This window comes from Gorilla gorilla, chromosome 17 (genome assembly GCF_029281585.2).
Source record: "Gorilla gorilla gorilla isolate KB3781 chromosome 17, NHGRI_mGorGor1-v2.1_pri, whole genome shotgun sequence".
In the NCBI taxonomy this organism is placed as follows: Eukaryota; Metazoa; Chordata; class Mammalia; order Primates; family Hominidae; genus Gorilla; species Gorilla gorilla.
Window position 1 is genome coordinate 883,301 of NC_073241.2, and position 144,179 is coordinate 1,027,479.

Below are 144,179 nucleotides of genomic sequence, written 5' to 3' on the forward strand. Positions count from 1 at the left end.
TGAAATTTGATATTTTATGTACAGTATATAATATATTTCTGGTGTACTTTCATATTTTATGTACAGTAGATAACATATTTTTGGGGTACTTTCATATTTTATGTACAGTATATAATATATATTTGGTGAAATTTGATATTTTATGGACAGTATATAATATATATTTGGTGAAATTTGATATTTTATGTACAGCATATAATATATATTTGGTGTACTTTCATCTTTTATGTACAGTATATAATATTTATTTTTTGAAATGTGATATTTTATGTACAGTATATAATATATATTTTGTGGAATTTGGTATTTTATGGACAGTATGTAATATATATTTGGTGAAATTTGATATTTTATGTACAGTATATAATATGTATTTGCTGTATTTTCATATTTTATGTATAGTATATAATATACATTTGGTGAAATTTGATATTTTATATACAGTATATCAAATATATTTGGTGAAATTTGATATTTTATGTACAGTATGATATATATATTTGGTGTACTTTCATAATTTATGTACAATATATATTATATATTTGGTTAAATTTGATATTTTGTGTACAGTATATAATATGCATTTGGTGTACTTTCATATTTTATTTACAGTATATAATATATATTTGCTGTACTTTGATATTTTATATAGAGTATATAATATCTTTCTGGTGTACTTTCATATTTTATGAACAGTATATAATATATATTTTTTGAAATTTGATATTATATGTACAGTATATAATATATATTTGGTGAAATTTGATATTTTATGGACAGTATATAATATATATTTGGTGAAATTTGATATTTTATGTAAAGCATATAATATATATTTGGTGTACTTTCATCTTTTATGTACAGTATGTAATATTTATTTTTTGAAATTTGATATTTTATGTAGAGTATATAATATATATTTTGTGGAATTTGATATTTTATGGACAGTATGTAATATATATTTGGTGAAATTTGATATTTTATGTACAGTATATAATATGTATTTGCTGAATTTTCATATTTTATGTATAGTATATAATATACATTTGGTGAAATTTGATATTTTATATACCGTATATCAAATATATTTGGTGAAATTTGATATTTTATGTACAGTATGATATATATATTTGGTGTACTTTCATAATTTATGTACAATTTATATTATCTATTTGGTTAAATTTGATATTTTGTGTACAGTATAAAATATGCATTTGGTGTACTTTCATATTTTATTTACAGTATATAATATATATTTGCTGTACTTTGATATTTTATGTAGAGTATATAATATAAATTTGGTGTACTTTCATATTTTATGTACAGTAGATAACATATTTTTGGGGTACTTTCATATCTTATGTACAGTATGAAATATATATTTGGTGAAATTTGATATTTTATGTACAGTATATAATATGTATTTGCTGTATTTTCATATTTTATGTATAGTATATAATATACATTTGGTGAAATTTGATATTTTATATACAGTATATCAAATATATTTGGTGAAATTTGATATTTTATGTACAGTATGATATATATATTTGGTGTACTTTCATAATTTATGTACAATATATATTATATATTTGGTAAAATTTGATATTTTGTGTACAGTATATAATATGCATTTGGTGTACTTTCATATTTTATTTACAGTATATAATATATATTTGCTGTACTTTGATATTTTATGTAGAGTATATAATATAAATTTGGTGTACTTTCATATTTTATGTACAGTAGATAACATATTTTTGGGGTACTTTCATATCTTATGTACAGTATACAATGTATATTTGGTGAAATTTGATATTTTATGTACAGTATATAATATATTTCTGGTGTACTTTCATATTTTATGTACAGTAGATAACATATTTTTGGGGTACTTTCATATTTTATGTACAGTATATAATATATATTTGGTGAAATTTGATATTTTATGGACAGTATATAATATATATTTGGTGAAATTTGATATTTTATGTACAGCATATAATATATATTTGGTGTACTTTCATCTTTTATGTACAGTATATAATATTTATTTTTTGAAATGTGATATTTTATGTACAGTATATAATATATATTTTGTGGAATTTGGTATTTTATGGACAGTATGTAATATATATTTGGTGAAATTTGATATTTTATGTACAGTATATAATATGTATTTGCTGTATTTTCATATTTTATGTATAGTATATAATATACATTTGGTGAAATTTGATATTTTATATACAGTATATCAAATATATTTGGTGAAATTTGATATTTTATGTACAGTATGATATATATATTTGGTGTACTTTCATAATTTATGTACAATATATATTATATATTTGGTTAAATTTGATATTTTGTGTACAGTATATAATATGCATTTGGTGTACTTTCATATTTTATTTACAGTATATAATATATATTTGCTCTACTTTGATATTTTATATAGAGTATATAATATATTTCTGGTGTACTTTCATATTTTATGAACAGTATATAATACATATTATTTGAAATTTGATATTATATGTACAGTATATAATATATATTTGGTGAAATTTGATATTTTATGGACAGTATATAATATATATTTGGTGAAATTTGATTTTTTATGTAAAGCATATAATATATATTTGGTGTACTTTCATCTTTTATGTACAGTATGTAATATTTATTTTTTGAAATTTGATATTTTATGTAGAGTATATAATATATATTTTGTGGAATTTGATATTTTATGGACAGTATGTAATATATATTTGGTGAAATTTGATATTTTATGTACAGTATATAATATGTATTTGCTGAATTTTCATATTTTATGTATAGTATATAATATACATTTGGTGAAATTTGATATTTTATATACCGTTTATCAAATATATTTGGTGAAATTTGATATTTTATGTATAGTATGATATATATATTTGGTGTACTTTCATAATTTATGTACAATTTATATTATCTATTTGGTTAAATTTGATATTTTGTGTACAGTATAAAATATGCATTTGGTGTACTTTCATATTTTATTTACAGTATATAATATATATTTGCTGTACTTTGATATTTTATGTAGAGTATATAATATAAATTTGGTGTAATTTCATATTTTATGTACAGTAGATAACATATTTTTGGGGTACTTTCATATCTTATGTACAGTATAAAATATATATTTGGTGAAATTTGATATTTTATGTACAGTATATAATATATATTTGGTGAAATTTGATATTTTATGTACAGCATATAATATATATTTGGTGTACTTTCATCTTTTATGTACAGTATGTAATATTTATTTTTTGAAATTTGATATTTTATGTACAGTATATAATATATATTTTGTGGAATTTGATATTTTATGGACAGTATGTAATATATATTTGGTGAAATTTGATATTTTATGTACAGTATATAATATGTATTTGCTGAATTTTCATATTTTATGTATAGTATATAATATACATTTGGTGAAATTTGATATTTTATATACAGTATATCAAATATATTTGGTGAAATTTGATATTTTATGTACAGTATGATATATATATTTGGTGTACTTTCATAATTTATGTACAATATATATTATATATTTGGTTAAATTTGATATTTTGTGTACAGTATATAATATGCATTTGGTGTACTTTCATATTTTATTTACAGTATATAATATATATTTGCTGTAGTTTGATATTTTATGTAGAGTATATAATATAAATTTGGTGTACTTTCATATTTTATGTACAGTAGATAACATATTTTTGGGGTACTTTCATATCTTATGTACAGTATACAATATATATTTGGTGAAATTTGATATTTTATGTACAGTATATAATATATTTCTGGTGTACTTTCATATTTTATGTACAGTAGATAACATATTTTTGGGGTACTTTCATATTTTATGTACAGTATATAATATATATTTGGTGAAATTTGATATTTTATGGACAGTATATAATATATATTTGGTTAAATTTGATATTTTATGTACAGCATATAATATATATTTGGTGTACTTTCATCTTTTATGTACAGTATATAATATTTATTTTTTGAAATGTGATATTTTATTTACAGTATATAATATATATTTTGTGGAATTTGGTATTTTATGGACAGTATGTAATATATATTTGGTGAAATTTGATATTTTATGTACAGTATATAATATGTATTTGCTGTATTTTCATATTTTATGTATAGTATATAATATACATTTGGTGAAATTTGATATTTTATATACAGTATATCAAATATATTTGGTGAAATTTGATATTTTATGTACAGTATGATATATATATTTGGTGTACTTTCATAATTTATGTACAATATATATTATATATTTGGTTAAATTTGATATTTTTTGTACAGTATATAATATGCATTTGGTGTACTTTCATATTTTATTTACAGTATATAATATATATTTGCTGTACTTTGATATTTTATATAGAGTATATAATATATTTCTGGTGTACTTTCATATTTTATGAACAGTATATAATATATATTTTTTGAAATTTGATATTATATGTACAGTATATAATATATATTTGGTGAAATTTGATATTTTATGGACAGTATATAATATATATTTGGTGAAATTTGATATTTTATGTAAAGCATATAATATATATTTGGTGTACTTTCATCTTTTATGTACAGTATGTAATATTTATTTTTTGAAATTTGATATTTTATGTAGAGTATATAATATATATTTTGTGGAATTTGATATTTTATGGACAGTATGTAATATATATTTGGTGAAATTTGATATTTTATTTACAGTATATAATATGTATTTGCTGAATTTTCATATTTTATGTATAGTATATAATATACATTTGGTGAAATTTGATATTTTATATACCGTATATCAAATATATTTGGTGAAATTTGATATTTTATGTATAGTATGATATACATATTTGGTGTACTTTCATAATTTATGTACAATTTATATTATCTATTTGGTTAAATTTGATATTTTGTGTACAGTATAAAATATGCATTTGGTGTACTTTCATATTTTATTTACAGTATATAATATATATTTGCTGTACTTTGATATTTTATGTAGAGTATATAATATAAATTTGGTGTACTTTCATATTTTATGTACAGTAGATAACATATTTTTGGGGTACTTTCATATCTTATGTACAGTATAAAATATATATTTGGTGAAATTTGATATTTTATGTACAGTATATAATATGTATTTGCTGTATTTTCATATTTTATGTATAGTATATAGTATACATTTGGTGAAATTTGATATTTTATATACAGTATATCAAATATATTTGGTGAAATTTGATATTTTATGTACAGTATGATATATATATTTGGTGTACTTTCATAATTTATGTACAATATATATTATATATTTGGTTAAATTTGATATTTTGTGTACAGTATATAATATGCATTTGGTGTACTTTCATATTTTATTTACAGTATATAATATATATTTGCTGTAGTTTGATATTTTATGTAGAGTATATAATATAAATTTGGTGTACTTTCATATTTTATGTACAGTAGATAACATATTTTTGGGGTACTTTCATATCTTATGTACAGTATATAATATATATTTGGTGAAATTTGATATTTTATGTACAGTATATAATATATATTTGGTGAAATTTGATATTTTATGTACAGCATATAATATATATTTGGTGTACTTTCATCTTTTATGTACAGTATGTAATATTTATTTTTTGAAATTTGATATTTTATGTAGAGTATATAATATATATTTTGTGGAATTTGATATTTTATGGACAGTATGTAATATATATTTGGTGAAATTTGATATTTTATTTACAGTATATAATATGTATTTGCTGAATTTTCATATTTTATGTATAGTATATAATATACATTTGGTGAAATTTGATATTTTATATACAGTATATCAAATATATTTGGTGAAATTTGATATTTTATGTATAGTATGATATACATATTTGGTGTACTTTCATAATTTATGTACAATTTATATTATCTATTTGGTTAAATTTGATATTTTGTGTACAGTATAAAATATGCATTTGGTGTACTTTCATATTTTATTTACAGTATATAATATATATTTGCTGTACTTTGATATTTTATGTAGAGTATATAATATAAATTTGGTGTACTTTCATATTTTATGTACAGTAGATAACATATTTTTGGGGTACTTTCATATCTTATGTACAGTATAAAATATATATTTGGTGAAATTTGATATTTTATGTACAGTATATAATATGTATTTGCTGTATTTTCATATTTTATGTATAGTATATAGTATACATTTGGTGAAATTTGATATTTTATATACAGTATATCAAATATATTTGGTGAAATTTGATATTTTATGTACAGTATGATATATATATTTGGTGTACTTTCATAATTTATGTACAATATATATTATATATTTGGTTAAATTTGATATTTTGTGTACAGTATATAATATGCATTTGGTGTACTTTCATATTTTATTTACAGTATATAATATATATTTGCTGTAGTTTGATATTTTATGTAGAGTATATAATATAAATTTGGTGTACTTTCATATTTTATGTACAGTAGATAACATATTTTTGGGGTACTTTCATATCTTATGTACAGTATATAATATATATTTGGTGAAATTTGATATTTTATGTACAGTATATAATATATATTTGGTGAAATTTGATATTTTATGTACAGCATATAATATATATTTGGTGTACTTTCATCTTTTATGTACAGTATGTAATATTTATTTTTTGAAATTTGATATTTTATGTACAGTATATAATATATATTTTGTGGAATTTGATATTTTATGGACAGTATGTAATATATATTTGGTGAAATTTGATATTTTATGTACAGTATATAATATGTATTTGCTGAATTTTCATATTTTATGTATAGTATATAATATACATTTGGTGAAATTTGATATTTTATATACAGTATATCAAATATATTTGGTGAAATTTGATATTTTATGTACAGTATGATATATATATTTGGTGTACTTTCATAATTTATGTACAATATATATTATATATTTGGTTAAATTTGATATTTTGTGTACAGTATATAATATGCATTTGGTGTACTTTCATATTTTATTTACAGTATATAATATATATTTGCTGTAGTTTGATATTTTATGTAGAGTATATAATATAAATTTGGTGTACTTTCATATTTTATGTACAGTAGATAACATATTTTTGGGGTACTTTCATATCTTATGTACAGTATACAATATATATTTGGTGAAATTTGATATTTTATGTACAGTATATAATATATTTCTGGTGTACTTTCATATTTTATGTACAGTAGATAACATATTTTTGGGGTACTTTCATATTTTATGTACAGTATATAATATATATTTGGTGAAATTTGATATTTTATGGACAGTAACTAATATATATTTGGTGAAATTTGATATTTTATGTACAGCATATAATATATATTTGGTGTACTTTCATCTTTTATGTACAGTATATAATATTTATTTTTTGAAATGTGATATTTTATGTACAGTATATAATATATATTTTGTGGAATTTGGTATTTTATGGACAGTATGTAATATATATTTGGTGAAATATGATATTTTATGTACAGTATATAATATGTATTTGCTGTATTTTCATATTTTATGTATAGTATATAATATACATTTGGTGAAATTTGATATTTTATATACAGTATATCAAATATATTTGGTGAAATTTGATATTTTATGTACAGTATGATATATATATTTGGTGTACTTTCATAATTTATGTACAATATATATTATATATTTGGTTAAATTTGATATTTTGTGTTCAGTATATAATATGCATTTGGTGTACTTTCATATTTTATTTACAGTATATAATATATATTTGCTGTACTTTGATATTTTATATAGAGTATATAATATATTTCTGGTGTACTTTCATATTTTATGAACAGTATATAATATATATTTTTTGAAATATGATATTATATGTACAGTATATAATATATATTTGGTGAAATTTGATATTTAATGTACAGCATAATATATATATTTGGTGTACTTTCATCTTTTATGTACAGTATGTAATATTTATTTTTTGAAATTTGATATTTTATGTAGAGTATATAATATATATTTTGTGGAATTTGATATTTTATGGAGAGTATGTAATATATATTTTGTGAAATTTGATATTTTATGTACAGTATATAATATGTATTTGCTGAATTTTCATATTTTATGTATAGTATATAATATACATTTGGTGAAATTTGATATTTTATATACCGTATATCAAATATATTTGGTGAAATTTGATATTTTATGTATAGTATGATATATATATTTGCTGTACTTTCATAATTTATGTACAATTTATATTATCTATTTGGTTAAATTTGATATTTTGTGTACAGTATAAAATATGCATTTGGTGTACTTTCATATTTTATTTACAGTATATAATATATATTTGCTGTACTTTGATATTTTATGTAGAGTATATAATATAAATTTGGTGTACTTTCATATTTTATGTACAGTAGATAACATATTTTTGGGGTACTTTCATATCTTATGTACAGTATAAAATATATATTTGGTGAAATTTGATATTTTATGTACAGTATATAATATATATTTGGTGAAATTTGATATTTTATGTACAGCATATAATATATATTTGGTGTACTTTCATCTTTTATGTACAGTATGTAATATTTATTTTTTGAAATTTGATATTTTATGTACAGTATATAATATATATTTTGTGGAGTTTGATATTTTATGGACAGTATGTAATATATATTTGGTGAAATTTGATATTTTATGTACAGTATATAATATGTATTTGCTGAATTTTCATATTTTATGTATAGTATATAATATACATTTGGTGAAATTTGATATTTTATATACAGTATATCAAATATATTTGGTGAAATTTGATATTTTATGTACAGTATGATATATATATTTGGTGTACTTTCATAATTTATGTACAATATATATTATATATTTGGTTAAATTTGATATTTTGTGTACAGTATATAATATGCATTTGGTGTACTTTCATATTTTATTTACAGTATATAATATATATTTGCTGTAGTTTGATATTTTATGTAGAGTATATAATATAAATTTGGTGTACTTTCATATTTTATGTACAGTAGATAACATATTTTTGGGGTACTTTCATATCTTATGTACAGTATACAATATATATTTGGTGAAATTTGATATTTTATGTACAGTATATAATATATTTCTGGTGTACTTTCGTATTTTATGTACAGTAGATAACATATTTTTGGGGTACTTTCATATTTTATGTACAGTATATAATATATATTTGGTGAAATTTGATATTTTATGGACAGTATATAATATATATTTGGTGAAATTTGATATTTTATGTACAGCATATAATATATATTTGGTGTACTTTCATCTTTTATGTACAGTATATAATATTTATTTTTTGAAATGTGATATTTTATGTACAGTATATAATATATATTTTGTGGAATTTGGTATTTTATGGACAGTATGTAATATATATTTGGTGAAATTTGATATTTTATGTACAGTATATAATATGTATTTGCTGTATTTTCATATTTTATGTATTGTATATAATATACATTTGGTGAAATTTGATATTTTATATACAGTATATCAAATATATTTGGTGAAATTTGATATTTTATGTACAGTATGATATATATATTTGGTGTACTTTCATAATTTATGTACAATATATATTATATATTTGGTTAAATTTGATATTTTGTGTACAGTATATAATATGCATTTGGTGTACTTTCATATTTTATTTACAGTATATAATATATATTTGCTGTACTTTGATATTTTATATAGAGTATATAATATATTTCTGGTGTACTTTCATATTTTATGAACAGTATATAATATATATTTTTTGAAATATGATATTATATGTACAGTATATAATATATATTTGGTGAAATTTGATATTTTATGGACAGTATATAATATATATTTGGTGAAATTTGATATTTAATGTACAGCATATAATATATATTTGGTGTACTTTCATCTTTTATGTACAGTATGTAATATTTATTTTTTGAAATTTGATATTTTATGTAGAGTATATAATATATATTTTGTGGAATTTGATATTTTATGGAGAGTATGTAATATATATTTTGTGAAATTTGATATTTTATGTACAGTATATAATATGTATTTGCTGAATTTTCATATTTTATGTATAGTATATAATATACATTTGGTGAAATTTGATATTTTATATACCGTATATCAAATATATTTGGTGAAATTTGATATTTTATGTATAGTATGATATATATATTTGCTGTACTTTCATAATTTATGTACAATTTATATTATCTATTTGGTTAAATTTGATATTTTGTGTACAGTATAAAATATGCATTTGGTGTACTTTCATATTTTATTTACAGTATATAATATATATTTGCTGTACTTTGATATTTTATGTAGAGTATATAATATAAATTTGGTGTACTTTCATATTTTATGTACAGTAGATAACATATTTTTGGGGTACTTTCATATCTTATGTACAGTATAAAATATATATTTGGTGAAATTTGATATTTTATGTACAGTATATAATATATATTTGGTGAAATTTGATATTTTATGTACAGCATATAATATATATTTGGTGTACTTTCATCTTTTATGTACAGTATGTAATATTTATTTTTTGAAATTTGATATTTTATGTACAGTATATAATATATATTTTGTGGAATTTGATATTTTATGGACAGTATGTAATATATATTTGGTGAAATTTGATATTTTATGTACAGTATATAATATGTATTTGCTGTATTTTCATATTTTATGTATAGTATATAATATACATTTGGTGAAATTTGATATTTTATATACAGTATATCAAATATATTTGGTGAAATTTGATATTTTATGTACAGTATGATATATATATTTGGTGTACTTTCATAATTTATGTACAATATATATTATATATTTGGTTAAATTTGATATTTTGTGTACAGTATATAATATGCATTTGGTTTACTTTCATATTTTATTTACAGTATATAATATATATTTGCTGTAGTTTGATATTTTATGTAGAGTATATAATATAAATTTGGTGTACTTTCATATTTTATGTACAGTAGATAACATATTTTTGGGGTACTTTCATATCTTATGTACAGTATACAATATATATTTGGTGAAATTTGATATTTTATGTACAGTATATAATATATTTCTGGTGTACTTTCATATTTTATGTACAGTAGATAACATATTTTTGGGGTACTTTCATATTTTATGTACAGTATATAATATATATTTGGTGAAATTTGATATTTTATGGACAGTATATAATATATATTTGGTGAAATTTGATATTTTATGTACAGCATATAATATATATTTGGTGTACTTTCATCTTTTATGTACAGTATGTAATATTTATTTTTTGAAATTTGATATTTTATGTACAGTATATAATATATATTTTGTGGAATTTGATATTTTATGGACAGTATGTAATATATATTTGGTGAAATTTGATATTTTATGTACAGTATATAATATGTATTTGCTGTATTTTCATATTTTATGTATAGTATATAATATACATTTGGTGAAATTTGATATTTTATATACAGTATATCAAATATATTTGGTGAAATTTGATATTTTATGTACAGTATGATATATATATTTGGTGTACTTTCATAATTTATGTACAATATATATTATATATTTGGTTAAATTTGATATTTTGTGTAGAGTATATAATATGCATTTGGTGTACTTTCATATTTTATTTACAGTATATAATATATATTTGCTGTACTTTGATATTTTATATAGAGTATATAATATATTTCTGGTGTACTTTCATATTTTATGAACAGTATATAATATATATTTTTTGAAATTTGATATTATATGTACAGTATATAATATATATTTGGTGAAATTTGATATTTTATGGACAGTATATAATATATATTTGGTGAAATTTGACATTTTATGTACAGCATATAATATATATTTGGTGTACTTTCATCTTTTATGTACAGTATGTAATATTTATTTTTTGAAATTTGATATTTTATGTAGAGTATATAATATATATTTTGTGGAATTTGATATTTTATGGAGAGTATGTAATATATATTTTGTGAAATTTGATATTTTATGTACAGTATATAATATGTATTTGCTGAATTTTCATATTTTATGTATAGTATATAATATACATTTGGTGAAATTTGCTATTTTATATACCGTATATCAAATATATTTGGTGAAATTTGATATTTTATGTACGGTATGATATATATATTTGGTGTACTTTCATAATTTATGTACAATTTATATTATCTATTTGGTTAAATTTGATATTTTGTGTACAGTATAAAATATGCATTTGGTGTACTTTCATATTTTATTTACAGTATATAATATATATTTGCTGTAGTTTGATATTTTATGTAGAGTATATAATATAAATTTGGTGTACTTTCATATTTTATGTACAGTAGATAACATATTTTTGGGGTACTTTCATATCTTATGTACAGTATACAATATATATTTGGTGAAATTTGATATTTTATGTACAGTATATAATATATTTCTGGTGTACTTTCGTATTTTATGTACAGTAGATAACATATTTTTGGGGTACTTTCATATTTTATGTACAGTATATAATATATATTTGGTGAAATTTGATATTTTATGGACAGTATATAATATATATTTGGTGAAATTTGATATTTTATGTACAGCATATAATATATATTTGGTGTACTTTCATCTTTTATGTACAGTATATAATATTTATTTTTTGAAATGTGATATTTTATGTACAGTATATAATATATATTTTGTGGAATTTGGTATTTTATGGAAAGTATGTAATATATATTTGGTGAAATTTGATATTTTATGTACAGTATATAATATGTATTTGCTGTATTTTCATATTTTATGTATAGTATATAATATACATTTGGTGAAATTTGATATTTTATATACAGTATATCAAATATATTTGGTGAAATTTGATATTTTATGTACAGTATGATATATATATTTGGTGTACTTTCATAATTTATGTACAATATATATTATATATTTGGTTAAATTTGATATTTTGTGTACAGTATATAATATGCATTTGGTGTACTTTCATATTTTATTTACAGTATATAATATATATTTGCTGTACTTTGATATTTTATATAGAGTATATAATATATTTCTGGTGTACTTTCATATTTTATGAACAGTATATAATATATATTTTTTGAAATATGATATTATATGTACAGTATATAATATATATTTGGTGAAATTTGATATTTTATGGACAGTATATAATATATATTTGGTGAAATTTGATATTTAATGTACAGCATATAATATATATTTGGTGTACTTTCATCTTTTATGTACAGTATGTAATATTTATTTTTTGAAATTTGATATTTTATGTAGAGTATATAATATATATTTTGTGGAATTTGATATTTTATGGAGAGTATGTAATATATATTTTGTGAAATTTGATATTTTATGTACAGTATATAATATGTATTTGCTGAATTTTCATATTTTATGTATAGTATATAATATACATTTGGTGAAATTTGATATTTTATATACCGTATATCAAATATATTTGGTGAAATTTGATATTTTATGTATAGTATGATATATATATTTGCTGTACTTTCATAATTTATGTACAATTTATATTATCTATTTGGTTAAATTTGATATTTTGTGTACAGTATAAAATATGCATTTGGTGTACTTTCATATTTTATTTACAGTATATAATATATATTTGCTGTACTTTGATATTTTATGTAGAGTATATAATATAAATTTGGTGTACTTTCATATTTTATGTACAGTAGATAACATATTTTTGGGGTACTTTCATATCTTATGTACAGTATAAAATATATATTTGGTGAAATTTGATATTTTATGTACAGTATATAATATATATTTGGTGAAATTTGATATTTTATGTACAGCATATAATATATATTTGGTGTACTTTCATCTTTTATGTACAGTATGTAATATTTATTTTTTGAAATTTGATATTTTATGTACAGTATATAATATATATTTTGTGGAATTTGATATTTTATGGACAGTATGTAATATATATTTGGTGAAATTTGATATTTTATGTACAGTATATAATATGTATTTGCTGAATTTTCATATTTTATGTATAGTATATAATATACATTTGGTGAAATTTGATATTTTATATACAGTATATCAAATATATTTGGTGAAATTTGATATTTTATGTACAGTATGATATATATATTTGGTGTACTTTCATAATTTATGTACAATATATATTATATATTTGGTTAAATTTGATATTTTGTGTACAGTATATAATATGCATTTGGTGTACTTTCATATTTTATTTACAGTATATAATATATATTTGCTGTAGTTTGATATTTTATGTAGAGTATATAATATAAATTTGGTGTACTTTCATATTTTATGTACAGTAGATAACATATTTTTGGGGTACTTTCATATCTTATGTAAAGTATACAATATATATTTGGTGAAATTTGATATTTTATGTACAGTATATAATATATTTCTGGTGTAGTTTCATATTTTATGTACAGTAGATAACATATTTTTGGGGTACTTTCATATTTTATGTACAGTATATAATATATATTTGGTGAAATTTGATATTTTATGGACAGTATATAATATATATTTGGTGAAATTTGATATTTTATGTACAGCATATAATATATATTTGGTGTACTTTCATCTTTTATGTACAGTATATAATATTTATTTTTTGAAATGTGATATTTTATGTACAGTATATAATATATATTTTGTGGAATTTGGTATTTTATGGACAGTATGTAATATATATTTGGTGAAATTTGATATTTTATGTACAGTATATAATATGTATTTGCTGTATTTTCATATTTTATGTAAAGTATATAATATACATTTGGTGAAATTTGATATTTTATATACAGTATATCAAATATATTTGGTGAAATTTGATATTTTATGTACAGTATGATATATATATTTGGTGTACTTTCATAATTTATGTACAATATATATTATATATTTGGTTAAATTTGATATTTTGTGTACAGTATATAATATGCATTTGGTGTACTTTCATATTTTATTTACAGTATATAATATATATTTGCTGTACTTTGATATTTTATGTAGAGTATGTAATATAAATTTGGTGTACTTTCATATTTTATGTACAGTAGATAACATATTTTTGGGGTACTTTCATATCTTATGTACAGTATACAATATATATTTGGTGAAATTTGATATTTTATGTACAGTATATAATATATTTCTGGTGTACTTTCATATTTTATGTACAGTAGATAACATATTTTTGGGGTACTTTCATATTTTATGTACAGTATATAATATATATTTGGTGAAATTTGATATTTTATGGACAGTATATAATATATATTTGGTGAAATTTGATATTTTATGTACAGCATATAATATATATTTGGTGTACTTTCATCTTTTATGTACAGTATGTAATATTTATTTTTTGAAATTTGATATTTTATGTACAGTATATAATATATATTTTGTGGAATTTGATATTTTATGGACAGTATGTAATATATATTTGGTGAAATTTGATATTTTATGTACAGTATATAATATGTATTTGCTGTATTTTCATATTTTATGTATAGTATATAATATACATTTGGTGAAATTTGATATTTTATATACAGTATATCAAATATATTTGGTGAAATTTGATATTTTATGTACAGTATGATATATATATTTGGTGTACTTTCATAATTTATGTACAATATATATTATATATTTGGTTAAATTTGATATTTTGTGTACAGTATATAATATGCATTTGGTTTACTTTCATATTTTATTTACAGTATATAATATATATTTGCTGTAGTTTGATATTTTATGTAGAGTATATAATATAAATTTGGTGTACTTTCATATTTTATGTACAGTAGATAACATATTTTTGGGGTACTTTCATATCTTATGTACAGTATACAATATATATTTGGTGAAATTTGATATTTTATGTACAGTATATAATATATTTCTGGTGTACTTTCATATTTTATGTACAGTAGATAACATATTTTTGGGGTACTTTCATATTTTATGTACAGTATATAATATATATTTGGTGAAATTTGATATTTTATGGACAGTATATAATATATATTTGGTGAAATTTGATATTTTATGTACAGCATATAATATATATTTGGTGTACTTTCATCTTTTATGTACAGTATGTAATATTTATTTTTTGAAATTTGATATTTTATGTACAGTATATAATATATATTTTGTGGAATTTGATATTTTATGGACAGTATGTAATATATATTTGGTGAAATTTGATATTTTATGTACAGTATATAATATGTATTTGCTGTATTTTCATATTTTATGTATAGTATATAATATACATTTGGTGAAATTTGATATTTTATATACAGTATATCAAATATATTTGGTGAAATTTGATATTTTATGTACAGTATGATATATATATTTGGTGTAATTTCATAATTTATGTACAATATATATTATATATTTGGTTAAATTTGATATTTTGTGTAGAGTATATAATATGCATTTGGTGTACTTTCATATTTTATTTACAGTATATAATATATATTTGCTGTACTTTGATATTTTATATAGAGTATATAATATATTTCTGGTGTACTTTCATATTTTATGAACAGTATATAATATATATTTTTTGAAATTTGATATTATATGTACAGTATATAATATATATTTGGTGAAATTTGATATTTTATGGACAGTATATAATATATATTTGGTGAAATTTGACATTTTATGTACAGCATATAATATATATTTGGTGTACTTTCATCTTTTATGTACAGTATGTAATATTTATTTTTTGAAATTTGATATTTTATGTAGAGTATATAATATATATTTTGTGGAATTTGATATTTTATGGAGAGTATGTAATATATATTTTGTGAAATTTGATATTTTATGTACAGTATATAATATGTATTTGCTGAATTTTCATATTTTATGTATAGTATATAATATACATTTGGTGAAATTTGCTATTTTATATACCGTATATCAAATATATTTGGTGAAATTTGATATTTTATGTACGGTATGATATATATATTTGGTGTACTTTCATAATTTATGTACAATTTATATTATCTATTTGGTTAAATTTGATATTTTGTGTACAGTATAAAATATGCATTTGGTGTACTTTCATATTTTATTTACAGTATATAATATATATTTGCTGTAGTTTGATATTTTATGTAGAGTATATAATATAAATTTGGTGTACTTTCATATTTTATGTACAGTAGATAACATATTTTTGGGGTACTTTCATATCTTATGTACAGTATACAATATATATTTGGTGAAATTTGATATTTTATGTACAGTATATAATATATTTCTGGTGTACTTTCATATCTTATGTACAGTATGTAATATATATTTGGTTAAATTTGATATTATATGTACAGTATATAATATATATTTGGTGAAATTTGATATTTTATGGACAGTATATAATATATATTTGGTGAAATTTGATATTTTATGTACAGTATATAATATATCTTTGGTGTACTTTCATATTTTATGTACAGTATATAATATATATTTTTTGAAATTTGATATTATATGTACAGTATATAATATATATTTGGTGAAATTTGATATTTTATGGACAGTATATAATATATATTTGGTGAAATTTGATAATTTATGTACAGTATATAATATGTATTTGCTGTGTTTTCATATTTTATGTATAGTATATAATATACATTTGGTGAAATTTGATATTTTATATACAGTATATCAAATATATTTGGTGAAATTTGATATTTTATGTACAGTATGATATATGTATTTGGTGTACTTTCATAATTTTTGTACAATATATATTATATATTTGGTTAAATTTGATATTTTGTGTACAGTATATAATATGCATTTGGTGTACTATCATATTTTATTTACAGTATATAATATATATTTGCTGTACTTTGATATTTTATGTAGAGTATATAATATAAATTTGGTGTACTTTCATATTTTATGTACAGTAGATAACATATTTTTTGGGTACTTTCATATTTTAAGTACAGTATACAATATATATTTGGTGAAATTTGATATTTTATGTACAGTATATAATATATATGTGGTGAAATTTGATATTTTATGTACAGTATATAATATATTTTTGGTGTACTTTCATATTTTATGTATAGTATATAATATATATTTTTTGAAATTTGATATTATATGTACAGTATATAATATATATTTGGTGAAATTTGATATTTTATGGACAGTATATAATATATATTTGGTGAAATTTGATATTTTATGTACAGTATATAATATGTATTTGCTGTATTTTCATATTTTATGTATAGTATATAATATACATTTGGTGAAATTTGATATTTTATATACAGTATATCAAATATATTTGGTGAAATTTGATATTTTATGGACAGTATGATATATATATTTGGTGTACTTTCACAATTTATGTACAATATATATTATATATTTGGTTAAATTTGATATTTTGTGTACAGTATATAATATGCATTTGGTGTACTTTCATATTTTATTTACAGTATATAATATATATTTGCTGTAGTTTGATATTTTATGTAGAGTATATAATATAAATTTGGTGTACTTTCATATTTTATGTACAGTAGATAACATATTTTTGGGGTACTTTCATATCTTATGTACAGTATGTAATATATATTTGGTTAAATTTGATATTATATGTACAGTATATAATTTATATTTGGTGAAATTTGATATTTTATGGACAGTATATAATATATATTTGGTGAAATTTGATATTTTATGTACAGCATATAATATATATTTGGTGTACTTTCATCTTTTATGTACAGTATGTAATATTTGTTTTTTGAAATTTGATATTTTATGTACAGTATATAATATATATTTCGTGGAATTTGATATTTTATGGACAGTATATAATATATATTTGGTGAAATTTGATATTTTATGTACAGTATATAATATGTATTTGCTGTATTTTCATATTTTATGTATAGTATATAATATACATTTGGTGAAATTTGATATTTTATATACAGTATATCAAATATATTTGGTGAAATTTGATATTTTATGTACAGTATGATATATATATTTGGTGTACTTTCATAATTTATGTACAATATATATTATATATTTGGTTAAATTTGATAATTTGTGTGCAGTATATAATATGCATTTGGTGAACTTTCATATTTTATTTACAGTATATAATATATATTTGCTGTACTTTGATATTTTATATAGAGTATATAATATAAATTTGGTGTACTTTCTTGTTTTATGTACAGTAGATAACATATTTTTGGGGTACTTTCATATTTTAAGTACAGTATACAATATATATTTGGTGAAATTTGATATTTTATGTACAGTATATAATATATATTTGGTGAAATTTGATATTTTATGTACAGTATATAATATATTTTTGGTGTACTTTCATATTTTATGTACAGTATATAATATATAATTTTGAAATTTGATATTATATGTACACTATATAATATATATTTGGTGAAATTTGATATTTTATGGACAGTATATAATATATATTTGGTGAAATTTGATATTTTATGTACAGTATGTAATATGCATTTGCTGTGTTTTCATATTTTATGTATAGTATATAATATACATTTGGTGAAATTTGATATTTTATATACAGTATATCAAATATATTTGGTGAAATTTGATATTTTATGTACAGTATGATATATATATTTGGTGTACTTTCATAATTTATGTACAATATATATTATATATTTGGTTAAATTTGATATTTTGTGTACAGTATATAATATGCATTTGGTGTACTTTCATATTTTATTTACAGTATATAATATATATTTGCTGTACTTTGATATTTTATGTAGAGTATATAATATAAATTTGGTGTACTTTCATATTTTATGTACAGTAGATAACATATTTTTGGGGTACTTTCATATTTTAAGTACAGTATACAATATATATTTGGTGAAATTTGATATTTTATGTACAGTATATAATATATATTTGGTGAAATTTGATATTTTATGTACAGTATATAATATATTTTTGGTGTACTTTCATATTTTATGTACAGTATATAATATATATTTTTTGAAATTTGATATTATATGTACAGTATATAATATATATTTGGTGAAATTTGATATTTTATGGACAGTATATAATATATATTTGGTGAAATTTGATATTTTATGTACAGTATATAATATGTATTTGCTGTATTTTCATATTTTATGTATAGTATATAATATACATTTGGTGAAATTTGATATTTTATATACAGTATATCAAATATATTTGGTGAAATTTGATATTTTATGGACAGTATGATATATATATTTGGTGTACTTTCACAATTTATGTACAATGTATAATATATATTTGGTTAAATTTGATATTTTGTGTACAGTGTATAATATGCATTTGGTGTACTTTCATATTTTATTTACAGTATATAATATATATTTGCTGTAGTTTGATATTTTATGCAGAGTATATAATATAAATTTGGTGTACTTTCATATTTTATGTACAGTAGATAACATATTTTTGGGGTACTTTCATATCTTATGTACAGTATGTAATATATATTTGGTTAAATTTGATATTATATGTACAGTATATAATATATATTTGGTGAAATTTGATATTTTATGGACAGTATATAATATATATTTGGTGAAATTTGATATTTTATGTACAGTATATAATATATTTTTGGTGTACTTTCATATTTTATGTACAGTATATAATATATATTTTTTGAAATTTGATATTATATGTACAGTATATAATATATATTTGGTGAAATTTGATATTTTATGGACAGTATATAATATATATTTGGTGAAATTTGATAATTTATGTACAGTATATAATATGTATTTGCTGTGTTTTCATATTTTATGTATAGTATATAATATACATTTGGTGAAATTTGATATTTTATATACAGTATATCAAATATACTTGGTGGAATTTGATATTTTATGTACAGTATGATATATGTATTTGGTGTACTTTCATAATTTATGTACAATATATATTATATATTTGGTTAAATTTGATATTTTGTGTACAGTATATAATATGTATTTGCTGTATTTTCATATTTTATGTATAGTATATAATATACATTTGGTGAAATTTGATATTTTATATACAGTATATCAAATATATTTGGTGAAATTTGATATTTTATGTACAGTATGATATATATATTTGGTGTACTTTCATAATTTATGTACAATATATATTATATATTTGGTTAAATTTGATATTTTGTGTAGAGTATATAATATGCATTTGGTGTACTTTCATATTTTATTTACAGTATATAATATATATTTGCTGTACTTTGATATTTTATATAGAGTATATAATATATTTCTGGTGTACTTTCATATTTTATGAACAGTATATAATATATATTTTTTGAAATTTGATATTATATGTACAGTATATAATATATATTTGGTGAAATTTGATATTTTATGGACAGTATATAATATATATTTGGTGAAATTTGACATTTTATGTACAGCATATAATATATATTTGGTGTACTTTCATCTTTTATGTACAGTATGTAATATTTATTTTTTGAAATTTGATATTTTATGTAGAGTATATAATATATATTTTGTGGAATTTGATATTTTATGGAGAGTATGTAATATATATTTTGTGAAATTTGATATTTTATGTACAGTATATAATATGTATTTGCTGAATTTTCATATTTTATGTATAGTATATAATATACATTTGGTGAAATTTGCTATTTTATATACCGTATATCAAATATATTTGGTGAAATTTGATATTTTATGTACGGTATGATATATATATTTGGTGTACTTTCATAATTTATGTACAATTTATATTATCTATTTGGTTAAATTTGATATTTTGTGTACAGTATAAAATATGCATTTGGTGTACTTTCATATTTTATTTACAGTATATAATATATATTTGCTGTAGTTTGATATTTTATGTAGAGTATATAATATAAATTTGGTGTACTTTCATATTTTATGTACAGTAGATAACATATTTTTGGGGTACTTTCATATCTTATGTACAGTATACAATATATATTTGGTGAAATTTGATATTTTATGTACAGTATATAATATATTTCTGGTGTACTTTCATATCTTATGTACAGTATGTAATATATATTTGGATAAATTTGAAATTATATGTACAGTATATAATATATATTTGGTGAAATTTGATATTTTATGGACAGTATATAATATATATTTGGTGAAATTTGATATTTTATGTACAGTATATAATATATTTTTGGTGTACTTTCATATTTTATGTACAGTATATAATATATATTTTTTGAAATTTGATATTATATGTACAGTATATAATATATATTTGGTGAAATTTGATATTTTATGGACAGTATATAATATATATTTGGTGAAATTTGATAATTTATGTACAGTATATAATATGTATTTGCTGTGTTTTCATATTTTATGTATAGTATATAATATACATTTGGTGAAATTTGATATTTTATATACAGTATATCAAATATATTTGGTGAAATTTGATATTTTATGTACAGTATGATATATGTATTTGGTGTACTTTCATAATTTTTGTACAATATATATTATATATTTGGTTAAATTTGATATTTTGTGTACAGTATATAATATGCATTTGGTGTACTATCATATTTTATTTACAGTATATAATATATATTTGCTGTACTTTGATATTTTATGTAGAGTATATAATATAAATTTGGTGTACTTTCATATTTTATGTACAGTAGATAACATATTTTTTGGGTACTTTCATATTTTAAGTACAGTATACAATATATATTTGGTGAAATTTGATATTTTATGTACAGTATATAATATATATGTGGTGAAATTTGATATTTTATGTACAGTATATAATATATTTTTGGTGTACTTTCATATTTTATGTATAGTATATAATATATATTTTTTGAAATTTGATATTATATGTACAGTATATAATATATATTTGGTGAAATTTGATATTTTATGGACAGTATATAATATATATTTGGTGAAATTTGATATTTTATGTACAGTATATAATATGTATTTGCTGTATTTTCATATTTTATGTATAGTATATAATATACATTTGGTGAAATTTGATATTTTATATACAGTATATCAAATATATTTGGTGAAATTTGATATTTTATGGACAGTATGATATATATATTTGGTGTACTTTCACAATTTATGTACAATATATATTATATATTTGGTTAAATTTGATATTTTGTGTACAGTATATAATATGCATTTGGTGTACTTTCATATTTTATTTACAGTATATAATATATATTTGCTGTAGTTTGATATTTTATGTAGAGTATATAATATAAATTTGGTGTACTTTCATATTTTATGTACAGTAGATAACATATTTTTGGGGTACTTTCATATCTTATGTACAGTATGTAATATATATTTGGTTAAATTTGATATTATATGTACAGTATATAATTTATATTTGGTGAAATTTGATATTTTATGGACAGTATATAATATATATTTGGTGAAATTTGATATTTTATGTACAGCATATAATATATATTTGGTGTACTTTCATCTTTTATGTACAGTATGTAATATTTATTTTTTGAAATTTGATATTTTATGTACAGTATATAATATATATTTCGTGGAATTTGATATTTTATGGACAGTATATAATATATATTTGGTGAAATTTGATATTTTATGTACAGTATATAATATGTATTTGCTGTATTTTCATATTTTATGTATAGTATATAATATACATTTGGTGAAATTTGATATTTTATATACAGTATATCAAATATATTTGGTGAAATTTGATATTTTATGTACAGTATGATATATATATTTGGTGTACTTTCATAATTTATGTACAATATATATTATATATTTGGTTAAATTTGATATTTTGTGTGCAGTATATAATATGCATTTGGTGAACTTTCATATTTTATTTACAGTATATAATATATATTTGCTGTACTTTGATATTTTATATAGAGTATATAATATAAATTTGGTGTACTTTCTTGTTTTATGTACAGTAGATAACATATTTTTGGGGTACTTTCATATTTTAAGTACAGTATACAATATATATTTGGTGAAATTTGATATTTTATGTACAGTATATAATATATATTTGGTGAAATTTGATATTTTATGTACAGTATATAATATATTTTTGGTGTACTTTCATATTTTATGTACAGTATATAATATATAATTTTGAAATTTGATATTATATGTAAACTATATAATATATATTTGGTGTAATTTGATATTTTATGGACAGTATATAATATATATTTGGTGAAATTTGATATTTTATGTACAGTATGTAATATGCATTTGCTGTGTTTTCATATTTTATGTATAGTATATAATATACATTTGGTGAAATTTGATATTTTATATACAGTATATCAAATATATTTGGTGAAATTTGATATTTTATGTACAGTATGATATATATATTTGGTGTACTTTCATAATTTATGTACAATATATATTATATATTTGGTTAAATTTGATATTTTGTGTACAGTATATAATATGCATTTGGTGTACTTTCATATTTTATTTACAGTATATAATATATATTTGCTGTACTTTGATATTTTATGTAGAGTATATAATATAAATTTGGTGTACTTTCATATTTTATGTACAGTAGATAACATATTTTTGGGGTACTTTCATATTTTAAGTACAGTATACAATATATATTTGGTGAAATTTGATATTTTATGTACAGTATATAATATATATTTGGTGAAATTTGATATTTTATGTACAGTATATAATATATTTTTGGTGTACTTTCATATTTTATGTACAGTATATAATATATATTTTTTGAAATTTGATATTATATGTACAGTATATAATATATATTTGGTGAAATTTGATATTTTATGGACAGTATATAATATATATTTGGTGAAATTTGATATTTTATGTACAGTATATAATATGTATTTGCTGTATTTTCATATTTTATGTATAGTATATAATATACATTTGGTGAAATTTGATATTTTATATACAGTATATCAAATATATTTGGTGAAATTTGATATTTTATGTACAGTATGATATATATATTTGGTGTACTTTCACAATTTATGTACAATGTATAATATATATTTGGTTAAATTTGATATTTTGTGTACAGTGTATAATATGCATTTGGTGAACTTTCATATTTTATTTACAGTATATAATATATATTTGCTGTAGTTTGATATTTTATGCAGAGTATATAATATAAATTTGGTGTACTTTCATATTTTATGTACAGTAGATAACATATTTTTGTGGTACTTTCATATCTTATGTACAGTATGTAATATATATTTGGTTAAATTTGATATTATATGTACAGTATATAATATATATTTGGTGAAATTTGATATTTTATGGACAGTATATAATATATATTTGGTGAAATTTGATATTTTATGTACAGTATATAATATATTTTTGGTGTACTTTCATATTTTATGTACAGTATATAATATATATTTTTTGAAATTTGATATTATATGTACAGTATATAATATATATTTGGTGAAATTTGATATTTTATGGACAGTATATAATATATATTTGGTGAAATTTGATAATTTATGTACAGTATATAATATGTATTTGCTGTGTTTTCATATTTTATGTATAGTATATAATATACATTTGGTGAAATTTGATATTTTATATACAGTATATCAAATATACTTGGTGGAATTTGATATTTTATGTACAGTATGATATATGTATTTGGTGTACTTTCATAATTTATGTACAATATATATTATATATTTGGTTAAATTTGATATTTTGTGTACAGTATATAATATGCATTTGGTGTACTTTCATATTTTATTTACAGTATATAATATATATTTGCTGTACTTTGATATTTTATGTAGAGTATATAATATAAATTTGGTGTACTTTCATATTTTATGTACAGTAGATAACATATTTTTTGGGTACTTTCATATTTTAAGTACAGTATACAATATATATTTGGTGAAATTTGATATTTTATGTACAGTATATAATATATATGTGGTGAAATTTGATATTTTATGTACAGTATATAATATATTTTTGGTGTACTTTCATATTTTATGTATAGTATATAATATATATTTTTTGAAATTTGATTTTATATGTACAGTATATAATATATATTTGGTGAAATTTGATATTTTATGGACAGAATATAATATATATTTGGTGAAATTTGATATTTTATATACAGTATATAATATGTATTTGCTGTATTTTCATATTTTATGTATAGTATATAATATACATTTGGTGAAATTTGATATTTTATATACAGTATATCAAATATATTTGGTGAAATTTGATATTTTATGGACAGTATGATATATATATTTGGTGTACTTTCACAATTTATGTACAATATATATTATATATTTGGTTAAATTTGATATTTTGTGTACAGTATATAATATGCATTTGGTGTACTTTCATATTTTATTTACAGTATATAATATATATTTGCTTTACTTTGATATTTTATGTAGAGTATATAATATAAATTTGGTGTACTTTCATATTTTATGTACAGTAGATAACATATTTTTGGGGTACTTTCATATCTTATGTACAGTATGTAATATATATTTGGTTAAATTTGATATTATATGTACAGTATATAATTTATATTTGGTGAAATTTGATATTTTATGGACAGTATATAATATATATTTGGTGAAATTTGATATTTTATGTACAGCATATAATATATATTTGGTGTACTTTCATCTTTTATGTACAGTATGTAATATTTATTTTTTGAAATTTGATATTTTATGTACAGTATATAATATATATTTCGTGGAATTTGATATTTTATGGACAGTATATAATATATATTTGGTGAAATTTGATATTTTATGTACAGTATATAATATGTATTTGCTGTATTTTCATATTTTATGTATAGTATATAATATACATTTGGTGAAATTTGATATTTTATATACAGTATATCAAATATATTTGGTGAAATTTGATATTTTATGTACAGTATGATATATATATTTGGTGTACTTTCATAATTTATGTGCAATATATATTATATATTTGGTTAAATTTGATATTTTGTGTGCAGTATATAATATGCATTTGGTGAACTTTCATATTTTATTTACAGTATATAATATATATTTGCTGTACTTTGATATTTTATGCAGAGTATATAATATAAATTTGGTGTACTTTCATGTTTTATGTACAGTAGATAACATATTTTTGGGGTACTTTCATATTTTAAGTACAGTATACAATATATATTTGGTGAAATTTGATATTTTATGTACAGTATATAATATATATTTGGTGAAATTTGATATTTTATGTACAGTATATAATATATTTTTGGTGTACTTTCATATTTTATGTACAGTATATAATATATATTTTTTGAAATTTGATATTATATGTACACTATATAATATATATTTGGTGAAATTTGATATTTTATGGACAGTATATAATATATATTTGGTGAAATTTGATATTTTATGTACAGTATGTAATATGCATTTGCTGTGTTTTCATATTTTATGTATAGTATATAATATACATTTGGTGAAATTTGATATTTTATATACAGTATATCAAATATATTTGGTGAAATTTGATATTTTATGTACAGTATGATATATGTATATGGTGTACTTTCATAATTTATGTACAATATATATTATATATTTGGTTAAATTTGATATTTTGTGTACAGTATATAATATGCATTTGGTGTACTTTCATATTTTATTTACAGTATATAATATATATTTGCTGTACTTTGATATTTTATGTAGAGTATATAATATAAATTTGGTGTACTTTCATATTTTATGTACAGTAGATAACATATTTTTTGGGTACTTTCATATTTCAAGTACAGTATACAATATATATTTGGTGAAATTTGATATTTTATGTACAGTATATAATATATATGTGGTGAAATTTGATATTTTATGTACAGTATATAATATATTTTTGGTGTACTTTCATATTTTATGTATAGTATATAATATATATTTTTTGAAATTTGATTTTATATGTACAGTATATAATATATATTTGGTGAAATTTGATATTTTATGGACAGTATATAATATATATTTGGTGAAATTTGATATTTTATGTACAGTATATAATATGTATTTGCTGTATTTTCATATTTTATGTATAGTATATAATATACATTTGGTGAAATTTGATATTTTATATACAGTATATCAAATATATTTGGTGAAATTTGATATTTTATGGACAGTATGATATATATATTTGGTGTACTTTCACAATTTATGTACAATATATATTATATATTTGGTTAAATTTGATATTGTGTACAGTATATAATATGCATTTGGTGTACTTTCATATTTTATTTACAGTATAAAATATATATTTGCTGTACTTTGATATTTTACGTAGAGTATATAATATAAATTTGGTGTACTTTCATATTTTATGTACAGTAGATAACATATTTTTGTGGTACTTTCATATTTTAAGTACAGTATACAATATATATTTGATGAAATTTGATATTTTATGTACAGTATATAATATATATTTGGTGAAATTTGATATTTTATGTACAGTATATAATATATTTTTGGTGTACTTTCATATTTTATGTACAGTATATAATATATATTTTTTGAAATTTGATATTATATGTACAGTATATAATATATATTTGTTGAAATTTGATATTTTATGGACAGTATATAATATATATTTGGTGAAATTAGATATTTTATGTAAAGTATATAATATATACTTGGTGTATTTTCATATTTTATGTACAGTATGTAATATATATTTTTTGAAATTTGATATTATATGTACAGTATTTAGTATATATTTGGTGAAATTTGATATTTCAAGGACAGTATATAATATATATTAGGTGAAATTTCATATTATATGTACAGTATATAATATATATTTGCTGTCTTTTCATATTTTATGTATAGTATATAATGCACATTTGCTGAAATTTGATATTTTATATACAGTATATCAAATATATTTGGTGAAATTTGATATTTTATGTACAGTATATTATATATAGTTGTTAAAATTTGATATTTTATGTACAGTATATAATGTATATTTGGTGAAATTTGATATTTCATATACAGTATATAATATGTATTTGCTGTATTTTCATATTTTATGTATAGTATATAATATACATTTGGTGAAATTTGATATTTTATATACAGTATATCAAATATATTTGGTGAAATTTGATATTTTATGGACAGTATGATATATATATTTGGTGTACTTTCACAATTTATGTACAATATATATTATATATTTGGTTAAATTTGATATTTTGTGTACAGTATATAATATGCATTTGGTGTACTTTCATATTTTATTTACAGTATATAATATATATTTGCTGTAGTTTGATATTTTATGTAGTGTATATAATATAAATTTGGTGTACTTTCATATTTTATGTACAGTAGATAACATATTTTTGGGGTACTTTCATATCTTATGTACAGTATGTAATATATATTTGGTTAAATTTGATATTATATGTACAGTATATAATATATATTTGGTGAAATTTGATATTTTATGGACAGTATATAATATATATTTGGTGAAATTTGATATTTTATGTACAGCATATAATATATATTTGGTGTACTTTCATCTTTTATGTACAGTATGTAATATTTATTTTTTGAAATTTGATATTTTATGTACAGTATATAATATATATTTCGTGGAATTTGATATTTTATGGACAGTATATAATATATATTTGGTGAAATTTGATATTTTATGTACAGTATATAATATGTATTTGCTGTATTTTCATATTTTATGTATAGTATATAATATACATTTGGTGAAATTTGATATTTTATATACAGTATATCAAATATATTTGGTGAAATTTGATATTTTATGTGCAGTATGATATATATATTTGGTGTACTTTCATAATTTACGTACAATATATATTATATATTTGGTTAAATTTGATATTTTGTGTACAGTATATAATATGCATTTGGTGTACTTTCATATTTTATTTACAGTATATAATATATATTTGCTGTACTTTGATATTTTATGTAGAGTATATAATATAAATTTGGTGTACTTTCATGTTTTATGTACAGTAGATATATTTTTGGGGTACTTTCATATTTTAAGTACAGTATACAATATATATTTGGTGAAATTTGATATTTTATGTACAGTATATAATATATATTTGGTGAAATTTGATATTTTATGTACAGTATATAATATATTTTTGGTGTACTTTCATATTTTATGTACAGTATATAATATATATTTTTTGAAATTTGATATTATATGTACAGTATATAATATATATTTGGTGAAATTTGATATTTTATGGACAGTATATAATATATATTTGGTGAAATTTGATATTTTATGGACAGTATATAATATGTATTTGCTGTATTTTCATATTTTATGTATAGTATATAATATACATTTGGTGAAATTTGATATTTTATATACAGTATATCAAATATATTTGGTGAAATTTGATATTTTATGGACAGTATGATATATATATTTGGTGTACTTTCACAATTTATGTACAATATATATTATATATTTGGTTAAATTTGATATTTTGTGTACAGTATATAATATGCATTTGGTGTACTTTCATATTTTATTTACAGTATATAATATATATTTGCTGTAGTTTGATATTTTATGTAGAGTATATAATATAAATTTGGTGTACTTTCATATTTCATGTACAGTAGATAACATATTTTTGGGGTACTTTCATATCTTATGTACAGTATGTAATATATATTTGGTTAAATTTGATATTATATGGACATTATATAATATATATTTGGTGAAATTTGATATTTTATGGACAGTATATAATATATATTTGGTGAAATTTGATATTTTATGTACAGCATATAATATATATTTGGTGTACTTTCATCTTTTATGTACAGTATGTAATATTTATTTTTTGAAATTTGATATTTTATGTACAGTATATAATATATATTTCGTGGAATTTGATATTTTATGGACAGTATATAATATATATTTGGTGAAATTTGATATTTTATGTACAGTATATAATATGTATTTGCTGTATTTTCATATTTTATGTATAGTATATAATATACATTTGGTGAAATTTGATATTTTATATAGAGTATATCAAATATATTTGGTGAAATTTGATATTTTATGTACAGTATAATATATATATTTGGTGTACTTTCATAATTTATGTACAATATATATTATATATTTGGTTAAATTTGATATTTTGTGTACAGTATATAATATGCATTTGGTGTACTTTCATATTTTATTTACAGTATATAATATATATTTGCTCTACTTTCATATTTTATGTATAGTATATAATATATATTTTTTGAAATTTGATTTTATATGTACAGTATATAATATATATTTGGTGAAATTTGATATTTTATGGACAGTATATAATATATATTTGGTGAAATTTGATATTTTATGTACAGTATATAATATGTATTTGCTGTATTTTCATATTTTATGTATAGTATATAATATACATTTGGTGAAATTTGATATTTTATATACAGTATATCAAATATATTTGGTGAAATTTGATATTTTATGGACAGTATGATATATATATTTGGTGTACTTTCACAATTTATGTACAATATATATTATATATTTGGTTAAATTTGATATTTTGTGTACAGTATATAATATGCATTTGGTGTACTTTCATATTTTATTTACAGTATATAATATATATTTGCTGTAGTTTGATATTTTATGTAGAGTATATAATATAAATTTGGTGTACTTTCATATTTCATGTACAGTAGATAACATATTTTTGGGGTACTTTCATATCTTATGTACAGTATGTAATATATATTTGGTTAAATTTGATATTATATGGACAGTATATAATATATATTTGGTGAAATTTGATATTTTATGGACAGTATATAATATATATTTGGTGAAATTTGATATTTTATGTACAGCATATAATATATATTTGGTGTACTTTCATCTTTTATGTACAGTATGTAATATTTATTTTTTGAAATTTGATATTTTATGTACAGTATATAATATATATTTCGTGGAATTTGATATTTTATGGACAGTATATAATATATATTTGGTGAAATTTGATATTTTATGTACAGTATATAATATGTATTTGCTGTATTTTCTTATTTTATGTATAGTATATAATATACATTTGGTGAAATTTGATATTTTATATAGAGTATATCAAATATATTTGGTGAAATTTGATATTTTATGTACAGTATAATATATATATTTGGTGTACTTTCATAATTTATGTACAATATATATTATATATTTGGTTAAATTTGATATTTTGTGTACAGTATATAATATGCATTTGGTGTACTTTCATATTTTATTTACAGTATATAATATATATTTGCTCTACTTTGATATTTTATGTAGAGTATATAATATAAATTTGGTGTACTTTCATGTTTTATGTACAGTAGATAACATATTTTTGGGGTACTTTCATATTTTAAGTACAGTATACAATATATATTTGGTGAAATTTGATATTTTATGTACAGTATATAATATATATTAGGTGAAATTTGATATTTTATGTACAGTATATAATATATTTTTGGTGTACTTTCATATTTTATGTACAGTATATAATATATATTTTTTGAAATTTGATATTATATGCACAGTATATAATATATATTTGGTGAAATTTGATATTTTATGGACAGTATATAATATATATTTGGTGAAATTTGATATTTTATGGACAGTATATAATATGTATTTGCTGTGTTTTCATATTTTATGTATAGTATATAATATACATTTGGTGATATTTGATATTTTATATACAGTATATCAAATATATTTGGTGAAATTTGATATTTTATGTACAGTATGATATATGTATTTGGTGTACTTTCATAATTTATGTACAATATATATTATATATTTGGTTAAATTTGATATTTTGTGTACAGTATATAATATGTATTTGGTGTACTTTCATATTTTATTTACAGTATATAATATATATTTGCTGTACTTTGATATTTTACGTAGAGTATATAATATAAATTTGGTGTACTTTCATATTTTATGTACAGTAGATAACATATTTTTGGGGTACTTTCATATTTTAAGTACAGTATACAATATATATTTGGTGAAATTTGATATTTTATGTACAGTATATAATATATATTTGGTGAAATTTGATATTTTATGTACAGTATATAATATATTTTTGGTGTACTTTCATATTTTATGTACAGTATATAATATATATTTTTTGAAATTTGATATTATATGTACAGTATATAATATATATTTGGTGAAATTTGATATTTTATGGACAGTATATAATATATATTTGGTGAAATTTGATATTTTATGTACAGTATATAATATGTATTTGCTGTATTTTCATATTTTATGTATAGTATATAATATACATTTGGTGAAATTTGATATTTTATATACAGTATATCAAATATATTTGGTGAAATTTGATATTTTATGGACAGTATGATATATATATTTGGTGTACTTTCACAATTTATGTACAATATATATTATATATTTGGTTAAATTTGATATTTTGTGTACAGTATATAATATGCATTTGGTGTACTTTCATATTTTATTTACAGTATATAATATATATTTGCTGTAGTTTGATATTTTATGTAGAGTATATAATATAAATTTGGTGTACTTTCATATTTTATGTACAGTAGATAACATATTTTTGGGGTACTTTCATATCTTATGTACAGTATGTAATATATATTTGGTTAAATTTGACATTATATGTACAGTATATAATATATATTTGGTGAAATTTGATATTTTATGGACAGTATATAATGTATATTTGGTGAAATTTGATATTTTATGTACAGCATATAATATATATTTGGTGTACTTTCATCTTTTATGTACAGTATGTAATATTTATTTTTTGAAATTTGATATTTTATGTACAGTATGTAATATATATTTCATGGAATTTGATATTTTATGGACAGTATATAATATATATTTGGTGAAATTTGATATTTTATGTACAGTATATAATATGTATTTTCTGTATTTTCATATTTTATGTATAGTATATAATATACATTTGGTGAAATTTGATATTTTATATACAGTATATCAAATATATTTGGTGAAATTTGATATTTTATGTACAGTATGATATATATATTTGGTGTACTTTCATAATTTATGTACAATATATATTATATATTTGGTTAAATTTGATATTTTGTGTACAGTATATAATATGCATTTGGTGTACTTTCATATTTTATTTACAGTATATAATATATATTTGCTCTACTTTGATATTTTATGTAGAGTATATAATATAAATTTGGTGTACTTTCATGTTTTATGTACAGTAGATAACATATTTTTGGGGTACTTTCATATTTTAAGTACAGTATACAATATATATTTGGTGAAATTTGATATGTTATGTACAGTATATAATATATATTAGGTGAAATTTGATATTTTATGTACAGTATATAATATATTTTTGGTGTACTTTCATATTTTATGTACAGTATATAATATATATTTTTTGAAATTTGATATTATATGCACAGTATATAATATATATTTGGTGAAATTTGATATTTTATGGACAGTATATAATATATATTTGGTGAAATTTGATATTTTATGTACAGTATATAATATGTATTTGCTGTGTTTTCATATTTTATGTATAGTATATAATATACATTTGGTGAAATTTGATATTTTATATACAGTATATCAAATATATTTGGTGAAATTTGATATTTTATGTACAGTATGATATATGTATTTGGTGTACTTTCATAATTTATGTACAATATATATTATATATTTGGTTAAATTTGATATTTTGTGTACAGTATATAATATGCATTTGGTGTACTTTCATATTTTATTTACAGTATATAATATATATTTGCTGTACTTTGATATTTTACGTAGAGTATATAATATAAATTTGGTGTACTTTCATATTTTATGTACAGTAGATAACATATTTTTGGGGTACTTTCATATTTTAAGTACAGTATACAATATATATTTGGTGAAATTTGATATTTTATGTACAGTATATAATATATATTTGGTGAAATTTGATATTTTATGTACAGTATATAATATATTTTTGGTGTACTTTCATATTTTATGTACAGTATATAATATATATTTTTTGAAATTTGATATTATATGTACAGTATATAATATATATTTGGTGAAATTTGATATTTTATGGACAGTATATAATATATATTTGGTGAAATTTGATATTTTATGTACAGTATATAATATGTATTTGCTGTATTTTCATATTTTATGTATAGTATATAATATACATTTGGTGAAATTTGATATTTTATATACAGTATATCAAATATATTTGGTGAAATTTGATATTTTATGGACACTATGATATATATATTTGGTGTACTTTCACAATTTATGTACAATATATATTATATATTTGGTTAAATTTGATATTTTGTGTACAGTATATAATATGCATTTGGTGTACTTTCATATTTTATTTACAGTATATAATATATATTTGCTGTAGTTTGATATTTTATGTAGAGTATATAATATAAATTTGGTGTACTTTCATATTTCATGTACAGTAGATAACATATTTTTGGGGTACTTTCATATCTTATGTACAGTATGTAATATATATTTGGTTAAATTTGATATTATATGGACAGTATATAATATATATTTGGTGAAATTTGATATTTTATGGACAGTATATAATATATATTTGGTGAAATTTGATATTTTATGTACAGCATATAATATATATTTGGTGTACTTTCATCTTTTATGTACAGTATGTAATATTTATTTTTTGAAATTTGATATTTTATGTACAGTATATAATATATATTTCGTGGAATTTGATATTTTATGGACAGTATATAATATATATTTGGTGAAATTTGATATTTTATGTACAGTATATAATATGTATTTGCTGTATTTTCATATTTTATGTATAGTATATAATATACATTTGGTGAAATTTGATATTTTATATAGAGTATATCAAATATATTTGGTGAAATTTGATATTTTATGTTCAGTATAATATATATATTTGGTGTACTTTCATAATTTATGTACAATATATATTATATATTTGGTTAAATTTGATATTTTGTGTACAGTATATAATATGCATTTGGTGTACTTTCATATTTTATTTACAGTATATAATATATATTTGCTCTACTTTGATATTTTATGTAGAGTATATAATATAAATTTGGTGTACTTTCATGTTTTATGTACAGTAGATAACATATTTTTGGGGTACTTTCATATTTTAAGTACAGTATACAATATATATTTGGTGAAATTTGATATTTTATGTACAGTATATAATATATATTAGGTGAAATTTGATATTTTATGTACAGTATATAATATATTTTTGGTGTACTTTCATATTTTATGTACAGTATATAATATATATTTTTTGAAATTTGATATTATATGCACAGTATATAATATATATTTGGTGAAATTTGATATTTTATGGACAGTATATAATATATATTTGGTGAAATTTGATATTTTATGTACAGAATATAATATGTATTTGCTGTGTTTTCATATTTTATGTATAGTATATAATATACATTTGGTGAAATTTGATATTTTATATACAGTATATCAAATATATTTGGTGAAATTTGATATTTTATGTACAGTATGATATATGTATTTGGTGTACTTTCATAATTTATGTACAATATATATTATATATTTGGTTAAATTTGATATTTTGTGTACAGTATATAATATGTATTTGGTGTACTTTCATATTTTATTTACAGTATATAATATATATTTGCTGTACTTTGATATTTTACGTAGAGTATATAATATAAATTTGGTGTACTTTCATATTTTATGTACAGTAGATAACATATTTTTGGGGTACTTTCATATTTTAAGTACAGTATACAATATATATTTGGTGAAATTTGATATTTTATGTACAGTATATAATATATATTTGGTGAAATTTGATATTTTATGTACAGTATATAATATATTTTTGGTGTACTTTCATATTTTATGTACAGTATATAATATATATTTTTTGAAATTTGATATTATATGTACAGTATATAATATATATTTGGTGAAATTTGATATTTTATGGACAGTATATAATATATATTTGGTGAAATTTGATATTTTATGTACAGTATATAATATGTATTTGCTGTATTTTCATATTTTATGTATAGTATATAATATACATTTGGTGAAATTTGATATTTTATATACAGTATATCAAATATATTTGGTGAAATTTGATATTTTATGGACACTATGATATATATATTTGGTGTACTTTCACAATTTATGTACAATATATATTATATATTTGGTTAAATTTGATATTTTGTGTACAGTATATAATATGCATTTGGTGTACTTTCATATTTTATTTACAGTATATAATATATATTTGCTGTAGTTTGATATTTTATGTAGAGTATATAATATAAATTTGGTGTACTTTCATATTTCATGTACAGTAGATAACATATTTTTGGGGTACTTTCATATCTTATGTACAGTATGTAATATATATTTGGTTAAATTTGATATTATATGGACAGTATATAATATATATTTGGTGAAATTTGATATTTTATGGACAGTATATAATATATATTTGGTGAAATTTGATATTTTATGTACAGCATATAATATATATTTGGTGTACTTTCATCTTTTATGTACAGTATGTAATATTTATTTTTTGAAATTTGATATTTTATGTACAGTATATAATATATATTTCGTGGAATTTGATATTTTATGGACAGTATATAATATATATTTGGTGAAATTTGATATTTTATGTACAGTATATAATATGTATTTGCTGTATTTTCTTATTTTATGTATAGTATATAATATACATTTGGTGAAATTTGATATTTTATATAGAGTATATCAAATATATTTGGTGAAATTTGATATTTTATGTACAGTATAATATATATATTTGGTGTACTTTCATAATTTATGTACAATATATATTATATATTTGGTTAAATTTGATATTTTGTGTACAGTATATAATATGCATTTGGTGTACTTTCATATTTTATTTACAGTATATAATATATATTTGCTCTACTTTGATATTTTATGTAGAGTATATAATATAAATTTGGTGTACTTTCATGTTTTATGTACAGTAGATAACATATTTTTGGGGTACTTTCATATTTTAAGTACAGTATACAATATATATTTGGTGAAATTTGATATTTTATGTACAGTATATAATATATATTAGGTGAAATTTGATATTTTATGTACAGTATATAATATATTTTTGGTGTACTTTCATATTTTATGTACAGTATATAATATATATTTTTTGAAATTTGATATTATATGCACAGTATATAATATATATTTGGTGAAATTTGATATTTTATGGACAGTATATAATATATATTTGGTGAAATTTGATATTTTATGTACAGTATATAATATGTATTTGCTGTGTTTTCATATTTTATGTATAGTATATAATATACATTTGGTGAAATTTGATATTTTATATACAGTATATCAAATATATTTGGTGAAATTTGATATTTTATGTACAGTATGATATATGTATTTGGTGTACTTTCATAATTTATGTACAATATATATTATATATTTGGTTAAATTTGATATTTTGTGTACAGTATATAATATGTATTTGGTGTACTTTCATATTTTATTTACAGTATATAATATATATTTGCTGTACTTTGATATTTTACGTAGAGTATATAATATAAATTTGGTGTACTTTCATATTTTATGTACAGTAGATAACATATTTTTGGGGTACTTTCATATTTTAAGTACAGTATACAATATATATTTGGTGAAATTTGATATTTTATGTACAGTATATAATATATATTTGGTGAAATTTGATATTTTATGTACAGTATATAATATATTTTTGGTGTACTTTCATATTTTATGTACAGTATATAATATATATTTTTTGAAATTTGATATTATATGTACAGTATATAATATATATTTGGTGAAATTTGATATTTTATGGACAGTATATAATATATATTTGGTGAAATTTGATATTTTATGTACAGTATATAATATGTATTTGCTGTATTTTCATATTTTATGTATAGTATATAATATACATTTGGTGAAATTTGATATTTTATATACAGTATATCAAATATATTTGGTGAAATTTGATATTTTATGGACACTATGATATATATATTTGGTGTACTTTCACAATTTATGTACAATATATATTATATATTTGGTTAAATTTGATATTTTGTGTACAGTATATAATATGCATTTGGTGTACTTTCATATTTTATTTACAGTATATAATATATATTTGCTGTAGTTTGATATTTTATGTAGAGTATATAATATAAATTTGGTGTACTTTCATATTTCATGTACAGTAGATAACATATTTTTGGGGTACTTTCATATCTTATGTACAGTATGTAATATATATTTGGTTAAATTTGATATTATATGGACAGTATATAATATATATTTGGTGAAATTTGATATTTTATGGACAGTATATAATATATATTTGGTGAAATTTGATATTTTATGTACAGCATATAATATATATTTGGTGTACTTTCATCTTTTATATACAGTATGTAATATTTATTTTTTGAAATTTGATATTTTATGTACAGTATATAATATATATTTCGTGGAATTTGATATTTTATGGACAGTATATAATATATATTTGGTGAAATTTGATATTTTATGTACAGTATATAATATGTATTTGCTGTATTTTCATATTTTATGTATAGTATATAATATACATTTGGTGAAATTTGATATTTTATATAGAGTATATCAAATATATTTGGTGAAATTTGATATTTTATGTACAGTATAATATATATATTTGGTGTACTTTCATAATTTATGTACAATATATATTATATATTTGGTTAAATTTGATATTTTGTGTACAGTATATAATATGCATTTGGTGTACTTTCATATTTTATTTACAGTATATAATATATATTTGCTCTACTTTGATATTTTATGTAGAGTATATAATATAAATTTGGTGTACTTTCATGTTTTATGTACAGTAGATAACATATTTTTGGGGTACTTTCATATTTTAAGTACAGTATACAATATATATTTGGTGAAATTTGATATTTTATGTACAGTATATAATATATATTAGGTGAAATTTGATATTTTATGTACAGTATATAATATATTTTTGGTGTACTTTCATATTTTATGTACAGTATATAATATATATTTTTTGAAATTTGATATTATATGCACAGTATATAATATATATTTGGTGAAATTTGATATTTTATGGACAGTATATAATATATATTTGGTGAAATTTGATATTTTATGTACAGTATATAATATGTATTTGCTGTGTTTTCATATTTTATGTATAGTATATAATATACATTTGGTGAAATTTGATATTTTATATACAGTATATCAAATATATTTGGTGAAATTTGATATTTTATGTACAGTATGATATATGTATTTGGTGTACTTTCATAATTTATGTACAATATATATTATATATTTGGTTAAATTTGATATTTTGTGTACAGTATATAATATGTATTTGGTGTACTTTCATATTTTATTTACAGTATATAATATATATTTGCTGTACTTTGATATTTTACGTAGAGTATATAATATAAATTTGGTGTACTTTCATATTTTATGTACAGTAGATAACATATTTTTGGGGTACTTTCATATTTTAAGTACAGTATACAAGATATATTTGGTGAAATTTGATATTTTATGTACAGTATATAATATATATTTGGTGAAATTTGATATTTTATGTACAGTATATAATATATTTTTGGTGTACTTTCATATTTTATGTACAGTATATAATATATATTTTTTGAAATTTGATATTATATGTACAGTATATAATATATATTTGGTGAAATTTGATATTTTATGGACAGTATATAATATATATTTGGTGAAATTTGATATTTTATGTACAGTATATAATATGTATTTGCTGTATTTTCATATTTTATGTATAGTATATAATATACATTTGGTGAAATTTGATATTTTATATACAGTATATCAAATATATTTGGTGAAATTTGATATTTTATGGACACTATGATATATATATTTGGTGTACTTTCACAATTTATGTACAATATATATTATATATTTGGTTAAATTTGATATTTTGTGTACAGTATATAATATGCATTTGGTGTACTTTCATATTTTATTTACAGTATATAATATATATTTGCTGTAGTTTGATATTTTATGTAGAGTATATAATATAAATTTGGTGTACTTTCATATTTCATGTACAGTAGATAACATATTTTTGGGGTACTTTCATATCTTATGTACAGTATGTAATATATATTTGGTTAAATTTGATATTATATGGACAGTATATAATATATATTTGGTGAAATTTGATATTTTATGGACAGTATATAATATATATTTGGTGAAATTTGATATTTTATGTACAGCATATAATATATATTTGGTGTACTTTCATCTTTTATGTACAGTATGTAATATTTATTTTTTGAAATTTGATATTTTATGTACAGTATATAATATATATTTCGTGGAATTTGATATTTTATGGACAGTATATAATATATATTTGGTGAAATTTGATATTTTATGTACAGTATATAATATGTATTTGCTGTATTTTCATATTTTATGTATAGTATATAATATACATTTGGTGAAATTTGATATTTTATATAGAGTATATCAAATATATTTGGTGAAATTTGATATTTTATGTACAGTATAATATATATATTTGGTGTACTTTCATAATTTATGTACAATATATATTATATATTTGGTTAAATTTGATATTTTGTGTACAGTATATAATATGCATTTGGTGTACTTTCATATTTTATTTACAGTATATAATATATATTTGCTCTACTTTGATATTTTATGTAGAGTATATAATATAAATTTGGTGTACTTTCATGTTTTATGTACAGTAGATAACATATTTTTGGGGTACTTTCATATTTTAAGTACAGTATACAATATATATTTGGTGAAATTTGATATTTTATGTACAGTATATAATATATATTTGGTGAAATTTGATATTTTATGTACAGTATATAATATATTTTTGGTGTACTTTCATATTTTATGTACAGTATATAATATATATTTTTTGAAATTTGATATTATATGCACAGTATATAATATATATTTGGTGAAATTTGATATTTTATGGACAGTATATAATATATATTTGGTGAAATTTGATATTTTATGGACAGTATATAATATGTATTTGCTGTGTTTTCATATTTTATGTATAGTATATAATATACATTTGGTGAAATTTGATATTTTATATACAGTATATCAAATATATTTGGTGAAATTTGATATTTTATGTACAGTATGATATATGTATTTGGTGTACTTTCATAATTTATGTACAATATATATTATATATTTGGTTAAATTTGATATTTTGTGTACAGTATATAATATGTATTTGGTGTACTTTCATATTTTATTTACAGTATATAATATATATTTGCTGTACTTTGATATTTTACGTAGAGTATATAATATAAATTTGGTGTACTTTCATATTTTATGTACAGTAGATAACATATTTTTGGGGTACTTTCATATTTTAAGTACAGTATACAATATATATTTGGTGAAATTTGATATTTTATGTACAGTATATAATATATATTTGGTGAAATTTGATATTTTATGTACAGTATATAATATATTTTTGGTGTACTTTCATATTTTATGTACAGTATATAATATATATTTTTTGAAATTTGATATTATATGTACAGTATATAATATATATTTGGTGAAATTTGATATTTTATGGACAGTATATAATATATATTTGGTGAAATTTGATATTTTATGTACAGTATATAATATGTATTTGCTGTATTTTCATATTTTATGTATAGTATATAATATACATTTGGTGAAATTTGATATTTTATATACAGTATATCAAATATATTTGGTGAAATTTGATATTTTATGGACAGTATGATATATATATTTGGTGTACTTTCACAATTTATGTACAATATATATTATATATTTGGTTAAATTTGATATTTTGTGTACAGTATATAATATGCATTTGGTGTACTTTCATATTTTATTTACAGTATATAATATATATTTGCTGTAGTTTGATATTTTATGTAGAGTATATAATATAAATTTGGTGTACTTTCATATTTCATGTACAGTAGATAACATATTTTTGGGGTACTTTCATATCTTATGTACAGTATGTAATATATATTTGGTTAAATTTGATATTATATGGACAGTATATAATATATATTTGGTGAAATTTGATATTTTATGGACAGTATATAATATATATTTGGTGAAATTTGATATTTTATGTACAGCATATAATATATATTTGGTGTACTTTCATCTTTTATGTACAGTATGTAATATTTATTTTTTGAAATTTGATATTTTATGTACAGTATATAATATATATTTCGTGGAATTTGATATTTTATGGACAGTATATAATATATATTTGGTGAAATTTGATATTATATGTACAGTATATAATATGTATTTGCTGTATTTTCATATTTTATGTATAGTATATAATATACATTTGGTGAAATTTGATATTTTATATAGAGTATATCAAATATATTTGGTGAAATTTGATATTTTATGTACAGTATAATATATATATTTGGTGTACTTTCATAATTTATGTACAATATATATTATATATTTGGTTAAATTTGATATTTTGTGTACAGTATATAATATGCATTTGGTGTACTTTCATATTTTATTTACAGTATATAATATATATTTGCTCTACTTTGATATTTTATGTAGAGTATATAATATAAATTTGGTGTACTTTCATGTTTTATGTACAGTAGATAACATATTTTTGGGGTACTTTCATATTTTAAGTACAGTATACAATATATATTTGGTGAAATTTGATATTTTATGTACAGTATATAATATATATTAGGTGAAATTTGATATTTTATGTACAGTATATAATATATTTTTGGTGTACTTTCATATTTTATGTACAGTATATAATATATATTTTTTGAAATTTGATATTATATGCACAGTATATAATATATATTTGGTGAAATTTGATATTTTATGGACAGTATATAATATATATTTGGTGAAATTTGATATTTTATGTACAGTATATAATATGTATTTGCTGTGTTTTCATATTTTATGTATAGTATATAATATACATTTGGTGAAATTTGATATTTTATATACAGTATATCAAATATATTTGGTGAAATTTGATATTTTATGTACAGTATGATATATGTATTTGGTGTACTTTCATAATTTATGTACAATATATATTATATATTTGGTTAAATTTGATATTTTGTGTACAGTATATAATATGTATTTGGTGTACTTTCATATTTTATTTACAGTATATAATATATATTTGCTGTACTTTGATATTTTACGTAGAGTATATAATATAAATTTGGTGTACTTTCATATTTTATGTACAGTAGATAACATATTTTTGGGGTACTTTCATATTTTAAGTACAGTATACAATATATATTTGGTGAAATTTGATATTTTATGTACAGTATATAATATATATTTGGTGAAATTTGATATTTTATGTACAGTATATAATATATTTTTGGTGTACTTTCATATTTTATGTACAGTATATAATATATATTTTTTGAAATTTGATATTATATGTACAGTATATAATATATATTTGGTGAAATTTGATATTTTATGGACAGTATATAATATATATTTGGTGAAATTTGATATTTTATGTACAGTATATAATATGTATTTGCTGTATTTTCATATTTTATGTATAGTATATAATATACATTTGGTGAAATTTGATATTTTATATACAGTATATCAAATATATTTGGTGAAATTTGATATTTTATGGACACTATGATATATATATTTGGTGTACTTTCACAATTTATGTACAATATATATTATATATTTGGTTAAATTTGATATTTTGTGTACAGTATATAATATGCATTTGGTGTACTTTCATATTTTATTTACAGTATATAATATATATTTGCTGTAGTTTGATATTTTATGTAGAGTATATAATATAAATTTGGTGTACTTTCATATTTCATGTACAGTAGATAACATATTTTTGGGGTACTTTCATATCTTATGTACAGTATGTAATATATATTTGGTTAAATTTGATATTATATGGACAGTATATAATATATATTTGGTGAAATTTGATATTTTATGGACAGTATATAATATATATTTGGTGAAATTTGATATTTTATGTACAGCATATAATATATATTTGGTGTACTTTCATCTTTTATGTACAGTATGTAATATTTATTTTTTGAAATTTGATATTTTATGTACAGTATATAATATATATTTCGTGGAATTTGATATTTTATGGACAGTATATAATATATATTTGGTGAAATTTGATATTTTATGTACAGTATATAATATGTATTTGCTGTATTTTCATATTTTATGTATAGTATATAATATACATTTGGTGAAATTTGATATTTTATATAGAGTATATCAAATATATTTGGTGAAATTTGATATTTTATGTACAGTATAATATATATATTTGGTGTACTTTCATAATTTATGTACAATATATATTATATATTTGGTTAAATTTGATATTTTGTGTACAGTATATAATATGCATTTGGTGTACTTTCATATTTTATTTACAGTATATAATATATATTTGCTCTACTTTGATATTTTATGTAGAGTATATAATATAAATTTGGTGTACTTTCATGTTTTATGTACAGTAGATAACATATTTTTGGGGTACTTTCATATTTTAAGTACAGTATACAATATATATTTGGTGAAATTTGATATTTTATGTACAGTATATAATATATATTAGGTGAAATTTGATATTTTATGTACAGTATATAATATATTTTTGGTGTACTTTCATATTTTATGTACAGTATATAATATATATTTTTTGAAATTTGATATTATATGCACAGTATATAATATATATTTGGTGAAATTTGATATTTTATGGACAGTATATAATATATATTTGGTGAAATTTGATATTTTATGTACAGTATATAATATGTATTTGCTGTGTTTTCATATTTTATGTATAGTATATAATATACATTTGGTGAAATTTGATATTTTATATACAGTATATCAAATATATTTGGTGAAATTTGATATTTTATGTACAGTATGATATATGTATTTGGTGTACTTTCATAATTTATGTACAATATATATTATATATTTGGTTAAATTTGATATTTTGTGTACAGTATATAATATGTATTTGGTGTACTTTCATATTTTATTTACAGTATATAATATATATTTGCTGTACTTTGATATTTTACGTAGAGTATATAATATAAATTTGGTGTACTTTCATATTTTATGTACAGTAGATAACATATTTTTGGGGTACTTTCATATTTTAAGTACAGTATACAATATATATTTGGTGAAATTTGATATTTTATGTACAGTATATAATATATATTTGGTGAAATTTGATATTTTATGTACAGTATATAATATATTTTTGGTGTACTTTCATATTTTATGTACAGTATATAATATATATTTTTTGAAATTTGATATTATATGTACAGTATATAATATATATTTGGTGAAATTTGATATTTTATGGACAGTATATAATATATATTTGGTGAAATTTGATATTTTATGGACAGTATATAATATGTATTTGCTGTATTTTCATATTTTATGTATAGTATATAATATACATTTGGTGAAATTTGATATTTTATATACAGTATATCAAATATATTTGGTGAAATTTGATATTTTATGGACACTATGATATATATATTTGGTGTACTTTCACAATTTATGTACAATATATATTATATATTTGGTTAAATTTGATATTTTGTGTACAGTATATAATATGCATTTGGTGTACTTTCATATTTTATTTACAGTATATAATATATATTTGCTGTAGTTTGATATTTTATGTAGAGTATATAATATAAATTTGGTGTACTTTCATATTTCATGTACAGTAGATAACATATTTTTGGGGTACTTTCATATCTTATGTACAGTATGTAATATATATTTGGTTAAATTTGATATTATATGGACAGTATATAATATATATTTGGTGAAATTTGATATTTTATGGACAGTATATAATATATATTTGGTGAAATTTGATATTTTATGTACAGCATATAATATATATTTGGTGTACTTTCATCTTTTATGTACAGTATGTAATATTTATTTTTTGAAATTTGATATTTTATGTACAGTATATAATATATATTTCGTGGAATTTGATATTTTATGGACAGTATATAATATATATTTGGTGAAATTTGATATTTTATGTACAGTATATAATATGTATTTGCTGTATTTTCATATTTTATGTATAGTATATAATATACATTTGGTGAAATTTGATATTTTATATAGAGTATATCAAATATATTTGGTGAAATTTGATATTTTATGTACAGTATAATATATATATTTGGTGTACTTTCATAATTTATGTACAATATATATTATATATTTGGTTAAATTTGATATTTTGTGTACAGTATATAATATGCATTTGGTGTACTTTCATATTTTATTTACAGTATATAATATATATTTGCTCTACTTTGATATTTTATGTAGAGTATATAATATAAATTTGGTGTACTTTCATGTTTTATGTACAGTAGATAACATATTTTTGGGGTACTTTCATATTTTAAGTACAGTATACAATATATATTTGGTGAAATTTGATATTTTATGTACAGTATATAATATATATTTGGTGAAATTTGATATTTTATGTACAGTATATAATATATTTTTGGTGTACTTTCATATTTTATGTACAGTATATAATATATATTTTTTGAAATTTGATATTATATGCACAGTATATAATATATATTTGGTGAAATTTGATATTTTATGGACAGTATATAATATATATTTGGTGAAATTTGATATTTTATGTACAGTATATAATATGTATTTGCTGTGTTTTCATATTTTATGTATAGTATGTAATATACATTTGGTGAAATTTGATATTTTATATACAGTATATCAAATATATTTGGTGAAATTTGATATTTTATGTACAGTATGATATATGTATTTGGTGTACTTTCATAATTTATGTACAATATATATTATATATTTGGTTAAATTTGATATTTTGTGTACAGTATATTATATGTATTTGGTGTACTTTCATATTTTATTTACAGTATATAATATATATTTGCTGTACTTTGATATTTTATATAGAGTATATAATATAAATTTGGTGTACTTTCATATTTTATGTACAGTAGATAACATATTTTTGGGGTACTTTCATATTTTAAGTACAGTATACAATATATATTTGGTGAAATTTGATATTTTATGTACAGTATATAATATATATTTGGTGAAATTTGATATTTTATGTACAGTATATAATATATTTTTGGTGTACTTTCATATTTTATGTACAGTATATAATATATATTTTTTGAAATTTGATATTATATGTACAGTATATAATATATATTTGGTGAAATTTGATATTTTATGGACAGTATATAATATATATTTGGTGAAATTTGATATTTTATGTACAGTATATAATATATTTTTGGTGTACTTTCATATTTTATGTACAGTATATAATATATATTTTTTGAAATTTGATACATGTACAGTATATAATATATATTTGGTGAAATTTGATATTTTATGGACAGTATATAATATATATTTGGTGAAATTTGATATTTTATGTAAAGTATATAATATATACTTGGTGTACTTTCATATTTTATGTACAGTATGTAATATATATTTTTTGAAATTTGATATTATATGTACAGTATTTAGTATATATTTGGTGAAATTTGATATTTCATGGACAGTATATAATATATATTAGGTGAAATTTCATATTATATGTACAGTATATAATATATATTTGCTGTCTTTTCATATTTTATGTATAGTATATAATGCACATTTGCTGAAATTTGATATTTTATATACAGTATATCAAATATATTTGGTGAAATTTGATATTTTATGTACAGTATATTATATATAGTTGTTAAAATTTGATATTTTATGTACAGTATATAATGTATATTTGGTGAAATTTGATATTTCATATACAGTATATAATATGTATTTGCTGTATTTTCATATTTTATGTATAGTATATAATATACATTTGGTGAAATTTGATATTTTATATACAGTATATCAAATATATTTGGTGAAATTTGATATTTTATGGACAGTATGATATATATATTTGGTGTACTTTCACAATTTATGTACAATATATATTATATATTTGGTTAAATTTGATATTTTGTGTACAGTATATAATATGCATTTGGTGTACTTTCATATTTTATTTACAGTATATAATATATATTTGCTGTAGTTTGATATTTTATGTAGTGTATATAATATAAATTTGGTGTACTTTCATATTTTATGTACAGTAGATAACATATTTTTGGGGTACTTTCATATCTTATGTACAGTATGTAATATATATTTGGTTAAATTTGATATTATATGTACAGTATATAATATATATTTGGTGAAATTTGATATTTTATGGACAGTATATAATATATATTTGGTGAAATTTGATATTTTATGTACAGCATATAATATATATTTGGTGTACTTTCATCTTTTATGTACAGTATGTAATATTTATTTTTTGAAATTTGATATTTTATGTACAGTATATAATATATATTTCGTGGAATTTGATATTTTATGGACAGTATATAATATATATTTGGTGAAATTTGATATTTTATGTACAGTATATAATATGTATTTGCTGTATTTTCATATTTTATGTATAGTATATAATATACATTTGGTGAAATTTGATATTTTATATACAGTATATCAAATATATTTGGTGAAATTTGATATTTTATGTACAGTATGATATATATATTTGGTGTACTTTCATAATTTACGTACAATATATATTATATATTTGGTTAAATTTGATATTTTGTGTACAGTATATAATATGCATTTGGTGTACTTTCATATTTTATTTACAGTATATAATATATATTTGCTGTACTTTGATATTTTATGTAGAGTATATAATATAAATTTGGTGTACTTTCATGTTTTATGTACAGTAGATATATTTTTGGGGTACTTTCATATTTTAAGTACAGTATACAATATATATTTGGTGAAATTTGATATTTTATGTACAGTATATAATATATATTTGGTGAAATTTGATATTTTATGTACAGTATATAATATATTTTTGGTGTACTTTCATATTTTATGTACAGTATATAATATATATTTTTTGAAATTTGATATTATATGTACAGTATATAATATATATTTGGTGATATTTGATATTTTATGGACAGTATATAATATATATTTGGTGAAATTTGATATTTTATGTACAGTATGTAATATGTATTTGCTGTGTTTTCATATTTTATGTATAGTATATAATATACATTTGGTGAAATTTGATATTTTATATAGAGTATATCAAATATATTTGGTGAAATTTGATATTTTATGTACAGTATGATATATGTATTTGGTGTACTTTCATAATTTATGTACAATATATATTATATATTTGGTTAAATTTGATATTTTGTGTACAGTATATAATATGCATTTGGTGTACTTTCATATTTTATTTACAGTATATAATATATATTTGCTGTACTTTGATATTTTATGTAGAGTATATAATATAAATTTGGTGTACTTTCATGTTTTATGTACAGTAGATAACATATTTTTGGGGTACTTTCATATTTTAAGTACAGTATACAATATATATTTGGTGAAATTTGATATTTTATGGACAGTATATAATATATATTTGGTGAAATTTGATATTTTATGTACAGTATATAATATATTTTTGGTGTACTTTCATATTTTATGTACAGTATATAATATATATTTTTTGAAATTTGATATTATATGTACAGTATATAATATATATTTGGTGAAATTTGATATTTTATGGACAGTATATAATATATATTTGGTGAAATTTGATATTTTATGGACAGTATATAATATGTATTTGCTGTGTTTTCATATTTTATGTATAGTATATAATATACATTTGGTGATATTTGATATTTTATATACAGTATATCAAATATATTTGGTGAAATTTGATATTTTATGTACAGTATGATAGATGTATTTGGTGTACTTTCATAATTTATGTACTATATGTCATATATTTGGTTAAATTTGATATTTTGTGTACAGTATATAATATGCATTTGGTGTACTTTCATATTTTATTTACAGTATATAATATATATTTGCTGTACTTTGATATTTTATATAGAGTATATAATATATATTTGGTGTACTTTCATATTTTATGTACAGTAGATAACACATTTTTGGGGTACTTTCATATTTTAAGTACAGTATACAATATATATTTGGTGAAATTTGATATTTTATGTACAGTATATAATATATATTTGGTGAAATTTGATATTTTATGTACAGTATATAATATATTTTTGGTGTACTTTCATATTTTATGTACAGTATATAATATATATTTTTTGAAATTTGATATTATATGTACAGTATATAATATATATTTGGTGAAATTTGATATTTTATGGACAGTATATAATATATATTTGGTGAAATTTGATATTTTATGTACAGTATATAATATGTATTTGCTGTATTTTCATATTTTATGTATAGTATATAATATACATTTGGTGAAATTTGATATTTTATATACAGTATATCAAATATATTTGGTGAAATTTGATATTTTATGGACAGTATGATATATATATTTGGTGTACTTTCACAATTTATGTACAATATATATTATATATTTGGTTAAATTTGATATTTTGTGTACAGTATATAATATGCATTTGGTGTACTTTCATATTTTATTTACAGTATATAATATATATTTGCTGTAGTTTGATATTTTATGTAGAGTATATAATATAAATTTGGTGTACTTTCATATTTTATGTACAGTAGATAACATATTTTTGGGGTACTTTCATATCTTATGTACAGTATGTAATATATATTTGGTTAAATTTGATATTATATGGACAGTATATAATATATATTTGGTGAAATTTGATATTTTATGGACAGTATATAATATATATTTGGTGAAATTTGATATTTTATGTACAGCATATAATATATATTTGGTGTACTTTCATCTTTTATGTACAGTATGTAATATTTATTTTTTGAAATTTGATATTTTATGTACAGTATATAATATATATTTCGTGGAATTTGATATTTTATGGACAGTATATAATATATATTTGGTGAAATTTGATATTTTATGTACAGTATATAATATGTATTTGCTGTATTTTCATATTTTATGAATAGTATATATTATATATTTGGTTAAATTTGATATTTTGTGTACAGTATATAATATGCATTTGGTGTACTTTCATATTTTATTTACAGTATATAATATATATTTGCTCTACTTTGATATTTTATGTAGAGTATATAATATAAATTTGGTGTACTTTCATGTTTTATGTACAGTAGATAACATATTTTTGGGGTACTTTCATATTTTAAGTACAGTATACAATATATATTTGGTGAAATTTGATATTTTATGTACAGTATATAATATATATTTGGTGAAATTTGATATTTTATGTACAGTATATAATATATTTTTGGTGTACTTTCATATTTTATGTACAGTATATAATATATATTTTTTGAAATTTGATATTATATGCACAGTATATAATATATATTTGGTGAAATTTGATATTTTATGGACAGTATATAATATATATTTGGTGAAATTTGATATTTTATGGACAGTATATAATATATATTTGGTGAAATTTGATATTTTATGGACAGTATATAATATGTATTTGCTGTGTTTTCATATTTTATGTATAGTATATAATATACATTTGGTGATATTTGATATTTTATATACAGTATATCAAATATATTTGGTGAAATTTGATATTTTATGTACAGTATGATATATGTATTTGGTGTACTTTCATAATTTATGTACTATATATCATATATTTGGTTAAATTTGATATTTTGTGTACAGTATATAATATGCATTTGGTGTACTTTCATATTTTATTTACAGTATATAATATATATTTGCTGTACTTTGATATTTTATATAGAGTATATAATATATATTTGGTGTACTTTCATATTTTATGTACAGTAGATAACACATTTTTGGGGTACTTTCATATTTTAAGTACAGTATACAATATATATTTGGTGAAATTTGATATTTTATGTACAGTATATAATATATATTTGGTGAAATTTGATATTTTATGTACAGTATATAATATATTTTTGGTGTACTTTCATATTTTATGTACAGTATATAATATATATTTTTTGAAATTTGATATTATATGTACAGTATATAATATATATTTGGTGAAATTTGATATTTTATGGACAGTATATAATATATATTTGGTGAAATTTGATATTTTATGTACAGTATATAATATGTATTTGCTGTATTTTCATTTTTTATGTATAGTATATAATATACATTTGGTGAAATTTGATATTTTATATACAGTATATCAAATATATTTGGTGAAATTTGATATTTTATGGACAGTATGATATATATATTTGGTGTACTTTCACAATTTATGTACAATATATATTATATATTTGGTTAAATTTGATATTTTGTGTACAGTATATAATATGCATTTGGTGTACTTTCATATTTTATTTACAGTATATAATATATATTTGCTGTAGTTTGATATTTTATGTAGAGTATATAATATAAATTTGGTGTACTTTCATATTTTATGTACAGTAGATAACATATTTTTGGGGTACTTTCATATCTTATGTACAGTATGTAATATATATTTGGTTAAATTTGACATTATATTGACAGTATATAATATATATTTGGTGAAATTTGATATTTTATGGACAGTATATAATATATATTTGGTGAAATTTGATATTTTATGTACAGCATATAATATATATTTGGTGTACTTTCATCTTTTATGTACAGTATGTAATATTTATTTTTTGAAATTTGATATTTTATGTACAGTATATAATATATATTTCGTGGAATTTGATATTTTATGGACAGTATATAATATATATTTGGTGAAATTTGATATTTTATGTACAGTATATAATATGTATTTGCTGTATTTTCATATTTTATGTATAGTATATATTATATATTTGGTTAAATTTGATATTTTGTGTACAGTATATAATATGCATTTGGTGTACTTTCATATTTTATTTACAGTATATAATATATATTTGCTCTACTTTGATATTTTATGTAGAGTATATAATATAAATTTGGTGTACTTTCATGTTTTATGTACAGTAGATAACATATTTTTGGGGTACTTTCATATTTTAAGTACAGTATAAAATATATATTTGGTGAAATTTGATATTTTATGTACAGTATATAATATATATTTGGTGAAATTTGATATTTTATGTACAGTATATAATATATTTTTGGTGTACTTTCATATTTTATGTACAGTATATAATATATATTTTTTGAAATTTGATATTATATGCACAGTATATAATATATATTTGGTGAAATTTGATATTTTATGGACAGTATATAATATATATTTGGTGAAATTTGATATTTTATGTACAGTATATAATATGTATTTGCTGTGTTTTCATATTTTATGTATAGTATATAATATACATTTGGTGAAATTTGATATTTTATATACAGTATATCAAATATATTTGGTGAAATTTGATATTTTATGTACAGTATGATATATGTATTTGGTGTACTTTCATAATTTATGTACAATATATATTATATATTTGGTTAAATTTGATATTTTGTGTACAGTATATAATATGTATTTGGTGTACTTTCATATTTTATTTACAGTATATAATATATATTTGCTGTACTTTTATATTTTACGTAGAGTATATAATATAAATTTGGTGTACTTTCATATTTTATGTACAGTAGATAACATATTTTTGGGGTACTTTCATATTTTAAGTACAGTATACAATATATATTTGGTGAAATTTGATATTTTATGTACAGTATATAATATATATTTGGTGAAATTTGATATTTTATGTACAGTATATAATATATTTTTGGTGTACTTTCATATTTTATGTACAGTATATAATATATATTTTTTGAAATTTGATATTATATGTACAGTATATAATATATATTTGGTGAAATTTGATATTTTATGGACAGTATATAATATATATTTGGTGAAATTTGATATTTTATGGACAGTATATAATATGTATTTGCTGTATTTTCATATTTTATGTATAGTATATAATATACATTTGGTGAAATTTGATATTTTATATACAGTATATCAAATATATTTGGTGAAATTTGATATTTTATGGACAGTATGATATATATATTTGGTGTACTTTCACAATTTATGTACAATATATATTATATATTTGGTTAAATTTGATATTTTGTGTACAGTATATAATATGCATTTGGTGTACTTTCATATTTTATTTACAGTATATAATATATATTTGCTGTAGTTTGATATTTTATGTAGAGTATATAATATAAATTTGGTGTACTTTCATATTTCATGTACAGTAGATAACATATTTTTGGGGTACTTTCATATCTTATGTACAGTATGTAATATATATTTGGTTAAATTTGATATTATATGGACAGTATATAATAGATATTTGGTGAAATTTGATATTTTATGGACAGTATATAATATATATTTGGTGAAATTTGATATTTTATGTACAGCATATAATATATATTTGGTGTACTTTCATCTTTTATGTACAGTATGTAATATTTATTTTTTGAAATTTGATATTTTATGTACAGTATATAATATATATTTCGTGGAATTTGATATTTTATGGACAGTATATAATATATATTTGGTGAAATTTGATATTTTATGTACAGTATATAATATGTATTTGCTGTATTTTCATATTTTATGTATAGTATATAATATACATTTGGTGAAATTTGATATTTTATATAGAGTATATCAAATATATTTGGTGAAATTTGATATTTTATGTACAGTATAATATATATATTTGGTGTACTTTCATAATTTATGTACAATATATATTATATATTTGGTTAAATTTGATATTTTGTGTACAGTATATAATATGCATTTGGTGTACTTTCATATTTTATTTACAGTATATAATATATATTTGCTCTACTTTGATATTTTATGTAGAGTATATAATATAAATTTGGTGTACTTTCATGTTTTATGTACAGTAGATAACATATTTTTGGGGTACTTTCATATTTTAAGTACAGTATACAATATATATTTGGTGAAATTTGATATTTTATGTACAGTATATAATATATATTTGGTGAAATTTGATATTTTATGTACAGTATATAATATATTTTTGGTGTACTTTCATATTTTATGTACAGTATATAATATATATTTTTTGAAATTTGATATTATATGCACAGTATATAATATATATTTGGTGAAATTTGATATTTTATGGACAGTATATAATATATATTTGGTGAAATTTGATATTTTATGTACAGTATATAATATGTATTTGCTGTGTTTTCATATTTTATGTATAGTATATAATATACATTTGGTGAAATTTGATATTTTATATACAGTATATCAAATATATTTGGTGAAATTTGATATTTTATGTACAGTATGATATATGTATTTGGTGTACTTTCATAATTTATGTACAATATATATTATATATTTGGTTAAATTTGATATTTTGTGTACAGTATATAATATGTATTTGGTGTACTTTCATATTTTATTTACAGTATATAATATATATTTGCTGTACTTTGATATTTTACGTAGAGTATATAATATAAATTTGGTGTACTTTCATATTTTATGTACAGTAGATAACATATTTTTGGGGTACTTTCATATTTTAAGTACAGTATACAATATATATTTGGTGAAATTTGATATTTTATGTACAGTATATAATATATATTTGGTGAAATTTGATATTTTATGTACAGTATATAATATATTTTTGGTGTACTTTCATATTTTATGTACAGTATATAATATATATTTTTTGAAATTTGATATTATATGTACAGTATATAATATATATTTGGTGAAATTTGATATTTTATGGACAGTATATAATATATATTTGGTGAAATTTGATATTTTATGTACAGTATATAATATGTATTTGCTGTATTTTCATATTTTATGTATAGTATATAATATACATTTGGTGAAATTTGATATTTTATATACAGTATATCAAATATATTTGGTGAAATTTGATATTTTATGGACAGTATGATATATGTATTTGGTGTACTTTCATAATTTATGTACAATATATATTATATATTTGGTTAAATTTGATATTTTGTGTACAGTATATAATATGTATTTGGTGTACTTTCATATTTTATTTACAGTATATAATATATATTTGCTGTACTTTGATATTTTACGTAGAGTATATAATATAAATTTGGTGTACTTTCATATTTTATGTACAGTAGATAACATATTTTTGGGGTACTTTCATATTTTAAGTACAGTATACAATATATATTTGGTGAAATTTGATATTTTATGTACAGTATATAATATATATTTGGTGAAATTTGATATTTTATGTACAGTATATAATATATTTTTGGTGTACTTTCATATTTTATGTACAGTATATAATATATATTTTTTGAAATTTGATATTATATGTACAGTATATAATATATATTTGGTGAAATTTGATATTTTATGGACAGTATATAATATATATTTGGTGAAATTTGATATTTTATGGACAGTATATAATATGTATTTGCTGTGTTTTCATATTTTATGTATAGTATATAATATACATTTGGTGATATTTGATATTTTATATACAGTATATCAAATATATTTGGTGAAATTTGATATTTTATGTACAGTATGATATATGTATTTGGTGTACTTTCATAATTTATGTACTATATATCATATATTTGGTTAAATTTGATATTTTGTGTACAGTATATAATATGCATTTGGTGTACTTTCATATTTTATTTACAGTATATAATATATATTTGCTGTACTTTGATATTTTATATAGAGTATATAATATATATTTGGTGTACTTTCATATTTTATGTACAGTAGATAACACATTTTTGGGGTACTTTCATATTTTAAGTACAGTATACAATATATATTTGGTGAAATTTGATATTTTATGTACAGTATATAATATATATTTGGTGAAATTTGATATTTTATGTACAGTATATAATATATTTTTGGTGTACTTTCATATTTTATGTACAGTATATAATATATATTTTTTGAAATTTGATATTATATGTACAGTATATAATATATATTTGGTGAAATTTGATATTTTATGGACAGTATATAATATATATTTGGTGAAATTTGATATTTTATGTACAGTATATAATATGTATTTGCTGTATTTTCATATTTTATGTATAGTATATAATATACATTTGGTGAAATTTGATATTTTATATACAGTATATCAAATATATTTGGTGAAATTTGATATTTTTTGGACAGTATGATATATATATTTGGTGTACTTTCACAATTTATGTACAATATATATTATATATTTGGTTAAATTTGATATTTTGTGTACAGTATATAATATGCATTTGGTGTACTTTCATATTTTATTTACAGTATATAATATATATTTGCTGTAGTTTGATATTTTATGTAGAGTATATAATATAAATTTGGTGTACTTTCATATTTCATGTACAGTAGATAACATATTTTTGGGGTACTTTCATATCTTATGTACAGTATGTAATATATATTTGGTTAAATTTGATATTATATGGACAGTATATAATAGATATTTGGTGAAATTTGATATTTTATGGACAGTATATAATATATATTTGGTGAAATTTGATATTTTATGTACAGCATATAATATATATTTGGTGTACTTTCATCTTTTATGTACAGTATGTAATATTTATTTTTTGAAATTTGATATTTTATGTACAGTATATAATATATATTTCGTGGAATTTGATATTTTATGGACAGTATATAATATATATTTGGTGAAATTTGATATTTTATGTACAGTATATAATATGTATTTGCTGTATTTTCATATTTTATGTATAGTATATAATATACATTTGGTGAAATTTGATATTTTATATAGAGTATATCAAATATATTTGGTGAAATTTGATATTTTATGTACAGTATAATATATATATTTGGTGTACTTTCATAATTTATGTAAAATATATATTATATATTTGGTTAAATTTGATATTTTGTGTACAGTATATAATATGCATTTGGTGTACTTTCATATTTTATTTACAGTATATAATATATATTTGCTCTACTTTGATATTTTATGTAGAGTATATAATATAAATTTGGTGTACTTTCATGTTTTATGTACAGTAGATAACATATTTTTGGGGTACTTTCATATTTTAAGTACAGTATACAATATATATTTGGTGAAATTTGATATTTTATGTACAGTATATAATATATATTTGGTGAAATTTGATATTTTATGTACAGTATATAATATATTTTTGGTGTACTTTCATATTTTATGTACAGTATATAATATATATTTTTTGAAATTTGATATTATATGCACAGTATATAATATATATTTGGTGAAATTTGATATTTTATGGACAGTATATAATATATATTTGGTGAAATTTGATATTTTATGTACAGTATATAATATGTATTTGCTGTGTTTTCATATTTTATGTATAGTATATAATATACATTTGGTGAAATTTGATATTTTATATACAGTATATCAAATATATTTGGTGAAATTTGATATTTTATGTACAGTATGATATATGTATTTGGTGTACTTTCATAATTTATGTACAATATATATTATATATTTGGTTAAATTTGATATTTTGTGTACAGTATATAATATGTATTTGGTGTACTTTCATATTTTATTTACAGTATATAATATATATTTGCTGTACTTTGATATTTTACGTAGAGTATATAATATAAATTTGGTGTACTTTCATATTTTATGTACAGTAGATAACATATTTTTGGGGTACTTTCATATTTTAAGTACAGTATACAATATATATTTGGTGAAATTTGATATTTTATGTACAGTATATAATATATATTTGGTGAAATTTGATATTTTATGTACAGTATATAATATATTTTTGGTGTACTTTCATATTTTATGTACAGTATATAATATATATTTTTTGAAATTTGATATTATATGTACAGTATATAATATATATTTGGTGAAATTTGATATTTTATGGACAGTATATAATATATATTTGGTGAAATTTGATATTTTATGGACAGTATATAATATGTATTTGCTGTGTTTTCATATTTTATGTATAGTATATAATATACATTTGGTGATATTTGATATTTTATATACAGTATATCAAATATATTTGGTGAAATTTGATATTTTATGTACAGTATGATATATGTATTTGGTGTACTTTCATAATTTATGTACTATATATCATATATTTGGTTAAATTTGATATTTTGTGTACAGTATATAATATGCATTTGGTGTACTTTCATATTTTATTTACAGTATATAATATATATTTGCTGTACTTTGATATTTTATATAGAGTATATAATATATATTTGGTGTACTTTCATATTTTATGTACAGTAGATAACACATTTTTGGGGTACTTTCATATTTTAAGTACAGTATACAATATATATTTGGTGAAATTTGATATTTTATGTACAGTATATAATATATATTTGGTGAAATTTGATATTTTATGTACAGTATATAATATATTTTTGGTGTACTTTCATATTTTATGTACAGTATATAATATATATTTTTTGAAATTTGATATTATATGTACAGTATATAATATATATTTGGTGAAATTTGATATTTTATGGACAGTATATAATATATATTTGGTGAAATTTGATATTTTATGTACAGTATATAATATGTATTTGCTGTATTTTCATATTTTATGTATAGTATATAATATACATTTGGTGAAATTTGATATTTTATATACAGTATATCAAATATATTTGGTGAAATTTGATATTTTTTGGACAGTATGATATATATATTTGGTGTACTTTCACAATTTATGTACAATATATATTATATATTTGGTTAAATTTGATATTTTGTGTACAGTATATAATATGCATTTGGTGTACTTTCATATTTTATTTACAGTATATAATATATATTTGCTGTAGTTTGATATTTTATGTAGAGTATATAATATAAATTTGGTGTACTTTCATATTTCATGTACAGTAGATAACATATTTTTGGGGTACTTTCATATCTTATGTACAGTATGTAATATATATTTGGTTAAATTTGATATTATATGGACAGTATATAATAGATATTTGGTGAAATTTGATATTTTATGGACAGTATATAATATATATTTGGTGAAATTTGATATTTTATGTACAGCATATAATATATATTTGGTGTACTTTCATCTTTTATGTACAGTATGTAATATTTATTTTTTGAAATTTGATATTTTATGTACAGTATATAATATATATTTCGTGGAATTTGATATTTTATGGACAGTATATAATATATATTTGGTGAAATTTGATATTTTATGTACAGTATATAATATGTATTTGCTGTATTTTCATATTTTATGTATAGTATATAATATACATTTGGTGAAATTTGATATTTTATATAGAGTATATCAAATATATTTGGTGAAATTTGATATTTTATGTACAGTATAATATATATATTTGGTGTACTTTCATAATTTATGTACAATATATATTATATATTTGGTTAAATTTGATATTTTGTGTACAGTATATAATATGCATTTGGTGTACTTTCATATTTTATTTACAGTATATAATATATATTTGCTCTACTTTGATATTTTATGTAGAGTATATAATATAAATTTGGTGTACTTTCATGTTTTATGTACAGTAGATAACATATTTTTGGGGTACTTTCATATTTTAAGTACAGTATACAATATATATTTGGTGAAATTTGATATTTTATGTACAGTGTATAATATATATTTGGTGAAATTTGATATTTTATGTACAGTATATAATATATTTTTGGTGTACTTTCATATTTTATGTACAGTATATAATATATATTTTTTGAAATTTGATATTATATGCACAGTATATAATATATATTTGGTGAAATTTGATATTTTATGGACAGTATATAATATATATTTGGTGAAATTTGATATTTTATGTACAGTATATAATATGTATTTGCTGTGTTTTCATATTTTATGTATAGTATATAATATACATTTGGTGAAATTTGATATTTTATATACAGTATATCAAATATATTTGGTGAAATTTGATATTTTATGTACAGTATGATATATGTATTTGGTGTACTTTCATAATTTATGTACAATATATATTATATATTTGGTTAAATTTGATATTTTGTGTACAGTATATAATATGTATTTGGTGTACTTTCATATTTTATTTACAGTATATAATATATATTTGCTGTACTTTGATATTTTACGTAGAGTATATAATATAAATTTGGTGTACTTTCATATTTTATGTACAGTAGATAACATATTTTTGGGGTACTTTCATATTTTAAGTACAGTACACAATATATATTTGGTGAAATTTGATATTTTATGTACAGTATATAATATATATTTGGTGAAATTTGATATTTTATGTACAGTATATAATATATTTTTGGTGTACTTTCATATTTTATGTACAGTATATAATATATATTTTTTGAAATTTGATATTATATGTACAGTATATAATATATATTTGGTGAAATTTGATATTTTATGGACAGTATATAATATATATTTGGTGAAATTTGATATTTTATGTACAGTATATAATATGTATTTGCTGTATTTTCATATTTTATGTATAGTATATAATATACATTTGGTGAAATTTGATATTTTATATACAGTATATCAAATATATTTGGTGAAATTTGATATTTTATGGACAGTATGATATATGTATTTGGTGTACTTTCATAATTTATGTACAATATATATTATATATTTGGTTAAATTTGATATTTTGTGTACAGTATATAATATGTATTTGGTGTACTTTCATATTTTATTTACAGTATATAATATATATTTGCTGTACTTTGATATTTTACGTAGAGTATATAATATAAATTTGGTGTACTTTCATATTTTATGTACAGTAGATAACATATTTTTGGGGTACTTTCATATTTTAAGTACAGTATACAATATATATTTGGTGAAATTTGATATTTTATGTACAGTATATAATATATATTTGGTGAAATTTGATATTTTATGTACAGTATATAATATATTTTTGGTGTACTTTCATATTTTATGTACAGTATATAATATATATTTTTTGAAATTTGATATTATATGTACAGTATATAATATATATTTGGTGAAATTTGATATTTTATGGACAGTATATAATATATATTTGGTGAAATTGGATATTTTATGGACAGTATATAATATGTATTTGCTGTGTTTTCATATTTTATGTATAGTATATAATATACATTTGGTGATATTTGATATTTTATATACAGTATATCAAATATATTTGGTGAAATTTGATATTTTATGTACAGTATGATATATGTATTTGGTGTACTTTCATAATTTATGTACTATATATCATATATTTGGTTAAATTTGATATTTTGTGTACAGTATATAATATGCATTTGGTGTACTTTCATATTTTATTTACAGTATATAATATATATTTGCTGTACTTTGATATTTTATATAGAGTATATAATATATATTTGGTGTACTTTCATATTTTATGTACAGTAGATAACACATTTTTGGGGTACTTTCATATTTTAAGTACAGTATACAATATATATTTGGTGAAATTTGATATTTTATGTACAGTATATAATATATATTTGGTGAAATTTGATATTTTATGTACAGTATATAATATATTTTTGGTGTACTTTCATATTTTATGTACAGTATATAATATATATTTTTTGAAATTTGATATTATATGTACAGTATATAATATATATTTGGTGAAATTTGATATTTTATGGACAGTATATAATATATATTTGGTGAAATTTGATATTTTATGTACAGTATATAATATGTATTTGCTGTATTTTCATATTTTATGTATAGTATATAATATACATTTGGTGAAATTTGATATTTTATATACAGTATATCAAATATATTTGGTGAAATTTGATATTTTTTGGACAGTATGATATATATATTTGGTGTACTTTCACAATTTATGTACAATATATATTATATATTTGGTTAAATTTGATATTTTGTGTACAGTATATAATATGCATTTGGTGTACTTTCATATTTTATTTACAGTATATAATATATATTTGCTGTAGTTTGATATTTTATGTAGAGTATATAATATAAATTTGGTGTACTTTCATATTTCATGTACAGTAGATAACATATTTTTGGGGTACTTTCATATCTTATGTACAGTATGTAATATATATTTGGTTAAATTTGATATTATATGGACAGTATATAATATATATTTGGTGAAATTTGATATTTTATGGACAGTATATAATATATATTTGGTGAAATTTGATATTTTATGTACAGCATATAATATATATTTGGTGTACTTTCATCTTTTATGTACAGTATGTAATATTTATTTTTTGAAATTTGATATTTTATGTACAGTATATAATATATATTTCGTGGAATTTGATATTTTATGGACAGTATATAATATATATTTGGTGAAATTTGATATTTTATGTACAGTATATAATATGTATTTGCTGTATTTTCATATTTTATGTATAGTATATATTATATATTTGGTTAAATTTGATATTTTGTGTACAGTATATAATATGCATTTGGTGTACTTTCATATTTTATTTACAGTATATAATATATATTTGCTCTACTTTGATATTTTATGTAGAGTATATAATATAAATTTGGTGTACTTTCATGTTTTATGTACAGTAGATAACATATTTTTGGGGTACTTTCATATTTTAAGTACAGTATACAATATATATTTGGTGAAATTTGATATTTTATGTACAGTATATAATATATATTTGGTGAAATTTGATATTTTATGTACAGTATATAATATATTTTTGGTGTACTTTCATATTTTATGTACAGTATATAATATATATTTTTTGAAATTTGATATTATATGCACAGTATATAATATATATTTGGTGAAATTTGATATTTTATGGACAGTATATAATATATATTTGGTGAAATTTGATATTTTATGGACAGTATATAATATATATTTGGTGAAATTTGATATTTTATGGACAGTATATAATATGTATTTGCTGTGTTTTCATATTTTATGTATAGTATATAATATACATTTGGTGATATTTGATATTTTATATACAGTATATCAAATATATTTGGTGAAATTTGATATTTTATGTACAGTATGATATATGTATTTGGTGTACTTTCATAATTTATGTACTATATATCATATATTTGGTTAAATTTGATATTTTGTGTACAGTATATAATATGCATTTGGTGTACTTTCATATTTTATTTACAGTATATAATATATATTTGCTGTACTTTGATATTTTATATAGAGTATATAATATATATTTGGTGTACTTTCATATTTTATGTACAGTAGATAACATATTTTTGGGGTACTTTCATATCTTATGTACAGTATGTAATATATATTTGGTTAAATTTGATATTATATGTACAGTATATAATATATATTTGGTGAAATTTGATATTTTATGGACAGTATATAATATATATTTGGTGAAATTTGATATTTTATGTACAGTATATAATATATTTTTGGTGTACTTTCATATGTTATGTACAGTATATAATATATATTTTTTGAAATTTGATATTATATGTACAGTATATAATATATATTTGGTGAAATTTGATATTTTATGGACAGTATATAATATATATTTGGTGAAATTTGATAATTTATGTACAGTATATAATATGTATTTGCTGTGTTTTCATATTTTATGTATAGTATATAATATACATTTGGTGAAATTTGATATTTTATATACAGTATATCAAATATACTTGGTGGAATTTGATATTTTATGTACAGTATGATATATGTATTTGGTGTACTTTCATAATTTATGTACAATATATATTATATATTTGGTTAAATTTGATATTTTGTGTACAGTATATAATATGTATTTGCTGTATTTTCATATTTTATGTATAGTATATAATATACATTTGGTGAAATTTGATATTTTATATACAGTATATCAAATATATTTGGTGAAATTTGATATTTTATGTACAGTATGATATATATATTTGGTGTACTTTCATAATTTATGTACAATATATATTATATATTTGGTTAAATTTGATATTTTGTGTAGAGTATATAATATGCATTTGGTGTACTTTCATATTTTATTTACAGTATATAATATATATTTGCTGTACTTTGATATTTTATATAGAGTATATAATATATTTCTGGTGTACTTTCATATTTTATGAACAGTATATAATATATATTTTTTGAAATTTGATATTATATGTACAGTATATAATATATATTTGGTGAAATTTGATATTTTATGGACAGTATATAATATATATTTGGTGAAATTTGACATTTTATGTACAGCATATAATATATATTTGGTGTACTTTCATCTTTTATGTACAGTATGTAATATTTATTTTTTGAAATTTGATATTTTATGTAGAGTATATAATATATATTTTGTGGAATTTGATATTTTATGGAGAGTATGTAATATATATTTTGTGAAATTTGATATTTTATGTACAGTATATAATATGTATTTGCTGAATTTTCATATTTTATGTATAGTATATAATATACATTTGGTGAAATTTGCTATTTTATATACCGTATATCAAATATATTTGGTGAAATTTGATATTTTATGTACGGTATGATATATATATTTGGTGTACTTTCATAATTTATGTACAATTTATATTATCTATTTGGTTAAATTTGATATTTTGTGTACAGTATAAAATATGCATTTGGTGTACTTTCATATTTTATTTACAGTATATAATATATATTTGCTGTAGTTTGATATTTTATGTAGAGTATATAATATAAATTTGGTGTACTTTCATATTTTATGTACAGTAGATAACATATTTTTGGGGTACTTTCATATCTTATGTACAGTATACAATATATATTTGGTGAAATTTGATATTTTATGTACAGTATATAATATATTTCTGGTGTACTTTCATATCTTATGTACAGTATGTAATATATATTTGGTTAAATTTGAAATTATATGTACAGTATATAATATATATTTGGTGAAATTTGATATTTTATGGACAGTATATAATATATATTTGGTGAAATTTGATATTTTATGTACAGTATATAATATATTTTTGGTGTACTTTCATATTTTATGTACAGTATATAATATATATTTTTTGAAATTTGATATTATATGTACAGTATATAATATATATTTGGTGAAATTTGATATTTTATGGACAGTATATAATATATATTTGGTGAAATTTGATAATTTATGTACAGTATATAATATGTATTTGCTGTGTTTTCATATTTTATGTATAGTATATAATATACATTTGGTGAAATTTGATATTTTATATACAGTATATCAAATATATTTGGTGAAATTTGATATTTTATGTACAGTATGATATATGTATTTGGTGTACTTTCATAATTTTTGTACAATATATATTATATATTTGGTTAAATTTGATATTTTGTGTACAGTATATAATATGCATTTGGTGTACTATCATATTTTATTTACAGTATATAATATATATTTGCTGTACTTTGATATTTTATGTAGAGTATATAATATAAATTTGGTGTACTTTCATATTTTATGTACAGTAGATAACATATTTTTTGTGTACTTTCATATTTTAAGTACAGTATACAATATATATTTGGTGAAATTTGATATTTTATGTACAGTATATAATATATATGTGGTGAAATTTGATATTTTATGTACAGTATATAATATATTTTTGGTGTACTTTCATATTTTATGTATAGTATATAATATATATTTTTTGAAATTTGATATTATATGTACAGTATATAATATATATTTGGTGAAATTTGATATTTTATGGACAGTATATAATATATATTTGGTGAAATTTGATATTTTATGTACAGTATATAATATGTATTTGCTGTATTTTCATATTTTATGTATAGTATATAATATACATTTGGTGAAATTTGATATTTTATATACAGTATATCAAATATATTTGGTGAAATTTGATATTTTATGGACAGTATGATATATATATTTGGTGTACTTTCACAATTTATGTACAATATATATTATATATTTGGTTAAATTTGATATTTTGTGTACAGTATATAATATGCATTTGGTGTACTTTCATATTTTATTTACAGTATATAATATATATTTGCTGTAGTTTGATATTTTATGTAGAGTATATAATATAAATTTGGTGTACTTTCATATTTTATGTACAGTAGATAACATATTTTTGGGGTACTTTCATATCTTATGTACAGTATGTAATATATATTTGGTTAAATTTGATATTATATGTACAGTATATAATTTATATTTGGTGAAATTTGATATTTTATGGACAGTATATAATATATATTTGGTGAAATTTGATATTTTATGTACAGCATATAATATATATTTGGTGTACTTTCATCTTTTATGTACAGTATGTAATATTTATTTTTTGAAATTTGATATTTTATGTACAGTATATAATATATATTTCGTGGAATTTGATATTTTATGGACAGTATATAATATATATTTGGTGAAATTTGATATTTTATGTACAGTATATAATATGTATTTGCTGTATTTTCATATTTTATGTATAGTATATAATATACATTTGGTGAAATTTGATATTTTATATACAGTATATCAAATATATTTGGTGAAATTTGATATTTTATGTACAGTATGATATATATATTTGGTGTACTTTCATAATTTATGTACAATATATATTATATATTTGGTTAAATTTGATATTTTGTGTGCAGTATATAATATGCATTTGGTGAACTTTCATATTTTATTTACAGTATATAATATATATTTGCTGTACTTTGATATTTTATATAGAGTATATAATATAAATTTGGTGTACTTTCTTGTTTTATGTACAGTAGATAACATATTTTTGGGGTACTTTCATATTTTAAGTACAGTATACAATATATATTTGGTGAAATTTGATATTTTATGTACAGTATATAATATATATTTGGTGAAATTTGATATTTTATGTACAGTATATAATATATTTTTGGTGTACTTTCATATTTTATGTACAGTATATAATATATAATTTTGAAATTTGATATTATATGTACACTATAAAATATATATTTGGTGAAATTTGATATTTTATGGACAGTATATAATATATATTTGGTGAAATTTGATATTTTATGTACAGTATGTAATATGCATTTGCTGTGTTTTCATATTTTATGTATAGTATATAATATACATTTGGTGAAATTTGATATTTTATATACAGTATATCAAATATATTTGGTGAAATTTGATATTTTATGTACAGTATGATATATATATTTGGTGTACTTTCATAATTTATGTACAATATATATTATATATTTGGTTAAATTTGATATTTTGTGTACAGTATATAATATGCATTTGGTGTACTTTCATATTTTATTTACAGTATATAATATATATTTGCTGTACTTTGATATTTTATGTAGAGTATATAATATAAATTTGGTGTACTTTCATATTTTATGTACAGTAGATAACATATTTTTGGGGTACTTTCATATTTTAAGTACAGTATACAATATATATTTGGTGAAATTTGATATTTTATGTACAGTATATAATATATATTTGGTGAAATTTGATATTTTATGTACAGTATATAATATATTTTTGGTGTACTTTCATATTTTATGTACAGTATATAATATATATTTTTTGAAATTTGATATTATATGTACAGTATATAATATATATTTGGTGAAATTTGATATTTTATGGACAGTATATAATATATATTTGGTGAAATTTGATATTTTATGTACAGTATATAATATGTATTTGCTGTATTTTCATATTTTATGTATAGTATATAATATACATTTGGTGAAATTTGATATTTTATATACAGTATATCAAATATATTTGGTGAAATTTGATATTTTATGTACAGTATGATATATATATTTGGTGTACTTTCACAATTTATGTACAATGTATAATATATATTTGGTTAAATTTGATATTTTGTGTACAGTGTATAATATGCATTTGGTGAACTTTCATATTTTATTTACAGTATATAATATATATTTGCTGTAGTTTGATATTTTATGCAGAGTATATAATATAAATTTTGTGTACTTTCATATTTTATGTACAGTAGATAACATATTTTTGTGGTACTTTCATATCTTATGTACAGTATGTAATATATATTTGGTTAAATTTGATATTATATGTACAGTATATAATATATATTTGGTGAAATTTGATATTTTATGGACAGTATATAATATATATTTGGTGAAATTTGATATTTTATGTACAGTATATAATATATTTTTGGTGTACTTTCATATTTTATGTACAGTATATAATATATATTTTTTGAAATTTGATATTATATGTACAGTATATAATATATATTTGGTGAAATTTGATATTTTATGGACAGTATATAATATATATTTGGTGAAATTTGATAATTTATGTACAGTATATAATATGTATTTGCTGTGTTTTCATATTTTATGTATAGTATATAATATACATTTGGAGAAATTTGATATTTTATATACAGTATATCAAATATACTTGGTGGAATTTGATATTTTATGTACAGTATGATATATGTATTTGGTGTACTTTCATAATTTATGTACAATATATATTATATATTTGGTTAAATTTGATATTTTGTGTACAGTATATAATATGCATTTGGTGTACTTTCATATTTTATTTACAGTATATAATATATATTTGCTGTACTTTGATATTTTATGTAGAGTATATAATATAAATTTGGTGTACTTTCATATTTTATGTACAGTAGATAACATATTTTTTGGGTACTTTCATATTTTAAGTACAGTATACAATATATATTTGGTGAAATTTGATATTTTATGTACAGTATATAATATATATGTGGTGAAATTTGATATTTTATGTACAGTATATAATATATTTTTGGTGTACTTTCATATTTTATGTATAGTATATAATATATATTTTTTGAAATTTGATTTTATATGTACAGTATATAATATATATTTGGTGAAATTTGATATTTTATGGACAGTATATAATATATATTTGGTGAAATTTGATATTTTATATACAGTATATAATATGTATTTGCTGTATTTTCATATTTTATGTATAGTATATAATATACATTTGGTGAAATTTGATATTTTATATACAGTATATCAAATATATTTGGTGAAATTTGATATTTTATGGACAGTATGATATATATATTTGGTGTACTTTCACAATTTATGTACAATATATATTATATATTTGGTTAAATTTGATATTTTGTGTACAGTATATAATATGCATTTGGTGTACTTTCATATTTTATTTACAGTATATAATATATATTTGCTTTACTTTGATATTTTATGTAGAGTATATAATATAAATTTGGTGTACTTTCATATTTTATGTACAGTAGATAACATATTTTTGGGGTACTTTCATATCTTATGTACAGTATGTAATATATATTTGGTTAAATTTGATATTATATGTACAGTATATAATTTATATTTGGTGAAATTTGATATTTTATGGACAGTATATAATATATATTTGGTGAAATTTGATATTTTATGTACAGCATATAATATATATTTGGTGTACTTTCATCTTTTATGTACAGTATGTAATATTTATTTTTTGAAATTTGATATTTTATGTACAGTATATAATATATATTTCGTGGAATTTGATATTTTATGGACAGTATATAATATATATTTGGTGAAATTTGATATTTTATGTACAGTATATAATATGTATTTGCTGTATTTTCATATTTTATGTATAGTATATAATATACATTTGGTGAAATTTGATATTTTATATACAGTATATCAAATATATTTGGTGAAATTTGATATTTTATGTACAGTATGATATATATATTTGGTGTACTTTCATAATTTATGTGCAATATATATTATATATTTGGTTAAATTTGATATTTTGTGTGCAGTATATAATATGCATTTGGTGAACTTTCATATTTTATTTACAGTATATAATATATATTTGCTGTACTTTGATATTTTATGCAGAGTATATAATATAAATTTGGTGTACTTTCATGTTTTATGTACAGTAGATAACATATTTTTGGGGTACTTTCATATTTTAAGTACAGTATACAATATATATTTGATGAAATTTGATATTTTATGTACAGTATATAATATATATTTGGTGAAATTTGATATTTTATGTACAGTATATAATATATTTTTGGTGTACTTTCATATTTTATGTACAGTATATAATATATATTTTTTGAAATTTGATATTATATGTACACTATATAATATATATTTGGTGAAATTTGATATTTTATGGACAGTATATAATATATATTTGGTGAAATTTGATATTTTATGTACAGTATGTAATATGCATTTGCTGTGTTTTCATATTTTATGTATAGTATATAATATACATTTGGTGAAATTTGATATTTTATATACAGTATATCAAATATATTTGGTGAAATTTGATATTTTATGTACAGTATGATATATGTATATGGTGTACTTTCATAATTTATGTACAATATATATTATATATTTGGTTAAATTTGATATTTTGTGTACAGTATATAATATGCATTTGGTGTACTTTCATATTTTATTTACAGTATATAATATATATTTGCTGTACTTTGATATTTTATGTAGAGTATATAATATAAATTTGGTGTACTTTCATATTTTATGTACAGTAGATAACATATTTTTTGGGTACTTTCATATTTCAAGTACAGTATACAATATATATTTGGTGAAATTTGATATTTTATGTACAGTATATAATATATATGTGGTGAAATTTGATATTTTATGTACAGTATATAATATATTTTTGGTGTACTTTCATATTTTATGTATAGTATATAATATATATTTTTTGAAATTTGATTTTATATGTACAGTATATAATATATATTTGCTGAAATTTGATATTTTATGGACAGTATATAATATATATTTGGTGAAATTTCATATTTTATGTACAGTATATAATATGTATTTGCTGTATTTTCATATTTTATGTATAGTATATAATATACATTTGGTGAAATTTGATATTTTATATACAGTATATCAAATATATTTGGTGAAATTTGATATTTTATGGACAGTATGATATATATATTTGGTGTACTTTCACAATTTATGTACAATATATATTATATATTTGGTTAAATTTGATATTGTGTACAGTATATAATATGCATTTGGTGTACTTTCATATTTTATTTACAGTATAAAATATATATTTGCTGTACTTTGATATTTTACGTAGAGTATATAATATAAATTTGGTGTACTTTCATATTTTATGTACAGTAGATAACATATTTTTGTGGTACTTTCATATTTTAAGTACAGTATACAATATATATTTGATGAAATTTGATATTTTATGTACAGTATATAATATATATTTGGTGAAATTTGATATTTTATGTACAGTATATAATATATTTTTGGTGTACTTTCATATTTTATGTACAGTATATAATATATATTTTTTGAAATTTGATATTATATGTACAGTATATAATATATATTTGTTGAAATTTGATATTTTATGGACAGTATATAATATATATTTGGTGAAATTTGATATTTTATGTAAAGTATATAATATATACTTGGTGTATTTTCATATTTTATGTACAGTATGTAATATATATTTTTTGAAATTTGATATTATATGTACAGTATTTAGTATATATTTGGTGAAATTTGATATTTCAAGGACAGTATATAATATATATTAGGTGAAATTTCATATTATATGTACAGTATATAATATATATTTGCTGTCTTTTCATATTTTATGTATAGTATATAATGCACATTTGCTGAAATTTGATATTTTATATACAGTATATCAAATATATTTGGTGAAATTTGATATTTTATGTACAGTATATTATATATAGTTGTTAAAATTTGATATTTTATGTACAGTATATAATGTATATTTGGTGAAATTTGATATTTCATATACAGTATATAATATGTATTTGCTGTATTTTCATATTTTATGTATAGTATATAATATACATTTGGTGAAATTTGATATTTTATATACAGTATATCAAATATATTTGGTGAAATTTGATATTTTATGGACAGTATGATATATATATTTGGTGTACTTTCACAATTTATGTACAATATATATTATATATTTGGTTAAATTTGATATTTTGTGTACAGTATATAATATGCATTTGGTGTACTTTCATATTTTATTTACAGTATATAATATATATTTGCTGTAGTTTGATATTTTATGTAGTGTATATAATATAAATTTGGTGTACTTTCATATTTTATGTACAGTAGATAACATATTTTTGGGGTACTTTCATATCTTATGTACAGTATGTAATATATATTTGGTTAAATTTGATATTATATGTACAGTATATAATATATATTTGGTGAAATTTGATATTTTATGGACAGTATATAATATATATTTGGTGAAATTTGATATTTTATGTACAGCATATAATATATATTTGGTGTACTTTCATCTTTTATGTACAGTATGTAATATTTATTTTTTGAAATTTGATATTTTATGTACAGTATATAATATATATTTCGTGGAATTTGATATTTTATGGACAGTATATAATATATATTTGGTGAAATTTGATATTTTATGTACAGTATATAATATGTATTTGCTGTATTTTCATATTTTATGTATAGTATATAATATACATTTGGTGAAATTTGATATTTTATATACAGTATATCAAATATATTTGGTGAAATTTGATATTTTATGTGCAGTATGATATATATATTTGGTGTACTTTCATAATTTACGTACAATATATATTATATATTTGGTTAAATTTGATATTTTGTGTACAGTATATAATATGCATTTGGTGTACTTTCATATTTTATTTACAGTATATAATATATATTTGCTGTACTTTGATATTTTATGTAGAGTATATAATATAAATTTGGTGTACTTTCATGTTTTATGTACAGTAGATATATTTTTGGGGTACTTTCATATTTTAAGTACAGTATACAATATATATTTGGTGAAATTTGATATTTTATGTACAGTATATAATATATATTTGGTGAAATTTGATATTTTATGTACAGTATATAATATATTTTTGGTGTACTTTCATATTTTATGTACAGTATATAATATATATTTTTTGAAATTTGATATTATATGTACAGTATATAATATATATTTGGTGAAATTTGATATTTTATGGACAGTTTATAATATATATTTGGTGAAATTTGATATTTTATGGACAGTATATAATATGTATTTGCTGTATTTTCATATTTTATGTATAGTATATAATATACATTTGGTGAAATTTGATATTTTATATACAGTATATCAAATATATTTGGTGAAATTTGATATTTTATGGACAGTATGATATATATATTTGGTGTACTTTCACAATTTATGTACAATATATATTATATATTTGGTTAAATTTGATATTTTGTGTACAGTATATAGTATGCATTTGGTGTACTTTCATATTTTATTTACAGTATATAATATATATTTGCTGTAGTTTGATATTTTATGTAGAGTATATAATATAAATTTGGTGTACTTTCATATTTCATGTACAGTAGATAACATATTTTTGGGGTACTTTCATATCTTATGTACAGTATGTAATATATATTTGGTTAAATTTGATATTATATGGACATTATATAATATATATTTGGTGAAATTTGATATTTTATGGACAGTATATAATATATATTTGGTGAAATTTGATATTTTATGTACAGCATATAATATATATTTGGTGTACTTTCATCTTTTATGTACAGTATGTAATATTTATTTTTTGAAATTTGATATTTTATGTACAGTATATAATATATATTTCGTGGAATTTGATATTTTATGGACAGTATATAATATATATTTGGTGAAATTTGATATTTTATGTACAGTATATAATATGTATTTGCTGTATTTTCATATTTTATGTATAGTATATAATATACATTTGGTGAAATTTGATATTTTATATAGAGTATATCAAATATATTTGGTGAAATTTGATATTTTATGTACAGTATAATATATATATTTGGTGTACTTTCATAATTTATGTACAATATATATTATATATTTGGTTAAATTTGATATTTTGTGTACAGTATATAATATGCATTTGGTGTACTTTCATATTTTATTTACAGTATATAATATATATTTGCTCTACTTTGATATTTTATGTAGAGTATATAATATAAATTTGGTGTACTTTCATGTTTTATGTACAGTAGATAACATATTTTTGGGGTACTTTCATATTTTAAGTACAGTATACAATATATATTTGGTGAAATTTGATATTTTATGTACAGTATATAATATATATTAGGTGAAATTTGATATTTTATGTACAGTATATAATATATTTTTGGTGTACTTTCATATTTTATGTACAGTATATAATATATATTTTTTGAAATTTGATATTATATGCACAGTATATAATATATATTTGGTGAAATTTGATATTTTATGGACAGTATATAATATATATTTGGTGAAATTTGATATTTTATGTACAGTATATAATATGTATTTGCTGTGTTTTCATATTTTATGTATAGTATATAATATACATTTGGTGAAATTTGATATTTTATATACAGTATATCAAATATATTTGGTGAAATTTGATATTTTATGTACAGTATGATATATGTATTTGGTGTACTTTCATAATTTATGTACAATATATATTATATATTTGGTTAAATTTGATATTTTGTGTACAGTATATAATATGTATTTGGTGTACTTTCATATTTTATTTACAGTATATAATATATATTTGCTGTACTTTGATATTTTACGTAGAGTATATAATATAAATTTGGTGTACTTTCATATTTTATGTACAGTAGATAACATATTTTTGGGGTACTTTCATATTTTAAGTACAGTATACAATATATATTTGGTGAAATTTGATATTTTATGTACAGTATATAATATATATTTGGTGAAATTTGATATTTTATGTACAGTATATAATATATTTTTGGTGTACTTTCATATTTTATGTACAGTATATAATATATATTTTTTGAAATTTGATATTATATGTACAGTATATAATATATATTTGGTGAAATTTGATATTTTATGGACAGTATATAATATATATTTGGTGAAATTTGATATTTTATGTACAGTATATAATATGTATTTGCTGTATTTTCATATTTTATGTATAGTATATAATATACATTTGGTGAAATTTGATATTTTATATACAGTATATCAAATATATTTGGTGAAATTTGATATTTTATGGACACTATGATATATATATTTGGTGTACTTTCACAATTTATGTACAATATATATTATATATTTGGTTAAATTTGATATTTTGTGTACAGTATATAATATGCATTTGGTGTACTTTCATATTTTATTTACAGTATATAATATATATTTGCTGTAGTTTGATATTTTATGTAGAGTATATAATATAAATTTGGTGTACTTTCATATTTTATGTACAGTAGATAACATATTTTTGGGGTACTTTCATATCTTATGTACAGTATGTAATATATATTTGGTTAAATTTGACATTATATGTACAGTATATAATATATATTTGGTGAAATTTGATATTTTATGGACAGTATATAATGTATATTTGGTGAAATTTGATATTTTATGTACAGCATATAATATATATTTGGTGTACTTTCATCTTTTATGTACAGTATGTAATATTTATTTTTTGAAATTTGATATTTTATGTACAGTATGTAATATATATTTCATGGAATTTGATATTTTATGGACAGTATATAATATATATTTGGTGAAATTTGATATTTTATGTACAGTATATAATATGTATTTTCTGTATTTTCATATTTTATGTATAGTATATAATATACATTTGGTGAAATTTGATATTTTATATACAGTATATCAAATATATTTGGTGAAATTTGATATTTTATGTACAGTATGATATATATATTTGGTGTACTTTCATAATTTATGTACAATATATATTATATATTTGGTTAAATTTGATATTTTGTGTACAGTATATAATATGCATTTGGTGTACTTTCATATTTTATTTACTGTATATAATATATATTTGCTGTACTTTGATATTTTATGTAGAGTATATAATATAAATTTGGTGTACTTTCATGTTTTATGTACAGTAGATAACATATTTTTGGGGTACTTTCATATTTTAAGTACAGTATACAATATATATTTGGTGAAATTTGATATGTTATGTACAGTATATAATATATATTTGGTGAAATTTGATATTTTATGTACAGTATATAATATATTTTTGGTGTACTTTCATATTTTATGTACAGTATATAATATATATTTTTTGAAATTTGATATTATATGCACAGTATATAATATATATTTGGTGAAATTTGATATTTTATGGACAGTATATAATATATATTTGGTGAAATTTGATATTTTATGTACAGTATATAATATGTATTTGCTGTGTTTTCATATTTTATGTATAGTATATAATATACATTTGGTGAAATTTGATATTTTATATACAGTATATCAAATATATTTGGTGAAATTAGATATTTTATGTACAGTATGATATATGTATTTGGTGTACTTTCATAATTTATGTACAATATATATTATATATTTGGTTAAATTTGATATTTTGTGTACAGTATATAATATGCATTTGGTGTACTTTCATATTTTATTTACAGTATATAATATATATTTGCTGTACTTTGATATTTTATGTAGAGTATATAATATAAATTTGGTGTACTTTCATATTTTATGTACAGTAGATAACATATTTTTGGGGTACTTTCATATTTTAAGTACAGTATACAATATATATTTGGTGAAATTTGATATTTTATGTACAGTATATAATATATATTTGGTGAAATTTGATATTTTATGTACAGTATATAATATATTTTTGGTGTACTTTCATATTTTATGTACAGTATATAATATATATTTTTTGAAATTTGATATTATATGTACAGTATATAATATATATTTGGTGAAATTTGATATTTTATGGACAGTATATAATATATATATGGTGAAATTTGATATTTTATGTACAGTATATAATATGTATTTGCTGTATTTTCATATTTTATGTATAGTATATAATATACATTTGGTTAAATTTGATATTTTATATACAGTATATCAAATATATTTGGTGAAATTTGATATTTTATGGACAGTATGATATATATATTTGGTGTACTTTCACAATTTATGTACAATGTATAATATATATTTGGTTAAATTTGATATTTTGTGTACAGTGTATAATATGCATTTGGTGTACTTTCATATTTTATTTACAGTATATAATATATATTTGCTGTAGTTTGATATTTTATGCAGAGTATATAATATAAATTTGGTGTACTTTCATATTTTATGTACAGTAGATAACATATTTTTGGGGTACTTTCATATCTTATGTACAGTATGTAATATATATTTGGTTAAATTTGATATTATATGTACAGTATATAATATATATTTGGTGAAATTTGATATTTTATGGACAGTATATAATATATATTTGGTGAAATTTGATATTTTATGTACAGTATATAATATATTTTTGGTGTACTTTCATATTTTATGTACAGTATATAATATATATTTTTTGAAATTTGATATTATATGTACAGTATATAATATATATTTGGTGAAATTTGATATTTTATGGACAGTATATAATATATATTTGGTGAAATTTGATAATTTATGTACAGTATATAATATGTATTTGCTGTGTTTTCATATTTTATGTATAGTATATAATATACATTTGGTGAAATTTGATATTTTATATACAGTATATCAAATATACTTGGTGGAATTTGATATTTTATGTACAGTATGATATATGTATTTGGTGTACTTTCATAATTTATGTACAATATATATTATATATTTGGTTAAATTTGATATTTTGTGTACAGTATATAATATGCATTTGGTGTACTTTCATATTTTATTTACAGTATATAATATATATTTGCTGTACTTTGATATTTTATGTAGAGTATATAATATAAATTTGGTGTACTTTCATATTTTATGTACAGTAGATAACATATTTTTTGGGTACTTTCATATTTTAAGTACAGTATACAATATATATTTGGTGAAATTTGATATTTTATGTACAGTATATAATATATATGTGGTGAAATTTGATATTTTATGTACAGTATATAATATATTTTTGGTGTACTTTCATATTTTATGTATAGTATATAATATATATTTCTTGAAATTTGATTTTATATGTACAGTATATAATATATATTTGGTGAAATTTGATATTTTATGGACAGTATATAATATATATTTGGTGAAATTTGATATTTTATATACAGTATATAATATGTATTTGCTGTATTTTCATATTTTATGTATAGTATATAATATACATTTGGTGAAATTTGATATTTTATATACAGTATATCAAATATATTTGGTGAAATTTGATATTTTATGGACAGTATGATATATATATTTGGTGTACTTTCACAATTTATGTACAATATATATTATATATTTGGTTAAATTTGATATTTTGTGTACAGTATATAATATGCATTTGGTGTACTTTCATATTTTATTTACAGTATATAATATATATTTGCTTTACTTTGATATTTTATGTAGAGTATATAATATAAATTTGGTGTACTTTCATATTTTATGTACAGTAGATAACATATTTTTGGGGTACTTTCATATCTTATGTACAGTATGTAATATATATTTGGTTAAATTTGATATTATATGTACAGTATATAATTTATATTTGGTGAAATTTGATATTTTATGGACAGTATATAATATATATTTGGTGAAATTTGATATTTTATGTACAGCATATAATATATATTTGGTGTACTTTCATCTTTTATGTACAGTATGTAATATTTATTTTTTGAAATTTGATATTTTATGTACAGTATATAATATATATTTCGTGGAATTTGATATTTTATGGACAGTATATAATATATATTTGGTGAAATTTGATATTTTATGTACAGTATATAATATGTATTTGCTGTATTTTCATATTTTATGTATAGTATATAATATACATTTGGTGAAATTTGATATTTTATATACAGTATATCAAATATATTTGGTGAAATTTGATATTTTATGTACAGTATGATATATATATTTGGTGTACTTTCATAATTTATGTGCAATATATATTATATATTTGGTTAAATTTGATATTTTGTGTGCAGTATATAATATGCATTTGGTGAACTTTCATATTTTATTTACAGTATATAATATATATTTGCTGTACTTTGATATTTTATGCAGAGCATATAATATAAATTTGGTGTACTTTCATGTTTTATGTACAGTAGATAACATATTTTTGGGGTACTTTCATATTTTAAGTACAGTATACAATATATATTTGGTGAAATTTGATATTTTATGTACAGTATATAATATATATTTGGTGAAATTTGATATTTTATGTACAGTATATAATATATTTTTGGTGTACTTTCATATTTTATGTACAGTATATAATATATATTTTTTGAAATTTGATATTATATGTACAGTATATAATATATATTTGGTGAAATTTGATATTTTATGGACAGTATATAATATATATATGGTGAAATTTGATATTTTATGTACAGTATATAATATGTATTTGCTGTATTTTCATATTTTATGTATAGTATATAATATACATTTGGTTAAATTTGATATTTTATATACAGTATATCAAATATATTTGGTGAAATTTGATATTTTATGGACAGTATGATATATATATTTGGTGTACTTTCACAATTTATGTACAATGTATAATATATATTTGGTTAAATTTGATATTTTGTGTACAGTGTATAATATGCATTTGGTGTACTTTCATATTTTATTTACAGTATATAATATATATTTGCTGTAGTTTGATATTTTATGCAGAGTATATAATATAAATTTGGTGTACTTTCATATTTTATGTACAGTAGATAACATATTTTTGGGGTACTTTCATATCTTATGTACAGTATGTAATATATATTTGGTTAAATTTGATATTATATGTACAGTATATAATATATATTTGGTGAAATTTGATATTTTATGTACAGTATATAATATATATTTGGTGAAATTTGATATTTTATGTACAGTATATAATATATTTTTGGTGTACTTTCATATTTTATGTACAGTATATAATATATATTTTTTGAAATTTGATATTATATGTACAGTATATAATATATATTTGGTGAAATTTGATATTTTATGGACAGTATATAATATATATTTGGTGAAATTTGATAATTTATGTACAGTATATAATATGTATTTGCTGTGTTTTCATAGTTTATGTATAGTATATAATATACATTTGGTGAAATTTGATATTTTATATACAGTATATCAAATATACTTGGTGGAATTTGATATTTTATGTACAGTATGATATATGTATTTGGTGTACTTTCATAATTTATGTACAATATATATTATATATTTGGTTAAATTTGATATTTTGTGTACAGTATATAATATGCATTTGGTGTACTTTCATATTTTATTTACAGTATATAATATATATTTGCTGTACTTTGATATTTTATGTAGAGTATATAATATAAATTTGGTGTACTTTCATATTTTATGTACAGTAGATAACATATTTTTTGGGTACTTTCATATTTCAAGTACAGTATACAATATATATTTGGTGAAATTTGATATTTTATGTACAGTATATAATATATATGTGGTGAAATTTGATATTTTATGTACAGTATATAATATATTTTTGGTGTACTTTCATATTTTATGTATAGTATATAATATATATTTCTTGAAATTTGATTTTATATGTACAGTATATAATATATATTTGGTGAAATTTGATATTTTATGGACAGTATATAATATATATTTGGTGAAATTTGATATTTTATATACAGTATATAATATGTATTTGCTGTATTTTCATATTTTATGTATAGTATATAATATACATTTGGTGAAATTTGATATTTTATATACAGTATATCAAATATATTTGGTGAAATTTGATATTTTATGGACAGTATGATATATATATTTGGTGTACTTTCACAATTTATGTACAATATATATTATATATTTGGTTAAATTTGATATTTTGTGTACAGTATATAATATGCATTTGGTGTACTTTCATATTTTATTTACAGTATATAATATATATTTGCTTTACTTTGATATTTTATGTAGAGTATATAATATAAATTTGGTGTACTTTCATATTTTATGTACAGTAGATAACATATTTTTGGGGTACTTTCATATCTTATGTACAGTATGTAATATATATTTGGTTAAATTTGATATTATATGTACAGTATATAATTTATATTTGGTGAAATTTGATATTTTATGGACAGTATGATATATATATTTGGTGTACTTTCACAATTTATGTACAATGTATAATATATATTTGGTTAAATTTGATATTTTGTGTACAGTGTATAATATGCATTTGGTGTACTTTCATATTTTATTTACAGTATATAATATATATTTGCTGTAGTTTGATATTTTATGCAGAGTATATAATATAAATTTGGTGTACTTTCATATTTTATGTACAGTAGATAACATATTTTTGGGGTACTTTCATATCTTATGTACAGTATGTAATATATATTTGGTTAAATTTGATATTATATGTACAGTATATAATATATATTTGGTGAAATTTGATATTTTATGGACAGTATATAATATATATTTGGTGAAATTTGATATTTTATGTACAGTATATAATATATTTTTGGTGTACTTTCATATTTTATGTACAGTATATAATATATATTTTTTGAAATTTGATATTATATGTACAGTATATAATATATATTTGGTGAAATTTGATATTTTATGGACAGTATATAATATATATTTGGTGAAATTTGATAATTTATGTACAGTATATAATATGTATTTGCTGTGTTTTCATATTTTATGTATAGTATATAATATACATTTGGTGAAATTTGATATTTTATATACAGTATATCAAATATACTTGGTGGAATTTGATATTTTATGTACAGTATGATATATGTATTTGGTGTACTTTCATAATTTATGTACAATATATATTATATATTTGGTTAAATTTGATATTTTGTGTACAGTATATAATATGCATTTGGTGTACTTTCATATTTTATTTACAGTATATAATATATATTTGCTGTACTTTGATATTTTATGTAGAGTATATAATATAAATTTGGTGTACTTTCATATTTTATGTACAGTAGATAACATATTTTTTGGGTACTTTCATATTTTAAGTACAGTATACAATATATATTTGGTGAAATTTGATATTTTATGTACAGTATATAATATATATGTGGTGAAATTTGATATTTTATGTACAGTATATAATATATTTTTGGTGTACTTTCATATTTTATGTATAGTATATAATATATATTTCTTGAAATTTGATTTTATATGTACAGTATATAATATATATTTGGTGAAATTTGATATTTTATGGACAGTATATAATATATATTTGGTGAAATTTGATATTTTATATACAGTATATAATATGTATTTGCTGTATTTTCATATTTTATGTATAGTATATAATATACATTTGGTGAAATTTGATATTTTATATACAGTATATCAAATATATTTGGTGAAATTTGATATTTTATGGACAGTATGATATATATATTTGGTGTACTTTCACAATTTATGTACAATATATATTATATATTTGGTTAAATTTGATATTTTGTGTACAGTATATAATATGCATTTGGTGTACTTTCATATTTTATTTACAGTATATAATATATATTTGCTTTACTTTGATATTTTATGTAGAGTATATAATATAAATTTGGTGTACTTTCATATTTTATGTACAGTAGATAACATATTTTTGGGGTACTTTCATATCTTATGTACAGTATGTAATATATATTTGGTTAAATTTGATATTATATGTACAGTATATAATTTATATTTGGTGAAATTTGATATTTTATGGACAGTATATAATATATATTTGGTGAAATTTGATATTTTATGTACAGCATATAATATATATTTGGTGTACTTTCATCTTTTATGTACAGTATGTAATATTTATTTTTTGAAATTTGATATTTTATGTACAGTATATAATATATATTTCGTGGAATTTGATATTTTATGGACAGTATATAATATATATTTGGTGAAATTTGATATTTTATGTACAGTATATAATATGTATTTGCTGTATTTTCATATTTTATGTATAGTATATAATATACATTTGGTGAAATTTGATATTTTATATACAGTATATCAAATATATTTGGTGAAATTTGATATTTTATGTACAGTATGATATATATATTTGGTGTACTTTCATAATTTATGTGCAATATATATTATATATTTGGTTAAATTTGATATTTTGTGTGCAGTATATAATATGCATTTGGTGAACTTTCATATTTTATTTACAGTATATAATATATATTTGCTGTACTTTGATATTTTATGCAGAGCATATAATATAAATTTGGTGTACTTTCATGTTTTATGTACAGTAGATAACATATTTTTGGGGTACTTTCATATTTTAAGTACAGTATACAATATATATTTGGTGAAATTTGATATTTTATGTACAGTATATAATATATATTTGGTGAAATTTGATATTTTATGTACAGTATATAATATATTTTTGGTGTACTTTCATATTTTATGTACAGTATATAATATATATTTTTTGAAATTTGATATTATATGTACAGTATATAATATATATTTGGTGAAATTTGATATTTTATGGACAGTATATAATATATATATGGTGAAATTTGATATTTTATGTACAGTATATAATATGTATTTGCTGTATTTTCATATTTTATGTATAGTATATAATATACATTTGGTTAAATTTGATATTTTATATACAGTATATCAAATATATTTGGTGAAATTTGATATTTTATGGACAGTATGATATATATATTTGGTGTACTTTCACAATTTATGTACAATGTATAATATATATTTGGTTAAATTTGATATTTTGTGTACAGTGTATAATATGCATTTGGTGTACTTTCATATTTTATTTACAGTATATAATATATATTTGCTGTAGTTTGATATTTTATGCAGAGTATATAATATAAATTTGGTGTACTTTCATATTTTATGTACAGTAGATAACATATTTTTGGGGTACTTTCATATCTTATGTACAGTATGTAATATATATTTGGTTAAATTTGATATTATATGTACAGTATATAATATATATTTGGTGAAATTTGATATTTTATGTACAGTATATAATATATATTTGGTGAAATTTGATATTTTATGTACAGTATATAATATATTTTTGGTGTACTTTCATATTTTATGTACAGTATATAATATATATTTTTTGAAATTTGATATTATATGTACAGTATATAATATATATTTGGTGAAATTTGATATTTTATGGACAGTATATAATATATATTTGGTGAAATTTGATAATTTATGTACAGTATATAATATGTATTTGCTGTGTTTTCATAGTTTATGTATAGTATATAATATACATTTGGTGAAATTTGATATTTTATATACAGTATATCAAATATACTTGGTGGAATTTGATATTTTATGTACAGTATGATATATGTATTTGGTGTACTTTCATAATTTATGTACAATATATATTATATATTTGGTTAAATTTGATATTTTGTGTACAGTATATAATATGCATTTGGTGTACTTTCATATTTTATTTACAGTATATAATATATATTTGCTGTACTTTGATATTTTATGTAGAGTATATAATATAAATTTGGTGTACTTTCATATTTTATGTACAGTAGATAACATATTTTTTGGGTACTTTCATATTTCAAGTACAGTATACAATATATATTTGGTGAAATTTGATATTTTATGTACAGTATATAATATATATGTGGTGAAATTTGATATTTTATGTACAGTATATAATATATTTTTGGTGTACTTTCATATTTTATGTATAGTATATAATATATATTTCTTGAAATTTGATTTTATATGTACAGTATATAATATATATTTGGTGAAATTTGATATTTTATGGACAGTATATAATATATATTTGGTGAAATTTGATATTTTATATACAGTATATAATATGTATTTGCTGTATTTTCATATTTTATGTATAGTATATAATATACATTTGGTGAAATTTGATATTTTATATACAGTATATCAAATATATTTGGTGAAATTTGATATTTTATGGACAGTATGATATATATATTTGGTGTACTTTCACAATTTATGTACAATATATATTATATATTTGGTTAAATTTGATATTTTGTGTACAGTATATAATATGCATTTGGTGTACTTTCATATTTTATTTACAGTATATAATATATATTTGCTTTACTTTGATATTTTATGTAGAGTATATAATATAAATTTGGTGTACTTTCATATTTTATGTACAGTAGATAACATATTTTTGGGGTACTTTCATATCTTATGTACAGTATGTAATATATATTTGGTTAAATTTGATATTATATGTACAGTATATAATTTATATTTGGTGAAATTTGATATTTTATGGACAGTATATAATATATATTTGGTGAAATTTGATATTTTATGTACAGCATATAATATATATTTGGTGTACTTTCATCTTTTATGTACAGTATGTAATATTTATTTTTTGAAATTTGATATTTTATGTACAGTATATAATATATATTTCGTGGAATTTGATATTTTATGGACAGTATATAATATATATTTGGTGAAATTTGATATTTTATGTACAGTATATAATATGTATTTGCTGTATTTTCATATTTTATGTATAGTATATAATATACATTTGGTGAAATTTGATATTTTATATACAGTATATCAAATATATTTGGTGAAATTTGATATTTTATGTACAGTATGATATATATATTTGGTGTACTTTCATAATTTATGTGCAATATATATTATATATTTGGTTAAATTTGATATTTTGTGTGCAGTATATAATATGCATTTGGTGAACTTTCATATTTTATTTACAGTATATAATATATATTTGCTGTACTTTGATATTTTATGCAGAGCATATAATATAAATTTGGTGTACTTTCATGTTTTATGTACAGTAGATAACATATTTTTGGGGTACTTTCATATTTTAAGTACAGTATACAATATATATTTGGTGAAATTTGATATTTTATGTACAGTATATAATATATATTTGGTGAAATTTGATATTTTATGTACAGTATATAATATATTTTTGGTGTACTTTCATATTTTATGTACAGTATATAATATATATTTTTTGAAATTTGATATTATATGTACACTATATAATATATATTTGGTGAAATTTGATATTTTATGGACAGTATATAATATATATTTGGTGAAATTTGATATTTTATGTACAGTATGTAATATGCATTTGCTGTGTTTTCATAGTTTATGTATAGTATATAATATACATTTGGTGAAATTTGATATTTTATATACAGTATATCAAATATATTTGGTGAAATTTGATATTTTATGTACAGTATGATATATGTATATGGTGTACTTTCATAATTTATGTACAATATATATTATATATTTGGTTAAATTTGATATTTTGTGTACAGTATATAATATGCATTTGGTGTACTTTCATATTTTATTTACAGTATATAATATATATTTCCTGTACTTTGATATTTTATGTAGAGTATATAATATAAATTTGGTGTACTTTCATATTTTATGTACAGTAGATAACATATTTTTTGGGTACTTTCATATTTCAAGTACAGTATACAATATATATTTGGTGAAATTTGATATTTTATGTACAGTATATAATATATATGTGGTGAAATTTGATATTTTATGTACAGTATATAATATATTTTTGGTGTACTTTCATATTTTATGTATAGTATATAATATATATTTTTTGAAATTTGATTTTATATGTACAGTATATAATATATATTTGGTGAAATTTGATATTTTATGGACAGTATATAATATATATTTGGTGAAATTTGATATTTTATGTACAGTATATAATATGTATTTGCTGTATTTTCATATTTTATGTATAGTATATAATATACATTTGGTGAAATTTGATATTTTATATACAGTATATCAAATATATTTGGTGAAATTTGATATTTTATGGACAGTATGATATATATATTTGGTGTACTTTCACAATTTATGTACAATATATATTATATATTTGGTTAAATTTGATATTTTGTGTACAGTATATAATATGCATTTGGTGTACTTTCATATTTTATTTACAGTATAAAATATATATTTGCTGTACTTTGATATTTTACGTAGAGTATATAATATAAATTTGGTGTACTTTCATATTTTATGTACAGTAGATAACATATTTTTGTGGTACTTTCATACTTTAAGTACAGTATACAATATATATTTGATGAAATTTGATATTTTATGTACAGTATATAATATATATTTGGTGAAATTTGATATTTTATGTACAGTATATAATATATTTTTGGTGTACTTTCATATTTTATGTACAGTATATAATATATATTTTTTGAAATTTGATATTATATGTACAGTATATAATATATATTTGTTGAAATTTGATATTTTATGGACAGTATATAATATATATTTGGTGAAATTTGATATTTTATGTAAAGTATATAATATATACTTGGTGTATTTTCATATTTTATGTACAGTATGTAATATATATTTTTTGAAATTTGATATTATATGTACAGTATTTAGTATATATTTGGTGAAATTTGATATTTCAAGGACAGTATATAATATATATTAGGTGAAATTTCATATTATATGTACAGTATATAATATATATTTGCTGTCTTTTCATATTTTATGTATAGTATATAACGCACATTTGCTGAAATTTGATATTTTATATTCAGTATATCAAATATATTTGGTGAAATTTGATATTTTATGTACAGTATATTATATATAGTTGTTGAAATTTGATATTTTATGTACAGTATATAATCTATATTTGGTGAAATTTGATATTTCATATACAGTATATAATATATATTTGCTGTACTTTCATATTTTATATACAGTATATCATATATATTTTGTTAAATTTGATATTTTATGCACTGTATATAATACATATTTAGTGTACTTTCATGTTTTATGTACAGTATATAGTATATATTAGGTGAAATTTGATGTTTTATATACAGTATATAATATATATTTCGTCTACTTTCATATTTCATATACAGTATAAAATAAATTTGGTGTACTTTCATATTTTACGTACAGCATATAATATATATTTGGTGTACTTTCATATTTTATTTACAGTAGATAACATATATTTGGTGTACTTTCATATTTTATTTACAGTAGATAACATATATTTGGTGTACTTTCATATTTTATATACAGTATACAATATATATTTGGTGAAATTTGATATTTTCTGTACAGTATACAATATATATTTGGTGAAATTTGATATTTTATGTACAGTATATAATATATATTTGGTGAAATTTGATATTTTATGTACAGTATATAATATATTTTTGGTGTAATTTCATATTTTATGTATAGTATATAATATATATTTTTTGAAATTTGATATTATATGTACAGTATATAATATATATTTGGTGAAATTTGATATTTTATGGACAGTATATAATATATATTTGGTGTACTTTCATATTTTATATACAGTATATAGTATATATTTTCTGAAATTTGATATTTTATGTACAGTATATAATATATATTTGGTGAAATTTGATATTTCATGTACGGCATTTAATATATATTTGTTGAAATTTGATATTTTATGTACAGTATATAATATATATTTGCTGTATTTTCATATTTTATGTATGGTATATAATATATATTTGGTGAAATTTGATATTTTATGCACAGCATATAAAATATATTTGGTGAAATTTGGTATTTTATGTACAGTGTATAATGTATTTCTGGTGTACTTTCATATTTTATGAACAGGATATAATATATATTTTTTGAAATTTGATATTACATGTACAGTATATAATACATATTTGGTGTAATTTGATATTTTATGGACAGTATATAATATATATTTGGTGAAATTTGTTATTTTATGTACAGTATATAATATATATTTGGTGTACTTTCATCTTTTATGTACAGTATGTAATATATATTTTTTGAAATTTGATATTTTATGTACAGTATATAATATATATTTTGTGGAATTTGATATTTTATGGACAGTATATAATATATTTTAGGTGAAATTTGATATTTTATGTACAGTATATAATATGTATTTGCTGTATTTTCATATTTTATTTATAGTATATAATATACATTTGGTGAAATTTGGTATTTTATATACAGTATTTCAAATATATTTGGTGAAATTTGATATTTTATGTACAGTATGATATATATATTTGGTGTACTTTCATAATTTATGTACAATATATATTATATATTTGGTTAAATTTGATATTTTGTGTACAGTATATAATATGCATTTGGTGAACTTTCATATTTTTTTACAGTATATAATATATATTTGCTGTACTTTGATATTTTATGTAGAGTATATAATATATATTTGGTGTACTTTCATATTTTATGTACAGTAGATAACATATTTTTGGGGAACTTTCATATTTTATGTACAGTATACAATATATATTTGGTGAAATTTGATATTTTCTGTACAGTATATAATATATATTTGGTGAAATTTGATATTTTATGTACAGTATATAATATATTTTTGGTGTACTTTCATATTTTATGTACAGTATATAATATATATTTTTTGAAATTTGATACATGTACAGTATATAATATATATTTGGTGAAATTTGATATTTTATGGACAGTATATAATATATATTTGGTGAAATTTGATATTTTATGTAAAGTATATAATATATACTTGGTGTACTTTCATATTTTATGTACAGTATGTAATATATATTTTTTGAAATTTGATATTATATGTACAGTATTTAATATATATTTGGTGAAATTTGATATTTCATGGACAGTATATAATATATATTAGGTGAAATTTCATATTATATGTACAGTATATAATATATATTTGCTGTCTTTTCATATTTTATGTATAGTATATAATGCACATTTGCTGAAATTTGATATTTTATATACAGTATATCAAATATATTTGGTGAAATTTGATATTTTATGTACAGTATATTATATATAGTTGTTAAAATTTGATATTTTATGTACAGTATATAATGTATATTTGGTGAAATTTGATATTTCATATACAGTATATAATATGTATTTGCTGTATTTTCATATTTTATGTATAGTATATAATATACATTTGGTGAAATTTGATATTTTATATACAGTATATCAAATATATTTGGAGAAATTTGATATTTTATGGACAGTATGATATATATATTTGGTGTACTTTCACAATTTATGTACAATATATATTATATATTTGGTTAAATTTGATATTTTGTGTACAGTATATAATATGCATTTGGTGTACTTTCATATTTTATTTACAGTATATAATATATATTTGCTGTAGTTTGATATTTTATGTAGTGTATATAATATAAATTTGGTGTACTTTCATATTTTATGTACAGTAGATAACATATTTTTGGGGTACTTTCATATCTTATGTACAGTATGTAATATATATTTGGTTAAATTTGATATTATATGTACAGTATATAATATATATTTGGTGAAATTTGATATTTTATGGACAGTATATAATATATATTTGGTGAAATTTGATATTTTATGTACAGCATATAATATATATTTGGTGTACTTTCATCTTTTATGTACAGTATGTAATATTTATTTTTTGAAATTTGATATTTTATGTACAGTATATAATATATATTTCGTGGAATTTGATATTTTATGGACAGTATATAATATATATTTGGTGAAATTTGATATTTTATGTACAGTATATAATATGTATTTGCTGTATTTTCATATTTTATGTATAGTATATAATATACATTTGGTGAAATTTGATATTTTATATACAGTATATCAAATATATTTGGTGAAATTTGATATTTTATGTACAGTATGATATATATATTTGGTGTACTTTCATAATTTATGTACAATATATATTATATATTTGGTTAAATTTGATATTTTGTGTACAGTATATAATATGTATTTGGTGTACTTTCATATTTTATTTACAGTATATAATATATATTTGCTGTACTTTGATATTTTATGTAGAGTATATAATATAAATTTGGTGTACTTTCATGTTTTATGTACAGTAGATATATTTTTGGGGTACTTTCATATTTTAAGTACAGTATACAATATATATTTGGTGAAATTTGATATTTTATGTACAGTATATAATATATATTTGGTGAAATTTGATATTTTATGTACAGTATATAATATATTTTTGGTGTACTTTCATATTTTATGTACAGTATATAATATATATTTTTTGAAATTTGATATTATATGTACAGTATATAATATATATTTGGTGAAATTTGATATTTTATGGACAGTATATAATATATATTTGGTGAAATTTGATATTTTATGGACAGTATATAATATGTATTTGCTGTATTTTCATTTTTTATGTATAGTATATAATATACATTTGGTGAAATTTGATATTTTATATACAGTATATCAAATATATTTGGTGAAATTTGATATTTTATGGACAGTATGATATATATATTTGGTGTACTTTCACAATTTATGTACAATATATATTATATATTTGGTTAAATTTGATATTTTGTGTACAGTATATAATATGCATTTGGTGTACTTTCATATTTTATTTACAGTATATAATATATATTTGCTGTAGTTTGATATTTTATGTAGAGTATATAATATAAATTTGGTGTACTTTCATATTTCATGTACAGTAGATAACATATTTTTGGGGTACTTTCATATCTTATGTACAGTATGCAATATATATTTGGTTAAATTTGATATTATATGGACAGTATATAATATATATTTGGTGAAATTTGATATTTTATGGACAGTATATAATATATATTTGGTGAAATTTGATATTTTATGTACAGCATATAATATATATTTGGTGTACTTTCATCTTTTATGTACAGTATGTAATATTTATTTTTTGAAATTTGATATTTTATGTACAGTATATAATATATATTTCGTGGAATTTGATATTTTATGGACAGTATATAATATATATTTGGTGAAATTTGATATTTTATGTACAGTATATAATATGTATTTGCTGTATTTTCATATTTTATGTATAGTATATAATATACATTTGGTGAAATTTGATATTTTATATAGAGTATATCAAATATATTTGGTGAAATTTGATATTTTATGTACAGTATGATATATATATTTGGTGTACTTTCATAATTTATGTACAATATATATTATATATTTGGTTAAATTTGATATTTTGTGTACAGTATATAATATGCATTTGGTGTACTTTCATATTTTATTTACAGTATATAATATATATTTGCTCTACTTTGATATTTTATGTAGAGTATATAATATAAATTTGGTGTACTTTCATGTTTTATGTACAGTAGATAACATATTTTTGGGGTACTTTCATATTTTAAGTACAGTATACAATATATATTTGGTGAAATTTGATATTTTATGTACAGTATATAATATATATTAGGTGAAATTTGATATTTTATGTACAGTATATAATATATTTTTGGTGTACTTTCATATTTTATGTACAGTATATAATATATATTTTTTGAAATTTGATATTATATGCACAGTATATAATATATATTTGGTGAAATTTGATATTTTATGGACAGTATATAATATATATTTGGTGAAATTTGATATTTTATGTACAGTATATAATATGTATTTGCTGTGTTTTCATATTTTATGTATAGTATATAATATACATTTGGTGAAATTTGATATTTTATATACAGTATATCAAATATATTTGGTGAAATTTGATATTTTATGTACAGTATGATATATGTATTTGGTGTACTTTCATAATTTATGTACAATATATATTATATATTTGGTTAAATTTGATATTTTGTGTACAGTATATAATATGTATTTGGTGTACTTTCATATTTTATTTACAGTATATAATATATATTTGCTGTACTTTGATATTTTACGTAGAGTATATAATATAAATTTGGTGTACTTTCATATTTTATGTACAGTAGATAACATATTTTTGGGGTACTTTCATATTTTAAGTACAGTATACAATATATATTTGGTGAAATTTGATATTTTATGTACAGTATATAATATATATTTGGTGAAATTTGATATTTTATGTACAGTATATAATATATTTTTGGTGTACTTTCATATTTTATGTACAGTATATAATATATATTTTTTGAAATTTGATATTATATGTACAGTATATAATATATATTTGGTGAAATTTGATATTTTATGGACAGTATATAATATATATTTGGTGAAATTTGATATTTTATGTACAGTATATAATATGTATTTGCTGTATTTTCATATTTTATGTATAGTATATAATATACATTTGGTGAAATTTGATATTTTATATACAGTATATCAAATATATTTGGTGAAATTTGATATTTTATGGACACTATGATATATATATTTGGTGTACTTTCACAATTTATGTACAATATATATTATATATTTGGTTAAATTTGATATTTTGTGTACAGTATATAATATGCATTTGGTGTACTTTCATATTTTATTTACAGTATATAATATATATTTGCTGTAGTTTGATATTTTATGTAGAGTATATAATATAAATTTGGTGTACTTTCATATTTTATGTACAGTAGATAACATATTTTTGGGGTACTTTCATATCTTATGTACAGTATGTAATATATATTTGGTTAAATTTGACATTATATGTACAGTATATAATATATATTTGGTGAAATTTGATATTTTATGGACAGTATATAATGTATATTTGGTGAAATTTGATATTTTATGTACAGCATATAATATATATTTGGTGTACTTTCATCTTTTATGTACAGTATGTAATATTTATTTTTTGAAATTTGATATTTTATGTACAGTATGTAATATATATTTCATGGAATTTGATATTTTATGGACAGTATATAATATATATTTGGTGAAATTTGATATTTTATGTACAGTATATAATATGTATTTTCTGTATTTTCATATTTTATGTATAGTATATAATATACATTTGGTGAAATTTGATATTTTATATACAGTATATCAAATATATTTGGTGAAATTTGATATTTTATGTACAGTATGATATATATATTTGGTGTACTTTCATAATTTATGTACAATATATATTATATATTTGGTTAAATTTGATATTTTGTGTACAGTATATAATATGCATTTGGTGTACTTTCATATTTTATTTACAGTATATAATATATATTTGCTGTACTTTGATATTTTATGTAGAGTATATAATATAAATTTGGTGTACTTTCATGTTTTATGTACAGTAGATAACATATTTTTGGGGTACTTTCATATTTTAAGTACAGTATACAATATATATTTGGTGAAATTTGATATGTTATGTACAGTATATAATATATATTTGGTGAAATTTGATATTTTATGTACAGTATATAATATATTTTTGGTGTACTTTCATATTTTATGTACAGTATATAATATATATTTTTTGAAATTTGATATTATATGCACAGTATATAATATATATTTGGTGAAATTTGATATTTTATGGACAGTATATAATATATATTTGGTGAAATTTGATATTTTATGTACAGTATATAATATGTATTTGCTGTGTTTTCATATTTTATGTATAGTATATAATATACATTTGGTGAAATTTGATATTTTATATACAGTATATCAAATATATTTGGTGAAATTAGATATTTTATGTACAGTATGATATATGTATTTGGTGTACTTTCATAATTTATGTACAATATATATTATATATTTGGTTAAATTTGATATTTTGTGTACAGTATATAATATGCATTTGGTGTACTTTCATATTTTATTTACAGTATATAATATATATTTGCTGTACTTTGATATTTTATGTAGAGTATATAATATAAATTTGGTGTACTTTCATATTTTATGTACAGTAGATAACATATTTTTGGGGTACTTTCATATTTTAAGTACAGTATACAATATATATTTGGTGAAATTTGATATTTTATGTACAGTATATAATATATATTTGGTGAAATTTGATATTTTATGTACAGTATATAATATATTTTTGGTGTACTTTCATATTTTATGTACAGTATATAATATATATTTTTTGAAATTTGATATTATATGTACAGTATATAATATATATTTGGTGAAATTTGATATTTTATGGACAGTATATAATATATATATGGTGAAATTTGATATTTTATGTACAGTATATAATATGTATTTGCTGTATTTTCATATTTTATGTATAGTATATAATATACATTTGGTTAAATTTGATATTTTATATACAGTATATCAAATATATTTGGTGAAATTTGATATTTTATGGACAGTATGATATATATATTTGGTGTACTTTCACAATTTATCTACAATATATATTATATATTTGGTTAAATTTGATATTTTGTGTACAGTATATAATATGCATTTGGTGTACTTTCATATTTTATTTACAGTATATAATATATATTTGCTGTAGTTTGATATTTTATGTAGAGTATATAATATAAATTTGGTGTACTTTCATATTTTATGTACAGTAGATAACATATTTTTGGGGTACTTTCATATCTTATGTACAGTATGTAATATATATTTGGTTAAATTTGATATTATATGTACAGTATATAATTTATATTTGGTGAAATTTGATATTTTATGGACAGTATATAATATATATTTGGTGAAATTTGATATTTTATGTACAGCATATAATATATATTTGGTGTACTTTCATCTTTTATGTACAGTATGTAATATTTATTTTTTGAAATTTGATATTTTATGTACAGTATAAAATATATATTTCGTGGAATTTGATATTTTATGGACAGTATATAATATATATTTGGTGAAATTTGATATTTTATGTACAGTATATAATATGTATTTGCTGTATTTTCATATTTTATGTATAGTATATAATATACATTTGGTGAAATTTGATATTTTATATACAGTATATCAAATATATTTGGTGAAATTTGATATTTTATGTACAGTATGATATATATATTTGGTGTACTTACATAATTTATGTACAATATATATTATATATTTGGTTAAATTTGATATTTTGTGTGCAGTATATAATATGCATTTGGTGTACTTTCATATTTTATTTACAGTATATAATATATATTTGCTGTACTTTGATATTTTATGTAGAGTATATAATATAAATTTGGTGTACTTTCATGTTTTATGTACAGTAGATAACATATTATTGGGGTACTTTCATATTTTAAGTACAGTATACAATATATATTTGGTGAAATTTGATATGTTATGTACAGAATATAATATATATTTGGTGAAATTTGATATTTTATGTACAGTATATAATATATTTTTGGTGTACTTTCATATTTTATGTACAGTATATAATATATATTTTTTGAAATTTGATATTATATGCACAGTCTATAATATATATTTGGTGAAATTTGATATTTTATGGACAGTATATAATATATATTTGGTGAAATTTGATATTTTATGTACAGTATATAATATGTATTTGCTGTGTTTTCATATTTTATGTATAGTATATAATATACATTTGGTGAAATTTGATATTTTATATACAGTATATCAAATATATTTGGTGAAATTTGATATTTTATGTACAGTATGATATATGTATTTGGTGTACTTTCATAATTTATGTACAATATATATTATATATTTGGTTAAATTTGATATTTTGTGTACAGTATATAATATGCATTTGGTGTACTTTCATATTTTATTTACAGTATAAAATATATATTTGCTGTACTTTGATATTTTACGTAGAGTATATAATATAAATTTGGTGTACTTTCATATTTTATGTACAGTAGATAACATATTTTTGTGGTACTTTCATATTTTAAGTACAGTATACAATATATATTTGATGAAATTTGATATTTTATGTACAGTATATAATATATATTTGGTGAAATTTGATATTTTATGTACAGTATATAATATATTTTTGGTGTACTTTCATATTTTATGTACAGTATATAATATATATTTTTTGAAATTTGATATTATATGTACAGTATATAATATATATTTGGTGAAATTTGATATTTTATGGACAGTATATAATATATATTTGGTGAAATTTGATATTTTATGTAAAGTATATAATATATACTTGGTGTATTTTCATATTTTATGTACAGTATGTAATATATATTTTTTGAAATTTGATATTATATGTACAGTATTTAGTATATATTTGGTGAAATTTGATATTTCAAGGACAGTATATAATATATATTTGGTGAAATTTCATATTATATGTACAGTATATAATATATATTTGCTGTCTTTTCATATTTTATGTATAGTATATAATGCACATTTGCTGAAATTTGATATTTTATATACAGTATATCAAATATATTTGGTGAAATTTGATATTTTATGTACAGTATATTATATATAGTTGTTGAAATTTGATATTTTATGTACAGTATATAATGTATATTTGGTGAAATTTGATATTTCATATACAGTATATAATATATATTTGCTGTACTTTCATATTTTATATACAGTATATCATATATATTTTGTGAAATTTGATATTTTATGCACTGTATATAATACATATTTAGTGTACTTTCATGTTTTATGTACAGTATATAGTATATATTAGGTGAAATTTGATGTTTTATATACAGTATACAATATATATTTCGTCTACTTTCATATTTCATATACAGTATAAAATAAATTTGGTGTACTTTCATATTTTATGTACAGCATATAATATATATTTGGTGTACTTTCATATTTTATTTACAGTAGATAACATATATTTGGTGTACTTTCATATTTTATATACAGTATACAATATATATTTGGTGAAATTTGATATTTTCTGTACAGTATACAATATATATTTGGTGAAATTTGATATTTTATGTACAGTATATAATATATATTTGGTGTACTTTCATATTTTATATACAGTATATAGTATATATTTTCTGAAATTTGATATTTTATGTACAGTATATAATATATATTTGGTGAAATTTGATATTTCATGTACGGCATTTAATATATATTTGTTGAAATTTGATATTTTATGTACAGTATATAATATATATTTGCTGTATTTTCATATTTTATGTATGGTATATAATATATATTTGGTGAAATTTGATATTTTATGCACAGCATATAATATATATTTGGTGAAATTTGATATTTTATGTACAGTATATAATGTATTTCTGGTGTACTTTCATATTTTATGAACAGGATATAATATATATTTTTTGAAATTTGATATTACATGTACAGTATATAATACATATTTGGTGTAATTTGATATTTTATGGACAGTATATAATATATATTTGGTGAAATTTGTTATTTTATGTACAGTATATAATATATATTTGGTGTACTTTCATCTTTTATGTACAGTATGTAATATATATTTTTTGAAATTTGATATTTTATGTACAGTATATAATATATATTTTGTGGAATTTGATATTTTATGGACAGTATATAATATATTTTAGGTGAAATTTGATATTTTATGTACAGTATATAATATGTATTTGCTGTATTTTCATATTTTATTTATAGTATATAATATACATTTGGTGAAATTTGGTATTTTATATACAGTATTTCAAATATATTTGGTGAAATTTGATATTTTATGTACAGTATGATATATATATTTGGTGTACTTTCATAATTTATGTACAATATATATTATATATTTGGTTAAATTTGATATTTTGTGTACAGTATATAATATGCATTTGGTGAACTTTCATATTTTTTTACAGTATATAATATATATTTGCTGTACTTTGATATTTTATGTAGAGTATATAATATATATTTGGTGTACTTTCATATTTTATGTACAGTAGATAACATATTTTTGGGGAACTTTCATATTTTATGTACAGTATACAATATATATTTGGTGAAATTTGATATTTTCTGTACAGTATATAATATATATTTGGTGAAATTTGATATTTTATGTACAGTATATAATATATTTTTGGTGTACTTTCATATTTTATGTACAGTATATAATATATATTTTTTGAAATTTGATACATGTACAGTATATAATATATATTTGGTGAAATTTGATATTTTATGGACAGTATATAATATATATTTGGTGAAATTTGATATTTTATGTAAAGTATATAATATATACTTGGTGTACTTTCATATTTTATGTACAGTATGTAATATATATTTTTTGAAATTTGATATTATATGTACAGTATTTAGTATATATTTGGTGAAATTTGATATTTCATGGACAGTATATAATATATATTAGGTGAAATTTCATATTATATGTACAGTATATAATATATATTTGCTGTCTTTTCATATTTTATGTATAGTATATAATGCACATTTGCTGAAATTTGATATTTTATATACAGTATATCAAATATATTTGGTGAAATTTGATATTTTATGTACAGTATATTATATATAGTTGTTAAAATTTGATATTTTATGTACAGTATATAATGTATATTTGGTGAAATTTGATATTTCATATACAGTATATAATATGTATTTGCTGTATTTTCATATTTTATGTATAGTATATAATATACATTTGGTGAAATTTGATATTTTATATACAGTATATCAAATATATTTGGTGAAATTTGATATTTTATGGACAGTATGATATATATATTTGGTGTACTTTCACAATTTATGTACAATATATATTATATATTTGGTTAAATTTGATATTTTGTGTACAGTATATAATATGCATTTGGTGTACTTTCATATTTTATTTACAGTATATAATATATATTTGCTGTAGTTTGATATTTTATGTAGTGTATATAATATAAATTTGGTGTACTTTCATATTTTATGTACAGTAGATAACATATTTTTGGGGTACTTTCATATCTTATGTACAGTATGTAATATATATTTGGTTAAATTTGATATTATATGTACAGTATATAATATATATTTGGTGAAATTTGATATTTTATGGACAGTATATAATATATATTTGGTGAAATTTGATATTTTATGTACAGCATATAATATATATTTGGTGTACTTTCATCTTTTATGTACAGTATGTAATATTTATTTTTTGAAATTTGATATTTTATGTACAGTATATAATATATATTTCGTGGAATTTGATATTTTATGGACAGTATATAATATATATTTGGTGAAATTTGATATTTTATGTACAGTATATAATATGTATTTGCTGTATTTTCATATTTTATGTATAGTATATAATATACATTTGGTGAAATTTGATATTTTATATACAGTATATCAAATATATTTGGTGAAATTTGATATTTTATGTACAGTATGATATATATATTTGGTGTACTTTCATAATTTACGTACAATATATATTATATATTTGGTTAAATTTGATATTTTGTGTACAGTATATAATATGCATTTGGTGTACTTTCATATTTTATTTACAGTATATAATATATATTTGCTGTACTTTGATATTTTATGTAGAGTATATAATATAAATTTGGTGTACTTTCATGTTTTATGTACAGTAGATATATTTTTGGGGTACTTTCATATTTTAAGTACAGTATACAATATATATTTGGTGAAATTTGATATTTTATGTACAGTATATAATATATTTTTGGTGTACTTTCATATTTTATGTACAGTATATAATATATATTTTTTGAAATTTGATATTATATGTACAGTATATAATATATATTTGGTGATATTTGATATTTTATGTACAGCATATAATATATATTTGGTGTACTTTCATCTTTTATGTACAGTATGTAATATTTATTTTTTGAAATTTGATATTTTATGTACAGTATATAATATATATTTCGTGGAATTTGATATTTTATGGACAGTATATAATATATATTTGGTGAAATTTGATATTTTATGTACAGTATATAATATGTATTTGCTGTATTTTCATATTTTATGTATAGTATATATTATATATTTGGTTAAATTTGATATTTTGTGTACAGTATATAATATGCATTTGGTGTACTTTCATATTTTATTTACAGTATATAATATATATTTGCTCTACTTTGATATTTTATGTAGAGTATATAATATAAATTTGGTGTACTTTCATGTTTTATGTACAGTAGATAACATATTTTTGGGGTACTTTCATATTTTAAGTACAGTATACAATATATATTTGGTGAAATTTGATATTTTATGGACAGTATATAATATATATTTGGTGAAATTTGATATTTTATGTACAGTATATAATATATTTTTGGTGTACTTTCATATTTTATGTACAGTATATAATATATATTTTTTGAAATTTGATATTATATGTACAGTATATAATATATATTTGGTGAAATTTGATATTTTATGGACAGTATATAATATATATTTGGTGAAATTTGATATTTTATGGACAGTATATAATATGTATTTGCTGTGTTTTCATATTTTATGTATAGTATATAATATACATTTGGTGATATTTGATATTTTATATACAGTATATCAAATATATTTGGTGAAATTTGATATTTTATGTACAGTATGATATATGTATTTGGTGTACTTTCATAATTTATGTACTATATATCATATATTTGGTTAAATTTGATATTTTGTGTACAGTATATAATATGCATTTGGTGTACTTTCATATTTTATTTACAGTATATAATATATATTTGCTGTACTTTGATATTTTATATAGAGTATATAATATATATTTGGTGTACTTTCATATTTTATGTACAGTAGATAACACATTTTTGGGGTACTTTCATATTTTAAGTACAGTATACAATATATATTTGGTGAAATTTGATATTTTATGTACAGTATATAATATATATTTGGTGAAATTTGATATTTTATGTACAGTATATAATATATTTTTGGTGTACTTTCATATTTTATGTACAGTATATAATATATATTTTTTGAAATTTGATATTATATGTACAGTATATAATATATATTTGGTGAAATTTGATATTTTATGGACAGTATATAATATATATTTGGTGAAATTTGATATTTTATGTACAGTATATAATATGTATTTGCTGTATTTTCATATTTTATGTATAGTATATAATATACATTTGGTGAAATTTGATATTTTATATACAGTATATCAAATATATTTGGTGAAATTTGATATTTTATGGACAGTATGATATATATATTTGGTGTACTTTCACAATTTATGTACAATATATATTATATATTTGGTTAAATTTGATATTTTGTGTACAGTATATAATATGCATTTGGTGTACTTTCATATTTTATTTACAGTATATAATATATATTTGCTGTAGTTTGATATTTTATGTAGAGTATATAATATAAATTTGGTGTACTTTCATATTTTATGTACAGTAGATAACATATTTTTGGGGTACTTTCATATCTTATGTACAGTATGTAATATATATTTGGTTAAATTTGATATTATATGGACAGTATATAATATATATTTGGTGAAATTTGATATTTTATGGACAGTATATAATATATATTTGGTGAAATTTGATATTTTATGTACAGCATATAATATATATTTGGTGTACTTTCATCTTTTATGTACAGTATGTAATATTTATTTTTTGAAATTTGATATTTTATGTACAGTATATAATATATATTTCGTGGAATTTGATATTTTATGGACAGTATATAATATATATTTGGTGAAATTTGATATTTTATGTACAGTATATAATATGTATTTGCTGTATTTTCATATTTTATGTATAGTATATATTATATATTTGGTTAAATTTGATATTTTGTGTACAGTATATAATATGCATTTGGTGTACTTTCATATTTTATTTACAGTATATAATATATATTTGCTCTACTTTGATATTTTATGTAGAGTATATAATATAAATTTGGTGTACTTTCATGTTTTATGTACAGTAGATAACATATTTTTGGGGTACTTTCATATTTTAAGTACAGTATACAATATATATTTGGTGAAATTTGATATTTTATGTACAGTATATAATATATATTTGGTGAAATTTGATATTTTATGTACAGTATATAATATATTTTTGGTGTACTTTCATATTTTATGTACAGTATATAATATATATTTTTTGAAATTTGATATTATATGCACAGTATATAATATATATTTGGTGAAATTTGATATTTTATGGACAGTATATAATATATATTTGGTGAAATTTGATATTTTATGGACAGTATATAATATATATTTGGTGAAATTTGATATTTTATGGACAGTATATAATATGTATTTGCTGTGTTTTCATATTTTATGTATAGTATATAATATACATTTGGTGATATTTGATATTTTATATACAGTATATCAAATATATTTGGTGAAATTTGATATTTTATGTACAGTATGATATATGTATTTGGTGTACTTTCATAATTTATGTACTATATATCATATATTTGGTTAAATTTGATATTTTGTGTACAGTATATAATATGCATTTGGTGTACTTTCATATTTTATTTACAGTATATAATATATATTTGCTGTACTTTGATATTTTATATAGAGTATATAATATATATTTGGTGTACTTTCATATTTTATGTACAGTAGATAACACATTTTTGGGGTACTTTCATATTTTAAGTACAGTATACAATATATATTTGGTGAAATTTGATATTTTATGTACAGTATATAATATATATTTGGTGAAATTTGATATTTTATGTACAGTATATAATATATTTTTGGTGTAATTTCATATTTTATGTACAGTATATAATATATATTTTTTGAAATTTGATATTATATGTACAGTATATAATATATATTTGGTGAAATTTGATATTTTATGGACAGTATATAATATATATTTGGTGAAATTTGATATTTTATGTACAGTATATAATATGTATTTGCTGTATTTTCATATTTTATGTATAGTATATAATATACATTTGGTGAAATTTGATATTTTATATACAGTATATCAAATATATTTGGTGAAATTTGATATTTTATGGACAGTATGATATATATATTTGGTGTACTTTCACAATTTATGTACAATATATATTATATATTTGGTTAAATTTGATATTTTGTGTACAGTATATAATATGCATTTGGTGTACTTTCATATTTTATTTACAGTATATAATATATATTTGCTGTAGTTTGATATTTTATGTAGAGTATATAATATAAATTTGGTGTACTTTCATATTTTATGTACAGTAGATAACATATTTTTGGGGTACTTTCATATCTTATGTACAGTATGTAATATATATTTGGTTAAATTTGACATTATATTGACAGTATATAATATATATTTGGTGAAATTTGATATTTTATGGACAGTATATAATATATATTTGGTGAAATTTGATATTTTATGTACAGCATATAATATATATTTGGTGTACTTTCATCTTTTATGTACAGTATGTAATATTTATTTTTTGAAATTTGATATTTTATGTACAGTATATAATATATATTTCGTGGAATTTGATATTTTATGGACAGTATATAATATATATTTGGTGAAATTTGATATTTTATGTACAGTATATAATATGTATTTGCAGTATTTTCATATTTTATGTATAGTATATATTATATATTTGGTTAAATTTGATATTTTGTGTACAGTATATAATATGCATTTGGTGTACTTTCATATTTTATTTACAGTATATAATATATATTTGCTCTACTTTGATATTTTATGTAGAGTATATAATATAAATTTGGTGTACTTTCATGTTTTATGTACAGTAGATAACATATTTTTGGGGTACTTTCATATTTTAAGTACAGTATACAATATATATTTGGTGAAATTTGATATTTTATGTACAGTATATAATATATATTTGGTGAAATTTGATATTTTATGTACAGTATATAATATATTTTTGGTGTACTTTCATATTTTATGTACAGTATATAATATATATTTTTTGAAATTTGATATTATATGCACAGTATATAATATATATTTGGTGAAATTTGATATTTTATGGACAGTATATAATATATATTTGGTGAAATTTGATATTTTATGTACAGTATATAATATGTATTTGCTGTGTTTTCATATTTTATGTATAGTATATAATATACATTTGGTGAAATTTGATATTTTATATACAGTATATCAAATATATTTGGTGAAATTTGATATTTTATGTACAGTATGATATATGTATTTGGTGTACTTTCATAATTTATGTACAATATATATTATATATTTGGTTAAATTTGATATTTTGTGTACAGTATATAATATGTATTTGGTGTACTTTCATATTTTATTTACAGTATATAATATATATTTGCTGTACTTTGATATTTTACGTAGAGTATATAATATAAATTTGGTGTACTTTCATATTTTATGTACAGTATATAACATATTTTTGGGGTACTTTCATATTTTAAGTACAGTATACAATATATATTTGGTGAAATTTGATATTTTATGTACAGTATATAATATATATTTGGTGAAATTTGATATTTTATGTACAGTATATAATATATTTTTGGTGTACTTTCATATTTTATGTACAGTATATAATATATATTTTTTGAAATTTGATATTATATGTACAGTATATAATATATATTTGGTGAAATTTGATATTTTATGGACAGTATATAATATATATTTGGTGAAATTTGATATTTTATGGACAGTATATAATATGTATTTGCTGTATTTTCATATTTTATGTATAGTATATAATATACATTTGGTGAAATTTGATATTTTATATACAGTATATCAAATATATTTGGTGAAATTTGATATTTTATGGACAGTATGATATATATATTTGGTGTACTTTCACAATTTATGTACAATATATATTATATATTTGGTTAAATTTGATATTTTGTGTACAGTATATAATATGCATTTGGTGTACTTTCATATTTTATTTACAGTATATAATATATATTTGCTGTAGTTTGATATTTTATGTAGAGTATATAATATAAATTTGGTGTACTTTCATATTTTATGTACAGTAGATAACATATTTTTGGGGTACTTTCATATCTTATGTACAGTATGTAATATATATTTGGTTAAATTTGATATTATATGGACAGTATATAATATATATTTGGTGAAATTTGATATTTTATGGACAGTATATAATATATATTTGGTGAAATTTGATATTTTATGTACAGCATATAATATATATTTGGTGTACTTTCATCTTTTATGTACAGTATGTAATATTTATTTTTTGAAATTTGATATTTTATGTACAGTATATAATATATATTTCGTGGAATTTGATATTTTATGGACAGTATATAATATATATTTGGTGAAATTTGATATTTTATGTACAGTATATAATATGTATTTGCTGTATTTTCATATTTTATGTATAGTATATATTATATATTTGGTTAAATTTGATATTTTGTGTACAGTATATAATATGCATTTGGTGTACTTTCATATTTTATTTACAGTATATAATATATATTTGCTCTACTTTGATATTTTATGTAGAGTATATAATATAAATTTGGTGTACTTTCATGTTTTATGTACAGTAGATAACATATTTTTGGGGTACTTTCATATTTTAAGTACAGTATACAATATATATTTGGTGAAATTTGATATTTTATGTACAGTATATAATATATATTTGGTGAAATTTGATATTTTATGTACAGTATATAATATATTTTTGGTGTACTTTCATATTTTATGTACAGTATATAATATATATTTTTTGAAATTTGATATTATATGCACAGTATATAATATATATTTGGTGAAATTTGATATTTTATGGACAGTATATAATATATATTTGGTGAAATTTGATATTTTATGGACAGTATATAATATATATTTGGTGAAATTTGATATTTTATGGACAGTATATAATATGTATTTGCTGTGTTTTCATATTTTATGTATAGTATATAATATACATTTGGTGATATTTGATATTTTATATACAGTATATCAAATATATTTGGTGAAATTTGATATTTTATGTACAGTATGATATATGTATTTGGTGTACTTTCATAATTTATGTACTATATATCATATATTTGGTTAAATTTGATATTTTGTGTACAGTATATAATATGCATTTGGTGTACTTTCATATTTTATTTACAGTATATAATATATATTTGCTGTACTTTGATATTTTATATAGAGTATATAATATATATTTGGTGTACTTTCATATTTTATGTACAGTAGATAACACATTTTTGGGGTACTTTCATATTTTAAGTACAGTATACAATATATATTTGGTGAAATTTGATATTTTATGTACAGTATATAATATATATTTGGTGAAATTTGATATTTTATGTACAGTATATAATATATTTTTGGTGTAATTTCATATTTTATGTACAGTATATAATATATATTTTTTGAAATTTGATATTATATGTACAGTATATAATATATATTTGGTGAAATTTGATATTTTATGGACAGTATATAATATATATTTGGTGAAATTTGATATTTTATGTACAGTATATAATATGTATTTGCTGTATTTTCATATTTTATGTATAGTATATAATATACATTTGGTGAAATTTGATATTTTATATACAGTATATCAAATATATTTGGTGAAATTTGATATTTTATGGACAGTATGATATATATATTTGGTGTACTTTCACAATTTATGTACAATATATATTATATATTTGGTTAAATTTGATATTTTGTGTACAGTATATAATATGCATTTGGTGTACTTTCATATTTTATTTACAGTATATAATATATATTTGCTGTAGTTTGATATTTTATGTAGAGTATATAATATAAATTTGGTGTACTTTCATATTTTATGTACAGTAGATAACATATTTTTGGGGTACTTTCATATCTTATGTACAGTATGTAATATATATTTGGTTAAATTTGACATTATATTGACAGTATATAATATATATTTGGTGAAATTTGATATTTTATGGACAGTATATAATATATATTTGGTGAAATTTGATATTTTATGTACAGCATATAATATATATTTGGTGTACTTTCATCTTTTATGTACAGTATGTAATATTTATTTTTTGAAATTTGATATTTTATGTACAGTATATAATATATATTTCGTGGAATTTGATATTTTATGGACAGTATATAATATATATTTGGTGAAATTTGATATTTTATGTACAGTATATAATATGTATTTGCAGTATTTTCATATTTTATGTATAGTATATATTATATATTTGGTTAAATTTGATATTTTGTGTACAGTATATAATATGCATTTGGTGTACTTTCATATTTTATTTACAGTATATAATATATATTTGCTCTACTTTGATATTTTATGTAGAGTATATAATATAAATTTGGTGTACTTTCATGTTTTATGTACAGTAGATAACATATTTTTGGGGTACTTTCATATTTTAAGTACAGTATACAATATATATTTGGTGAAATTTGATATTTTATGTACAGTATATAATATATATTTGGTGAAATTTGATATTTTATGTACAGTATATAATATATTTTTGGTGTACTTTCATATTTTATGTACAGTATATAATATATATTTTTTGAAATTTGATATTATATGCACAGTATATAATATATATTTGGTGAAATTTGATATTTTATGGACAGTATATAATATATATTTGGTGAAATTTGATATTTTATGTACAGTATATAATATGTATTTGCTGTGTTTTCATATTTTATGTATAGTATATAATATACATTTGGTGAAATTTGATATTTTATATACAGTATATCAAATATATTTGGTGAAATTTGATATTTTATGTACAGTATGATATATGTATTTGGTGTACTTTCATAATTTATGTACAATATATATTATATATTTGGTTAAATTTGATATTTTGTGTACAGTATATAATATGTATTTGGTGTACTTTCATATTTTATTTACAGTATATAATATATATTTGCTGTACTTTGATATTTTACGTAGAGTATATAATATAAATTTGGTGTACTTTCATATTTTATGTACAGTATATAACATATTTTTGGGGTACTTTCATATTTTAAGTACAGTATACAATATATATTTGGTGAAATTTGATATTTTATGTACAGTATATAATATATATTTGGTGAAATTTGATATTTTATGTACAGTATATAATATATTTTTGGTGTACTTTCATATTTTATGTACAGTATATAATATATATTTTTTGAAATTTGATATTATATGTACAGTATATAATATATATTTGGTGAAATTTGATATTTTATGGACAGTATATAATATATATTTGGTGAAATTTGATATTTTATGGACAGTATATAATATGTATTTGCTGTATTTTCATATTTTATGTATAGTATATAATATACATTTGGTGAAATTTGATATTTTATATACAGTATATCAAATATATTTGGTGAAATTTGATATTTTATGGACAGTATGATATATATATTTGGTGTACTTTCACAATTTATGTACAATATATATTATATATTTGGTTAAATTTGATATTTTGTGTACAGTATATAATATGCATTTGGTGTACTTTCATATTTTATTTACAGTATATAATATATATTTGCTGTAGTTTGATATTTTATGTAGAGTATATAATATAAATTTGGTGTACTTTCATATTTCATGTACAGTAGATAACATATTTTTGGGGTACTTTCATATCTTATGTACAGTATGTAATATATATTTGGTTAAATTTGATATTATATGGACAGTATATAATATATATTTGGTGAAATTTGATATTTTATGGACAGTATATAATATATATTTGGTGAAATTTGATATTTTATGTACAGCATATAATATATATTTGGTGTACTTTCATCTTTTATGTACAGTATGTAATATTTATTTTTTGAAATTTGATATTTTATGTACAGTATATAATATATATTTCGTGGAATTTGATATTTTATGGACAGTATATAATATATATTTGGTGAAATTTGATATTTTATGTACAGTATATAATATGTATTTGCTGTATTTTCATATTTTATGTATAGTATATAATATACATTTGGTGAAATTTGATATTTTATATAGAGTATATCAAATATATTTGGTGAAATTTGATATTTTATGTACAGTATAATATATATATTTGGTGTACTTTCATAATTTATGTACAATATATATTATATATTTGGTTAAATTTGATATTTTGTGTACAGTATATAATATGCATTTGGTGTACTTTCATATTTTATTTACAGTATATAATATATATTTGCTCTACTTTGATATTTTATGTAGAGTATATAATATAAATTTGGTGTACTTTCATGTTTTATGTACAGTAGATAACATATTTTTGGGGTACTTTCATATTTTAAGTACAGTATACAATATATATTTGGTGAAATTTGATATTTTATGTACAGTATATAATATATATTTGGTGAAATTTGATATTTTATGTACAGTATATAATATATTTTTGGTGTACTTTCATATTTTATGTACAGTATATAATATATATTTTTTGAAATTTGATATTATATGCACAGTATATAATATATATTTGGTGAAATTTGATATTTTATGGACAGTATATAATATATATTTGGTGAAATTTGATATTTTATGTACAGTATATAATATGTATTTGCTGTGTTTTCATATTTTATGTATAGTATATAATATACATTTGGTGAAATTTGATATTTTATATACAGTATATCAAATATATTTGGTGAAATTTGATATTTTATGTACAGTATGATATATGTATTTGGTGTACTTTCATAATTTATGTACAATATATATTATATATTTGGTTAAATTTGATATTTTGTGTACAGTATATAATATGTATTTGGTGTACTTTCATATTTTATTTACAGTATATAATATATATTTGCTGTACTTTGATATTTTACGTAGAGTATATAATATAAATTTGGTGTACTTTCATATTTTATGTACAGTAGATAACATATTTTTGGGGTACTTTCATATTTTAAGTACAGTATACAATATATATTTGGTGAAATTTGATATTTTATGTACAGTATATAATATATATTTGGTGAAATTTGATATTTTATGTACAGTATATAATATATTTTTGGTGTACTTTCATATTTTATGTACAGTATATAATATATATTTTTTGAAATTTGATATTATATGTACAGTATATAATATATATTTGGTGAAATTTGATATTTTATGGACAGTATATAATATATATTTGGTGAAATTTGATATTTTATGTACAGTATATAATATATTTTTGGTGTACTTTCATATTTTATGTACAGTATATAATATATATTTTTTGAAATTTGATACATGTACAGTATATAATATATATTTGGTGAAATTTGATATTTTATGGACAGTATATAATATATATTTGGTGAAATTTGATATTTTATGTAAAGTATATAATATATACTTGGTGTACTTTCATATTTTATGTACAGTATGTAATATATATTTTTTGAAATTTGATATTATATGTACAGTATTTATTATATATTTGGTGAAATTTGATATTTCATGGACAGTATATAATATATATTAGGTGAAATTTCATATTATATGTACAGTATATAATATATATTTGCTGTCTTTTCATATTTTATGTATAGTATATAATGCACATTTGCTGAAATTTGATATTTTATATACAGTATATCAAATATATTTGGTGAAATTTGATATTTTATGTACAGTATATTATATATAGTTGTTAAAATTTGATATTTTATGTACAGTATATAATGTATATTTGGTGAAATTTGATATTTCATATACAGTATATAATATGTATTTGCTGTATTTTCATATTTTATGTATAGTATATAATATACATTTGGTGAAATTTGATATTTTATATACAGTATATCAAATATATTTGGTGAAATTTGATATTTTATGGACAGTATGATATATATATTTGGTGTACTTTCACAATTTATGTACAATATATATTATATATTTGGTTAAATTTGATATTTTGTGTACAGTATATAATATGCATTTGGTGTACTTTCATATTTTATTTACAGTATATAATATATATTTGCTGTAGTTTGATATTTTATGTAGTGTATATAATATAAATTTGGTGTACTTTCATATTTTATGTACAGTAGATAACATATTTTTGGGGTACTTTCATATCTTATGTACAGTATGTAATATATATTTGGTTAAATTTGATATTATATGTACAGTATATAATATATATTTGGTGAAATTTGATATTTTATGGACAGTATATAATATATATTTGGTGAAATTTGATATTTTATGTACAGCATATAATATATATTTGGTGTACTTTCATCTTTTATGTACAGTATGTAATATTTATTTTTTGAAATTTGATATTTTATGTACAGTATATAATATATATTTCGTGGAATTTGATATTTTATGGACAGTATATAATATATATTTGGTGAAATTTGATATTTTATGTACAGTATATAATATGTATTTGCTGTATTTTCATATTTTATGTATAGTATATAATATACATTTGGTGAAATTTGATATTTTATATACAGTATATCAAATATATTTGGTGAAATTTGATATTTTATGTACAGTATGATATATATATTTGGTGTACTTTCATAATTTACGTACAATATATATTATATATTTGGTTAAATTTGATATTTTGTGTACAGTATATAATATGCATTTGGTGTACTTTCATATTTTATTTACAGTATATAATATATATTTGCTGTACTTTGATATTTTATGTAGAGTATATAATATAAATTTGGTGTACTTTCATGTTTTATGTACAGTAGATATATTTTTGGGGTACTTTCATATTTTAAGTACAGTATACAATATATATTTGGTGAAATTTGATATTTTATGTACAGTATATAATATATATTTGGTGAAATTTGATATTTTATGTACAGTATATAATATATTTTTGGTGTACTTTCATATTTTATGTACAGTATATAATATATATTTTTTGAAATTTGATATTATATGTACAGTATATAATATATATTTGGTGATATTTGATATTTTATGGACAGTATATAATATATATTTGGTGAAATTTGATATTTTATGTACAGTATGTAATATGTATTTGCTGTGTTTTCATATTTTATGTATAGTATATAATATACATTTGGTGAAATTTGATATTTTATATAGAGTATATCAAATATATTTGGTGAAATTTGATATTTTATGTACAGTATGATATATGTATTTGGTGTACTTTCATAATTTATGTACAATATATATTATATATTTGGTTAAATTTGATATTTTGTGTACAGTATATAATATGCATTTGGTGTACTTTCATATTTTATTTACAGTATATAATATATATTTGCTGTACTTTGATATTTTATGTAGAGTATATAATATAAATTTGGTGTACTTTCATGTTTCATGTACAGTAGATAACATATTTTTGGGGTACTTTCATATTTTAAGTACAGTATACAATATATATTTGGTGAAATTTGATATTTTATGGACAGTATATAATATATATTTGGTGAAATTTGATATTTTATGTACAGTATATAATATATTTTTGGTGTACTTTCATATTTTATGTACAGTATATAATATATATTTTTTGAAATTTGATATTATATGTACAGTATATAATATATATTTGGTGAAATTTGATATTTTATGGACAGTATATAATATATATTTGGTGAAATTTGATATTTTATGGACAGTATATAATATGTATTTGCTGTGTTTTCATATTTTATGTATAGTATATAATATACATTTGGTGATATTTGATATTTTATATACAGTATATCAAATATATTTGGTGAAATTTGATATTTTATGTACAGTATGATAGATGTATTTGGTGTACTTTCATAATTTATGTACTATATATCATATATTTGGTTAAATTTGATATTTTGTGTACAGTATATAATATGCATTTGGTGTACTTTCATATTTTATTTACAGTATATAATATATATTTGCTGTACTTTGATATTTTATATAGAGTATATAATATATATTTGGTGTACTTTCATATTTTATGTACAGTAGATAACACATTTTTGGGGTACTTTCATATTTTAAGTACAGTATACAATATATATTTGGTGAAATTTGATATTTTATGTACAGTATATAATATATATTTGGTGAAATTTGATATTTTATGTACAGTATATAATATATTTTTGGTGTACTTTCATATTTTATGTACAGTATATAATATATATTTTTTGAAATTTGATATTATATGTACAGTATATAATATATATTTGGTGAAATTTGATATTTTATGGACAGTATATAATATATATTTGGTGAAATTTGATATTTTATGTACAGTATATAATATGTATTTGCTGTATTTTCATATTTTATGTATAGTATATAATATACATTTGGTGAAATTTGATATTTTATATACAGTATATCAAATATATTTGGTGAAATTTGATATTTTATGGACAGTATGATATATATATTTGGTGTACTTTCACAATTTATGTACAATATATATTATATATTTGGTTAAATTTGATATTTTGTGTACAGTATATAATATGCATTTGGTGTACTTTCATATTTTATTTACAGTATATAATATATATTTGCTGTAGTTTGATATTTTATGTAGAGTATATAATATAAATTTGGTGTACTTTCATATTTTATGTACAGTAGATAACATATTTTTGGGGTACTTTCATATCTTATGTACAGTATGTAATATATATTTGGTTAAATTTGACATTATATGGACAGTATATAATATATATTTGGTGAAATTTGATATTTTATGGACAGTATATAATATATATTTGGTGAAATTTGATATTTTATGTACAGCATATAATATATATTTGGTGTACTTTCATCTTTTATGTACAGTATGTAATATTTATTTTTTGAAATTTGATATTTTATGTACAGTATATAATATATATTTCGTGGAATTTGATATTTTATGGACAGTATATAATATATATTTGGTGAAATTTGATATTTTATGTACAGTATATAATATGTATTTGCTGTATTTTCATATTTTATGAATAGTATATATTATATATTTGGTTAAATTTGATATTTTGTGTACAGTATATAATATGCATTTGGTGTACTTTCATATTTTATTTACAGTATATAATATATATTTGCTCTACTTTGATATTTTATGTAGAGTATATAATATAAATTTGGTGTACTTTCATGTTTTATGTACAGTAGATAACATATTTTTGGGGTACTTTCATATTTTAAGTACAGTATACAATATATATTTGGTGAAATTTGATATTTTATGTACAGTATATAATATATATTTGGTGAAATTTGATATTTTATGTACAGTATATAATATATTTTTGGTGTACTTTCATATTTTATGTACAGTATATAATATATATTTTTTGAAATTTGATATTATATGCACAGTATATAATATATATTTGGTGAAATTTGATATTTTATGGACAGTATATAATATATATTTGGTGAAATTTGATATTTTATGGACAGTATATAATATATATTTGGTGAAATTTGATATTTTATGGACAGTATATAATATGTATTTGCTGTGTTTTCATATTTTATGTATAGTATATAATATACATTTGGTGATATTTGATATTTTATATACAGTATATCAAATATATTTGGTGAAATTTGATATTTTATGTACAGTATGATATATGTATTTGGTGTACTTTCATAATTTATGTACTATATATCATATATTTGGTTAAATTTGATATTTTGTGTACAGTATATAATATGCATTTGGTGTACTTTCATATTTTATTTACAGTATATAATATATATTTGCTGTACTTTGATATTTTATATAGAGTATATAATATATATTTGGTGTACTTTCATATTTTATGTACAGTAGATAACACATTTTTGGGGTACTTTCATATTTTAAGTACAGTATACAATATATATTTGGTGAAATTTGATATTTTATGTACAGTATATAATATATATTTGGTGAAATTTGATATTTTATGTACAGTATATAATATATTTTTGGTGTACTTTCATATTTTATGTACAGTATATAATATATATTTTTTGAAATTTGATATTATATGTACAGTATATAATATATATTTGGTGAAATTTGATATTTTATGGACAGTATATAATATATATTTGGTGAAATTTGATATTTTATGTACAGTATATAATATGTATTTGCTGTATTTTCATTTTTTATGTATAGTATATAATATACATTTGGTGAAATTTGATATTTTATATACAGTATATCAAATATATTTGGTGAAATTTGATATTTTATGGACAGTATGATATATATATTTGGTGTACTTTCACAATTTATGTACAATATATATTATATATTTGGTTAAATTTGATATTTTGTGTACAGTATATAATATGCATTTGGTGTACTTTCATATTTTATTTACAGTATATAATATATATTTGCTGTAGTTTGATATTTTATGTAGAGTATATAATATAAATTTGGTGTACTTTCATATTTTATGTACAGTAGATAACATATTTTTGGGGTACTTTCATATCTTATGTACAGTATGTAATATATATTTGGTTAAATTTGACATTATATTGACAGTATATAATATATATTTGGTGAAATTTGATATTTTATGGACAGTATATAATATATATTTGGTGAAATTTGATATTTTATGTACAGCATATAATATATATTTGGTGTACTTTCATCTTTTATGTACAGTATGTAATATTTATTTTTTGAAATTTGATATTTTATGTACAGTATATAATATATATTTCGTGGAATTTGATATTTTATGGACAGTATATAATATATATTTGGTGAAATTTGATATTTTATGTACAGTATATAATATGTATTTGCTGTATTTTCATATTTTATGTATAGTATATATTATATATTTGGTTAAATTTGATATTTTGTGTACAGTATATAATATGCATTTGGTGTACTTTCATATTTTATTTACAGTATATAATATATATTTGCTCTACTTTGATATTTTATGTAGAGTATATAATATAAATTTGGTGTACTTTCATGTTTTATGTACAGTAGATAACATATTTTTGGGGTACTTTCATATTTTAAGTACAGTATACAATATATATTTGGTGAAATTTGATATTTTATGTACAGTATATAATATATATTTGGTGAAATTTGATATTTTATGTACAGTATATAATATATTTTTGGTGTACTTTCATATTTTATGTACAGTATATAATATATATTTTTTGAAATTTGATATTATATGCACAGTATATAATATATATTTGGTGAAATTTGATATTTTATGGACAGTATATAATATATATTTGGTGAAATTTGATATTTTATGTACAGTATATAATATGTATTTGCTGTGTTTTCATATTTTATGTATAGTATATAATATACATTTGGTGAAATTTGATATTTTATATACAGTATATCAAATATATTTGGTGAAATTTGATATTTTATGTACAGTATGATATATGTATTTGGTGTACTTTCATAATTTATGTACAATATATATTATATATTTGGTTAAATTTGATATTTTGTGTACAGTATATAATATGTATTTGGTGTACTTTCATATTTTATTTACAGTATATAATATATATTTGCTGTACTTTGATATTTTACGTAGAGTATATAATATAAATTTGGTGTACTTTCATATTTTATGTACAGTAGATAACATATTTTTGGGGTACTTTCATATTTTAAGTACAGTATACAATATATATTTGGTGAAATTTGATATTTTATGTACAGTATATAATATATATTTGGTGAAATTTGATATTTTATGTACAGTATATAATATATTTTTGGTGTACTTTCATATTTTATGTACAGTATATAATATATATTTTTTGAAATTTGATATTATATGTACAGTATATAATATATATTTGGTGAAATTTGATATTTTATGGACAGTATATAATATATATTTGGTGAAATTTGATATTTTATGGACAGTATATAATATGTATTTGCTGTATTTTCATATTTTATGTATAGTATATAATATACATTTGGTGAAATTTGATATTTTATATACAGTATATCAAATATATTTGGTGAAATTTGATATTTTATGGACAGTATGATATATATATTTGGTGTACTTTCACAATTTATGTACAATATATATTATATATTTGGTTAAATTTGATATTTTGTGTACAGTATATAATATGCATTTGGTGTACTTTCATATTTTATTTACAGTATATAATATATATTTGCTGTAGTTTGATATTTTATGTAGAGTATATAATATAAATTTGGTGTACTTTCATATTTCATGTACAGTAGATAACATATTTTTGGGGTACTTTCATATCTTATGTACAGTATGTAATATATATTTGGTTAAATTTGATATTATATGGACAGTATATAATAGATATTTGGTGAAATTTGATATTTTATGGACAGTATATAATATATATTTGGTGAAATTTGATATTTTATGTACAGCATATAATATATATTTGGTGTACTTTCATCTTTTATGTACAGTATGTAATATTTATTTTTTGAAATTTGATATTTTATGTACAGTATATAATATATATTTCGTGGAATTTGATATTTTATGGACAGTATATAATATATATTTGGTGAAATTTGATATTTTATGTACAGTATATAATATGTATTTGCTGTATTTTCATATTTTATGTATAGTATATAATATACATTTGGTGAAATTTGATATTTTATATAGAGTATATCAAATATATTTGGTGAAATTTGATATTTTATGTACAGTATAATATATATATTTGGTGTACTTTCATAATTTATGTACAATATATATTATATATTTGGTTAAATTTGATATTTTGTGTACAGTATATAATATGCATTTGGTGTACTTTCATATTTTATTTACAGTATATAATATATATTTGCTCTACTTTGATATTTTATGTAGAGTATATAATATAAATTTGGTGTACTTTCATGTTTTATGTACAGTAGATAACATATTTTTGGGGTACTTTCATATTTTAAGTACAGTATACAATATATATTTGGTGAAATTTGATATTTTATGTACAGTATATAATATATATTTGGTGAAATTTGATATTTTATGTACAGTATATAATATATTTTTGGTGTACTTTCATATTTTATGTACAGTATATAATATATATTTTTTGAAATTTGATATTATATGCACAGTATATAATATATATTTGGTGAAATTTGATATTTTATGGACAGTATATAATATATATTTGGTGAAATTTGATATTTTATGTACAGTATATAATATGTAGTTGCTGTGTTTTCATATTTTATGTATAGTATATAATATACATTTGGTGAAATTTGATATTTTATATACAGTATATCAAATATATTTGGTGAAATTTGATATTTTATGTACAGTATGATATATGTATTTGGTGTACTTTCATAATTTATGTACAATATATATTATATATTTGGTTAAATTTGATATTTTGTGTACAGTATATAATATGTATTTGGTGTACTTTCATATTTTATTTACAGTATATAATATATATTTGCTGTACTTTGATATTTTACGTAGAGTATATAATATAAATTTGGTGTACTTTCATATTTTATGTACAGTAGATAACATATTTTTGGGGTACTTTCATATTTTAAGTACAGTATACAATATATATTTGGTGAAATTTGATATTTTATGTACAGTATATAATATATATTTGGTGAAATTTGATATTTTATGTACAGTATATAATATATTTTTGGTGTACTTTCATATTTTATGTACAGCATATAATATATATTTTTTGAAATTTGATATTATATGTACAGTATATAATATATATTTGGTGAAATTTGATATTTTATGGACAGTATATAATATATATTTGGTGAAATTTGATATTTTATGTACAGTATATAATATGTATTTGCTGTATTTTCATATTTTATGTATAGTATATAATATACATTTGGTGAAATTTGATATTTTATATACAGTATATCAAATATATTTGGTGAAATTTGATATTTTATGGACAGTATGATATATGTATTTGGTGTACTTTCATAATTTATGTACAATATATATTATATATTTGGTTAAATTTGATATTTTGTGTACAGTATATAATATGTATTTGGTGTACTTTCATATTTTATTTACAGTATATAATATATATTTGCTCTACTTTGATATTTTATATAGAGTATATAATATAAATTTGGTGTACTTTCATATTTTATGTACAGTAGATAACATATTTTTGGGGTACTTTCATATTTTAAGTACAGTATACAATATATATTTGGTGAAATTTGATATTTTATGTACAGTATATAATATATATTTGGTGAAATTTGATATTTTATGTACAGTATATAATATATTTTTGGTGTACTTTCATATTTTATGTACAGTATATAATATATATTTTTTGAAATTTGATATTATATGTACAGTATATAATATATATTTGGTGAAATTTGATATTTTATGGACAGTATATAATATATATTTGGTGAAATTTGATATTTTATGGACAGTATATAATATGTATTTGCTGTGTTTTCATATTTTATGTATAGTATATAATATACATTTGGTGAAATTTGATATTTTATATACAGTATATCAAATATATTTGGTGAAATTTGATATTTTTTGGACAGTATGATATATATATTTGGTGTACTTTCACAATTTATGTACAATATATATTATATATTTGGTTAAATTTGATATTTTGTGTACAGTATATAATATGCATTTGGTGTACTTTCATATTTTATTTACAGTATATAATATATATTTGCTGTAGTTTGATATTTTATGTAGAGTATATAATATAAATTTGGTGTACTTTCATATTTTATGTACAGTAGATAACATATTTTTGGGGTACTTTCATATCTTATGTACAGTATGTAATATATATTTGGTTAAATTTGATATTATATGGACAGTATATAATATATATTTGGTGAAATTTGATATTTTATGGACAGTATATAATATATATTTGGTGAAATTTGATATTTTATGTACAGCATATAATATATATTTGGTGTACTTTCATCTTTTATGTACAGTATGTAATATTTATTTTTTGAAATTTGATATTTTATGTACAGTATATAATATATATTTCGTGGAATTTGATATTTTATGGACAGTATATAATATATATTTGGTGAAATTTGATATTTTATGTACAGTATATAATATGTATTTGCTGTATTTTCATATTTTATGTATAGTATATATTATATATTTGGTTAAATTTGATATTTTGTGTACAGTATATAATATGCATTTGGTGTACTTTCATATTTTATTTACAGTATATAATATATATTTGCTCTACTTTGATATTTTATGTAGAGTATATAATATAAATTTGGTGTACTTTCATGTTTTATGTACAGTAGATAACATATTTTTGGGGTACTTTCATATTTTAAGTACAGTATACAATATATATTTGGTGAAATTTGATATTTTATGTACAGTATATAATATATATTTGGTGAAATTTGATATTTTATGTACAGTATATAATATATTTTTGGTGTACTTTCATATTTTATGTACAGTATATAATATATATTTTTTGAAATTTGATATTATATGCACAGTATATAATATATATTTGGTGAAATTTGATATTTTATGGACAGTATATAATATGTATTTGGTGAAATTTGATATTTTATGGACAGTATATAATATATATTTGGTGAAATTTGATATTTTATGGACAGTATATAATATGTATTTGCTGTGTTTTCATATTTTATGTATAGTATATAATATACATTTGGTGATATTTGATATTTTATATACAGTATATCAAATATATTTGGTGAAATTTGATATTTTATGTACAGTATGATATATGTATTTGGTGTACTTTCATAATTTATGTACTATATATCATATATTTGGTTAAATTTGATATTTTGTGTACAGTATATAATATGCATTTGGTGTACTTTCATATTTTATTTACAGTATATAATATATATTTGCTGTACTTTGATATTTTATATAGAGTATATAATATATATTTGGTGTACTTTCATATTTTATGTACAGTAGATAACACATTTTTGGGGTACTTTCATATTTTAAGTACAGTATACAATATATATTTGGTGAAATTTGATATTTTATGTACAGTATATAATATATATTTGGTGAAATTTGATATTTTATGTACAGTATATAATATATTTTTGGTGTACTTTCATATTTTATGTACAGTATATAATATATATTTTTTGAAATTTGATATTATATGTACAGTATATAATATATATTTGGTGAAATTTGATATTTTATGGACAGTATATAATATATATTTGGTGAAATTTGATATTTTATGTACAGTATATAATATGTATTTGCTGTATTTTCATATTTTATGTATAGTATATAATATACATTTGGTGAAATTTGATATTTTATATACAGTATATCAAATATATTTGGTGAAATTTGATATTTTATGGACAGTATGATATATATATTTGGTGTACTTTCACAATTTATGTACAATATATATTATATATTTGGTTAAATTTGATATTTTGTGTACAGTATATAATATGCATTTGGTGTACTTTCATATTTTATTTACAGTATATAATATATATTTGCTGTAGTTTGATATTTTATGTAGAGTATATAATATAAATTTGGTGTACTTTCATATTTTATGTACAGTAGATAACATATTTTTGGGGTACTTTCATATCTTATGTACAGTATGTAATATATATTTGGTTAAATTTGACATTATATTGACAGTATATAATATATATTTGGTGAAATTTGATATTTTATGGACAGTATATAATATATATTTGGTGAAATTTGATATTTTATGTACAGCATATAATATATATTTGGTGTACTTTCATCTTTTATGTACAGTATGTAATATTTATTTTTTGAAATTTGATATTTTATGTACAGTATATAATATATATTTCGTGGAATTTGATATTTTATGGACAGTATATAATATATATTTGGTGAAATTTGATATTTTATGTACAGTATATAATATGTATTTGCTGTATTTTCATATTTTATGTATAGTATATATTATATATTTGGTTAAATTTGATATTTTGTGTACAGTATATAATATGCATTTGGTGTACTTTCATATTTTATTTACAGTATATAATATATATTTGCTCTACTTTGATATTTTATGTAGAGTATATAATATAAATTTGGTGTACTTTCATGTTTTATGTACAGTAGATAACATATTTTTGGGGTACTTTCATATTTTAAGTACAGTATACAATATATATTTGGTGAAATTTGATATTTTATGTACAGTATATAATATATATTTGGTGAAATTTGATATTTTATGTACAGTATATAATATATTTTTGGTGTACTTTCATATTTTATGTACAGTATATAATATATATTTTTTGAAATTTGATATTATATGCACAGTATATAATATATATTTGGTGAAATTTGATATTTTATGGACAGTATATAATATATATTTGGTGAAATTTGATATTTTATGGACAGTATATAATATATATTTGGTGAAATTTGATATTTTATGGACAGTATATAATATGTATTTGCTGTGTTTTCATATTTTATGTATAGTATATAATATACATTTGGTGATATTTGATATTTTATATACAGTATATCAAATATATTTGGTGAAATTTGATATTTTATGTACAGTATGATATATGTATTTGGTGTACTTTCATAATTTATGTACTATATATCATATATTTGGTTAAATTTGATATTTTGTGTACAGTATATAATATGCATTTGGTGTACTTTCATATTTTATTTACAGTATATAATATATATTTGCTGTACTTTGATATTTTATATAGAGTATATAATATATATTTGGTGTACTTTCATATTTTATGTACAGTAGATAACACATTTTTGGGGTACTTTCATATTTTAAGTACAGTATACAATATATATTTGGTGAAATTTGATATTTTATGTACAGTATATAATATATATTTGGTGAAATTTGATATTTTATGTACAGTATATAATATATTTTTGGTGTACTTTCATATTTTATGTACAGTATATAATATATATTTTTTGAAATTTGATATTATATGTACAGTATATAATATATATTTGGTGAAATTTGATATTTTATGGACAGTATATAATATATATTTGGTGAAATTTGATATTTTATGTACAGTATATAATATGTATTTGCTGTATTTTCATATTTTATGTATAGTATATAATATACATTTGGTGAAATTTGATATTTTATATACAGTATATCAAATATATTTGGTGAAATTTGATATTTTATGGACAGTATGATATATATATTTGGTGTACTTTCACAATTTATGTACAATATATATTATATATTTGGTTAAATTTGATATTTTGTGTACAGTATATAATATGCATTTGGTGTACTTTCATATTTTATTTACAGTATATAATATATATTTGCTGTAGTTTGATATTTTATGTAGAGTATATAATATAAATTTGGTGTACTTTCATATTTTATGTACAGTAGATAACATATTTTTGGGGTACTTTCATATCTTATGTACAGTATGTAATATATATTTGGTTAAATTTGACATTATATTGACAGTATATAATATATATTTGGTGAAATTTGATATTTTATGGACAGTATATAATATATATTTGGTGAAATTTGATATTTTATGTACAGCATATAATATATATTTGGTGTACTTTCATCTTTTATGTACAGTATGTAATATTTATTTTTTGAAATTTGATATTTTATGTACAGTATATAATATATATTTCGTGGAATTTGATATTTTATGGACAGTATATAATATATATTTGGTGAAATTTGATATTTTATGTACAGTATATAATATGTATTTGCTGTATTTTCATATTTTATGTATAGTATATATTATATATTTGGTTAAATTTGATATTTTGTGTACAGTATATAATATGCATTTGGTGTACTTTCATATTTTATTTACAGTATATAATATATATTTGCTCTACTTTGATATTTTATGTAGAGTATATAATATAAATTTGGTGTACTTTCATGTTTTATGTACAGTAGATAACATATTTTTGGGGTACTTTCATATTTTAAGTACAGTATACAATATATATTTGGTGAAATTTGATATTTTATGTACAGTATATAATATATATTTGGTGAAATTTGATATTTTATGTACAGTATATAATATATTTTTGGTGTACTTTCATATTTTATGTACAGTATATAATATATATTTTTTGAAATTTGATATTATATGTACAGTATATAATATATATTTGGTGAAATTTGATATTTTATGGACAGTATATAATATATATTTGGTGAAATTTGATATTTTATGTACAGTATATAATATGTATTTGCTGTGTTTTCATATTTTATGTATAGTATATAATATACATTTGGTGAAATTTGATATTTTATATACAGTATATCAAATATATTTGGTGAAATTTGATATTTTATGTACAGTATGATATATGTATTTGGTGTACTTTCATAATTTATGTACAATATATATTATATATTTGGTTAAATTTGATATTTTGTGTACAGTATATAATATGTATTTGGTGTACTTTCATATTTTATTTACAGTATATAATATATATTTGCTGTACTTTGATATTTTACGTAGAGTATATAATATAAATTTGGTGTACTTTCATATTTTATGTACAGTAGATAACATATTTTTGGGGTACTTTCATATTTTAAGTACAGTATACAATATATATTTGGTGAAATTTGATATTTTATGTACAGTATATAATATATATTTGGTGAAATTTGATATTTTATGTACAGTATATAATATATTTTTGGTGTACTTTCATATTTTATGTACAGCATATAATATATATTTTTTGAAATTTGATATTATATGTACAGTATATAATATATACTTGGTGAAATTTGATATTTTATGGACAGTATATAATATATATTTGGTGAAATTTGATATTTTATGGACAGTATATAATATGTATTTGCTGTATTTTCATATTTTATGTATAGTATATAATATACATTTGGTGAAATTTGATATTTTATATACAGTATATCAAATATATTTGGTGAAATTTGATATTTTATGGACAGTATGATATATATATTTGGTGTACTTTCACAATTTATGTACAATATATATTATATATTTGGTTAAATTTGATATTTTGTGTACAGTATATAATATGCATTTGGTGTACTTTCATATTTTATTTACAGTATATAATATATATTTGCTGTAGTTTGATATTTTATGTAGAGTATATAATATAAATTTGGTGTACTTTCATATTTCATGTACAGTAGATAACATATTTTTGGGGTACTTTCATATCTTATGTACAGTATGTAATATATATTTGGTTAAATTTGATATTATATGGACAGTATATAATATATATTTGGTGAAATTTGATATTTTATGGACAGTATATAATATATATTTGGTGAAATTTGATATTTTATGTACAGCATATAATATATATTTGGTGTACTTTCATCTTTTATGTACAGTATGTAATATTTATTTTTTGAAATTTGATATTTTATGTACAGTATATAATATATATTTCGTGGAATTTGATATTTTATGGACAGTATATAATATATATTTGGTGAAATTTGATATTTTATGTACAGTATATAATATGTATTTGCTGTATTTTCATATTTTATGTATAGTATATAATATACATTTGGTGAAATTTGATATTTTATATAGAGTATATCAAATATATTTGGTGAAATTTGATATTTTATGTACAGTATAATATATATATTTGGTGTACTTTCATAATTTATGTACAATATATATTATATATTTGGTTAAATTTGATATTTTGTGTACAGTATATAATATGCATTTGGTGTACTTTCATATTTTATTTACAGTATATAATATATATTTGCACTACTTTGATATTTTATGTAGAGTATATAATATAAATTTGGTGTACTTTCATGTTTTATGTACAGTAGATAACATATTTTTGGGGTACTTTCATATTTTAAGTACAGTATACAATATATATTTGGTGAAATTTGATATTTTATGTACAGTATATAATATATATTTGGTGAAATTTGATATTTTATGTACAGTATATAATATATTTTTGGTGTACTTTCATATTTTATGTACAGTATATAATATATATTTTTTGAAATTTGATATTATATGCACAGTATATAATATATATTTGGTGAAATTTGATATTTTATGGACAGTATATAATATATATTTGGTGAAATTTGATATTTTATGTACAGTATATAATATGTATTTGCTGTGTTTTCATATTTTATGTATAGTATATAATATACATTTGGTGAAATTTGATATTTTATATACAGTATATCAAATATATTTGGTGAAATTTGATATTTTATGTACAGTATGATATATGTATTTGGTGTACTTTCATAATTTATGTACAATATATATTATATATTTGGTTAAATTTGATATTTTGTGTACAGTATATAATATGTATTTGGTGTACTTTCATATTTTATTTACAGTATATAATATATATTTGCTGTACTTTGATATTTTACGTAGAGTATATAATATAAATTTGGTGTACTTTCATATTTTATGTACAGTAGATAACATATTTTTGGGGTACTTTCATATTTTAAGTACAGTATACAATATATATTTGGTGAAATTTGATATTTTATGTACAGTATATAATATATATTTGGTGAAATTTGATATTTTATGTACAGTATATAATATATTTTTGGTGTACTTTCATATTTTATGTACAGTATATAATATATATTTTTTGAAATTTGATATTATATGTACAGTATATAATATATATTTGGTGAAATTTGATATTTTATGGACAGTATATAATATATATTTGGTGAAATTTGATATTTTATGTACAGTATATAATATATTTTTGGTGTACTTTCATATTTTATGTACAGTATATAATATATATTTTTTGAAATTTGATACATGTACAGTATATAATATATATTTGGTGAAATTTGATATTTTATGGACAGTATATAATATATATTTGGTGAAATTTGATATTTTATGTAAAGTATATAATATATACTTGGTGTACTTTCATATTTTATGTACAGTATGTAATATATATTTTTTGAAATTTGATATTATATGTACAGTATTTAGTATATATTTGGTGAAATTTGATATTTCATGGACAGTATATAATATATATTAGGTGAAATTTCATATTATATGTACAGTATATAATATATATTTGCTGTCTTTTCATATTTTATGTATAGTATATAATGCACATTTGCTGAAATTTGATATTTTATATACAGTATATCAAATATATTTGGTGAAATTTGATATTTTATGTACAGTATATTATATATAGTTGTTAAAATTTGATATTTTATGTACAGTATATAATGTATATTTGGTGAAATTTGATATTTCATATACAGTATATAATATGTATTTGCTGTATTTTCATATTTTATGTATAGTATATAATATACATTTGGTGAAATTTGATATTTTATATACAGTATATCAAATATATTTGGTGAAATTTGATATTTTATGGACAGTATGATATATATATTTGGTGTACTTTCACAATTTATGTACAATATATATTATATATTTGGTTAAATTTGATATTTTGTGTACAGTATATAATATGCATTTGGTGTACTTTCATATTTTATTTACAGTATATAATATATATTTGCTGTAGTTTGATATTTTATGTAGTGTATATAATATAAATTTGGTGTACTTTCATATTTTATGTACAGTAGATAACATATTTTTGGGGTACTTTCATATCTTATGTACAGTATGTAATATATATTTGGTTAAATTTGATATTATATGTACAGTATATAATATATATTTGGTGAAATTTGATATTTTATGGACAGTATATAATATATATTTGGTGAAATTTGATATTTTATGTACAGCATATAATATATATTTGGTGTACTTTCATCTTTTATGTACAGTATGTAATATTTATTTTTTGAAATTTGATATTTTATGTACAGTATATAATATATATTTCGTGGAATTTGATATTTTATGGACAGTATATAATATATATTTGGTGAAATTTGATATTTTATGTACAGTATATAATATGTATTTGCTGTATTTTCATATTTTATGTATAGTATATAATATACATTTGGTGAAATTTGATATTTTATATACAGTATATCAAATATATTTGGTGAAATTTGATATTTTATGTACAGTATGATATATATATTTGGTGTACTTTCATAATTTACGTACAATATATATTATATATTTGGTTAAATTTGATATTTTGTGTACAGTATATAATATGCATTTGGTGTACTTTCATATTTTATTTACAGTATATAATATATATTTGCTGTACTTTGATATTTTATGTAGAGTATATAATATAAATTTGGTGTACTTTCATGTTTTATGTACAGTAGATATATTTTTGGGGTACTTTCATATTTTAAGTACAGTATACAATATATATTTGGTGAAATTTGATATTTTATGTACAGTATATAATACATATTTGGTGAAATTTGATATTTTATGTACAGTATATAATATATTTTTGGTGTACTTTCATATTTTATGTACAGTATATAATATATATTTTTTGAAATTTGATATTATATGTACAGTATATAATATATATTTGGTGATATTTGATATTTTATGGACAGTATATAATATATATTTGGTGAAATTTGATATTTTATGTACAGTATGTAATATGTATTTGCTGTGTTTTCATATTTTATGTATAGTATATAATATACATTTGGTGAAATTTGATATTTTATATAGAGTATATCAAATATATTTGGTGAAATTTGATATTTTATGTACAGTATGATATATGTATTTGGTGTACTTTCATAATTTATGTACAATATATATTATATATTTGGTTAAATTTGATATTTTGTGTACAGTATATAATATGCATTTGGTGTACTTTCATATTTTATTTACAGTATATAATATATATTTGCTCTACTTTGATATTTTATGTAGAGTATATAATATAAATTTGGTGTACTTTCATGTTTTATGTACAGTAGATAACATATTTTTGGGGTACTTTCATATTTTAAGTACAGTATACAATATATATTTGGTGAAATTTGATATTTTATGTACAGTATATAATATATATTTGGTGAAATTTGATATTTTATGTACAGTATATAATATATTTTTGGTGTACTTTCATATTTTATGTACAGTATATAATATATATTTTTTGAAATTTGATATTATATGCACAGTATATAATATATATTTGGTGAAATTTGATATTTTATGGACAGTATATAATATATATTTGGTGAAATTTGATATTTTATGTACAGTATATAATATGTATTTGCTGTGTTTTCATATTTTATGTATAGTATATAATATACATTTGGTGAAATTTGATATTTTATATACAGTATATCAAATATATTTGGTGAAATTTGATATTTTATGTACAGTATGATATATGTATTTGGTGTACTTTCATAATTTATGTACAATATATATTATATATTTGGTTAAATTTGATATTTTGTGTACAGTATATAATATGTATTTGGTGTAGTTTCATATTTTATTTACAGTATATAATATATATTTGCTGTACTTTGATATTTTACGTAGAGTATATAATATAAATTTGGTGTACTTTCATATTTTATGTACAGTAGATAACATATTTTTGGGGTACTTTCATATTTTAAGTACAGTATACAATATATATTTGGTGAAATTTGATATTTTATGTACAGTATATAATATATATTTGGTGAAATTTGATATTTTATGTACAGTATATAATATATTTTTGGTGTACTTTCATATTTTATGTACAGTATATAATATATATTTTTTGAAATTTGATATTATATGTACAGTATATAATATATATTTGGTGAAATTTGATATTTTATGGACAGTATATAATATATATTTGGTGAAATTTGATATTTTATGTACAGTATATAATATGTATTTGCTGTATTTTCATATTTTATGTATAGTATATAATATACATTTGGTGAAATTTGATATTTTATATACAGTATATCAAATATATTTGGTGAAATTTGATATTTTATGGACAGTATGATATATGTATTTGGTGTACTTTCATAATTTATGTACAATATATATTATATATTTGGTTAAATTTGATATTTTGTGTACAGTATATAATATGTATTTGGTGTACTTTCATATTTTATTTACAGTATATAATATATATTTGCTGTACTTTGATATTTTACGTAGAGTATATAATATAAATTTGGTGTACTTTCATATTTTATGTACAGTAGATAACATATTTTTGGGGTACTTTCATATTTTAAGTACAGTATACAATATATATTTGGTGAAATTTGGTATTTTATGTACAGTATATAATATATATTTGGTGAAATTTGATATTTTATGTACAGTATATAATATATTTTTGGTGTACTTTCATATTTTATGTACAGTATATAATATATATTTTTTGAAATTTGATATTATATGTACAGTATATAATATATATTTGGTGAAATTTGATATTTTATGGACAGTATATAATATATATTTGGTGAAATTTGATATTTTATGGACAGTATATAATATGTATTTGCTGTGTTTTCATATTTTATGTATAGTATATAATATACATTTGGTGATATTTGATATTTTATATACAGTATATCAAATATATTTGGTGAAATTTGATATTTTATGTACAGTATGATATATGTATTTGGTGTACTTTCATAATTTATGTACTATATATCATATATTTGGTTAAATTTGATATTTTGTGTACAGTATATAATATGCATTTGGTGTACTTTCATATTTTATTTACAGTATATAATATATATTTGCTGTACTTTGATATTTTATATAGAGTATATAATATATATTTGGTGTACTTTCATATTTTATGTACAGTAGATAACACATTTTTGGGGTACTTTCATATTTTAAGTACAGTATACAATATATATTTGGTGAAATTTGATATTTTATGTACAGTATATAATATATATTTGGTGAAATTTGATATTTTATGTACAGTATATAATATATTTTTGGTGTACTTTCATATTTTATGTACAGTATATAATATATATTTTTTGAAATTTGATATTATATGTACAGTATATAATATATATTTGGTGAAATTTGATATTTTATGGACAGTATATAATATATATTTGGTGAAATTTGATATTTTATGTACAGTATATAATATGTATTTGCTGTATTTTCATATTTTATGTATAGTATATAATATACATTTGGTGAAATTTGATATTTTATATACAGTATATCAAATATATTTGGTGAAATTTGATATTTTATGGACAGTATGATATATATATTTGGTGTACTTTCACAATTTATGTACAATATATATTATATATTTGGTTAAATTTGATATTTTGTGTACAGTATATAATATGCATTTGGTGTACTTTCATATTTTATTTACAGTATATAATATATATTTGCTGTAGTTTGATATTTTATGTAGAGTATATAATATAAATTTGGTGTACTTTCATATTTTATGTACAGTAGATAACATATTTTTGGGGTACTTTCATATCTTATGTACAGTATGTAATATATATTTGGTTAAATTTGATATTATATGGACAGTATATAATATATATTTGGTGAAATTTGATATTTTATGGACAGTATATAATATATATTTGGTGAAATTTGATATTTTATGTACAGCATATAATATATATTTGGTGTACTTTCATCTTTTATGTACAGTATGTAATATTTATTTTTTGAAATTTGATATTTTATGTACAGTATATAATATATATTTCGTGGAATTTGATATTTTATGGACAGTATATAATATATATTTGGTGAAATTTGATATTTTATGTACAGTATATAATATGTATTTGCTGTATTTTCATATTTTATGTATAGTATATATTATATATTTGGTTAAATTTGATATTTTGTGTACAGTATATAATATGCATTTGGTGTACTTTCATATTTTATTTACAGTATATAATATATATTTGCTCTACTTTGATATTTTATGTAGAGTATATAATATAAATTTGGTGTACTTTCATGTTTTATGTACAGTAGATAACATATTTTTGGGGTACTTTCATATTTTAAGTACAGTATACAATATATATTTGGTGAAATTTGATATTTTATGTACAGTATATAATATATATTTGGTGAAATTTGATATTTTATGTACAGTATATAATATATTTTTGGTGTACTTTCATATTTTATGTACAGTATAAAATATATATTTTTTGAAATTTGATATTATATGCACAGTATATAATATATATTTGGTGAAATTTGATATTTTATGGACAGTATATAATATGTATTTGGTGAAATTTGATATTTTATGGACAGTATATAATATATATTTGGTGAAATTTGATATTTCATGGACAGTATATAATATGTATTTGCTGTGTTTTCATATTTTATGTATAGTATATAATATACATTTGGTGATATTTGATATTTTATATACAGTATATCAAATATATTTGGTGAAATTTGATATTTTATGTACAGTATGATATATGTATTTGGTGTACTTTCATAATTTATGTACTATATATCATATATTTGGTTAAATTTGATATTTTGTGTACAGTATATAATATGCATTTGGTGTACTTTCATATTTTATTTACAGTATATAATATATATTTGCTGTACTTTGATATTTTATATAGAGTATATAATATATATTTGGTGTACTTTCATATTTTATGTACAGTAGATAACACATTTTTGGGGTACTTTCATATTTTAAGTACAGTATACAATATATATTTGGTGAAATTTGATATTTTATGTACAGTATATAATATATATTTGGTGAAATTTGATATTTTATGTACAGTATATAATATATTTTTGGTGTACTTTCATATTTTATGTACAGTATATAATATATATTTTTTGAAATTTGATATTATATGTACAGTATATAATATATATTTGGTGAAATTTGATATTTTATGGACAGTATATAATATATATTTGGTGAAATTTGATATTTTATGTACAGTATATAATATGTATTTGCTGTATTTTCATATTTTATGTATAGTATATAATATACATTTGGTGAAATTTGATATTTTATATACAGTATATCAAATATATTTGGTGAAATTTGATATTTTATGGACAGTATGATATATATATTTGGTGTACTTTCACAATTTATGTACAATATATACTATATATTTGGTTAAATTTGATATTTTGTGTACAGTATATAATACGCATTTGGTGTACTTTCATATTTTATTTACAGTATATAATATATATTTGCTGTAGTTTGATATTTTATGTAGAGTATATAATATAAATTTGGTGTACTTTCATATTTTATGTACAGTAGATAACATATTTTTGGGGTACTTTCATATCTTATGTACAGTATGTAATATATATTTGGTTAAATTTGACATTATATTGACAGTATATAATATATATTTGGTGAAATTTGATATTTTATGGACAGTATATAATATATATTTGGTGAAATTTGATATTTTATGTACAGCATATAATATATATTTGGTGTACTTTCATCTTTTATGTACAGTATGTAATATTTATTTTTTGAAATTTGATATTTTATGTACAGTATATAATATATATTTCGTGGAATTTGATATTTTATGGACAGTATATAATATATGTTTGGTGAAATTTGATATTTTATGTACAGTATATAATATGTATTTGCTGTATTTTCATATTTTATGTATAGTATATATTATATATTTGGTTAAATTTGATATTTTGTGTACAGTATATAATATGCATTTGGTGTACTTTCATATTTTATTTACAGTATATAATATATATTTGCTCTACTTTGATATTTTATGTAGAGTATATAATATAAATTTGGTGTACTTTCATGTTTTATGTACAGTAGATAACATATTTTTGGGGTACTTTCATATTTTAAGTACAGTATACAATATATATTTGGTGAAATTTGATATTTTATGTACAGTATATAATATATATTTGGTGAAATTTGATATTTTATGTACAGTATATAATATATTTTTGGTGTACTTTCATATTTTATGTACAGTATATAATATATATTTTTTGAAATTTGATATTATATGCACAGTATATAATATATATTTGGTGAAATTTGATATTTTATGGACAGTATATAATATATATTTGGTGAAATTTGATATTTTATGTACAGTATATAATATGTATTTGCTGTGTTTTCATATTTTATGTATAGTATATAATATACATTTGGTGAAATTTGATATTTTATATACAGTATATCAAATATATTTGGTGAAATTTGATATTTTATGTACAGTATGATATAAGTATTTGGTGTACTTTCATAATTTATGTACAATATATATTATATATTTGGTTAAATTTGATATTTTGTGTACAGTATATAATATGTATTTGGTGTACTTTCATATTTTATTTACAGTATATAATATATATTTGCTGTACTTTGATATTTTACGTAGAGTATATAATATAAATTTGGTGTACTTTCATATTTTATGTACAGTAGATAACATATTTTTGGGGTACTTTCATATTTTAAGTACAGTATACAATATATATTTGGTGAAATTTGATATTTTATGTACAGTATATAATATATTTTTGGTGTACTTTCATATTTTATGTACAGTATATAATATATATTTTTTGAAATTTGATATTATATGTACAGTATATAATATATATTTGGTGAAATTTGATATTTTATGGACAGTATATAATATATATTTGGTGAAATTTGATATTTTATGGACAGTATATAATATGTATTTGCTGTATTTTCATATTTTATGTATAGTATATAATATACATTTGGTGAAATTTGATATTTTATATACAGTATATCAAATATATTTGGTGAAATTTGATATTTTATGGACAGTATGATATATATATTTGGTGTACTTTCACAATTTATGTACAATATATATTATATATTTGGTTAAATTTGATATTTTGTGTACAGTATATAATATGCATTTGGTGTACTTTCATATTTTATTTACAGTATATAATATATATTTGCTGTAGTTTGATATTTTATGTAGAGTATATAATATAAATTTGGTGTACTTTCATATTTCATGTACAGTAGATAACATATTTTTGGGGTACTTTCATATCTTATGTACAGTATGTAATATATATTTGGTTAAATTTGATATTATATGGACAGTATATAATATATATTTGGTGAAATTTGATATTTTATGGACAGTATATAATATATATTTGGTGAAATTTGATATTTTATGTACAGCATATAATATATATTTGGTGTACTTTCATCTTTTATGTACAGTATGTAATATTTATTTTTTGAAATTTGATATTTTATGTACAGTATATAATATATATTTCGTGGAATTTGATATTTTATGGACAGTATATAATATATATTTGGTGAAATTTGATATTTTATGTACAGTATATAATATGTATTTGCTGTATTTTCATATTTTATGTATAGTATATAATATACATTTGGTGAAATTTGATATTTTATATACAGTATATCAAATATATTTGGTGAAATTTGATATTTTATGGACAGTATGATATATATATTTGGTGTACTTTCACAATTTATGTACAATATATATTATATATTTGGTTAAATTTGATATTTTGTGTACAGTATATAATACGCATTTGGTGTACTTTCATATTTTATTTACAGTATATAATATATATTTGCTGTAGTTTGATATTTTATGTAGAGTATATAATATAAATTTGGTGTACTTTCATATTTTATGTACAGTAGATAACATATTTTTGGGGTACTTTCATATCTTATGTACAGTATGTAATATATATTTGGTTAAATTTGACATTATATTGACAGTATATAATATATATTTGGTGAAATTTGATATTTTATGGACAGTATATAATATATATTTGGTGAAATTTGATATTTTATGTACAGCATATAATATATATTTGGTGTACTTTCATCTTTTATGTACAGTATGTAATATTTATTTTTTGAAATTTGATATTTTATGTACAGTATATAATATATATTTCGTGGAATTTGATATTTTATGGACAGTATATAATATATGTTTGGTGAAATTTGATATTTTATGTACAGTATATAATATGTATTTGCTGTATTTTCATATTTTATGTATAGTATATATTATATATTTGGTTAAATTTGATATTTTGTGTACAGTATATAATATGCATTTGGTGTACTTTCATATTTTATTTACAGTATATAATATATATTTGCTCTACTTTGATATTTTATGTAGAGTATATAATATAAATTTGGTGTACTTTCATGTTTTATGTACAGTAGATAACATATTTTTGGGGTACTTTCATATTTTAAGTACAGTATACAATATATATTTGGTGAAATTTGATATTTTATGTACAGTATATAATATATATTTGGTGAAATTTGATATTTTATGTACAGTATATAATATATTTTTGGTGTACTTTCATATTTTATGTACAGTATATAATATATATTTTTTGAAATTTGATATTATATGCACAGTATATAATATATATTTGGTGAAATTTGATATTTTATGGACAGTATATAATATATATTTGGTGAAATTTGATATTTTATGTACAGTATATAATATGTATTTGCTGTGTTTTCATATTTTATGTATAGTATATAATATACATTTGGTGAAATTTGATATTTTATATACAGTATATCAAATATATTTGGTGAAATTTGATATTTTATGTACAGTATGATATATGTATTTGGTGTACTTTCATAATTTATGAACAATATATATTATATATTTGGTTAAATTTGATATTTTGTGTACAGTATATAATATGTATTTGGTGTACTTTCATATTTTATTTACAGTATATAATATATATTTGCTGTACTTTGATATTTTACGTAGAGTATATAATATAAATTTGGTGTACTTTCATATTTTATGTACAGTAGATAACATATTTTTGGGGTACTTTCATATTTTAAGTACAGTATACAATATATATTTGGTGAAATTTGATATTTTATGTACAGTATATAATATATATTTGGTGAAATTTGATATTTTATGTACAGTATATAATATATTTTTGGTGTACTTTCATATTTTATGTACAGTATATAATATATATTTTTTGAAATTTGATATTATATGTACAGTATATAATATATATTTGGTGAAATTTGATATTTTATGGACAGTATATAATATATATTTGGTGAAATTTGATATTTTATGTACAGTATATAATATGTATTTGCTGTATTTTCATATTTTATGTATAGTATATAATATACATTTGGTGAAATTTGATATTTTATATACAGTATATCAAATATATTTGGTGAAATTTGATATTTTATGGACAGTATGATATATATATTTGGTGTACTTTCACAATTTATGTACAATATATATTATATATTTGGTTAAATTTGATATTTTGTGTACAGTATATAATATGCATTTGGTGTACTTTCATATTTTATTTACAGTATATAATATATATTTGCTGTAGTTTGATATTTTATGTAGAGTATATAATATAAATTTGGTGTACTTTCATATTTCATGTACAGTAGATAACATATTTTTGGGGTACTTTCATATCTTATGTACAGTATGTAATATATATTTGGTTAAATTTGATATTATATGGACAGTATATAATATATATTTGGTGAAATTTGATATTTTATGGACAGTATATAATATATATTTGGTGAAATTTGATATTTTATGTACAGCATATAATATATATTTGGTGTACTTTCATCTTTTATGTACAGTATGTAATATTTATTTTTTGAAATTTGATATTTTATGTACAGTATATAATATATATTTCGTGGAATTTGATATTTTATGGACAGTATATAATATATATTTGGTGAAATTTGATATTTTATGTACAGTATATAATATGTATTTGCTGTATTTTCATATTTTATGTATAGTATATAATATACATTTGGTGAAATTTGATATTTTATATAGAGTATATCAAATATATTTGGTGAAATTTGATATTTTATGTACAGTATAATATATATATTTGGTGTACTTTCATAATTTATGTACAATATATATTATATATTTGGTTAAATTTGATATTTTGTGTACAGTATATAATACGCATTTGGTGTACTTTCATATTTTATTTACAGTATATAATATATATTTGCTCTACTTTGATATTTTATGTAGAGTATATAATATAAATTTGGTGTACTTTCATGTTTTATGTACAGTAGATAACATATTTTTGGGGTACTTTCATATTTTAAGTACAGTATACAATATATATTTGGTGAAATTTGATATTTTATGTACAGTATATAATATATATTTGGTGAAATTTGATATTTTATGTACAGTATATAATATATTTTTGGTGTACTTTCATATTTTATGTACAGTATATAATATATATTTTTTGAAATTTGATATTATATGCACAGTATATAATATATATTTGGTGAAATTTGATATTTTATGGACAGTATATAATATATATTTGGTGAAATTTGATATTTTATGTACAGTATATAATATGTATTTGCTGTGTTTTCATATTTTATGTATAGTATATAATATACATTTGGTGAAATTTGATATTTTATATACAGTATATCAAATATATTTGGTGAAATTTGATATTTTATGTACAGTATGATATATGTATTTGGTGTACTTTCATAATTTATGTACAATATATATTATATATTCGGTTAAATTTGATATTTTGTGTACAGTATATAATATGTATTTGGTGTACTTTCATATTTTATTTACAGTATATAATATATATTTGCTGTACTTTGATATTTTACGTAGAGTATATAATATAAATTTGGTGTACTTTCATATTTTATGTACAGTAGATAACATATTTTTGGGGTACTTTCATATTTTAAGTACAGTATACAATATATATTTGGTGAAATTTGATATTTTATGTACAGTATATAATATATATTTGGTGAAATTTGATATTTTATGTACAGTATATAATATATTTTTGGTGTACTTTCATATTTTATGTACAGTATATAATATATATTTTTTGAAATTTGATATTATATGTACAGTATATA